The 144,179-nt window shown below is 44.1% G+C and overlaps 7 protein-coding genes and 1 pseudogene across 13 annotated transcripts; 4 read left to right on the forward strand and 4 right to left on the reverse strand.

The window, feature by feature from the left end:
• Positions 1 to 2,290: 2,290 nt before the first annotated feature.
• LOC127306379 (aspartyl protease family protein At5g10770-like) lies at positions 2,291 to 33,094 on the reverse strand (annotated as a pseudogene).
• Positions 33,095 to 42,300: 9,206 nt separating this feature from the next.
• On the forward strand, positions 42,301 to 42,837 carry LOC139832597 (uncharacterized). Its single transcript, XM_071822389.1, has one exon. The coding sequence runs from the start codon at positions 42,301 to 42,303 to the stop codon at positions 42,835 to 42,837; it is 537 nt and encodes a 178-aa protein (XP_071678490.1).
• Positions 42,838 to 48,559: 5,722 nt separating this feature from the next.
• On the reverse strand, positions 48,560 to 49,784 carry LOC139832129 (uncharacterized). The gene is made up of 4 exons (XM_071821640.1): positions 49,593 to 49,784; positions 49,320 to 49,493; positions 49,107 to 49,217; positions 48,560 to 48,989 (listed from the first exon to the last, which is right to left on the reverse strand). Exons 1-4 carry the CDS (start codon positions 49,775 to 49,777, stop codon positions 48,665 to 48,667), a joined length of 795 nt encoding a protein of 264 aa, XP_071677741.1. The 5' UTR covers positions 49,778 to 49,784; the 3' UTR covers positions 48,560 to 48,664.
• Positions 49,785 to 62,059: 12,275 nt separating this feature from the next.
• Positions 62,060 to 68,193, forward strand: LOC127306378 (uncharacterized). Of its 7 annotated transcripts, none has more exons than XM_051336999.2 (8): positions 62,062 to 62,245; positions 62,325 to 62,638; positions 62,791 to 62,851; positions 62,935 to 63,018; positions 63,264 to 63,331; positions 66,195 to 67,207; positions 67,309 to 67,438; positions 67,631 to 68,193. In XM_051336999.2, exons 1-6 carry the CDS (start codon positions 62,213 to 62,215, stop codon positions 66,202 to 66,204), a joined length of 570 nt encoding a protein of 189 aa, XP_051192959.1. In that variant the 5' UTR covers positions 62,062 to 62,212; the 3' UTR covers positions 66,205 to 67,207; positions 67,309 to 67,438; positions 67,631 to 68,193. The 7 variants fall into 7 exon arrangements, 6 of the variants coding, with proteins under 6 accessions (XP_051192959.1, XP_051192960.1, XP_051192961.1 ...); XM_051337000.2 differs by having other exon boundaries at positions 67,640 to 68,193; XM_051337001.2 differs by having other exon boundaries at positions 67,655 to 68,193.
• A 6,859-nt stretch (positions 68,194 to 75,052) lies between these two features.
• Positions 75,053 to 77,167, reverse strand: LOC127306377 (aspartyl protease family protein At5g10770). Its single transcript, XM_051336996.2, has 2 exons — positions 76,896 to 77,167; positions 75,053 to 76,768 (listed from the first exon to the last, which is right to left on the reverse strand). The coding sequence occupies exons 1-2, from the start codon at positions 77,038 to 77,040 to the stop codon at positions 75,549 to 75,551; spliced, it is 1,365 nt and encodes a 454-aa protein (XP_051192956.1). The 5' UTR covers positions 77,041 to 77,167; the 3' UTR covers positions 75,053 to 75,548.
• Positions 77,168 to 89,842: 12,675 nt separating this feature from the next.
• Positions 89,843 to 95,496, reverse strand: LOC127306376 (chloride channel protein CLC-f). Its single transcript, XM_051336994.2, has 9 exons — positions 94,739 to 95,496; positions 93,619 to 94,021; positions 93,055 to 93,249; positions 92,210 to 92,664; positions 92,031 to 92,135; positions 91,650 to 91,883; positions 91,287 to 91,502; positions 90,564 to 90,787; positions 89,843 to 90,417 (listed from the first exon to the last, which is right to left on the reverse strand). Exons 1-9 carry the CDS (start codon positions 95,171 to 95,173, stop codon positions 90,336 to 90,338), a joined length of 2,349 nt encoding a protein of 782 aa, XP_051192954.1. The 5' UTR covers positions 95,174 to 95,496; the 3' UTR covers positions 89,843 to 90,335.
• A 1,017-nt stretch (positions 95,497 to 96,513) lies between these two features.
• On the forward strand, positions 96,514 to 100,348 carry LOC139832598 (uncharacterized). Its single transcript, XM_071822390.1, has 4 exons — positions 96,514 to 97,530; positions 98,086 to 98,113; positions 100,068 to 100,210; positions 100,316 to 100,348. The coding sequence occupies exons 1-4, from the start codon at positions 96,514 to 96,516 to the stop codon at positions 100,346 to 100,348; spliced, it is 1,221 nt and encodes a 406-aa protein (XP_071678491.1).
• Positions 100,349 to 113,208: 12,860 nt separating this feature from the next.
• Positions 113,209 to 115,006, forward strand: LOC127309375 (uncharacterized). The gene is made up of 8 exons (XM_051340248.2): positions 113,209 to 113,311; positions 113,387 to 113,452; positions 113,544 to 113,598; positions 113,682 to 113,726; positions 113,932 to 113,976; positions 114,178 to 114,252; positions 114,337 to 114,393; positions 114,577 to 115,006. The coding sequence occupies exons 1-8, from the start codon at positions 113,265 to 113,267 to the stop codon at positions 114,580 to 114,582; spliced, it is 396 nt and encodes a 131-aa protein (XP_051196208.2). The 5' UTR covers positions 113,209 to 113,264; the 3' UTR covers positions 114,583 to 115,006.
• Positions 115,007 to 144,179: the final 29,173 nt, after the last annotated feature.

Consider the following 144,179-nt stretch of genomic DNA (forward strand, 5'->3'; position numbering starts at 1 on the left):
CAGCAGATCACACAAGACTTTTTCAGGATCTACACAATATCAAGCAATATGGTGTAGGGATTCAATAGTTTTGCTAGAGCAAACAACTAAGAACTAGGGTTTATCTTAAACGTGGTCCAAAGCAGCTAGGGGGGCGTCCTGGGCACTTATATAGGCGTCCGGGACGAGTTCTGGTCGAAAAGATACAAAAATAACTGACCCAGAATAGATCTGGTCGAGACAGACTCGGACAAATCCGGTCTGGAATCCGGTTAACCGGGCCAGGGACCGGGTCGGCCGGTCTTGGGTCTGGTCAACCGGGCGGCAACCGGATTGGCCGGTCTGGGGTCCGGTCAACCGGGCGGCAACCGGATAGTTGCGAGGTTTTCCGGTTTTCATCCGGTACGATAAATCTCGTCCGGTTGGCGCTCGGTCGACCGAGTCAGTGACCGGGTTGGTCGGTCTGGCGGCCGGTCGGACCGGGTGCTGGACCGGCCTGGACGTCTTCTTCTCCTCTCGCGCATGCCTCCCGCTTCTCCCTCGCGCGTCCATGAGATATCTTCATGTCCAGCTCCATGTCCAGCTTCACGTCCATCTTGACGTCCGTCTTCATGTCCAGCTGCTCCTCTCCTCCTCGTGCGATGCTCGTCTCCTCTTGATACCTGATGATACATAAGTAATAGGACTTAGGCAGTATAAAGTTCTCATCAATCAAAGTACCGTTTAGAAACAAGTTCACCTGTTGTTTAAGTAGCTTCGCACGAGCCCTTGTAATTGGTCCAATCCGAACTTCATTGGACATGAGCTCCACAGCAGGTTCATCTTCATTTATCAATGACGGAGTTAGTGGTGTAGTAGGGATGTCCTCATCAGCCTCCGTCCCGCGTTGCCGCGGTGGTAGGTGGGAGAGGATGTGGGGGTACGGGTAAAGGACGTGGGTCATGGGTGGTTTTTATGTCACCTGCATGTGGCCAGGTATCTATACCCATTAATTTTCAACTTTACCTACAAAAATACCCTGCCATTATTTTGACCCCACTCTGACGTGGACCAATAAGATTTGGAGTTCCACCGGGAGCAGTTGTCTGTCGTGTCGCTGTAGTTTTCATAAAGAGATGTCCTTAGGGCATGAGCAATGGAGGCAGCTGTTCAACTAGGTTTGGATAAAACTTTTGACATATGCATGCCGTGTGATGGTCCCATTAATATATCTTTCTCTCAAAAGATGATTTAGTTTTCTCTTTCTCTCTCACATTTTCACTCAGTTTTCACTTTATGGCTGAAGAGGCTACCTCCTGATGAAGAGGTTACCTCCTCATCCGAACCTACTTTGGACCACCCGAACCTAACTAAAGTTGTGAGGCAGTATCTCTAGGGCAGTGCATTGGGCATGCCCTTAGTGTCGCTCTGTAGTGGTGTCTCCAGCCTCGAGCGAGTGCCAAAGATTCGCATGGCTCTGGCGGTGGCCATATTCGAAGGAAGGGGAGACGGGGATAGGCCGCGGGAGGACACTAGGGATGGGGCGGAGGTTTTGGGCAACAACCATTCCATTTTGACTAGTTATAGTGGGGAGTAACATACAGTAGTGTCATGTATATGACACTACTCTATGTTACTACCTTCATAATGCATACTAGTAACTTATATGTATTATCATGCATGAGTGTATTAATTAGCTTGTAAATTCATTCTAATCTTGAAAAGTGGTAACATAGCTAGTTTTTTTTCGAAATGGGGGAAATATCGCCCCAGCTTCTGCATTCAAAGGATGCACACGGCTTTTTTTATTAGATTATTCACGAAACCTTACAAGAAACAATACATCAATCTCGAAGCAACCTTACTATACCTACAGTGGGATGAAGAGGGTGACAATACACCAACTCACATCATCCAAAACTAAATACCTTCCCAAACCGCCCAATAGCAAGTGAGAAGCACATCCAGTCAAACAGACACCCAGCGTACGCCAACGCACACGCCACAGAAGTTGCTCCCGCCGTCTTCCTCGACTCCATCTTCAAGAGAGATCATCGCATTAACCTTGCAAGACCTGCCGTCGGTGCCACCATGACGTCAGACGGCTCCACCATCCTGCACCTATACATCATCCCGCATGTGTCGTTGATACCCTGCAGCACCATGCCACTGAGACTCAGCGCCAACAATGTGGTAGATGAACACCACTCCACCGAAAACCGCCAACACAAGAGGAGACCGAGTGAAACTTATTTGTTTTTATTATTAGATAAATAGATACCGATAGGTGTAGGTACATGATCTAAATTCCCTGTCAATACAGAAAGAACAATTTTGTATCCAAACAAACCCTTTCGTTTCCCTTGCCTTTGCGATCACAATTTTACAAACAAGTAGAGGACGCAGTTGGCAGCAACGATCAGCATGCGCCTGAACGGAAGCCGAAGATGCTCTGGCCGACGTCGTACAACACCTCAAACGCGCGTCCGCTGCTGCACGTTGCCGATGATGCTGATATCGCTCGTGGCAGCGAACGCGAGGCAGCCGTTTTGAATGATCCCGTCGAAACCGAGGTTGACAATGGCGCCGCCGTCGAACAAGTGCGACACCAGGTATGGTGATGTTGTTTTGCCCTGTGAAGTCGAAGCACGTGTCGAAGGGATCGACGGGCGGAGCCTGCGGGTATTGGGCCATGCCGTCCTTGAAAGCCGACGAGAGCGCCGAGTAAGTACGCCGTCGGTGGAAGCCGCGTGATGATCGTGCCCGAGTCCATGACCGACCCTGCGGCGAAGACAGAGGGCGATATGCCAAGCAGGTTGCCGCCGACTCTGATGTCCTGGAGAAGCAATGCGTAGAACGTCGGCACCTTTTCGCTTCTGAGCATCGGTGTCGTCACGAAGCCCGACGTGTCGCTGGGCGCGCCGAGCGTGAGGAAGCCGGAAGTGCTGGAGGTCTTGGGGAGGCAGTACGAGAAGGCATTGCCGTAGGTCGCCGCCGTCTGGGACACGAGCGATTGCACGTCGCCGCCGAGCCCCATGAGCCCGTCGGTATTTTGTTGGGATACTAGCCCTTCCTCGTCATGGCTGCAACCGAACTGGAAGTCGTTGACGGTTTCTGATGGGGTTAGTGCCAGCGTGTCGGAGCCGTAGGTGCCGGTGGTGGTCGAGCGATCGCCGTACCTGACGATGTACTGGCACTGTGAGCTCGAGCAGCCATTGCCTTTCCTGCGGAGCTGCGTGCAGGGTGCGGAGCTGCAGGAGAACGGGACGTAGGTGCTCGACTGGACTGGATCGAAGAGTGAGACTGCTGACGCGTGGCACGATGGCGCGGTGCACGGCTTGCACTGCACCCACGACACGTCGCTGCCGGTGTCGATCATCATGTTCTGGGTCACGGCCGGGGACCCGATGCCGCGGTGATCACGTACTGCATCGTGCCCAGGGAGGATCCCAGAATGGTTGGGACGGTTACCTCCGATTGCTTCAGCTCGTCAGTACCAGAGAATTTCCGTTGAACGTATTCAGCTCGAAATTGGTCACGCCGTAGCAGCTCCGCCATGGTTGGCTCGTTTGCGGATGGCGCCGGCGAGCACGGGCCGTACCGGTGGTTTAACGGCACCGTGGATCCAGTGGACGAAGATCGAGTTACTGCAAACGACAAAGATCGCAACTGGAATGAACAGCAATTGCATGTGGGATTACATGTACAGTATAACTTCACTATACACGTTCCTACCTTGTGGCTCTGCGCAGACAGCTTCAGCCTTATGTGAACCGATGGCAAGAACCTTAGAGATGCTATGTGCATCCCCTGCACCAAGAGAATGGTAGCCGCACAGCAGAAGCAGCAGCTTCTTAGCAGATGCATTATTGGCTGTTCGATCCTTGCTACCGTGGTTGTACCATATGCTGGGCGAGGAAGATGTGTCTAACTGCGAGGCGCTCTCCGGGCGACGCGACCAAGTCCTGCGCCGGCGCGGTAGGGTCCCGCGGCGGTGCGGAGGGGGCGAGGAAGGAGCGGAGGGACCGCTCTGCCCGCCGGCACGGGACTCGCCGGCGCCTCCGCGCGCAGCTCGTCGGGGGGTGTGCGGACGAGAACCCCTTCGCGGTCCTTTGCTCTGAGGCGTCGAGCTCGGAGGAGGGTTTGGATGAGGGCGCCCGCGACGTGCTCACGGCGGGGGCCGAGGCATGGTCGGACGGGCGGTCGGGCGGCGATCCGGAGTTGCCCGGGGGCGGTGGGCCGCCGCCTGCGCCGGTGCTCGCGCCTGGGATGGCGCCAGATCTGAACTCGCCGGAGGACTTCCCGCCCCTGCCAGTTCGGGAGAAGGGCGCGGCGACCACGTCGGGACGGCATGTGATTGCAGGCAGGGACGCCGAGGCTCTTGTTTCGTGTAGGATTGGGGAAATCTGCATCTCCTGGCGGCCGGAGCCAGGCGGGACGGCGGAGACGGCGCCGGCGGCGGCGGGGCAGATTCGGGGGCTAGGGTTTCCCCAGAGTCCCTCTGCAGGCTCGCTGCTGTTGGGCCGGGGCCCAGCTTCTCCTGGGCCTGGTGGGTCGGCCTCGAGGATCCAGCAAGGGGCGGGGGCAGCTTCTCAGCCCACCTTTTCTCCAGATGGCGCCGATGGGCGACACGTGGTCCAGGGGCAAAGTTGTGCGGTCTCGATTCAAGGGGGCCGTTCGGGAGTGGGCTCGGACAGTTTTGCCCCTAGCTCCCAAGTACTTAAGTGGCGCTGGCGCCCGGTCGGAACCCTAGATCGCTCATTAGGGTTTCCAGCCGCCACGCGTGATCTTCAGAAGAGAGGCCTCTCTGCTCCACTCCCTCATTTTCCCCCACCCTCGAGACCGCACGCGCGCCGCCGCCGCATGGATCGGGATCGCAGGGGGAAGCGGCGGTTCGACGAGCTCGGTGAAGGGGACGAAGGCTGGCGGCAGGAGCAAGATCTGCGGCAGAAGCTGAACAGGGAGCAGGAGGAGCAACGGAGGCAGCAGCGGGAGCGCGATAGAGAGTTCCAGAGGAGGGATGAGGATCCTCGCGCAAGGGAGTGGCGCGGCAGGGAACAGCGCCGCCCACAGGCTCCGTTTCAGCGAGGGCGCGATACGGGCCGGGGGGAGGAGCGGCCGGTGCGTGCGGCGCGCCACGGCTCCGCGACGAGGGCGTCCGAGTCTGGCAGCGGGGAGGCTAAACACATCACGTGTTACAACTGTGGGAAGCAAGGCCACGTCCAAGCAGAGTGCAAGGATGAGCCTTTTTGCGTCAAGTGCAACAAGTCCGGCCACCTCTCGGCGATGTGTGCCGCCATGAGCAGGGCAACAGAGCCGTTCTGGGCGGGCTTCGGGAGGTCTGGGCTGGGCTTCGTGTGTCTGGAGGTCCCAGAGGAGGAGCTGCTCCCCCCGGCCCCAAATGCGGTAAGGGTGTCGCTGAGCCAGGGAATCCTCTCGGCGGAACAGCTGGAAGATGAGCTGAAGGATCTGGTGGACGAGGAGTGGCGCTGGAATGTGCAGGAGCTGTGCAACGGGGAGTTTGCCACTTTCTTCCCCTCTAAGGAAAGTCTTCGCATGGCTATTCGTGGTGGAGGCCTCAATCTCCCGAACTGCAACATCCACGCGGATGTGCGGGCAGCGGATGGGGACCCTGCGGCGGCGGAGAGGCTTGAGGAAATCTGGGTGAAGCTGTTCGACGTTCCGCTTCCTTACAGGCAACCGGTGCGCTTGCTGCTGGCGGCAAGGGAGCTGGGACGCCCCATCGGTGTGGATGATCAGTCCCTGGAGCTCGCTGACGCTCCGGTTCGCCTGCTTGTGGGTTGTAGGAGCCCCGTTCAGCTCCCCTCCCATATCGTGATGTTTGTCAACTCACAAGGCTTCAAGGTTAGAGTTCAGGTGGAAGGGGCTGCTGGTGCGGGACCATCCGCCCCGCCGCCACCGCCAAATCCGACGCTCGATGACAAAGAGGAGGAGGGGGAAGAATCTGAGGGAGAAGGCTGGGATGGCAGGCGAGGCAAGCACATCAGAAAGGATAAAGAATCCTCGGCGCCGCGTCCAGGGACCAACGGGGCGCCCAAACACAAATCAGTTGCCGTGGGTCTAGCCGCGGATCCTCAAGGCAAGTCGGCCCCGACGATTCCTGCCTCGGCTCTCAGCCAATATGGGTCAAATCTGATGGGCAAAGGGGACATCTTCCCCATCCTAAAGAGCATGCTTACTCCGGGGGAGGGATCGGCTTCGTCGCAAGTGGTGGCAGAGGACACGGAGGGTGACCAGCCGCCCCTATCCCCTTCGTTGCTGACGGACTCTGCCACCCCAGATGGCCTCGTCACGCCGGACAGGGATGGCCGTACCGAAGGAAAAGTGTGGCACCTTTCTCAGGAGGAACGGGCGGAAGTGGGGCTGAGTCCCTCGTGGGATTCGGACCCGAACCTGATGCGGGAGAAGGAGCGGCGCAGCAAGAGTAACATGGACCGTCCATCTTTGGTCCGTGGTAAAGAAGGAAAGGAGGTGGCGATTCAACTTGTCTTCGAGGAAGGGGAGTAGCTGGGGAACGCGGAGGCGAAGGGGTCCAAACCCATGACCGGGGCTGTCATTGGCGAGCTGGCGGCGCAGGTGGCAAGGGCGCCACGCACCAAGTCCAAGTCCGGTGGCCCATCGCGGTTCAGCAGGAGGGGGGCGACCGCCTCGGCTGAGCCGGTGCTGCAGAGGGCGATTGCGCGTGCCCAGAAGAATGTCCCAGGTACCTCCCACTCCCCTAACCCCAAGTCTCTCTCTCGTTTTGCTGTCCTCCCAAACGTTTCCGATGAACATCTGTTGACAGTAGCCAAAGATAGCTGCATTGTTTTCCCGTCGGCCGCTGGCAACCCGGCCCCTCTGCTATCTATCATCAGAGCTAAGGAGCTCGCTCAAGCGGAGCTTGCGTTAGCCCGGGACAGGCTAGCTGCGGAGCAAGCTGCGGCGCGTGAGGCGGAAGGAAAGGAGGATACCCAAGAGCTTGCGGAGGCTGATGTCTACGCCCCCCTCCTTTTCCTGTAGACAGCGTTGGGCCTCCAAGAGCAGAGGTTTGTAGAACAGGAGCAAGTTTTCCCTTAAGTGGATCACCCAAGGTTTATCGATCTCAGGGAGGAAGAGGTCAAAGATATCCCTCTCATGCAACCCTGCAACCACAAAGCAAGAAGTCTCTTGTGTCCCCAACACACCTAATAGGTGCACTAGTTCGGTGAAGAGATAGTGAAATACAGGTGGTATAAATAAGTAGTAGCAACGGCACCAGAAAAGTGCTTTGCCTAGGACAGTAAACAAGCAGTAGTAACGCAGCAGTAGTAACGCAGTGAAACAGTAAACAAGCAGCGATAGCAGTATTTAGGAACAAGGCCTAGGGATCATACTTTCACTAGTGGACACTCTCAACATTGATCACATAACAGAATAGATAAATGCATACTCTACACTCTTGTTGGATGATGAACACCATTGCGTAGGATTACACGAACCCTCAATGCCGGAGTTAACAAGCTCCACAATTCAATGTTCATATTTAAATAACCTTAGAGTGCATGAAAGATCAACACGACTAAACCAAGTACTAACATAGCATGCACACTGTCACCTTCACACTATGTAGGAGGAATAGATCACATCAATATCATCATAGCAATAGTTAACTTCATAATCTACAAGAGATCATAATCATAGCATACGCCAAGTACTAACACGGATGCACACACTGTCACCATTACACCGTGCAGGAGGAATAAAACTACTTTAATAACATCACTAGAGTAGCACATAGATGAATAGTGATACAAAACTCATATGAATCTCAATCATGTAAAGCAGCTCATGAGATTATTGTATTGAGGTACATGGGAGAGAGATGAACCACATAGCTACAGCGGAGCCCTCAGCCTCGGGGGTGGATTACTCCCTCCTCATCATGGAGGCAGCGATGGCGGTGAAGATGGCGGTGAAGACGGCGGTGGAGATGGCTCCGGGGGCAATTCCCCGTCCGGCAGGGTGCCGGAACAGAGAGTTATGTCCCCCGAATTGGAGTTTCGCGACGGTGGCGGCGCCCCTGGAGTCTTTCTGGAGTTTCGTCAATTGGTACTGCGTTTTTAGGTCGAAAGGGGTTTTATAGGCGAAGAGGCGGCGCAGGAGGGCTGACAGGGTGGCCACACTATAAGGGGGCGCGGGCCCCCCCTTGGCCGCGCCGGCCTATGGTTTGGTGGGCCTGTGCCCCCTCTCTGGCGGTTCTCGGGTGTTCTGGATGCTTCCGGGCAAAATAGGAACCTGGGCGTTGATTTCGTCCGATTCCGAGAATATTTCTTTACTAGGATTTCTGAAACCAAAAACAGCAGAAAACAGCAACTGACCCTTCGGCATCTTGTCAATATGTTAGTTCCGGAAAACGCATAAATATGACATAAAGTGTGCATAAAACATGTAGATATCATCAATAATGTGGCATGGAACATAAGAAATTATCGATACGTCAGAGACGTATCAGCATCCCCAAGCTTAGTTCCTGCTCGTCCCGAGCAGGTAAATGATAAACAAAGATAATTTCTGGAGTGACATGCCATCATAACCTTGATCATACTATTTGTAAAGCATATGTAGTGAATGCAGCGATCAAAACAATGTATATGACATGAGTAAACAAGTGAATCATATAGCAAAGACTTTTCATGAATAGTACTTCAAGACAAGCATCAATAAGTCTTGCATAAGAGTTAACTCATAAAGCAATAAATCAAAGTAAAGGTATTGAAGCAACACAAAGGAAGATTAAGTTTCAGCGGTTGCTTTCAACTTATAACATGTATATCTCATGGATATTGTCAACATAGAGTAATATAATAAGTGCAATATGCAAATATGTAGGAATCAATGCAAAGTTCACACAAGTGTTTGCTTCTTGAGATGGAGAGAAATAGGTGAACTGACTCAACAATAAAAGTAAAAGAATGGTCCTTCAAAGAGGAAAGCATCGATTGCTATATTTGTGCTAGAGCTTTGGTTTTGAAAACATGAAACAATTTTGTCAACGGTAGTAATAAAGCATATGTATCATGTAAATTATATCTTACAAGTTGCAAGCCTCATGCATAGTATACTAGTAGTGCCCGCACCTTGTCCTAATTAGCTTGGATTAACACGGATTATCATTGCATAACATATGTTTCAACCAAGTGTCACAAAGGGGTACCTCTATGCCGCCTGTACAAGGGTCTAAGGAGAAAGTTCGCATTGGATTTCTCGCTTTTGATCATTCTTCAACTTAGACACCCATACCGGGACAACATAGACAACAGATAATGGACTCCTCTTTTAATGCTTAAGCATTCAACAGTTAATATTCTCATAAGAGATTGAGGTTTTATGTCCAAACTGAAACTTCCACCATGATTCATGGCTTTAGTTAGCGGCCCAATGTTCTTCTCTAACAGTATGCATACTCAAACCATTTGATTGTGAAAACCGCCCTTACTTCAGACAAGACGGACATGCATAGCAACTCACATGATATTCAACAAAGAGTTGATGGCGTCCCCAGGAGCATGGTTATCGCACAACAAGCAACTTAATAAGAGATAAAGTGCATAAGTACATATTCAATACCACAATAGTTTTTAAGGCTATTTTGTCCCATGAGCTATATATTGCAAAGGCGAATGATGGAAATTTAAAGGTAGCACTCAAGCAATTTACTTTGGAATGGCGGAGAAATACCATGTAGTAGGTAGGTATGGTGGACACAAATGGCATAGTGGTTGGCTCAAGGATTTTGGATGCATGAGAAGTATTCCCTCTCGATACAAGGTTTAGGCTAGCAAGGTTATTTGAAACAAACACAAGGATGAACCGGTGCAGCAAAACTCACATAAAAGACATATTGTAAACATTATAAGACTCTACACCGTCTTCCTTGTTGTTCAAACTCAATACTAGAAATTATCTAGACCTTAGAGAGACCAAATATGCAAACCAAATTTTAGCATGCTCTATGTATTTCTTCATTAATGGGTGCAAAGTATATGATGCAAGAGCTTAAACATGAGCACAACAATTGCCAAGTATCACATTATCCAAGACATTTTAGCAATTACTACATGTATCATTTTCCAATTCCAACCATATAACAATTTAACGAAGAAGAAACTTCGCCATGAATACTATGAGTAAAGCCTAAGGACATACTTGTCCATATGCAACAGCGGAGCGTGTCTCTCTCCCACACAAAGAATGCTAGGATCCATTTTATTCAAACAAAACAAAAACAAAAACAAACCGACGCTCCAAGCAAAGTACATAAGATGTGATGGAATAAAAATATAGTTTCAGGGGAGGAACCTGATAATGTTGTCGATGAAGAAAGGGATGCCTTGGGCATCCCCAAGCTTAGACGCTTGAGTCTTCTTAATATATGCAGGGGTGAACCACCGGGGCATCCCCAAGCTTAGAGCTTTCACTCTTCTTGATCATAGTATATCATCCTCCTCTCTTGACCCTTGAAAACTTCCTCCACACCAAACTCGAAACAAACTCATTAGAGGATTAGTGCATAATCAAAAACTCACATGTTCAGAGGTGACACAATCATTCTTAACACTTCTGGACATTGCTCAAAGCTACTGGAAGTCAATGGAACAAAGAAATCCATCCCACATAGCAAAAGAAACAATGCGAAATAAAAGGCAGAATCTGTCAAAACAGAATAGTCCGTAAAGACGAATTTTATTGAGGCACCAGACTTGCTCAAATGAAAATGCTCAAATTGAATGAAAGTTGCGTACATATCTGAGGATCACTCACGTAAATTGGCATAATTTTCTGAGTTACCTACAGAGAATTTTGCCCAGATTCGTGACAGCAAAGAAATCTGTTTCTGTGCAGTAATCCAAATCTAGTATGAACCTTACTATCAACGACTTTACTTGGCACAACAATGCACAAAACTAAGATAAGGAGAGGTTGCTACAGTAGTAAACAACTTCCAAGACTCAAAATAAAAACAAAGTGCTGTAGCAAAATAACACATGGGTTATCTCCCAAGAAGTTCTTTCTTTATAGCCATTAAGATGGGCTCAGCAGTTTTAATGATGCACTCGCAAGAAATAGTATTTGAAGCAAAAGAGAGCATCAAGAGGCAAATTCAAAACACATTTAAGTCTAACATGCTTCCTATGCATAGGAATCTTGTAAATAAACAAGTTCATGAAGAGCAAAGTAACAAGCATAGGAAGATAAAACAAGTGTAGCTTCAAAAATTTCAGCACATAGAGAGGTGTTTTAGTAACATGAAAATTTCTACAACCATATTTTCCTCTCTCATAATAACTTTCAGTAGCATCATGAGCAAACTCAACAATATAACTATCACATAAAGCATTCTTATCATGAGTCTCATGCATAAAATTATTACTCTCCACATAAGCATAATCAATTTTATTAGTTGTTATGGGAGCAAATTCAACAAAGTAGCTATCATTATTATTCTCATCATCAAATATAGGAGGCATATTGTAATCATAATCAAATTTATCCTCCATAGCAGGTGGTACCATAAGACTGCTATCATTATAATCATCATAAATAGGAGGCAAAGTATCATCAAAGTAAATTTTCTCCTCAATGCTTGGGGGACTAAAAAGATCATGCTCATCAAAACCAGCTTCCCCAAGCTTAGAATTTTCCATAGCATTAGCAACAATAGTGTTCAAAGCATTCATATTAATAACATTCCCATTAGCATGCATATAAAGTTCCATCAGTTTTTTAATTCTCTCTTCAAACACATCATGTCCTAATTCAAGATAAAGTTCATAAAGATCTCTCATATTTTTGTTGTTTTCCATTATGCCTAACTAGTGTAAAAAAGAAACAAAAAGTTGCAATTGCAGGATCTAAAGGAAATAGCTTTGAGCACAAACACAATGGCGCCAGAAAAGTACTGTTACCTGGAACCGGAGTATGAGTGCCTTTTACCTTTCCTCCCCGGCAACGGCGCCAGAAAATAGCTTGATATCTACGCCCCCCTCCTTTTCCTGTAGACAGCGTTGGGCCTCCAAGAGCAGAGGTTTGTAGAACAGCAGCAAGTTTTCCCTTAAGTGGATCACCCAAGGTTTATCGATCTCAGGGAGGAAGAGGTCAAAGATATCCCTCTCATGCAACCCTGCAACCACAAAGCAAGAAGTCTCTTGTGTCCCCAACACACCTAATAGGTGCACTAGTTCGGCGAAGAGATAGTGAAATACAGGTGGTATAAATAAGTAGTAGCAACGGCACCAGAAAAGTGCTTTGCCCAGGACGGTAAACAAGCAGTAGTAACGCAGTGAAACAGTAAACAAGCAGCGATAGCAGTATTTAGGAACAAGGCCTAGGGATCATACTTTCACTAGTGGACACTCTTAACATTGATCACATAACAGAATAGATAAATGCATACTCTACACTCTTGTTGGATGATGAACACCATTGCGTAGGATTACACGAACCCTCAATGCCGGAGTTAACAAGCTCCACAATTCAATGTTCATATTTAAATAACCTTAGAGTGCATGAAAGATCAACACGACTAAACCAAGTACTAACATAGCATGCACACTGTCACCTTCACACTATGTAGGAGGAATAGATCACATCAATACCATCATAGCAATAGTTAACTTCATAATCTACAAGAGATCATAATCATAGCATACGCCAAGTACTAACACGGATGCACACACTGTCACCATTACACCGTGCAGGAGGAATAAAACTACTTTAATAACATCACTAGAGTAGCACATAGATGAATAGTGATACAAAACTCATATGAATTTCAATCATGTAAAGCAGCTCATGAGATTATTGTATTGAGGTACATGGGAGAGAGATGAACCACATAGCTACAGCGGAGCCCTCAGCCTCGGGGGTGGATTACTCCCTCCTCATCATGGAGGCAGCGATGGCGGTGAAGATGGCGGTGAAGACGGCGGTGGAGATGGCTCCGGGGGCAATTCCCCGTCCGGTAGGGTGCCGGAACGGAGAGTTCTGTCCCCCGAATTGGAGTTTCGCGACGGTGGCGGCGCCCCTGGAGTCTTTCTGGAGTTTCGTCAATTGGTACTGCGTTTTTAGGTCGAAAGGGGTTTTATAGGCGAAGAGGCGGCGCAGGAGGGCTGACAGGGTGGCCACACTATAAGGGGGCGCGGGCCCCCCCTTGGCCGCGCCGGCCTATGGTTTGGTGGGCCTGTGCCCCCTCTCTGGCGGTTCTCGGGTGTTCTGGATGCTTCCGGGCAAAATAGGAACCTGGGCGTTGATTTCGTCCGATTCCGAGAATATTTCTTTACTAGGATTTCTGAAACCAAAAACAGCAGAAAACAGCAACTGGCCCTTCGGAATCTTGTCAATATGTTAGTTCCGGAAAACGCATAAATATGACATAAAGTGTGCATAAAACATGTAGATATCATCAATAATGTGGCATGGAACATAAGAAATTATCGATACGTCGGAGACGTATCAGAGGCAACAGGGGTTGCCTCCCAAGAGTCCACGTTACCATCTGAGAGCTCTGGGGGAAGGAAGAAGAAGGAGGTACTCGCAGTGAGAAAGAAGAGGGTATACAAGAAGACCGCAGCGATCGGAACGAGAGTCTTTACCCGCCAAGCACGGGGTCGCAAGAATGGTGCCCAATGAGAGCCCTCTTCTGGAACATTAGGGGTTTTGGGCGTAGGGGGCGCCGAACCCTTCTAAAAGATTACCTCCGGATACACAAGATTGACGTGGTCTGCCTACAAGAAACTATCAAGCAGGACTTCACGGACCAGGAACTGAGAAGCTTGGAGGTGGGGGATAAGTTCTTCTGGTGTTGGTTGCCGGCGAACGGGCACTCAGGTGGGATGCTGCTGGGGCTCAGGGACAGCATCTTTGATGTGGGGAGAATCTCCCTTGGCCAGTTCTTCATCAGCGCGTCTATCATGTGCAGAGCTGATAATTTTAAGTTTGAGATTGTTGGGGTTTACGGGCCAGCTGATCATACACATTCGCAAGAGTTCTTACAGGAAATCTCCGCCAGGGTGGCGGTCTCGGAGCTCCCAATCCTCATGGGTGGGGATTTTAACTTGCTGCGGGACGCAGCAGACAAAAACAACGACAGAGTTAATTGGGCAAGAATGGATGCCTTCAACGACAACATCGCCAACTGGGGTCTGCGGGAGATCCCTCGTACTGGGGCTCGGTACACTTGGACTAACAAACGTCTTAATCCGGTCAGGTGTGTGTTGGACAGGGTGTTCATCGCACCCGAACTTGACACGCACTTCCCGCTGTGCTCCCTGGTGGCCGAAACCAGTCTGGGCTCTGATCATACCCCGCTGATCTTGGATACGGGCCAAGACATACAATGCTTTAGCAATAGATTTTTCTTTGAATCTGGATGGATGGAGTTACCAAACTTTTCGGATATGTTTGCGGCTATCTGGGGAGAGCTAGCTGCCATGGCTCGAGGAAGGGATGTCCTTGACTAGTGGAGCTTCATGAGTGGAGGCGTGAGGAGAAAGCTCAAGGGCTGGAATGCAAATCGGAAGGTAGAGGCAAACGCGGCCAAATTGGCGCTCTTGCAGCAGATCAAAGGCCTTGACGAGAAAGCAGATTCAGTGGGGCTGGATGGTGAGGAATGGGCATTCCGTTATCACCTCGAAGAACAAATCCTCGCCATTTTTAGAGACGAAGAAGAATACTGGAGACAAAGGGGGAGAATCAGGTGGATGCTGCAGGGAGATGCCAACACGGCGTACTTCCATGCGGTTGCCAACGGCAGGCGCCGGAAGTGCTGTATTCTGAGATTGCTCACGGACAACGGCCCGATTACTGATAAAAGGCAAATTCAGGAACATGTTTACGACTTCTATCGCCGTCTCTTGGGATCAAACGACACAAGGGTGTGTTCTTTGGATCCAGGGGCTTGGGGGGAGGAAGCCAGAGTATCCCTGGAGGAGAATGAAGATATCTTGCGTACTCTCTCCCAAGAGGAACTGGACAAGCTTGTGATGGAGATGAAATCTGACACGGTGTTGACACCAATTTTGTCTCGATTATATATAGACATAATTAAATAAAAAAAGAGTTTCCTTACAAATAAAATAAAACATATTTGTCTTTTGGACATTGCGTCAACTACGATGGTCTAATATTGACTAAAATAAGCAAAGTCGCGGTGACAATAAATAGTCGACTGCGAGATCAAAATTATATTTGCATCACCGCGGCAACCCTATGAAATACGAGCACATCATATTAAATATATCATAGAAAGATTTCACCAAAGAGAAATTCACAACATGTGTAGAGGTTGAGCTATGCTAGCAACGTGAATTAACACTTTACAATCTAGCTAGTTTACATGCTACTGCGCCACAACCAAACCAACTACGTGCAACTCTGGGTTGCATGGATTTTGCGGCACCGTACCTTAATTAACATATAATAATACCCAGCCCATGTCCACAAGCAAGACAATGCGTTGAGCTTATCCGGCTAACTAGCTGGGTTATTAAATTACCAAAGCCCACTAGAGAATACATAGCAAAAGGCTGACTGTACAAAGATCTACTCGGCCACGATACCCGCTCGGCCAAGTTTCCTGGACCTGCACGATCGAGAGAACGTGGGCACGTTCCCACGATTTTCTTACGGCGTCACTCAGCCAATCGTCTATATAAAGACCACCCCAGTCCATCGCTGAGGCTAATCACCATTCGCGAATCATCCGTCAAGAATCACCAAATCAGTCCATCGCTGCTACCCAAAAAATTACTCGCCCACGCTCGCGCCGCTGCTAGGCTATACTCGCACATACTCGCTGCCGGCCGCTCGTTGTACGTATTGCCGGCCGATCGTCGCTGACGCTGCTGAAGGAACACGCCGGCGCTCCAACATCTCCACGCAAAGGTAATTAAAAAGAAGGTTCATACTCTCCTCTGCTCCCATGGTGCTCCCATGGTGATTGTTGCTCCATACAACACATATATTTTCTAGGTTCAAATCCCTACACAATCCAAAGTTCATATCTTGTTTGGTCTCATGATGATCTTTGATCTCATGTGATACACTTCAAGAATAGAACCAAAGTTCATATCTTGTTTGGTCTCATGATGATCTTTGATCTCATGTGATACACTTCAAGAATAGAACCAAGTTCATATCTTGTTTGGTCTCATGATAATCTTTGGTCTCATGTGATACAATTCAAGAATAGAACTAAAATAGATATTGATTGGATTGCACATATTGCTCTAACTTGCCCAAATTAATATATCCCTTGTTTTAGTCTCATGGTGAAATCCCATGAAGATACAAATCGGGATAATCAACCAAATCCTACTTTGGTCTCATAGTGGCCATTGGTCCTATGAGGATACAAATTAGGTGCACATGATAAAATTATGTTTGATGGCAGTTCCGATCCCATGATGATACCTATTGTGCTGTAAAGATCCTAGATTATTCTCCATATAAGATGATAGTCTAGTCATAAATATATATATGAGTTGTTGCTTTTTGATGCTGACCCATCGGCATATATTAACTAAAAATAAATTATGTATTCCCTCATATGGATGTAAGTATGAATTCCGATAAATTGTTTGATGGGTAAATTCACTCATATTGGTTTTGCACTAGATACGGAGTAGTGTATGTGAAATGTTCTGTATTCCATTCCACATTAGGAGTTACAAAGAAAACTAGTACACCATGTTGTTAGTACTAGAACTAAATATAATGATCAAAGTGCTCGTACATGATATTTACTCCATGCATAGTTTAGTCCCATATAGCTAAACTGAACCAAGAAATTGCCATAGGTTTTATCATGCTCCATCAAATATAAAATCGATATATACTTCGAGTTTGGTTACACTACGTGCATACGTGCTATGCTATGTTGGTGATAATACAAATGAGAAGAAATCACAAAGCTCCACTTGGTTATGCTACACGTGGGCGTATTGTCACACGGCGCTAGTAATAATACAAGTGAAGTGAAACTTAATGAAATATGTTCATATAGAAACACTAGTCTCGCATACAAAACTAGTGCATTAACATAGGTGTTGAAACCATATTGCACCACCAAGTTGCATGCATATTCAATGGAAAGTCCGCATACTCACAAATCAACATATACTCTTACTTGGTCACACTACATGCTATGCTATGCTAGTGATGATACAACTAAGAAGAAATAACCATACTTCTCTCGGTTATGCTACACGTGGGCATATTGCTACACGGCGCTAGTTATAACACAAGTGAAGCCAAAGTTAATCAAATTCTCATGTGGCATACCGATCCAAGAAACATAGGGTAAAGTCATGCCTAGCCAAATCAACTTGCATTTTATACTATCCATCATGCTAGTAATATAGATGAAGTTGAGTAGAAACCAAGTTGGCCGTGCACTGAAAATATAGCATGAGCCGAATGTCGTCAAATAGTGGTTTGGTGGAAATATTAAACTACTATTATCAAAGATTAGTACAATTAAATATGTACGCCAAAGTCTAGCTAGACGAGTCTCCAAAATAGACAGATCTAGTCTCCGATGCGATATAAAATAAGTTTCCCATATGAGCTTCCATGCTCTAAAATTCAAATATAAAAGCCGGCATCTGTATGCTAATATAAATGCTTCCGAACATGAATTAGCACCGCATCGCAGTATCTACTTGTCGTATGCACCAGTTGGTTTAAATATTAAACTACTAAATACTAAATCACGGTACAGTTAAAAACGTACGAGAAAGTATAGCTAGCTGAGTCTCTGGAATAGATGAATCTAGTATCTTCATATGAGCTGTCATGCTCTAAAAAGGAGTCAGGTCTAAAAATCCTTACACTTCTGTTGCTATAGCATCTCTGGAAATGTATTAGCAGCCCCATGATAATATCCTCTTGCACATACCTCAACGTGTATGCAAGATAAAAATTAAACGAAGATAGATGCAGGTTAGTCCAAGATATAATCGGTTAGCTTGCATTCCTCAAATACTCTCATGTTGAAAGGAAATGAGAAATTAAATTATGTATATCCCTGTAGCGATGATTCAGTGCTACACCCATCAGTACTAACCAGTACTACACCCTTCGTACTAGAAAAAGAATATGCGGATTTAAATATAGAATAGCTGCTGATGCATGCATGTAGAAAAGCATTGTGCATGACCCTGGGCCAAAATCGCATGCACCATTCTGATGCTCTTATTAGTTGGCTAATGAAACAACCTCATGGACAATTAAAAGTTTACTTCATGATCTAAGCCAACTGAATATAGTACCGACTGAATATAGTATATATCTGATGCATGCGCTTTACTTGTACTTCCCAAACTAGTACAAGTGCCAAATATTGTGCTTGTACCTCTTATACTAGTGCAAGTGAAAAATGAGACTTATACACTAAATATAAATGATGCCAAAAACATGATAACTTAAAGAAGATGAAGTGCTCCACGAGCAGACGACGACGACGGCGGCAGCGGAAGCGAGGAGGACTTTAGTTACTACAATTTGTAGTACCCATATGTTGTAGTGTCATGTAATAGCTATTGTTGGAATACTTAATCAAGGGTTTTCTCTCCGGAGATGTAATTAACAGTTCTTTTATGTAAATGTGAAAGTTCTGGAAATAAAGTACCTGCAATGTTTGATATCTTTTATTTATCTTATGCACTGCGCATCTAAAATTACTATCTGTCTCTATGACGTGGACGCGTACATTAGCTATTTTTGTCGCCGCCATTTTCCCGTCATCAGATTCTGGCACGCCCGGTGGGACATATTTCTCCCCTCATCTTTGAAATTCCAACATATCATACAACATATGTACTCATAATACATCTTCAAAATATATCATATTTGAGAGGACTATTATATGGGTCCTCCATTTTTCAAGACATGGAGGGACAAGAGCAACAAGTTCTGACTATCTGCTATGGATCTATTTAGTTTGATGTGCCAATTTGTCCTCTTCGTGACTTACTAAGCCAAAGTCTGCTTAGGAGGCCATCAACGACTAAACAGGGCTAAGAAAAATCTCCATATTATAGAGTGGTTTACTCGTGTTCTTCCAAAGTAATCCAGGAGAACAATGCGAGCTGCAGCAAGAACTTTAAGAGCTGTTTCAAATGATCAGCTTGTGAGTGTACATAAGGCTGCTTAAGCCGATTTGGTTCCCCCGGCTTTGCAAAGGCATCATGTGTCAAGCCTACTAACCAGCAGGCTACATTGAGGTTCCATAGCACGTCATTCGAAGAGTGGCTGGTTCTTGCAAAAGAGAGCAGCCCCACTAAAGATCGCTTCGTCGATGCACTATGTTTTAGCTCTGTTTACTCAAACAAGACACGAACCAGTTTCTTTGTCTACTACATCGACCAAGGTCACGGTACCGCTCACTCCTTCCAAAATGAAGGTGGGCGCATCGTCGAGCAATGTTTCTCATGAAGCATATGGAACAGGCTCATACAAGCCTGTGCCAAACACGCAGGGGCACTTCAAAAGGCTTCTGTAGTGGACAAAGCAAAGGTTGTGATAGTGAAGGAAAATAAACCTCCTTGACCACTTGGTCAACTTCCGGTTGACGCTCTCGAGTTCATCCTCACGTACACTAAGCCGAACACCAAATGTTCGCTCATGTGGCACGGCGTGTACCCCACTCCGAAAGATATTGTGACATGTCATGTGGATCCAACCGCCACAATTTCAGATCCTTTGTGATCGCTGGCGACAATGCCATGTCCATCATTTGAAGCTTCCTTTGACCCGGCTCATCACCACCACCAGCGACAGAGGGCTTATTAAGCGTGGATCAACCTTCCGAATGCAGCTGACTCCGACTTAGCAAGAAGTCAGAAAAACAAGTTGCATATTCAATATAAAAAAGAGATGGGAATGCCAACCCAACAGTTCGTGGAAGGCGTCACACTGATTTTCATACATACCACAAAGTATATGTCAAACACTGAAATATATGTTGTCAGGCCAGTCCATGTCAGCAGATGAAAATGACCGGAGTATGAAGGAAGAACCCAAGATAAGAGAGTATGTCATTTAGGCTGGTTGTGCAAATGCAAGGCGTGCAACCCTTGAAAGAAACAAGATGGAAGTATGGGCTGATTCTTGATATAGCAGGATACAAGGAGAGAATGATTCATCAGCAAGTCAAGTTAATGGAGTGCACGGGAGCAAGAAATCTGAACATGCACCAAAGGGGGAAGAAAACCCACAACGCTCACTCTTTCGCCACCACACAAGAGAGTTTCAAAAAAACTCTTTTGAAATATTTAATTCACTGTCGATGGTGTCATAGAGGCAGCGGACAACAATAGTAAACCATCATCAACATCACCAAAGCAAATCGCGAAATATCAACTATCGCCGTGTTATAGTCGACGAACTTATGTTTCCACTACTCCAAGAATATGGAAAATGACCTCTTGGATTGTCATCTCAATATCAGCAAGGGTGGCTTAACGATCCGGACAACGTTAGAGACCCTTCAAAGGTTGTTGCCTTGATTAGGTTCACTTGGAAAAAAAATTCTAAACCACTCCAAGGATCATGCCGTGGTTCTTAACAATGAGTATACTAGATATATCGACATACAGAAAATAGCAGAAAAATCTTATTATGGTAGTTAAAAGAAATAAATGTATTTTTCTATCTCCACTAGGCCATCACCATGAGATGGAAGTGGACTAGCTTGCATCTGAAAAAATATGTTGATTTTTTCGATGATATTGTCCTCAACTCAAAGCATGATCGAGATCAAGAAAATTAGCTTATTGTGGTATCTAAGTGCCACATGCAAAATGAGTTTAAAAAATTGATCCCAATAAAATGTGCATTTTGGGTTTCTTGTGACAACAAAAGAATTTAGTGTCATAATCACAAGACATGGCATCCATATGGATAAAAAAAAGTAGCGGCAATTGCTAAAGTGGTGACATGTGAAACTTTGAATATAAAAAGAGGTTCCAATGTCACTTGGCACATATGAAAAGGTTCATTAAAAAATCTAAGATATGTAACTTTCTCATATCTTATAAAAAGGCACCTTGAATTGATGAAATTAGTCCAATGTCACATGACTATAAACTGCTGACATCATGCATCCTATATTTTGTATGAAATAAATACTTCAAGGTTGGGCGAGTATAAACCTTCAACCACATCCTGTAAAGAAAAATCTATGAAATGAAATAACTCCAATGTCTTAGGAGTGATGACATCATGCATACTATATTGTGTGAAATAAACACTCCAACGTTGAGCGAGTATAAAACTTCAACCACCTCATGTAAAAAATCTACCAATCAGAATTACTCCAAATCCTTATGAGTATAAACTATGCCAAATTAAAAAATACTCCAAAACCTTATAAGTATAAACTATGCCAAATTTAAAAAAATACTCCAAATTCTTATGAGTATAAACTATGCCAAATAAAAAAAAATACTCCAAAACCTTATGAGTATAAACTATGCCAAATTTATAAAAAATACTCCAAAACCTTATGAGTATAAACTATGCCAAATTTATAAAAAATACTCCAAAACCTTATGAGTATAAACTATGCCAAATTTATAAAAAATACTCCAAATCCTTATGAGTATAAACTATGCCAAATTAAAAAAATACTCCAAAACCTTATGAGTATAAACTATGCCAAATTTTAAAGAAAAATACTCCAAATCCTTATGAGTATAAACTATGCCAAATTAAAAAAAATACTCCAAAACCTTATGAGTATAAACTATGCCAAATTTATAAAAAATAGTCCAAATCCTTATGAGTATAAACTATGCCAAATTAAAAAATACTCCAAAACCTTATGAGTATAAACTATGCCAAATTTTAAAGAAAAATACTCCAAATCCTTATGAGTATAAACTATGCCAAATTAAAAAAAAAAATACTCCAAAACCTTATGAGTATAAACTATGCCAAATTTTAAAGAAAAATACTCCAAATTCTTATGAGTATAAACTATGCCAAATTAAAAAATACTCCAAATCCTTATGAGTATAAACTATCCCAAATTAAAAAATACTCCAAAATCTTATGAGTATAAACTATGACAAATTTTTAAAAATACTCCAAATTCTTATGAGTATAAACTATGCCAAATTAAAAAATACTCCAAATCCTTATAAGTATAAACTGTGCCGTATTAAACAAACTCCAAATCCTTATGAGTATAAACTATGCCATATTACAAAATACTGCAAAATCTTATGAGTATAAACTGTGTGATACTAAAAAAAATACTCCAACATCGTATGATTATAAACTGTGATGATATTAAAATTACTCCAACATCTCATGAGTATAAACTGTGATGATATTAAAAGTACTCCAACAACTTATGAGTATAAACTGTGGTGTAATTAAAAACACTCCAAGATCTCATGAGTATAAACTGCGATGATATTAAAAGTACTCTAAAATCATACGAGCATAAAGTGTGATGAGAATAAAAATTACACCAAAATCTTACGAGTATAAGATGATATCAAATACTCTAACATCTCATGAGTATAAACTGTGATGATATTAAAAGTACTCCAAAATCTTATGAGTATAAACTGTGTGATACTAAAAAAAAATACTCCAACATCGTATGAGTATAAACTGTGATGATATTAAAATTACTACAACATCTCATGATTATAAACTGTGATTATATTAAAAGTACTCCAACAACTTATATAAACTATGATCATATTAAAACAATAAACCTTACAAGTATAAAATGTGGTGATATGAAGTACTCCAACCCTTATGAGTATAAACTGTGATGATATTAAAGATTACCCCAACATCTTAGGAGTATAAACTGTGATGATATTAAAAAATAGTTCAAATCTTATGAGTATATATTGATATGATATGAAATTACTCCAAAATATTATCAGTATAAATTGTGATGATATGAAAATTACTCAACAATCCTATGAGTATAAATTGTGATCATATTTAAATAACTACAAAATCTTATAGGTATAAACTGTGAGATGATAGTACTCGAGTCACAAAAATCACTCCTAGCATTCACGAGTCTAAACTGATTGCAAAATCCAAAAATTAAAGAAAAAGAAAATTTACTCTTAGCATTCACGAGTTTAAACTGATTGCAAAATCAAAAAAAAAAAGGAAAATTCACTCCTAGCATTCACGAGTTTAAACTGATTGCAAAATCCAAAACAAAAATTATAAAGAAAAATTTACTCCTAGTATTCACGAGTCTAAACTGATTGCAAAATCCAAAAAAAAAATATAAGTCAAAATCACTCCTAGCATTCACGAGTCTAAACTGATGGCAAAATCCAAAAAATATAAAGAAAATTTACTCCACGCCATCACGAGTATAAACTGGGCAAATATAAAGAAAACTACTCCACGCCATCACGAGTATAAACTGGGGCAAATATAAAGAAAACTACTCCACGCCATCACGAGTATAAACTGGGGCAAATATAAAGAAATCTACTCCAGGCCATCACGAGTATAAACTGGGGCAAATATAAAGAAATTTACTCCACTCCATTAGGAATATAAACTGAGGCAAATATAAAGAAAATTTACTCCACGCTATCACAAGTATAAACTGGGGCAGATATAAAGAAAATTTACTCCTAGCATTCACGAGTCTAAAATGTGACAAAAAAAACTACAAAAGGTTGCGAGTCTTGGCCTTGCGCAAATAAAAAATAGATTCCAAAATTAATAAGACACGCACAAATAAATTTGCCTTGGTAAGCATGAAACAGGGCGTACTGAAAATACCCACGAGGCTAAAGATCATGTTCAATTGGGACCAAATGGCTCATATTAGCCTCATCAAAGATAGAGAATGGATTAATGGCTCGCCATAAAAAAAATACAGTGCATGATAGAGCTGGCCAAACTATAGACGCACAAATAAATAGTCTCGCACGCAAATATCAGTGACCTTACAAAAGCAATGGGTAAAAATCAGCAACTATTCACCCAATCAATATTTTAAATCGTTCTTGTTGGATGTGCTATTAGGCCCTTCGGTGGCTCGTGATAACACAAGGTATATCCAGGCCATAATGGTGTCGTGTGCTACAACCAAAATGGATGTTGGTGCATGCTAAAACTCTTGAGGCGTACAAGAAGCCAAAGTGAAACATGGAGATGACATATCGAGAATCTTCCACCTTGCTGGAAAAGTATCCTACGACCACAAAATCCGCAGGTCTATCAAAAGTAAATAAAAGGAAATTTCCTAAGATAATATTTCCGAGAGATCATTAAGTTCATCCGCAGAGTCACACATGGAACTTGGCTCAAATTCAGAAAAAATAGCGTGCTTCCAATATGTTGGGGCATTTTAACCTTGCCATATCATAATATGCATGGTTAATTAGAGCATGTATCACGTGAACAGGAAAATTTGTTTGCCCTTCATACGTTCTATGGAGCTTTAGACAAGCCCATGTAAATTATCTTCATATACTTGAGGCGAACTCAAGCTTATGTAGCCTCAAAGTGTTTTTTCTAAACATTCATAGTTATTCGAGACAAGCCTAGGAGAAGATATATGTCCTTGATGTTGAAAACATATATAACAATACCTTCATATACATCTCTTCCCATAGAAGGAAACGTGGTGGATTTCTTTAGCTCACTATCTTATCTATCTGATGGAAATATTAGGAGTGAATAAAATTAACTACACTCAAACATCAAAGAAAGATTATCAAGATCATACTCAGGTCGATAAAAGTCCTAGGCGTAGTTGATTTAACTGCACCTCGAGCTACAGAAAATGCGGAAGAAATTGCAAGCCTTCAAAACCATTTGGCGAACAACATACACGCACACAGAAAAAAGAATGAAGAAGTCGCTTCTAAATAATTAAAGTTTATATATAAAGGTATTTAGGATCAATATATGTAAATATAGCATGACATTATGCCAAGGTACAAAATTCTACCTTACCCACCAAATGTTGCATTAACCGTTGTGTAACTACTACCAACAAACCCGATTCAAAAGATTCACTGGTCTGGATCTCGTCATGATCATATACCCAAATTTATCGCAACATGTTAACATACTGCCCACAAATGGAACTTTACTGTTGTCCCAGCTGGTAAAAATTTATCAGGTTTGGAAATAACTTTGATATAGAAAATCCCCACCATTCTCGATCAAGATCTGGAAAGAAATGCAAGAGAGGTGCCTCTTCCGAGCAGTTCTAAATCACCAAGAAGATTATAGGCATCACTAAGGCACACTAAAAAAAGGTTGTGGGAATTATTACAAGGTGGAGTAATATAAGCCATGCTTGCCCACGTCATTTGAATCAATCGAAGCTATCCGGATCGGAAGAAACATATTTCTCCACACGCGGCTACACAACCATTTTTTGTTGATGTGCCCATGTCTACAGCCTAAAATTATTCAAAATGAAAAGGCGCAATACCGACATAAGTACAAAATTCTAGTTTCATGAAAGGAATCCAAAGCTACATGAGTATATACCGATAGCTCAATGTGGACATATCATATAAGTTCAAATTGCTCCAACGCTATAAGAGCCTAAACTATAAGCGTCATATGAAACTGGCTCCAATACTATATGATCCAAAACTATTAGCGTAAAAGAAATCAAATATGCTCCAGTGCTATACGAGCCTAAACTGTTAGCGTCATATGCAAAGTCAAATTGCTCCAATGCTATAGGAGCCTAAACCATAAGCATCATATAAATTCAAATTGCTCCAATGCTATACGAGCCTAAACTATAAGTGTCATATAAATTCAAAATGCTCCAACGCTATATGAGCCTAAACTACAAGCGTCTTATGAAAATTAAATTGCTCCAATGCTATACGAGCCTAAACTATAAGCATCATATAAGTTCAAATTTCTCCAACGCTATATGAGCCTAAACCATAAGCGTCTTATGAAAATTAAATTGCTCCAATGCTATAAGAGCCTAAACTATAAGCGTTATATAAAAATTTAAAATTCTCCGATGCTATATGAGCCTAAACTATAAGCGTAATATTAAAATTTAAATTGCTCCAATGCTACGAGCCTAAACTACAAGCGTTATATAAATCTAAAAATAAATAAATAAACTAAATTTGCACCAAGGCTATAATGAACTAAACTATAAGCCTCATACAAAAATTAGGACAAAATCTAAAAAAAGCTCCAATGTTTCACGAACAAAAATGGTGATCCAAATTACCTCACTGATGAGAGATCAAAACTGCAAAAAAAAAGAAGCCTTTGTTTCCCCTTTCAAAACAAAGAGGGAAAAATATTTCACTCTGACATTCCATATTGATCCCTAGTACGACAATAAAGTCTCTGTCCAGCGATCTGCATGTCATTATATTGACATTTACTCCATAAGAAACCTTCCTTTAGGGACCGTGACCTCAACTTGTCTTCTTACAAAGAAAGAAGCAAATAAACGAATGGTTCCGTATAATTATGTGAGCACCACTCAAACATTAACCACAATAAGATTTCACTTAAAAGCAAAATAATCACCAAAGGCATCACAAACCAAGACTTGGAAGACTTCACAAAATTCTCAAACTCTTACCAATCAGAAGTCTCAAATAGAATTTCAAATCAATGAGTCAATCAAAGGAAGCCCGGCAAATCTCTGGTGCTTATACAAACATCCTAGGTGCATACAAACCTAAAGAGTTGCATAAAAAAATATAAATCGTGCACACATATTTTCGAGTTCCGGATCCGAAGCATAATAATATTCGCATCCAGACCTCGAGGGGCATCTGTTGACACCAATTTTGTCTCGATTATATATAGACATAATTAAATAAAAAAAGAGTTTCCTTACAAATAAAATAAAACATATTTGTCTTTTGGACATTGCGTCAACTACGATGGTCTAATATTGACTAAAATAAGCAAAGTCGCGGTGACAATAAATAGTCGACTGCGAGATCAAAATTATATTTGCATCACCGCGGCAACCCTATGAAATACGAGCACATCATATTAAATATATCATAGAAAGATTTCACCAAAGAGAAATTCACAACATGTGTAGAGGTTGAGCTATGCTAGCAACGTGAATTAACACTTTACAATCTAGCTAGTTTACATGCTACTGCGCCACAACCAAACCAACTACGTGCAACTCTGGGTTGCATGGATTTTGCGGCACCGTACCTTAATTAACATATAATAATACCCAGCCCATGTCCACAAGCAAGACAATGCGTTGAGCTTATCGGGCTAACTAGCTGGGTTATTAAATTACCAAAGCCCACTAGAGAATACATAGCAAAAGGCTGACTGTACAAAGATCTACTCGGCCACGATACCCGCTCGGCCAAGTTTCCTGGACCTGCACGATCGAGAGAACGTGGGCACGTTCCCACGATTTTCTTACGGCGTCACTCAGCCAATCGTCTATATAAAGACCACCCCAGTCCATCGCTGAGGCTAATCACCATTCGCGAATCATCCGTCAAGAATCACCAAATCAGTCCATCGCTGCTACCCAAAAAATTACTCGCCCACGCTCGCGCCGCTGCTAGGCTATACTCGCACATACTCGCTGCCGGCCGCTCGTTGTACGTATTGCCGGCCGATCGTCGCTGACGCTGCTGAAGGAACACGCCGGCGCTCCAACATCTCCACGCAAAGGTAATTAAAAAGAAGGTTCATACTCTCCTCTGCTCCCATGGTGCTCCCATGGTGATTGTTGCTCCATACAACACATATATTTTCTAGGTTCAAATCCCTACACAATCCAAAGTTCATATCTTGTTTGGTCTCATGATGATCTTTGATCTCATGTGATACACTTCAAGAATAGAACCAAAGTTCATATCTTATTTGGTCTCATGATGATCTTTGATCTCATGTGATACACTTCAAGAATAGAACCAAGTTCATATCTTGTTTGGTCTCATGATAATCTTTGGTCTCATGTGATACAATTCAAGAATAGAACTAAAATAGATATTGATTGGATTGCACATATTGCTCTAACTTGCCCAAATTAATATATCCCTTGTTTTGGTCTCATGGTGAAATCCCATGAAGATACAAATCGGGATAATCAACCAAATCCTACTTTGGTCTCATAGTGGCCATTGGTCCTATGAGGATACAAATTAGGTGCACATGATAAAATTATGTTTGATGGCAGTTCCGATCCCATGATGATACCTATTGTGCTGTAAAGATCCTAGATTATTCTCCATATAAGATGATAGTCTAGTCATAAATATATATATGAGTTGTTGCTTTTTGATGCTGACCCATCGGCATATATTAACTAAAAATAAATTATGTATTCCCTCATATGGATGTAAGTATGAATTCCGATAAATTGTTTGATGGGTAAATTCACTCATATTGGTTTTGCACTAGATACGGAGTAGTGTATGTGAAATGTTCTGTATTCCATTCCACATTAGGAGTTACAAAGAAAACTAGTACACCATGTTGTTAGTACTAGAACTAAATATAATGATCAAAGTGCTCGTACATGATATTTACTCCATGCATAGTTTAGTCCCATATAGCTAAACTGAACCAAGAAATTGCCATAGGTTTTATCATGCTCCATCAAATATAAAATCGATATATACTTCGAGTTTGGTTACACTACGTGCATACGTGCTATGCTATGTTGGTGATAATACAAATGAGAAGAAATCACAAAGCTCCACTTGGTTATGCTACACGTGGGCGTATTGTCACACGGCCCTAGTAATAATACAAGTGAAGTGAAACTTAATGAAATATGTTCATATAGAAACACTAGTCTCGCATACAAAACTAGTGCATTAACATAGGTGTTGAAACCATATTGCACCACCAAGTTGCATGCATATTCAATGGAAAGTCCGCATACTCACAAATCAACATATACTCTTACTTGGTCACACTACATGCTATGCTATGCTAGTGATGATACAACTAAGAAGAAATAACCATACTTCTCTCGGTTATGCTACACGTGGGCATATTGCTACACGGCGCTAGTTATAACACAAGTGAAGCCAAAGTTAATCAAATTCTCATGTGGCATACCGATCCAAGAAACATAGGGTAAAGTCATGCCTAGCCAAATCAACTTGCATTTTATACTATCCATCATGCTAGTAATATAGATGAAGTTGAGTAGAAACCAAGTTGGCCGTGCACTGAAAATATAGCATGAGCCGAATGTCGTCAAATAGTGGTTTGGTGGAAATATTAAACTACTATTATCAAAGATTAGTACAATTAAATATGTACGCCAAAGTCTAGCTAGACGAGTCTCCAAAATAGACAGATCTAGTCTCCGATGCGATATAAAATAAGTTTCCCATATGAGCTTCCATGCTCTAAAATTCAAATATAAAAGCCGGCATCTGTATGCTAATATAAATGCTTCCGAACATGAATTAGCACCGCATCGCAGTATCTACTTGTCGTATGCACCAGTTGGTTTAAATATTAAACTACTAAATACTAAATCACGGTACAGTTAAAAACGTACGAGAAAGTATAGCTAGCTGAGTCTCTGGAATAGATGAATCTAGTATCTTCATATGAGCTGTCATGCTCTAAAAAGGAGTCAGGTCTAAAAATCCTTACACTTCTGTTGCTATAGCATCTCTGGAAATGTATTAGCAGCCCCATGATAATATCCTCTTGCACATACCTCAACGTGTATGCAAGATAAAAATTAAACGAAGATAGATGCAGGTTAGTCCAAGATATAATCGGTTAGCTTGCATTCCTCAAATACTCTCATGTTGAAAGGAAATGAGAAATTAAATTATGTATATCCCTGTAGCGATGATTCAGTGCTACACCCATCAGTACTAACCAGTACTACACCCTTCGTACTAGAAAAAGAATATGCGGATTTAAATATAGAATAGCTGCTGATGCATGCATGTAGAAAAGCATTGTGCATGACCCTGGGCCAAAATCGCATGCACCATTCTGATGCTCTTATTAGTTGGCTAATGAAACAACCTCATGGACAATTAAAAGTTTACTTCATGATCTAAGCCAACTGAATATAGTACCGACTGAATATAGTATATATCTGATGCATGCGCTTTACTTGTACTTCCCAAACTAGTACAAGTGCCAAATATTGTGCTTGTACCTCTTATACTAGTGCAAGTGAAAAATGAGACTTATACACTAAATATAAATGATGCCAAAAACATGATAACTTAAAGAAGATGAAGTGCTCCACGAGCAGCATTATCGACGACGGCGGCAGCGGAAGCGAGGAGGACTTTAGTTACTACAATTTGTAGTACCCATATGTTGTAGTGTCATGTAATAGCTATTGTTGGAATACTTAATCAAGGGTTTTCTCTCCGGAGATGTAATTAACAGTTCTTTTATGTAAATGTGAAAGTTCTGGAAATAAAGTACCTGCAATGTTTGATATCTTTTATTTATCTTATGCACTGCGCATCTAAAATTACTATCTGTCTCTATGACGTGGACGCGTACATTAGCTATTTTTGTCGCCGCCATTTTCCCGTCATCACACGGCCCCCGGACCAGATGGCCTTCCGGTCCAATTCTTCAAGAAATTCTGGCCTCTGCTCAGGATGGGAGTCCTGCACATCGTCAACGACTTTTTGTTGGGAAGAATCGATATTTCCAGACTCAATTTTGGGATCCTGTCCCTGATTCCTAAGGTCCAGGGAGCGGACCACATTTCCCAGTTTCGGCCTATCGCGCTTATCAACGTGATTTTCAAAATGGTCTCAAAGGCGGTGGCTACCAAACTGGACCCGATTGCTAACAGGGTGATTAGTCCTAACCAAACTGCATTCATCAAGGGGAGGTTTATCCTGGATGGGATCCTGGCCCTGCATGAGGTAGTCCATGAGGTTAAAGCCAAAAGGGAGGCTTGCATCCTCCTTAAGCTGGACTTTGAAAAAGCGTACGACAGGGTCAATTGGGATTTCCTCAAGGAGGTGCTCAGATGCAAAGGCTTTGACTCTGGGGCTGTTAATCGTATCATGCAGCTGGTCTCTGGGGGACAGACAGCAATTTCTATCAATGGGGAGGTGGGCCCGTTCTTCAGAAATAAAAGGGGAGTCCGGCAAGGGGACCCGCTCTCCCCCCTTCTCTTCAATTTCATGGCAGAAGCCCTCTCTGTTATTCTCACTAGCGCCAACACTGCTGGACATGTTGCTGGGGTTGTCCCACACCTGATTCCTGGGGGAATCACGCACCTCCAGTATGCCGACGATACTATTATCATGATCCAGGATGATGAGCAACAGCTTGCAAACCTTAAGTTCATTTTGATGTGTTTTGAGGACATGTCGGGCCTAAAAATTAACTACCATAAATCTGAGGTGATTGTGATGGGGAGATCACAGGCAAGGCAACAGAGGGTGGCGGATCAGCTGAACTGCAAACTAGGGGAGTTTCCGTTCATCTACTTAGGGCTACCAATCTCGGACAGAGCGCTGACCATGGAACAATGGTTGTTCCTAGTCAGGAAGCTGGCTGCCAAAGTGGAACCTTGGTGGGGCAAATTCATGTCGTCGGGAGGACGGCTGATTCTGTCCAACGCCTGCCATCCAATCTGCCTACATTTGCGATGGGTCTGTTCCTGCTTCAAGATGGCATTCACGCCAAATTTGACTCCCACAGAGCAAGATTCTACTGGGAAGGGGTGGGCCCTAAGAGGAAATTCCATCTGGTCAATTGGCCTGCAGTTTGCAGACCTAAGGACTGTGGGGGTTTGGGGATTGTCAACTCAAGGCTCATGAATGTGGCGCTTTTGTTGAAATGGGTATGGAAGTTGTATCAAGACGGCAACCAGCTATGGAGACAGCTGATCAATGCCAAGTACACCAACGCTGATGACATTTTCACGGCATCCGGGCAACGGGGCTCTCAGTTTTGGCGCAGTATTCATAAGATTAAGCATCTGTTCAAATTAGGGGCTAAGCATTCCATAAGAGACGGTCGCCGCACTAAGTTCTGGATGGATCGATGGGTGGCGGAGGCACCTCTAAAAGATAGGTTTCCAGGTCTGTTCAACGTTGCTTGCTCGCAGATGGATTCCGTGGCACAGGTTTGTGGTTCCAATGAGCCGATTAGTTTTCGTAGACAGCTTGACCAGGAGCTGGTTAGAGACCATGCAGAGTTGCAGTCCTTGATCGACTCTACCGTGCTGGTCGAAGGCCCGGACAGGGTGTCTTGGCGCCTCGAGAGTGACGGGATTTTCTCCGTCAAATCCATGTATGCGCGTCTGTCGCAAGGGGCGACTGTCGCACACTTCAAGGATGTGTGGGCGGCAAAAGTTCCGCTTAAAATCCGCATCTTTGCATGGCAGCTAGTCCTCGATCGTCTCCCCTCTAGTGCTAACATCTTGTCGAGGCACGGACCAGGCAACGGCAACTGCTCTCTTTGTGGGGAAAGGGAGACGGCGGATCATATCTTCTTCACTTGTCCTTTGGCCGTGTTCGCCTGGAGCGTCCTTAGACAAATTCTTCAGTGCAGTTGGTGCCCTGCCTCCTTCCCGCAATTCTTCGCGATTATTGCCAATTTCACGGGTCGGGCTCGTAGAACGATTTGGTGCCTCTTTCTGGCACAATCCTGGGCGCTTTGGCTTATCAGAAATAAGATGACCATTGAGTCTAAGTTAATTAGGCACCCTGCTGACATAATCTTTAAAACCTTGTTTTGTTTGCAGCAGTGGCTCCTTCTGGCGAAACCTCTGGATCGTCCCTGGCTTAGATGGCTGATCTCAGAACTCAAACGGATGCATGCTGTTCACCTTCCGGAAGACACCTGAAGCTACACCTTTCTTCTTCATCCCAGGGAGCGGATGTAGACTTAGCTGTGTTCTCTGGTTCTCGGTCTGTTAGGGGAGGCCGACCCCAAGTTTCTCGTTTATTCGTACTGTCCTGGCTAAGCTGTACGCCGCAGCATGTAATGAATCGTTGTGAACCTGCGGGCTTTATTAATTTAAAGTCGGGCACCTAGTGCCTTATATCTAAAAATCCTTGCTACCGTCTCTCTCAGAGGCCATGTTGGAGCGATCGGTCCAGCTGGGTAATTTGCAGCTCTCAACTGAAACCCCAACTTTTATAGAGGAGTGCAGGAACGCAACCACGCAACTTGGAAGTCATTTTCTTTTTTCTTTTCCTAACGTGCCTCGTAGACTTCCAAGTCTTCCAAGTCTTTGAACGCGCCTCGAGACTTCCAAGTCTTTCGACGGGCCTCATAGACTCCCAAGTCTTACATGAGGAGTACTGCGTACCGGGTACGATCTCCATTACAAAGCTTAAGACTTATATTATTTTTAAAATATCAAACTATGTCAAGTTTACCTAACTTTTACCAAAATATGTTAACATGCTAAATACAAAATTAATATCATTAGATAGATAATGAGAATGTTTAATGAGATTGTTTTCATATGATCCCTACAGAATATCATACTTATTGATAGAATTTTCTTAAAGAAAATATCAAACTTCACTTGCCTTTCTTTTTAAAAATATAATAAGCCTTAAGTTTTCAAGCGGTGGTAGTACACTACAGGAATGACGCGATACGCCGATGGCCAAAAGTCGGAGCCGTCGGCGTATGGCCCGGCCAGGCCAGCCTGCCAAAAAGACCTTCGATGTAGCGTTGCTGTCGGCGTAGCGAGGTCTACGCCGAGGGCCGCCCTTGGCATACCTTTGGCCCTAGGTGTAGACAGGGCTACGCCGACGGCCACTATCGGCGTACGCCATCCTTCAAATTTGTCTAATTTTGTAAAAAACATACCTGATTCATATGATGTCAGAAAAATGCCTATAAGGTATCGAAATATTCAGAAAAACATCCTCTATCCGTTTATATAAAAATTATGCATATTTCAATCATGTACAGTACCATGTTAAGATAGTAACAATTAAAACACTTTCTTATATGTCCTCGGGTTCCCGTTTTGACCAGATGGCAATTTAAACGAAGTCAGAAAATCCCACGGATCCGCATGGCGTCATTTTATGTGTCATATTAACCACTCCAAAAGTAGGAATTTGGATACGGCTATTATTTTTGGAAAACCCATCACGAACAGGACTATCAAGTCCGGAGTTATTTGGCTTTTAGGGGAAATAAGTAGGAAATGGCCCGTGACACCGCATAGTTTGTCGAAACAATGTCATATTTAGCATGTGTGGGCCCTGGGATGGGAAGCAAGGCTCCCGGCGCGGATTTCCAGTTCGACCCACGGGCGATGGTTTTTTCATTTTCGGGGTGCCAAAACGGTTTTTTTGTGAAGCAGCTGCATGGGGCGTTTTATAGTATTGCGCGAGACCTTCGTATAGTGGTAGGAGACCGCCTCCGCACCACCTATCACATGTCATATGTGTGTGCTATATATCTAGGAATCCATGTGGCTTACTGCGGTGTCACGCCGAATCCGCGGGAAACTTTACGGATTTGAACTAGGGGTACACTTTCCGTCCCTCAATAAATTCTTGGAAAAATATTTTTAGGTCTATGACATATCACTTTATGTGCTAAATTTTTCCGTTTAGTGCGATGGTGAACGGGTGCACCAGCGCGCCCGGTACGGCCATACCACATCTCCCGGGGACCTCGTTTTGATCACATGACAAATTAAACGAATTCAGAAAATCCCGCGGTTTCGCATGGCATCATTTTATGTGTGCTAGTAACCACTCCAAAAGTCGGAATTGGGATATATCAATTATTTTGGAAACCTTTCACAAATAAGGCTATCACGCCCGGAGTTCTATGGCTAGCTTTTAGGGGAAACGAGTAGGAAACGACCCGTTACACCGCATAGTTTGTCGGAACGAGGCCATATTTGGCATGTGAGTTGTCCCTGGGATAGGAAGCAAGGCCCCGTGAGCGGATTTCCAATCCGACCCACGGGCGATGGTTTTTTCATTTTCGGGGTGCCAAAACGTTTTTTTTTTGTGTGAAGCAGCTACATGGAGCGCATTTTAGTATTGCGCGAGACCTTTGGCGTAGTGGTAAGACACCGCCTTCGCACCACATATCACATGCCATATATGTGCACTAGCTATCAGGTAATACATGCGGCTTCCTGCGATGTCCCGCCGAATCTACTGGAAAGTGTCTAGATTTGAACTAGGGGTACACTTTCCGTTGCTCAATAAATTTCGGGAAATATTTTTTAAGTATATAACACATCACTTTATCTGCTATTTTTTGTTCGTTTAGCGTGTTGGCGAACGGTGCACCTGCACGCCTGGTACGGCCATTCCGCATCTCCAGGGGGGCGTTTTCGCTAGATGGCATACTGGACGTCATATTTGGATTCCTCTAATTTTTAGGTTCAAAATATGATACGGATGTTATATTTATATTCCTCTCATTTTTCTAATCGATTTAGACATATTATTTATGAAATTTCGATTTTCCGATTTAAAGATATTAATTATTCCATATTAAATGGAAAAAGACCAAAAAATAAAATCATTTTATTGTTATTTGAATTTAATATTATTATTACTTATATATTCACTGTTGTTTACTTAAGAATTGTTTGGAATTCAAAAATAAAGAGATGTGATATCATGGTACAAGGGTTAATAGCACTACTAGGAATAACATTACCACCGGCACACAGATTTAGGCTATCCCCGGCGCTTTTGTACTCGCCGGTGGTAAGTGGCTACCCCCGGCGTTTTTGTACTCTCCAGCGTTAAGATGATAATACCCCCGACGCTTTTCCGGGTTTGCTCTACTCGCCGGCGGTATCAATTTCTGGAAATAAAAAAAGCAGGCCTAGCAGCGCATCTGCAGCGCCAGGCTGTGTACAAATTACAAAAAAAGTCTAGAAGTAAACATAATACAAACATGAGCTACAAATTTATATCAAGGACCCTGAAAAGAAAAGCAAAAGCGATCAAGCCCACCGCCGCTGCACGCCACCATCCCGCTCGACGACGACGACTGCCATCTCCTGGGCGAGTCGTCCATGCGGAGCACGGAGGCCCCAACCTCGATGTCGTCAATGTGGCGCAAGCGCGGCGTCCTGGTGAGCCCCCGGGGCTGGTGGTGGTCATGGCCTCCGCCGAGGTCGGCAGCATCGCGGCGGGGGATGGGGAAGGAGGAGGAGGGCAGGATCTGGGCGCCCATGGCGATGGGCCCGGGCTTGCGCGGCGGCGGCTGGAGGAGGTCGTGGTGGTGGTGCTGCGGGAAGGGGAAGACGAGGGTGAAGCGCATGGCTGGGGCTAGTGGGGGCATCTCTCTGTGGAGCTTCATGCGGACCTTGATGAGGTCGAGCGGGTGCGTGGAGCAGCCGGCGACGATGGAGGCGGCACCGCCCTCGACGAAGCCCTTCAACCCCATGTCCAGCGCTGGGGAGGTGACCGCGGACGGGAGACAACGAGACAGGCAGGCGGGTGGGCGGCTTGTGCTGGGCTGGGGCGAGTAGTCCATGCGGAGGATGGGGAAGGAGGAGGAGGGCACGGCGGTGGGCTCGGCGCCCGGGGGATGCGGGAGGTGGATGCGGAGGAGGAGTGGTGGTGGTTGGCATCGGGAAAGGGGGGAGGGGATGAGACAGAGGAGTGGTGGTGGTGGTGCGTTTTACCGAAAAAGTAGTGCAGTGTGGGCCTACCCCCGGCATCTTCGGTTCGTGTTCCCCGGCGGTAGAGCCTGCTACCCTCGACGTTTTTGGGCCCAAATTGCCGGCGGTAAAGCCAGGGCCAATTGGGACCCCGCAGTCCATTATATCGCCGGCACCTTCGTGCCGAACCCGCCGGTGGTAATGGACGTACCCCCGGCGTCATCCTTTCAATCTCGCCGGCGGTAGGGTTAGGTCCCCCTGGAAGGCCTTACCGCCGGCATCTTCAAATCGTAATTGCCGGCGGTAAGGAGTGCGGCTATAAGCCTTTTCCTAGTAGTGTAGGGTTGATATGCTATTATTATCAGTAAGGTGTCAATTCTTTAATGGAAGCTCATCCGAATGAAATCATGAAGTTAAGTGTGCTGAGACTGGAGTAGTGAGAGGATGGGTGATCGACTAGAAGTTTAACTATGATTGCAATTTGACCTAAGATTAAGTGTACTTAGAGTTAAAAAAAGTTTCTTGGGTTAAAGATAAACAAGTAAAAAAAGAATAGAAATGGTGTAAAAAATTTAAAATTTGAAAAAACTTAGAACTCTATGCCGAGGATTTTTCCGTCGGCATAGCGAAAAAACGATTTTTTTGATTTTTTTAAAAACATTTGGCTACGCCGACGGCAATAATGGCTCCACCGAGGCTGACTTTGCTCGAGGAGCTATGCCGAGGGCTGCCCTCGGCATACCCTACACCGACGGCCAAAACCGGCTATGCCGAGGGTTACCGGCCGTCGGCATATCAGCCCATTCCTGTAGTGGTATTGCTTAGTGTTCGCCTAATTTTTCAATGTTTATATGTGTATTGATAGGGGTTGACACGACATTTTCATATTCAGTGGCACCATCTGCTGAATTGACTGAATTAACAGCTCGCCACCTAGACCAAGTACTCATGCCAATTTTCTTTCAGTGGTTAGTGTGTAGTTATCACCTTCATTGTCAAGATATTTATCCCTGTCTTGCTATACATATGTGCTCTCTAAGTTGTTGACTGCTCTAGAATTTTTAGGATTCTTCTACTCCTTCCGATTCATATTAATTGATTTAGTTTTGTCTAGAAATAGATATATCCATATCTAGACTTTGTCCAGATATAGATGTATCTAGTCAACAAACGTGTCTAGATACATCCGTATCTAGATAAAGTTGTGTCAACTAATATAAACCGGAGGGAGTAGTAGAATTTCTGCTATTTTGACCGTTTCTGTGGGCATTTCTGTGGGCAAATACAACGCCGCATTATAAATGTACTTAAGTGCATGCCTAAATTTATCAGAAGTATCTAATGCCATGACAAGAGGGTAATGTGAAAGCATTTCATATACAATTTCCCAACTAGGATATCTAAAACATTTTCGTCCACCCCTCATGAAAAAGACAAATTTCTGCTAAGTCAGTAGAAAGTCGGTCAGATTTGAACTGCATGTACATGATCTAATGCTCATGAATTTTTGGAAAAATCATTTTTTGATTCACAATATGCTATTTCATCAGAAATTCACTTCAAGTTTAGCGAGACTCGTCCCCGAGCTAGGAATCTTCAATCCCGTCATTTTGACCGTAGTTTGAAACAGGCATAAGAAATTCAAAAATGGTCAAAACAACGAAAAATCCTCGCGTGGTGTCATATTATGTGACATAGTTTCAAGAAAAAAATATAAAACTTGTAATATTGTAAATATCTCAAAAAACCATCTCAGAAATAAGCTATCATGTTCGATGTTTCATGGCTTTCAGGCCGAATGACTAATATTATGGCTAGATTCGTGGTATAGTTTATGATAATGTGTCCATATTATCCACACATGTGCATCTTGGGATGGCGAACAATTTTGCAGGAGGAATATTTCCTTTTCCTCGCACCAAAAAACTATTTCCATTTTCCGAGTCCCAAAAATGGGATGTTTTGTGAAGCAACCACCAAATAAAAGTTTCACAATGGTACCAACCCATTTTTAAAAATTACTAGACCACCTTACATGCACAATTTCCCAACTGGGGTATCGTAAACATTTTCATCCACCCGTCGTGAAAAAGACAAATTCCTGCCAAATTGGTAGGAAGTCGGTCAGATTTGAACTACACGTGTATGATCTAATGCTCATGATTTTTTGGAAAATTCATTTTTGGGTTCAAAATATGATATAGATATCATATTTGGATTCCTCTCATTTTTCTGATTGATTTTAGACATATTATTTTGTTAAATTCCGATTTACATATTTAAAGCTATTAATTATTCCATATTAAATAGAAAAGGAAAAAAATAAAATCATTTTATTATCATTTGAATTCAAGATTAATATTACTTATTCATTTTACATAAGTAATTGTTTGGAATTCAAAAAAGTAAAGAGGTGCAACATCAAGGAATAGAGGTTAATACGATTGATATGGTAGTATTATTAACGAAGTGTCATTTCTTTCATAGAAGCTTGTCCGGAAGGAATAGATAAGTTAAGTGTGCTAGGGCTGAAGCAGTATGAGGATGGGTAACTGACCGAGAAGTTTAACCATGAGTGCAATATTACCTAATATTAAGTGTAGTTAGAGTTAAAATGGTCCGTGTGAGAGATTTTTTTAAAAAATCGAGTCAGAATTGCCAAGCGGTAAATAGGTCTATGCTGACGACTAGGTGTTGACGACAATTCTAGCTGTGCCGACGACATGACAGCCATTGGCACCTTGACTGGTTCCGTAGTGAATGACAAAATGCAACCTAAATCATGCATGTGGGGAATGCATGCTTCTATGTGTATGCCAGGTTCAAAACTTGAACACACAAAAGAATGTAACTTATCGAAAAATGAACGAGTGACTGGGAAATGGTACAAGGACCCGGGTTCTCACCCCACAAGTTTAACTTGCTCTTTTTCTTGTCTAGGCCATATACAATCCTATATTATAAAATAAAAATTGCACGAGTAAGTCAACGCAATATGTATGTGCATGATTTATTTGGAATTTTTCTGATTCTTACAAATACGATTTTTGGAAGGTTGAAAATCTTACAAACCTGATGTGTTTAATATTACTCGTTTTTTTCTAAAAAAGGTGCCTCCCTACACAACGAAATGATAAAATGGACCGGCGAATGGAAGTGTCCAAACTACCCTAGGGCAAGCTGGTTAGGTGTTACATGTCACATAGCCATCCTTCCTCCGGTATAGATTTGCAAATTCCACTTGCCCAGGAGAATTTTTACCCATTACATAATAAACTTCACACGAGTGTAGAAATAACCAGTGTAAGGGTACATTGCCCCTATGTGTGGTTTTGGTAATTAATGACAACCCCTATGGACTAATGTTTTCATTGAGTTTATACGAAGGAATATTCCATAGGTACTACTTGTATTCCATGTGTTGGATTCAAGTATGGATGCCATGAAGATAAAGATACACCTTGTGTATTGGCATCAAGATCATCGATCAAGATAGTATGATAGAGCATGAGAAGATATAAGGTTCACCAATACAAAGAGTGAAGAATAGATTCAAGTTTGGTCAACACATGAAGCATGAAGAATGTGCCACGTGAAGTCACGTGGTATGCCCATGAGAGGATGACGGTAAGTGGTGATCGTCATCAAGGTTGAGTTGGGCAAGTTCAAGTTGAGCATCTCGAGAGGATCATATGCTTGAAGCTTGTCGTCTATTTGATGATAATGGACATGTGAAGATGTACATCAATGGAGCTTTCCCATCATGGTGTATGGGGGAGCATTTGTGAGTCTTCACGAAATAACGATGATCAAGTGTGGCATTCCGGCTTGAGTGGAGCTTGAAGAGTTATCATCAAGATCAAGCGGGATGCGCAAGGCAAATGTATGACCTTGCTAGGTTTTCCTTTTACCGGTCTCAAGGTGGTTGATGGGAGACCGGATTATAGGATAAATAGCCGCACTATCAAGAGGGGCTTTCGGTTGGGTAACTTGATCACATCGTCTTAGGGAGCTCAATCCTTTGCATACTTTGCATATCCCTATTGCTTCTTGGTGTTTCTCTGTGAGAGGTTCTTGAGCTTGTTGCTAGTTTTATAACAAGCCCAAGTTCATCGAAAACGGAATCTGCATGCATCTTCTATTGCGTTTTCGAGTTTGGACGTCTTCACCGTTTCTTGACGGTGGGAGACTCCCTCTCTAAAATCATCTAAAAGCTGTTTTCCCCCTGGCCGGTCTGTGGTCCGGTTGGACCGGCTGGCCCGGTTTCTCGCCCTGCATGACCGGCCGTCCCACCGGATGTCCCGGTTCAAACCGGCCCCTGGATCGGTGCCAACCGGGCACTATCCAGTAAGTCTTCCAGCTTCGCCCGGTGCTGGCCTAGCCCGTGGTCCTGTTTGGACCGGCTTGTCCGGTCTGTGGCCCGGTCTGACCGGGTCCTGAATCGTACGGCCCGGTCCTAGGCCCGGTTGACCGGCTTCCTCGACCATTGACTCAGCCCAACTTTTCCCCAACGGTTATATTGCTCTTGGGCTATAAATAGCCCTTCTTCCACCTTGGGCCAAAGAAGTTCTTCCACTCTCTCTCCTCCATTGTTGACTTTGAAGAACTTGCCCTCTCTCTTGATTGCCCCCATGATTCTTGCTCATTCTTGAGGTATCTAAGAGAGGAGATCTAGATCTGCAATCCCCACCAATCCATCTCTCCTCTAAGTGAGGGGAACCCTTTGGATCTACATCTTGGAGTCTTTTGTTGATTTCCTCTTTGTTGTTCCTCTCTAATCTCATCCTAGCATTTGTTGTTCCTCTTTTGCCGACGACGTCATCCTGTTCTGCCACCCGCTTCGGGAGGTGATCGAGGCCGTCAAGGCCATACTCGAGCTCTTTGGCCGCGCGTCGGGGCTGCACGTCAATTACGGCAAGAGCACGGCCACCCTCATACGCTGTGCCCCGGAGGAGGCGGCGCCGGCCATCGCCCTGCTGGACTGCCCTGTCGCCGAGCTGCCCATTTCCTACCTAGGCATTCCGCTCACCATCGCAAACCCACGAGTGGACAACTGCAACCGATGGTGGACAAGGTGGCAAGCAGGTTACCCACCTAGAAGGCCGGCCTCATGGGCAAGGCTGGCCGCCTCGCCTTGGTGAAATCCGTCCTGGGTGCGATCCCTATCCACCAACTGCTTGTCCTGGCTCCCTCCAAGAAGATCTTCAAGCTCATCGTCAAGATTGAGCGAGGCTTCCTCTGGTCGGGACGCGCGGCTGCCAATGGCGGGCACTGCCATGTCAATTGGCAGCGCGTCGCCCGTCCCATCGCCTACGGTGGCCTGGGGGTCCATGACCTGGAGAGAACCAGCCCGTCCCTGCGCTTACGCTGGCTATGGCTGAGCAGAACGGACGACCGGCGTGCCTGGCATGGCTTGGAGCTCCAATTCTTCGACCAAGAACAGGCCCTGTTCTTCGCTTCCACGACTATGATCCTCAGCAATGGACGTGAAGCCAAGTTTTGGGACGACCGATGGATTGAGGGCCGCTCGGTGCGTGAGATAGCGCCATCGTTGTTCAAGTGCATACCAAAAAGACGCCGCAAATCCCGCACCGTCGCCGATGGGCTGCAAGGAAACGCCTGGGCTACAGACATACACGGGAACCTGGGCATCCAAGGGCACGATGCTCAGTGGTGAGCCGGACCGGCTCAACTGGAAGTGGACTGCCTCGGGAGTATATTCTGCCAAATCCGCCTACATGGCCACTTTCCACGGGTCCACGGCGTGCCCTGCGGCCAAATTCATCTGGCGCACCTGGGTGCCCCAGAAGGTCAAATTCTTCCTCTGGCTGGCCCTCCAAGATCGCTGCTGGACCGCGGAAAGGCTTGCATGGAGAGGGTTGCAGCACCATCCCAGATGCCTTCTCTGCGATCAGCTGCCTGAGACCATGCATCATCTGCTCCTGGAGTGCCCGTTTGCCAAGCTAGTTTGGCATGAGGTGCTCTCCTGGCTTAGGATGCCATGCACTATCCCTGGCGCCGAGGACGCTTCGCTCAGTGACTGGATGGCAAAGGTCAAGCCTACACTCCCAAAGCCGCTTCGGAAAGGGTCCGCATCAGCCTCCTTGCTCATACCATGGATGCTCTGGAAACACAGAAACGACTGCGTGTTTGACAGGGCCCAGCCATCGACGCAAGCGCTGCTCGCCAACATCAAGGAAGAAGCTCGTCTCTGGGCAAGGGCAGGAGCTCTAGGACTGAGGGCCGTCCTTCCAACCAGTTGGGATGTGCACTAGGCAAACCATCCCCCACCCTGTATCACCGTCTCCTAGGAGACTTGTAATTACAACTCTTTCTTTTCAATGAAATGAAGCGCAAAGGTCCTTTGCGTTTTCTCGAAAAAAAATTGTTGCTTTGGTGGGATTTGAGTGTGAAGGACTCGAACACCTCTAGTGTTCTTGCTTTGCATCATTGCATAGCGTTGAGCTCTCCACCACGATTAGTTCGAGTGAGAGACCGTGAGCTTGTTACTCTTGGAGGGAGACCTCTAGTTGGCTTGGCGGTAGGTGCTCCGGTGATCTCTTCAAGGAAGATTGTGAAGAGGCCCGGGATTCTTCTTCGTGGAGCTTGTGAAGTGGTTGTGGAGCTTGCCATCTGCGGAGCGGAGGAAAAGCTAACCATAAGGAAAAGCTCATTATCTTTCGTGGGTGTGGCTCGGAGAATAGGGTGAGCCTTCATGGCGTTGGGGAATCCTTCGTGGGACCTCCACTCCTCCAAACGTGACGTACCTTCTTGCAAAGGAAAGGAACACGGGAATACATCCTTGTCTCCGCGTGCCTCGGTTATTTATATACCCGAGCTCTCTTTCCTTGTTGATAGCCATCGTGCTTGAAGTACATATATCTTGCTATCACTTGTGCTACATATATCTTGTGCCTATGTTGCTTAGCTCTAGTTGTTATTGTTACACTTAGTTGAGCTTAGCATATTTAGGGTTTGTGCTTGTAATCTAAACGTTAGTTTAATTCCGCATTCTTACAAGACAAATTCGTAAGAGTTTTTAATTGTCTATTCACCCCCCCCCCCCCCCCCCCCTCTAGGCGACATCTCGATCTTTTAACCAACATGCAATAACTTTCTAGTTTATTCAAGTCATTTCAGCACTCCAAAGATATCTTCAGGAAATATGTATGAGATAACTTGGAGATTTTAAGGATAAGGGGTGTATCTCAGTAAATTGACATATTCAAACATTATATTATTCTTATTTTTATTTATGAGTATACTCTCAATGTTCTCATAAAGATTTTTAATGAGCTAATATTAATATAAAATTGGGATAATTGGTTTCACCGATCTAGTTCTTGTCATCTTCAACTAGCCATCTGCTGATGACATCGCCGATGACCACTTCAACTTGCCATGCGCTAATGACCTCGCCGACGATCCGCCTACTGTCTTTCGTGCCGGGATTCGGCTAGCCATCCTTCATGCAGGATTTGGTTATTCGCAAAAAAAAATGCAGGATTTGGTTGACCGTCTTTCGTGAAGGGGTTCGACCCACCATGTTTGTTTATGAGGATCTGAAAGAAAGACAAGCGTCGTTCAAATCAGGATTCCATTTAAATCAGAAAGCGAAAACAAAATGAAACCAGATGGATAAGGAGCATGTACCTTAGCAGTGGAGGATTCTCGAGCAGCTTGACCAAATCTAACATCATGACCGCCTGAGGACCACGTGGGCATATATGTACTACTTGTAGGAGAGGATTGTCACAAGTAGGGTTTTTTTTTTTTTTTTGAGGCCAGATATCTGATTATATTAAGTAAGGAAACAAGACAATACAAGAACCAACCAGACACTGGGACAGCTGTCCCCAAATTACAAAAAGAACCCTGAAAGAAACTAAAAAGCAATCAAGCCCTCGGGCTCCTCTGAGACGATGAAGATCGGCCACCGCCATCTTCGATAGCTCCACCTCGCCGGACGGAGAGACGAAACCACCACAGGCCGCAGCTAGGTCGCCGGATCGAACCTTTAGAGGACCACGCCTCGTAGAAGTCGCCGCAGCAGCCACCCGTCGCGGACGCCGGGATCTGAAGGAGGCTGAAAGCACGTCGGCGGGGGACACGCCCCGGTTCACTCCGGCGGTCAGGACAGAGAAGCTGGCCAGAGCCAACACCCCGACCTGCATCTGCACACACAGCAACTTGGGGACGAACTGCAGAACAACCGGACTCCTGTACAAGCACCAGAAAAGCCCGTCGGCAAGCTCCAGGCCCACACCGGCGCACCCCCAGCACCTCCGCCGTCGAGCCAGGAGGAGCTCAACGACGACGAAGAAGAGGGCGGGGGACAAAAGCTCCAACCGACGGCCGCCGCCTTCGCACCAGCGACCACACCAGGAGCACCACCCGCCACCGGCTCGCCGGAACTGATCAGAAGACCAATCACGGCGTGGGGAGAACCGGGGCGGACTTATTCGCGCCACCGCTGCCGCCATCACCCACCATAGCAGCAGTAGAACGCACCAAACTATCCTACTATGCACACGCCGGCGGCACAGCGCCGCGGTCTCCCCACCCTCCCGCCGCCGAAGCAGCCGGAGAGGGGAGAGACCAGCGGTCTGGCCGGCGACGGAGCGAGGAACCACCAACTGCCTCCCTTTTCGCCTCACAGAACTGTAGCGGAGAGGATAAGGGAGAGACTGTCACAAGTAGGGTTGAAAGTGAATAAACGAGTGTCTGAGTTCCAAGGTTTGGAGGGAAAAGAGGAGTGCGGCGGCGCGGTTATCGGGACTAGAATATAGTTAGGGGAGTGGGGATAGGGCTAGTGACAAAGTCATGCTCTATGGGCCTCCAATGCTCCAACAAAGCTTAATAATTCGGTAAAAATTGAACACACGTCATTGTACAAGCTTAATTATTCGCTACAAATTAAACACACAACTACCTCCCCGCGACCACGAGCATGCCCAGGTTCCTCACGCTCGGTGCGCCCAACAACACGTCGATGTTCGTGATGACGCCGATGCTGAGGAGCAAGATAGCGCCAACGTTCTACCATTTTCTCCTCCAGGAAATCCACGTGGAAGGGAGCTCGCTGATCTCTGGTGGATGTGAAAACAACCATCTTTATCCATGTTTAAATCATATATTAATGCAACCAATTGATGAAATATCTCTATAGCCTTGTTACTAATGACAAATTGTTGCAAAGATGCACAAATCCTCATTTTAAGTGGTGCCATACAAGAAATCACATTTTATGGCGAAATATAGAGCAAAAAAGGGAAGAAACAAGAGTTGCTAATATTCACAAGTCAACTAGGGTCGAAGAGATCCATCTCGAAGCGTTAACGAGCACTGATACGGGAGGGGCTCGTCCGTACCGTGCACCCATACCACCTGGCACCGCCTTCGCTTGGTCAAACGGAGCAACTTTTGTGAAGATGCCTATATATTTTGACACTCCGGCCGCCACACAGAGAGCCGTGATTCTCAGATTGCGTAAGAAACACACCCCGAGTAAGATCCACCACTTCACCGCCACCATAGTTCATCATCTCCATCTCATCACATAGGAATAACCATAGCTTGTAATTGGGATATCCTCGCAATTGGCGCCCTTGTAAGAATATTTGGTATTGATCTAAGTAATTTAACAATATTTTCTATCATTGATCTTATTATTATGATTGAGTAATCCTCATGGGCTACAAGTTGAGGATTATCCTCACAGCAATTATGTGCATCTTATTATATAGGAATATTGTGTGGTGATTTTATAGGAGATTTATATTTTATCATTGTCTCTTGCCTCAATTCAAGGACTTGTCAGGTACCCAAGTCTCGGAGGTTTGATCAAGGTTTGAGGTGATATGTGTGGTAAACGACATCTACGCATGAAACCCAATGACAACAAGGGGAGTACAATATTCATTTAGTGATCCACTTGAAAAAAAACAACAACATCATTTATATTAATGCTTTGGTCTGTATTTACTTAACAATCGTTCATGGTCCGATTCTTCGTGGTATGACGGTTGAACTAAGAGTATATGCTATGTATGTGGCTCATGTGAGTTGTAGTATTTAAGGATGTGCTGCCCACAAATCCTATCTATGTTACATCATTTACACATGAATGTGCTTAACTTTATATTTATCCCATATGTATGCATAAATGCACCTAAAACTTCAACCCTGGCCTATCTGCATCCATCGACACAACCCAAGATGCAAAATAGACTTGAAAGGTCTCGTAAATGTAAGGTAAAAAAACTAGCAAGTCTTGTAGACACTCCTCAAACAACGGCAAGTGCTTCCTAAGGTTCGATAAATCGAGGTCTTCTAGGGAAATCTATTATTCTACATCCGTAAATCCGGATCAAAGGTATCAAAATTTTTTCTAGCGTCATTGATGGGAAGCAATTCGCTATCCTCATGAGGTTATTGGAGACCTTGTTAGTTAGATTTTTTTAGTTTATTTATTGATATTAATTTACTTTTTGTTATATATTGAAAACCAAAAAATAATTACTTTTTTTATTATTTACCTTATTCCAAAACTCCATAAAAAATTGGCACTATGGCATAAAAGAAGCTTGGGGAATATGCTAAGACTAATGATGATTTTATGCGTGCACCTATCATTCAGCCAGCTATCGCAACGAAGACCTATAAAATTAAGCCTAATTTTTAAAGCTTGGTTCAATAGAACCAATTTAGAGGCTCAACTGCTGAGGAGGTTTGCATGTAAGTATATTTACTGAAATATGTGATCTGATGCGCATAAAAGATGTTGACCCCAATATGGTCAAGCTGCGTTTATTTCCTTTCTCACTTAAAGGAAAGGCAAAATATTGGCTTCTAGCCTTTGGCTAAGAGCACTGTTATTTCATGGGAGGAATGCACTAATATTCTTATGACTTAAGTTTTTCCCTACAACTCAGACTATGCAACTTCAATCTAACATTACAGGCTTTATGCAGGACAATCGCGAGCCACTAGCGTTTGCCTGGTGGAGGTTGAAGGAATCCATAATGAGCTGTCCCAGCCATGTGATGGAAGAATGATTACTTGTTCATCTATTTTATAATGGTCTTAATCGTAGTCTAATTACATGCTTGATACTACAGCTGGAGGCACATTCATGGGCTAGCCGGAAGATGTGGACAAACAATTTCTTGGTGATATGCGCAGCAACAACCATGCCTAATGTCATGTAGTAAGATCCTACTCATAAAAGGTGAACTCAATTATCGAGAAGAAGAATGAAAAGCTTACTGCAAAGGTAGATCAGCTATTAAACATCATGAAGGATAAGGAAGATACCCAAGTAAACGCCATCAACCAATACTAGTGTTGAAGAAGTAGATTTACCAAAGTTCAGGACCGAAATAGCATTGAAGCTTCATATTATTAAAAATGAAAAATTGATGATAGATTACCATTATAATTCATCAAGCTTGCCTGTAGCAGCTACACTCCGTTTCTGAATCTTTCTTGCTTGGAGTCTGCTTGCTCATTTTTAATTTGCTTGATTATGCATGACATCTTGTTTGCTTGCCTAGTGTTCCATGGAAGTCTGATTGACAAGTACAGTGTCCTGACGCAGTGAAGTGTTCCACTGGTGGAAAAAGGGGCTTTGGTCGCGGTTCGCAACTGCCATTAGTCGCGGTTGCGCAACCGCGACCAAAGTAGCGCGACTAAAGGCCCCCCCCCCTTTAGTCGCGGTTCCTTACGAACCGCGACTAAAGGCCCGTCCACGTGGGCCGCAGGCGAGCGCCAGGGCGGAGGACCTTTAGTCGCGGTTCTTCTGGCCAACCGCGACTAAAGGCCTCCGCAGGGTTTAGGGTTTAGCCCCCCTCCCCCTAAATCTGGTTTCTTTTTAATTTGTATTGTTTTATTTCTTTTGGGTTTTAATTTTGAAGGAGTTTCACATATTCCACGGTACTACATACATGCATATGAATGTACAATTTCAAACAAATTTGAAATTAGAACCAAAAAGAATTCAAGAGGAATATACAATATATATTCAATATCGGATGACCATATACAATATATATTCAATATCGGATGACCATATACAATTTTGAACAAGTTTCCATCCATAATTTAGTGCATATAAAGTTCTACGTCATCGTAATGGTGTTCTCCTCTAGGATCGATGACTTCCCTCGCCAACCATCCAGCTAGTTCCTCTTGAAGTGGTCGGAAGCGAGCTTCTGGACTAAGCGTCTTCCGGAGGTTATTCCTCAGGATGTTGTTCTCACACTTCTGGTCCCGCTCATTGCAGTATCTCCGGATCCTCTCACAAACATAGTATCCACATAGATTGGTCCCCGGTGGCTGAATATCCCCAGTCGTCCGCACTGCCATTTTAAAATGTAGCTCTTTTTTGAATTCACCGACCTTGGTATCTACGAACCGTCTCCAAACCCTACGAGGCAAAGAAAATTAAATGAACAAGAGAGTTATTAATTAGTTACTAGATATTAGGAAATGAGGAACGAAATAGGCCGATCGATATAGAGCGCAAATGAATGAAAATAATTACTTTTGCATCATTTTTCTCATGTCGGCCCAAAGCGCCGGATCCATATTCAGAGAGTCGTGGACGAGAACTGAGGAGGTCTGAACTTGAATTACCATAAGAATCCAGTGGAACCTGCGGACACGATACATGCACAGTCATGCATAACTCATCGATTAGCCACATACCATGCATGGAGTAAACAAAAGAGAATGTGCTCAAGACAGAAACACTCACCCAAAATGGTAAGGAAATAGAATATCACTTTTGAGTGTCTGTTTTCTAATAAACCGCCACAGGTCATCCTCCACGTCGGCGGGGTGGTGTTCTAACACATATGAATTAACGATTTGTGGGTCAATGAACCCAACATCATGGATGTTCCTTATTCGCATTTCCCGCTTCTTCATTCTGCATAATAGCGTACACAACAAGATAGTTAGGACAATATATATATATATATAGTGCAGGCAATGAACGAGATGGGGTAGAAATTAATAAATCACTTACAGAACGTAGCAACTGATGATAGATTTGTCGAGGTCGCGCAGATTGAACAGCTGGAACAATTCACTCAGATGAATTTGTACATAGTAATGTTTGAAGTGATGCTCATATCTAACTTCCGCATAGATATAGTCTTTGGCGTTTTTATGTTTTATGTAACCCTTGTACCAATTTAGCAGACCTTTCATTTGTCGAGGTAGATCCTCTTCCTGCGCAGGCTCGACGAGAGGGCAATTCTTCACATATGTAAATACTACGTCCTTCATTGGCGCCTCATCAAGGCCTAACAGTGCACGAAGAGTGATACCTAAGTCGGCCGCTTGTTCTCTGGCACTCGTTACAGTCAATCCATGTGCTTCCGCGGCTGCTATGATATCGGGGGCATCCGGACCGGCGGCTTGCACTATGAGCGGGGCGATCGATTGTTTACTTTGTTCCCCGAGCTGGGCAACTTCTTTCCCCCTTTCTAATTTTGTCTCGCCCTCCTCCAAGGCTTTCTTCTCCGCCAACTCTTGGTTCCTCTTGAACGCGAGTGCTTGCCTACGAAGTTCACGTAAATAGTCGTCAGGCAGATTCTTCGCGGCTTGGGACGGTGTGTTCAAAAATGACTTAGCCCACTGCTTTTGCTTGTCAGAAAATACTGGCTTGGGCTCGCCCTCTCTTTTCTTCTTGCACTCCTCCTTCCATTTCTCATGCTGAGCAGCCACGGCCGCTGCATTTTCCTCGACACTAAGTTCCCAAGGCCTCGGGATGAGAGGCTTCAGTGATGGCTCTGGTATCTTTGTGGTGCTCGGTACATAAGGGTCCGGGTTAATAACCCAGGACTGCTTCTGCTTCTTCGCCGGAGGTGGATTGGGGGGCGGTGTCTGATCACCCGCCGGACGAGGACTGGGGGGCGGCGTCTGCTTACCCGCCGGAGGTGAATTGGGGGGCGGCGTCGGCTAACGTGAAGGAGGTGTAGGTGAAGCACCACCACCACCACCGCCACCGCCACCGTCACCGCCACCGCCACCGCCACCGCCACCACCACCACCGTAGGGGGGTGGACTTGTTGGCGCCTCGCCTGGAAACTTGATAAATTTCTTCTGCCATAGAATGAGCGGCGCTTGACATCTCCAAGTCTTTTCACCCCTTCAGGTGTAGCAATGTCAATGTCCAGGTCCTCAAACCCTTGGACTATCTCCTCCACCGTGACACGAGCATAGCCATCTTGAATGGGGTTGTTGTGGTGGAGTGCTCCAGGTGGTAAAGCACTGCCGATGGCTACCTTCATGGACATGTTCCCGATAGGATAATACAGATGACATGCTTTCATCTCCTTTATATCGTCCACGGGGTAGCGAGGAGGCTCCGGTGCAGTAATTTCGACCACCAGAGGCTCCGGTGCAGTAATTTCGATCGTCGGTGCACCAGCCGGTGAGGCCTCCGTGGAAGCCACGCTGCTTCTTCTCCGCTGCTGGCTTCCAAGATCCATTGGATGATCTTCATGCTGCGCCCGAGCTGCATCTCTTTCGGCGACTAGTACACTCACGGTTTTCTTCATCACATCCATTTCCGTTACCAACTTCGCCACAACATCTGCATCCCGATCCATCTTTCTCTTACGGCTTCTGTAACCGTACGGGTCATCGTTCTGGGGGAACCCTACTTTCCACGGAATGGGCCCCATGCCTCGTACACGTCCTCCGTGTTCAGGATTCCCGAGGGCTTTTGTCAGGGCGTCGTTCTCTCTGTTGAACTTGATCCTCCCCTCTTGAGCATCCCTCATTGCCTCAATAAGCTTTTGGGTGGGTGTAATTATTTTGCCCTGATAAACACACTCCCCTGTCTCCGGGTTCAGCGATCCCCCATGCCCGTACCACCAGCTTTTGGCCCTTGGGTCCCATCCCTCCGTACCTGGACGGATTCCTCGCGCCCTCAGCTCGTTCTCCATCTTCTCCCACTTAGGCTGCCAAAAGCGATACCCTCCTGGCCCCATAATATGATTGTACTCCTTCTTGGCCGCATTCTCCTTATTTTTTTCGATATTTCAAGGAACTGCTCCGATTTCTTTTGCTTCACAAATTCTGGCCAATCATGTTGCAGTTTCTCATATTGTCCTGTGAAATCCGGAGTCTTGCCCTGCTTGACAAAGTCATGGGCTAGATTTTGCTTGTATTTCCGGAATGCGTTGGCCATCTTAGAAAGAGCGAACTGTTTGACTAGCTTGCACCTCTCCTTGTTTTCCTGAATCTTGTTACCCGCCTCATCGTATCTGCGGTATTCCGGAGGTAGAACAAAATGTTTCATAAGCTTCTTGAAGCAATCTTTTTTTGTTCTCTTATCGACAAAAGTGAAACCAAGACGTGCCTTCTTTGGCTCATTCCACTCCTGGACGGTGATCGAGACGTTGTCTCTAACAACGGCTCCGCATTGGCTGACAAACTTGGTGGCGTTCTTGCTGGGCTCCAGCGGCCTGCCGGTTTCTTCATCGACAACCTCGATGGTGCATGTTTCATTTGGTTTCATCGTCTTGGTTGCGCCACGCTTTGACGACGTACTCGATTTTTTCGACGATCCGGCCGAGGGCTAAAATAAGAAAGAGAGTCGCGCGCGTTAGTACACACACATTTATTCAAATCAGTTAGTTTGTATCACCAGACGCTCAATATGTATATATATATATACCTCGGCGCCGGAGGTGGTTGCTACTTCCAATTGAAGATCGTCGTTTATCGACGTTTCTTCGGCATCATCTTGCTGACGGCGCCCTTCATCTTCACCCTCAAGGTTCAGATAAGAAGAGATATCATCTTCTTCTTCTCCGGTCGGCACATATAGAATATCGCCTTTTATGATGCCGAACATATGGTCTTCAGCGTCCGGATCATAGTTGTCCAGAATCGGGTCAGCTCTATCGTCCGCCATATGTCAGTCCTGAAAACATGTAGTCAAAACAAATTAATTGTGTATATGCCAGCATTATCATATCTCTTCTACATATAAAGAGAGAGGACGACGAGGGAGGCGAGAGGGGGGACGCAGTGATCGCGTGACCGAGAGAACGGTGGTGGTGGCGAAAGGGGGGACGCAGTGACCGCGTGACCGAGAGACCGGTGGCGGTGACGAAAGGGGGACGCAGTGACCGCGTGACCGAGAGACCGGTGTGGCGGTGACCGAGAGGGCGGTGGCGGTGCCGAGGACACATAACCCTCGCCGCCCCCTCTCGATCCCAAATAAAATTTTGTTAAGTTAAAATTTTACTTAACAAAATTTAGACTTAATGATCAAAATTTTACTTAACAAAATTTAGACTTAGTGATCAAAATTTTAACTTAAGAAAAATTTTACTTAACAAAATTTAGACTTAATGATCAAAATTTTAACTTAACAACCGAGAGACCGGTGGCGGTGGCGAAAGGGGGACGCAGTGACCGCGTGACCGAGAGACCGGTGTGGCGGTGACCGAGAGGGCGGTGGCGGTGCCGAGGACACATCACCCTCGCCGCCCCCTCTCGATCCCAAATAAAATTTTGTTAAGTTAAAATTTTGATCATTAAGTCTAAATTTTGTTAAGTAAAATTTTTCTTAAGTTAAAATTTTGATCATTAAGTCTAAATTTTGTTAAGTTAAAATTTTGATCATTAAGTCTAAATTTTGTTAAGTCAAATTTTTCTTAAGTTAAAATTTTGATCATTAAGTCTAAATTTTGTTAAGTTAAAATTTTGATCATTAAGTCTAAATTTTGTTAAGTAAAATTTTTCTTAAGTTAAAATTTTGATCATTAAGTCTAAATTTTGTTAAGTAAAATTTTAGTTACATTAAGTCTAAATTTTGTTAAGTAAAATTTTAGTTACATTAAGTCTAAATTTTAGTAAAATTTTAGTTACATTATACTATTACATGTGTAAATTTTTGTTAAATTTTGTTACATATTACATATTTGTTAAATTTTGTTAAGTCAAAATTTTGTTAGTATACAAATTTTTAGTTAAGTTAAAAAAACAAAAAAAAAGAGAGAGGCAGGGGCGCCGGCCGTGTAGGCGCTCCCCGCGCCCTCTCTCTCTCTCTCCCGGCCGGGCGCAGCGCGCGGTATAGGTGGGCGGCGGCGGCGGGCAAGCGGCCGGCGGCTGCGAAGTAGGGGCGGCGCGCGGTGGCGCCGGCCAACGCGCCTCTCGATCCAGCTGGGAACGGCGGCGAGCGGCGAGCGCGCGCGCGGCGCGGTTGTTCGACGGGGACGGCGAGACGTGCGGCGGCGCGAAGACCGGGCGGCGCGCGTTCGCGGCGGCTCGGGCGCGGCGACAGCGGCGTGACGAGCGACGGCGACGACGGCGTGACAGGCGACGGCGACGGCGGGCAGGGCTTCGCTGCAGCGTCGAGTTCGTCGTTCGCGCGCGGAGAAGAAGATGAACTGGCCATTCGCCGCCGCGCGCGTATTTATAGTAACCCCCCCTTTAGTCGCGGTTGGGAGGCGACCCGCGACTAAAGGGTATTTTCGCCGGGTTTTCGTTTCCCGCGGAAAAATACCCTTTAGTCGCGGTTGGCGAGGCCAACCGCGACTAAAGGTATTTTTTCAAATTACTTTTCTTTTTCAAATTACTTTTCTTTTTCGAATTACTTTTCTTTTTCAAATTACAAATAATATATCAAAAAGTAAAGAAAAATAAAACTAATTCATTTCAAAATCTGAAAAATACATATAATATATCAATAAATTCAGAAAAATAAAACTAATTCAATTCAAAATCTTAAAAATACAAATATTATATCAAAAAATTCAGAAAATTAAAACTAATTCATTTCTAAATGTTAAAAATACAAATAATGTATGAAAAAATTCAGGAAAATAAAACTAATTCATTTCAATATGTTAAAAATACAAATAATATATCAAAAAATTAAGAAAAATAAAACTAATTCAATTCAAAATGTTTAAAATACATATAATATATCAAAAAATTCATAAAAATAAAACTAATTCAATTCAAAATCTTAAAAATACAAATAATATATCAAAAAATTCAGAAAAATAAAACTAATTCAATTCAAAATTTTAAAAATACAAATTATCAAAAATTCATAAAAATTAAACTAATTCAATTCAAAAGTTCGTTGGCCCCCTCTTCCCTCCTCGTCTTCCCGCCATTTCTTCCCTGTCTTCCCGCCTCTTTCTTCCCGCCAATTGTTTCCCGCCAATTTCTTCCGGCCTCTTTCTTCCCGCCAATTTTTTCCCGCCAATTTCTTCCCGCCACTTTCTCCCCGCCTCTTTCTTCCCGCCTCCTGTCTTCCCGCTCCCATTTTTCCCGCCATTTGTCACTACATATAGGTAGCCCGGCTTGGCCAGCATTATCACATCTCTACAATCTCTCATCACTCTCTCATGGCTTCCACCGCACCCACTCTAACCTACCAGCAGGTGGAGGAGCTTTGCGCCTCGAACTACCCTTGCCCTCTGGGCTACCGCGTCCCTGTACCGGAGCCTAAGCGCCGGCGGCGTGCCGGTCCCTCCCGTCCCTCGGGAGTGCGGCGCGCCGGCGGCCATCACGAACCACTACTACCTCGACCTCACGCCGGAGCAGCGGATGAATCCCCGCGGCATCCCGATAACCAAGATACTTGGGACGCCTTCTTCATCAATCGGCGTGAGAGGGCGCTCGCCGAGTATGAGGAGGACGGTCCGCCTCCGGAAACTTCCACGAGGCCGGCCGTCGGCTATGGTGGTACGGCCGGACTCTGCAGAGCGTCATGGACTACATCACGGCCGGCGATATCCCCGCTGCGCTACCCTCGATTCGAGCCACGAGCGCCGCCCGACGACAAGCGACGACAAGAATGACGACGACGCCGGCAACTTAGAAGGCGACGACTACCAGTACAACGGCGGCGGCTATGAAGACTACGAGTATGCATATTATACGCCTAGGCAGGAGTATGACTAAATCACTCCAAATTTCATGTATGCAGGAGTATGACTTAGTCACTCCAAATTTCCTATATGCAGGAGTATGACTTAGTCACTCCAAATTTCATGTATGCAGGAGTATGACTTAGTCACTCCAAATTTCCTATATGCAGGAGTATGACTTAGTCACTCCAAATTTCATGTATGCAGGAGTATGACTTAGTCACTCCAAATTTCATGTATCATCAGTGCTATCTCGAGTCAATTGAATCATTCGAAAATGGACACCAAACACATCACGGGTAATATAATTCACATGATTCATTCAACAAAGTTTGGTACAATAAATTATTACACATCATTTCTTCCCTTGTGTCCATGCTTGCTTACGATTGTGCCGTATCCATGGAGCATCCTCATCATTTAACTTAATGCTTGGGTCGGTGTTCACTTTGAAGGGCGGAATTTCAGCAAACATATTATAATCTTCCGACATGTCTGTCTTGTCCTCCACTCCCACGATGTTTCTTTTCCCTGAAAGAACAATGTGGCGCTTTGAATCATCGCATGATGTACTGATCGTTTTCTTATCTTTCCGTTTCCTCGGTTTGCTACTCATGTCCTTCACATAGAAAACCTGAGCGACATCTTTTCGCTAGGACGAATGGTTCGTCAAGGTAACCAAGATTGTTGAAATCCACCATTGTCATTCCGTATTGCTGGTCCACCTTTACCCCACCTCCTGTTAGCTTGAACCATTTGCACGGAACAAAGGGACCCTAAAGGAGGGTCCATAGTCAAGTTCCCATATCTCCTCTATGTAACCATAATATGTGACCTTTTGCCCATTCTCGGTTGCTGCATCAAAGCGGACACCACTGTTTTGGTTGGTGCTCTTTTTATCTTGGTCGATCGTGTAAAATGTATTACAATTTATCTCGTACCCTTGGAAAGTCGTTATAGTCGAAGATGGTGTCTTGGCCAACATTTACAGCTGATCTACAACCTTATTGTCACTCATTAAATGTTTTCTCAACCAACCGCCGAAAGTCTCCATGTGGGCCTTCCTAATCCAGGATTCGGGCTTCCCGGGGTTGTCCGAGCGTAAAATATTCTTGTGTTTCTCAAAGTACGGAGCCACCAAGCTGGAATTGGTCGGAGCGTGTGGTGTGCTTCGATCGAGAGAATGGCCGTCCATACATATCATTGATTTCCTTCCGATCGTGCCTTTTCCACTTAGTCTCCCTCGTGCCGCGATTGAGGAAGACCAATCGGCTTAAGTTCATGAACAAAGTCATTACAAAACTCAATTACCTCCTCATTTCCATAGCCCTTTGCGATGCTTCCTTCTGGCCTAGCACGGTTACGAACATATTTCTTTATTACTCCCATGAACCTCTCGAAGGGGAACATATTGTGTAGAAATACAGACCGAGAATGGAAATCTCATCGACTAGGTGAACCAGGAGGTGCGTCATAATATTGAAGAAGGATGGCGGGAACACCAACTCGAAACCGACAAGACATTGGATCACATCGTTACGTAACCGTGGTAGAACTTCTGGATTGATTACCTTCGAGAGATTGCATTGAGGAATGCACATAGCTTCACAATGGCTACTCGAACATTTTCGGCGAGGAGCCCCTCAAAGCAATCGGAAGCAATTGCGTCATAATCACGTGGCGGTCGTGAGACTTCGGGTTTTGGAACTTTTTCTCCGCCATGTTTATTATTCCCTTTATATTGGACGAGAATCCTGACGGGACCTTCATACCGCTCGGGCATTCAAAAAAGATGACCTTCTCTTCTTTGGTCGAGCGTAGCTGGCACGACCTTGAAACCGTTCCGGATGCCGGTCATCGGGGTCTTTCAAACTTTGCTGGTCCTGCCGTGCTTCCTTTGTATCATTTGACTTCCCATACACGCCCAAGAAGCTTAGGATGTTCACGCAAATATTCTTCGTAACGTGCATCACGTCGATTGCGGAGCGGACTTCTAGGACTTTCCAATATTCTAGCTCCCGAATATAGATTTCTTCTTCCACATGGCTACGTGCCCGTCGGCTCCTTCGGAGCGATTGTCCGCGAGGACCCTTTCCAAAGATGATTTTCAAATCCTTGACCATATCAAATACCTCGGCACCGGTGTGTTCCGCAGGTTTCGGCCGTGATCTGCCTTGCCGTTGTAATGCTTGCCTTTCTTTCTTCTTTGGATGACCTTTCGGAAGAAATCAACGATGCCCAAGGTACACGTTCTTCTTACAATTTGGCAAATGTACACTTTCGAGTCTCATGTAAGCGGTGCGTGCATGCATTGTATCCCTTATTTGACAGTCCCGAAAGGTTACTAAGAGCAGGCCAATCGTTGATGGTTACGAAAAGCAACGCTCGTAGGTCAAATTCCTCTTCTTTGTGCTCATCCCACACACGGACACCAGGTCTGCCCCACAATGTAAAAGTTCATCAACTAATGGCCTTAGGTACACATCGATGTCGTTGCCGGGTTGCTTCGGACCTTGGATGAGCACGGCATCATAATGAACTTCCGCTTCATGCACAACCAAGGAGGAAGGTTGTAGATGCATAGAGTCACGGGCCGGTACTATGGTGGAGCTCTGCTCGCCAAAAGGATTCATGCCATCCGTACTTAGACCAAATCTTATGTTCCTTGCGTCAGCTGCAAAATCTTTGAACTCTCTGTCGATCTTTCTCCATTGCGTTCCATCTGCGGGTGTCTCAACTCCCCGTCCGACTTACGGTCCTCTTTGTGCCATCGCAACAACTTGGCATGCTCTTTGTTCCTGAGCAGACGTTTCAACGGTGGTATTATAGGAGCATACCACATCACCTTGGCGGGAACCCTCTTCCTGGGTTTACGGCCCTCAACATCGTCACCGGGGTCATCGCCTACGATCTTATAACGCAATGCGGTGCATACCGGGCATTCATTCAAATTCTCGTATTCACCGCGGTAGAGGATGCGATCGTTGATGCATGCATGTATCTTCAGTAACCTCTAAACCTAGAGGGCAGACAACCTTCTTTGCTTCGTACGTGCTTTGGCGGGCAACTCGTTATTCTTTGGAAACATATTCTTCAACATTTTCAGCAAGTTTTCAAATGCCGAGTCAGCTACACCTGCTGTGCCTTCCATCTCGGCAAATCCGAGTGTGCAGCCCAGCTTTTTCGGACCATCATCGCATCCGGGGTACAGCGCCTTCTGTGATCCTCTAACATGCGATCCAAATTCTCCCTCTCTTTTTCGGTTTCGCGAGCGTCTCCGTGCATCGGCAATGGTCCGACCAAGATCATCAACGGGATCATCACGTGCCTCTTCTTCACCTTCCCCTTCACCTTCAGCATCCTCCATGAAAGTATCACCGAAATGAGCAAGATAGCTTTCATCGATGAAATCATCCCCTTCTTCATCTTCTTCCATTATAACCCCTCTTTCTCCATGCTTGGTCCAACAATTATAGCTTGGCATGAAACCGTGCGAAGCAGGTGCATGTGAACATCTGTTGAGGAAGAGTAACCCTTACGATTCTTACGGTTAACACATGGACAGATAACAAAACCCCCTGCTTGTTCGCATTAGCCACTACGAGGAAATCTTTCAAACCCGCACCGAACTCGCCGGAGAGTCGGTTACCGTACATCCATTGTCGATTCATCTGCATTATTATAATATAAAATATATAATTAACCATCATGCATTTGTTAAACTAACTAGCTACAAACAATATAAATTAAACAATGAACTACACACACATGCATATTTTATCAACGACACATCAAAGGTTCAAGTTGCTAACCGCGATCGAGGAGGAAAAAATAAATGAGAAAGCTCAAGTGTGGCTCCAACACTTCATATCATGTTTGTTTCATGCTCTTGGGGCATTTCATCAAACACCTTATGTGCATAAGAGGAACCAAAAGCAAACCTAACACCCACTTGTGAAGTTTGTGAAGAGAATGGCTCCAAATGGCTAAGTGTTGGCTGCTGGATGGGTATATATAGGGGAGGGGCTTTAGTCCCGGTTGGCCTGGCCAACCGCGACTAAAGGCCTTCGGGCACCTTTAGTCGCGGTTGGCACAGCCAACCGCGACTCAGCCCCCACGTGCACCGGCTGGCCACCGAGCGCCACAGGCCCGAGCCTTTGGTCGCGGTTCGCCTCCCGAACCGCGACTAAAGGTCCCATTAGTCGCGGTTCCTACAGCTTCGCGACTTATGGGGCTCACCCGAAGCCTGTTTTTCTACCAGTGTTCGCATCGGACATTCATTATTCGTTGGTGTTCTTAGGTCATGCACTGTTCGCTGATCAGTTAAGCGAGGGCCTGGAAGCGGTCGGCGAAGTCCTGCACCGTGGTGGTGAAGGCCAAACGCCCGAGTTCCGCCAAGCGGCTGCCGCGGATCGGGGGGGCCCGAAGCGGAGAAGGCAGAGCTCGCGGAAACGGTCCCATGGGGGCATGCCACCTTCGTACTGCTCGAGGGAGTAGTACCACGTCTGGGCGGCGGCGCCGCGGAGGTGGTACGAGGCGAGCCAAGTCCGGTCCGAAGCGAGAGTGCGCTGCCCTCGGAAGAACTGCTCGCATTGGTTGAACCAGTTGAGGGGGTCCTCGACGCCGTCATACGTGGCAAAATTCAGCTTGGCGTAGCGTGGGGGAGCGAGGCCGGCGGCGCCCTGGACGGGGTACTCCGTGCGACCAGCGGAGGGCTCCGCAAAGCGCGAGTACGTCGGCTCCGGGAAGGACGTTCTCGGAGGGTCCCCGGCAGCCGTGTAGACAGGAGGAGGCGCCGGTGCGGCCGAGTAGACGGGGGGGCTCCGTCGCGGTTACCCACGCCGGTAGCCGGGAGGGCGACGGCGGAAACGCCACCCGCTGGATGGGGACGCCCTGGGGCCGGGAGGCGGGGCCGGCGCTGGGACTCGACTGCCACGACGCCCATGGCGGCGGGCGGCGAGGCCGAGCGGCACGAGCACGCCCTGGCGGGCGGAACCGCCGGCGCGGCGGGTAGGCGGTGAGGGGCAGTGAGGGGCGGCGAGGATGGCGAGGTCATCCCTGCGTGCCGATCAGAAGTACGGGGCCGATGCCCTGTACTGCGCGGTGGCGAGGTCGCGGATGGCCGTCGAGAGCTCCTGCCGCAAGAGGAGGAGCGGCGTCGGCGGCCTCCGCCATGGGCGCCGCGGCTCCGTGGAGGCGGTGGCGAACGCGGCGGCAAGTTCGCGGCGGCGGTGGAGGCCGGCGGCGTCTCGGAGGTGGCGGCGATGGTGGCGGCGGGTTGGCCCGAAGACATGATCGTAACCGAGGAAGCTGATACCAAATTGGTAGAACCAGCGTATCTACCAGGTCTAGGGCGGAGGTTGTAGGGGAAGGAAGGGGCGGTGTGCGTGCGGAGGCGGGGGCGCCGGCGGCAGGGCGCCGTCGCGCGGCTTGGGGAGAGGCGGCGGCGCAAGGCTGAGGCGGCGGCTAGGGTTTGGGACTCCGACTCCTGGAGGAGTCGGCAACAAAATATGTTTATTGCTTAATTGTTCTTGTCGATTACAACTCGTATATATAAGAGAAATCTGCTAAACCCTAATCTGCTAATTGGGCTAAGGCCCTTACTAGGCCTGGCCTGCCTGGCCGTTGGACCCCCTCCGGTGGTAGACCAGCCCGGTCATAATAGGCTCAATTAATCATTTAATCATCTATAGTTTTACCTAGAAACTGCACTAAACAACTGCCCCTGCTTCCCATGCTTCCTTTCAGTAAAGTTTCCGAAACATCTTAACTAACCTCACTGTAGTTTGTTCTCCTGTACTTCTGTTAAATACTAAATCCAGTAATCACGTTTTTGCACATTCAATTAAATAATCAGATGAGGGATAGAATACCATGGGGATCGGCCTAGTCCATTATGTTTTGCAAGATTTGTATCGTCAAAATTTGGTGCCGTAGATTGTGTGCATCCACTACCATCACGTAGGAACATGGAAGATTGAACTTAAAGTTTACACCAAAAGCCCTAACCAAAACCAATCCGGATTAAAAGATTGCTCAGAGCCCGTTACTGTTTTCTGTCGGTAGGAAGGCTTTGATGCTCATCTATGCTGTTTTCGTTATTTTGGGTTACTGTTCATCTATGCTGTTTAATGACTGTTTTTGTAGGGAGCAAAGAGATAGGTCGTGGAAGAAGACGAAGGCTGAGGTCAAGCAGATATATCTTGTTTGCAGTCTTACCTAAAAAACTTGTTTCATGGCTGATACTCAAGACAACACCATCAAACTATGTTAGTAGTTCAGTCATTTAGTCTGTGATTTCAGTCGATACTATGATTTGTAATACTTTGATGACACTTGCTCGGTTCCTTGTGAACCTGCTTTGATTTCAATCCATGTTGACATCGCAACTACCAGGCTAAACAGTTACACAGAGCACATGAGAGTAGCATAGCTAGCTAGACTCGGCCATTCATACCGTGTGCCGTGTCATATATACCACGCGAGCGCTGCGCATTGAGAATAAGCAAGTGCGTGACCGCTTGCCCTATCTGGGAGCGCTCCACGATAGACTCGCGTGCGTGGGTTGGGCGTTGGGCGATAGACACCTCGCGTGAACGGGTCCCACTCCCGCGTAGATCAGACAATCCCAAGTTCAGTAGAACCCTAGCCGCCACACTCGGCACTCCCATAGTCGCGACCCCCTCCCGCTCCACCCCCTTCCCGCCTTCTCCTCTCTGCCGCCACCTCCCTCGCACAGATGGCCGGCGTGCTGACGCACCGTGGAGAGCCAGTGATCTCCCTCGCATCTCTTCGTCTCCATTCTTTTCTTCCTCTCCCTTTTCCCTCTGAATAATCCACTTCTTTTGTAGGAGCAGATTTGGGGCTCCATGGGCATGGAGCAGCACCGTCGGTGGATTCGTTACTCGGTGCCGTCGGCCACCCCGCTCTCCCGTTCGTCTCGCTGCCGCCACTCCTCCGACCCTCGCCAACAGTCTGGCTCCTCTCTTTTTCACTGGGAGCAACGAGCGCATCCCTGCGACGGACGAGTGACACAGCCCTACAACTGCTCCTTCATCCCCACCAGCCAGGTCACCACGCTGGTAGTGGTACCTCCGCCCCCACCTGTGCAAGCCGCCTCGTCGGCACGTCCGTCCTCACTCCTCACCGATCAACGCGACATTAGGTGCCCCTGGTCTCCCATTTCCTCTCCCCCTCCCCCCTCCTCACATTCTTATACCCCCTTCCCAATTCATGTGTGATGTATTTTGTTCTTAATTTTGGTTAATTCATTACATAGTTCATTGTTGTTTCCCGTGTGATTGGTATGCTAGCTAGGGATTGTTCTGGGAGCATCAATCAGTCTGGATGGAGAACTCTCTCATCAAACATTGGCAAGGTTATTTTCTCATGGAATTGAACAATAAAAGCCTATATGGTTCTTTGATCTGAATAATTTGGAGGCCAATGATTCTTTTTCAGGACAAAATAGGTGGACACATTCATTGGGAGGCTTTTAGATATTCACTCAAAGATGATGTGCCTTTACAATTGCCTTACACCAAGGTATTTGTTTTCAGCTTAACCTGTAAACTTTTTTTTTTTTTTTTGCTTTCAAGGGTCATTCAAATTCTTCTTTATACAAGGATAGGGTTTATTCATATGACCAGCTTTTGCGATGATCTTTTGGATAATCTAACCATGAACTTAACTCTGTCAAGAAGAGCATTACGAGCCTTGTGAATTACTCAAATTATGTTTTGTCTTGTTTCTGTGTGGATTCATTTGTATGTTTATGTTTATGTGCTCAGAACCAAATGAACTGCTCATCTAGCAGTTGGAGCAAACCTACAAAGCTAGAGCACGAGAAAATGATGAGGTGCATAACCTTTTCTATTTCTATAGCATTTTCTTATCTACTGCAGATTCTATAATGTATAATCTTAGATTCTTAGGTATACCTTTCAGCTGTAACATCCCTGTTTACCAGCTGGGTAAAGCTCTACTTCCTCTGTCCCAAAATATAAGATGTTTTAATTGGCTAAAATAGCCTACCAAAATATCTTATATAGTGGAACTGAGATAGTAGAATATATATTTTTGTGTAATACATGCTTTTGCTGCCGAATTTTCGCCAATAGCACATCACAGGTATTCGCAATGAGACACACAATTATACTTGGTGCTGTTATTCATACATTTGTTGCCCTTCTGCAACCATCATTGAGAAGGCTTGGCTGATGTGAAATTAGAAATGCATTTTTGGTTTCCTCTTATCCATCCCCATATATATTGCTGTTGAGATCCTTCCAAATTGGTGTTTGACTAGACAAACAGGAGGTCAAGTTTGTTATAGCTGGGACTTTGAATAAGGAATAAGAAACATATTTTATGGCTAATAAGGCCTTTACCTGAATCTTCCATATTTTTGTTTATTTAATTTATTGGTCGAGCATCAGACCTTCAATATGGTAGTTTTCTCTATTTTCAGCAGGATTGACATTTGATTTGGTGTAACAAAAATACAAGTTCAGATTTGATCTGGCATGCACCACCATCATTAGTATCTTATCAATTGCTGCAATTTAATTAGTCAATAGAATACCTGATGCTCTCGTACATTCCAATCCAATCTTTTTGCTTCACACACAAAAACCGGTCTATGAACCTAGCATAGAGGAACTATGCTCTTGAAATGATGAGTATTATAATAATCATTTGAGCGCATTTTCTAATTCAGGAATATTCATTATCAACTTGATATGGTTATAAGCCCTATGTCCTTCGTTTATGAACGTATCAGTACCACTACCTCGTAGAGGAAAATGGGCACAAGTAAAACGTTCTCCTTTGTAGTTAGGACTGGTTCTGTGCCCCCAACATTGGACTGTGTAGTATATGTTATATGTTACCGACTAAATGGGAAATTTGTATGCACTTGCGGGCACAGTGAGTTGGAGATTTGCAGGATAGCTCAACCGGAAGGCTACATTTTATCTGCTTGCATATTCTCGTAGGTGTACAAGTTTCCAGTCTGCTTATCTATTCCTCGTCTAAGATGGCACCCAGTTCTAGAGACCATAAGAGATTTTTTTTTCTGAAGTATGATACTGTTAGAGTACGTCATGGGCCTGGGCCCGTTAGTCTTATGGTTTGCTTAGGGGTCAAGTAAGTCTTGCTTGAGAGTCAAGTAAACCTCTCTATATATGGAGAGGAGATGTATCAATCTAATCAAGCAAGAATTAAGAAGGAAATCCCTTCTCCCTTGCCACAAGTGTTATGTGGCTGCTAGGGTTTGGGAGGGAGAGAGAGATGCGAGGGCGCGAGAGGGCCGGCCGGGGCCTTGCCCACGGCCGGTGGCAAGAGAGAAGGGATTTCCTTCTTAATTCTTGCTTGATTAGATTGATACATCTCCTCTCCATATATAGAGAGGTTTACTTGACTCTCAAGCAAGACTTACTTGACCCCTAAGCAAACCATAAGACTAACGGGCCCAGGCCCATGACGTACTCTTAACAGATACCACATTACTTTGCATGTTAACAAGATGTCATTGGCCAGTCAGGCTTCTACCATTCTACCTTCGTGTTTTTTAAAATTCAGAAACAATAATGTATTTGTAACAAAATGAACACCTATGTAGGTTTACAAAAAATAATCTCCCTGTGTATTTTATTTCATGTCAATGTCCTGGGATTCATTCAGAATCTACCCAAGAAGCTATTCTGTGGATTTTGATTCTGATTCATATGTATACTTCCATGATGATTTGGTCAAATCCACCTTCCCGGAATAGTCTTGGAATGAGTTGTTCTAACAAGTGCTTTTGTTTTGCTTAAGTGCTTATTTGCTGCCCTAAGAACTTCTTAACTTTTGGCACGTGCTAAATGAATGGAACTACTTTGTTCCAGTGCTAGATTAGCTTACCTTCTATCAGCTCCCATCCAAAGGACAAAGATAGATGACATTCCTGATTTACTTACTGTAGTTTTCATTACTATATCAGAAGCTTAATAATTATCTTGTCTTATGCAAAATACAGTGCAACTGTTCAGAATTTGTAAGTTTATAGATAATGTTTGGTAGCGTGATTTAATATGGTACCCAGTTCTAGAGACCATAAGAGAATTTTTTTCTCTGAAGTATGATACCACATTGCTTTGCATGTTTACAAGATGTCATTGTCCAGTCAGGCTTCTACCATTTTACCTTCACGTTTAAAAAAATTCAGAAACATAATGTATTTGTAACAAAAATGAACACCCATGTAGGATTACAAAAATAATCTCTCCGTGTATTTTATTTCATGTCAATGTCCTGGGATTCATTCAGAATCTACCCAAGAAGCTATTCTGTGGATTTTGATTCTGATTCATATGTATACGATGATTTGGTCAAATCCACCTTCCCGAGATAGTCTTGGAATGAGTTTTTCTAACAAGTTCTTTTGTTTTGCTTAAGCGCTTATTGGCTGCCCTAAGAACTTCTTAACTTTTGGCACGTGCTAAATGAATGGAAACTACTTTGTTCCAGTGCTAGATTAGCTTACCTTCTGTCAGCTCCCACCCAAAGGACAAAGATAGATGACATTCCTGATTTACTTGCTGTAGTTTTCATTACTATATCAGAAGCTTAATAATTATCTCGTCTTATGCAAAATACAGTGCAACTGTTCAGAACTTTTAAGTTTATAGATGATGTTTGGTAGCGTGATTTTCTTACAATTTCCCCTCTTTATGCAGGCAATACTAAGTATTAGAAGGTTGTCCATTAAGAATATGAGTCTGCAATGCAGGAACTGAGCGCCATAGTTCCTGTTTGGGAGAAATAAACTTTCATAAAAACAGCTATAAGCTATATGAACTTTGTAATTACTTTTTCTGGGAGGATTTTCTCATTAAATTATATACCTGTGATAAACTACTGACAACTACTTCCCCTGTCTTGGTAGTTCCATGTTTCTATGACTTTGTACTTTTCTGTTATTTTTTCTGCTAACTGCATTTTCTTTTGTTCGTTTGTTATAAACTTGATAATCGACATTGCATCCTTTCCATCTAATGCAGGTCTATCGTAGTGCTTTATTTGTCTCATGTCTATTTCCTAACACTGTTTTCTTTTTCTGTTGTTACCTAATGATAGCTAGAATTTGATGCGGCTGCAATATGGGTATTTTTTTCGAAATTGGTTTTTCTTTATTGAATTGCTTTGTGAACTTGGGTTTCGAACTTCGCAAAAAAAATTCTTTTAATATTTGTTTGTACTCAGTTTTTGGCACATTTGTGTTCTCTAGATGGTATCATTTCGAGCTATTAATCATTGAAGAATAATTACGAAAAATAACTTTGCCATATTAAATGATGCAGCGACCTTTGTCATACCTTAAAGTGGGATATTTGACTGCTTCTCCAGCAAACAATGCCTTTGCAGGTTTATCCTTGTTGCACTGGGCACTTATTCCTGATGATAGTCGCCTGCAGTTTGGATGAATGTGGAAATGCTTTCCTGAGAGTTCACTCTCTGCTCTCAATCTTTATTTCTTTTGTATTATTTTGTTTTGCCTGTGTAGACCACCAGGTCACTTGTGTACTAATTAGTTTAGATGTAATCTGGCACTCAGCCATTATATGCTTATTGACATGCGCCTACTGCGCCTTTTGCCAAATTATATGTTCCCAGAATTCCATTGAAAAGCCAGGAGATTGGGGCCTGCCTCCCTACAATAATTGTTGTATATCTAAAAAATTGTTCTCGTGTAAGTTGCTTAACACCTGATCTGATGATTATATTGAAGGAGCATAGCATCAACAATTAGGTGTCGTGATTGGCTTGCACCTGACTCAGCAACTACTGTAGGTTGTTGAAAAGGACAAGGATGGCCAACTTGCATAGAAACTGAAGAATAAATTGAACATTTCTGTTGAAGGAAACAACAAGGAATCTATCTAACTTGCTGAGGTTGAGGCGTATAGACTTTCTAATGCAGGTGAGCATCCATGCCAATCTTTTCACCAGTCTCTGAAATACTTTTTTTTTTTGAGTTGCTTACGGTTTTGAGTATCTTTTCTTAGAAAGCATTGTCTTCTTCTGAACGTGTTTTGTAATTTGTACTATTACTCCAATTCACTATGGAGCTGTTTTACTTTTTTGTCTTTCTTATGTCGATTAATCTTGGGAGACTCTGAAGAAGCCGTGGTGGCAGAGCTGCAGGGGGGATGGGGGAGGTGGTTCCGGTGGTGGATGAAGCTTTGGTGGGCTGATCAATATGCTCGCGGAGTGTCTGTACATGAATATGGACGTATAGTTGCCCCTAAATCATAGTGGAGTACATGCAAATAATATGTGACATGTGTATTGATCACAAAGCAATTCAATTAAAAAAGAACCAATTTCGGAAAATACCCATATTGCAATATGGGTATTTTTTTTCTGAAATTGGTTGTTTCTTTATTGAATTGGCTGCAATATGGGTATTTTTTCCGAAATAGATGGTATCGTGATCCAGTCTTTTTATTTTGTAAAAAGAACTCATATTTGATTTGATATGCAGTCTGCGTGTGTGCAGTAGCTGAAAGGGATTTTTTTGTGTGTGTGGACTGAAACGGTAGCATTATGCTGATTGAAGAGATACAGAGATTGGAAGTGAATGATTGCTTTCCATTGATGTGGACTGCGGGTATTTATATTACCTCAACAGTCGGGAGTACATGTCGGTTACAATAATTGTGTCTCTTTGGAAAGGACACAACTGTTCGCTTTACACAGCGATTGGACAAAACTCTAATATGCTAACTGCTATAGGGAATATTCTAAGGAATCTGCTAACTGCTTGATTAGCCTAAATCTAAAGCTAATTTATTCCTAACACTCCCCCTTGGACAACGCTGTCTTCAAAATCCATAGCGTCTTGAATGCGAACGTCCTGATAGTCCTTAATCTTGTAAGAACTTGATTTTCTTCAATCCAAGTATGTCCTCCAAAAATCCTGTGGAAAAATAAAAGGAGAATATAGGAATCCGATATACCGTTGGTATAATAATTGTATCATTAAAACCTATATGAGAAATCCGTTGGAGAACTCATAAGGAAAAATACAATATATTGTTATCGGATCATAAATACTAAGTTCAGTCCTGGGAAATTTCTCCCCCTGAACTTTGCAAATTTATAAATCGTCTCATACCAATACCATAAATGCATTTTTGAAATGCAGCTGCTGGTAAAGACTTAGTGAACAAATCTGCAAGATTGTCACATGATTTTGTTTGCAAAATATCAACTTCTCCATTTTTCTGTAATTCATGAGGAAAGAACAGCTTTGGAGCAATATGTTTTGTGATATTACTTTTAATATATCCCATATGCATTTGAGCAACACATGCAGCATTATCTTCATATATAATAGTTGGTGATTCTAATGAACCTATGCCGCATGAGGTCTGGATATGGTTAATCACTCTGCGAAGCCATACACACTCACGTGAAGCTTCATATAATGCAATTATTTCAGAGTGGTTAGTGGAAGTTGCTACTAGAGTCTGTTTAGTTGACTTCCATGAGATAGCAGTTCCACCGAATAAAAATACAAATCCAGTTTGTGATCTAGCATTATGGGGATCAGAAAGATAGCCGGCATCAGTATAGCCAGTCAAAGTCATATCTTGATTCTTCTTATAGAATAAACCAAGATCTTTGGTACCTTGTAAATACCTGAAGATATTCTTCACTCCAGCCCAATGGCGTTTTGTTGGAGCTGCACTATGTCTTGCCAGTAAATTTACTGCGAAGGCAATATCTGGCCTAGTACAATTAGCAAGGTACATTAGTGCTCCTATCGCACTAAGGTATGGAAACTCAGGTCCCAATACATTTTCGTTATCATCCCTAGGTCTAAAAGGATCCTTTTCCATATCAAGGGATCTAACGACCATGGGTGTTTTGGATGGATATGATTTATCCATATTAAATTTTTCCAAAACTTTCTGAATATATGCGGGCTGATAAACGAGTATTCCCGAGGGAAGATGCTCAAGTTGTAAACCTAAGCAGAATTTGGTTTTTCCCAAATCCTTCATCTCAAACTCCGTCATTAAATGATTGCGTGCTACAGATATATCTGTCGCGTTACCAATGATGTTGAGGTCATCAACATAAACTGAGATGATACAAAATCCTTTTGAGGATTTCTTTATGAAAATGCATGGGCAATCGTCATTATTTGAGTATCCTTTCTGAAGAAGGAACTCACTAAGCCGGTTATACCATATTTTACCCGACTGCTTTAAGCCATAGAGTGACTTTTGTAATTTTACACAATACATGTTGCGATTTATATTTGGATTAGGGATTTTAAGTCCATCAGGGACTTTCATATAAATATCCGCATCGAGTGACCCATATAGATATGCGGTCACTACATCCATTAACTGCATTGATAAATTCATTTGTACTGCCAATGATATTAAGTATCGAAACGTAATTCCACTCATTACAGGAGAATATGTATCGTCGTAGTCGATACCGGGTCTCTGCGTAAACCCTTGTGCTACTAGTCTCGCTTTATATCTCACCACCTCATTATTTTCGTTCCTTTTTCGAACGAAAACCCATTTAGCTCCCACAGGGAAGACTTTTTGAGGAGTAGGTATTACTTTAGAGAATACCTCTCTTTTATTAAGCGGCGCGATTCTGCCTCAATTGCCTCCTTCCATTTAGGCCAATCCGAGCGCTTCAGGCACTCTTTCATAGATTTTGGCTCTGGATCCAGTTGAAGGGTTTTAGCAATTTTAGAGGAGAAATATGTGTCGACAAGTGTAGTCTTTCTATTGTATGATTCTCCCGAATCGATATAGTTTATGGAAATTTCATTGATTTCTTCAGGCACCGTGTGATTTCCCATAACAACGGTGTCTGGTTGTTTCGATGTCCCAGCAATAGAATTTGTGTGCACATTTATGCTAGGTTCTTGATGTTGAACATCATCTTGGTGTCTATCAACTTCAGGTTGATTTGCATTTACCGTCATAGATTTCCTTTGTTTCCGCGGTGGCTTTTGAGAAGCCTTTTCCCTTGAGACCAGATTTCTCCCCCTTTTATTTGTAATTGGGAGTTGAGTAGTTTTATTTGGTACCTCTACTCGTTACGGTGCATTGACTGCAGGGATATATGATTTAGTGACACCTTTGTGATCAGTAAATGCGTCTGGCAAGTTATTTGCAAAGTGTTGCAAATCTATTATTCTCTGAACTTCAGATTCAGATTCTTTAGTACGTGGATCTAAGGATTGGATGCCTGTTACATTCCAATCTATTTCCTGGCATTCTTTGTGGTTTGTTTCTCCCCCTAATGCCGGGAAATGATCCTCATCAAAAATTGAATCAGCGTACCGGGCTGTAAACAGGTCCCCTGTTAGGGGTTCTAAATATTTTATAATTGACGGAGATTTATATCCCACATAGATTCCAATTTTTCTATGGGGGCCCATGGAGGTACGCTGCGGTGGTGATATCGGTACGTATACAGCGCAACCGAATTTTCGCAGGTGGGAAATACTTGGCTGATTGCCTCGTACTATTTGAAATGGGGAAGTTTCATGATATGCAGTTGGTCTGATTTGCATCAGATCTGCGGCGTGTAAAACCGCATGTCCCCAACAAGAGGTTGGTAAATTGCAATTCTGCAATAATGGTCTAGCAATTAATTTTACTCTTTTGATTAAAGATTCAGCCAATCCATTTTGAGTATGAACATAAGGTACAGAATGTTCTAGATGAATGCCTAATGCCATACAATAATCATTGAATGCGCGTGAACTGAATTCAGCCGCATTATCCATTCTTATTGTTTTAATCCTGTGTTCAGGATGATTTGCTCTTAATTTGATTATTTGAGATATTAATTTGGCAAAGGCATGGTTACGTGTTGATAATAAACACACATGTGACCATCTAGTAGATGCATCAATGAGCACCATAAAATACCTAAATGGTCCAGATAAAGGTTGTATTGGACCACATATATCTCCTTGAATTCTTTCAAGAAAATTAAGTGACTCATTTTTAAGTTTGAGGTAGGATGGCCTAATAATTAATTTCCCGGTAGCACATGCGGTGCATACAAAATCTGATGACTTGGGAAATCTTTTAATTGGTAAATTATGACCAATAGAATTGCTTATAATTTTTCTCATCATACCTATTCCAGGATGACCAAGGCGATCATGCCAAGTCTTGAATTTATCAAGATTTTGAAAAATTATTTTGTACGCAACAAAAGGTACGGGTTTGATGTATGTAAAGTATAATCCGGATGAAAATGAAGGGAATTTTTCAAGAGTTTGTTCCTCATATCCGTCGCTTTTTGTTAAAAGCAAATATTCTTTCTTATCCATCTTAACAGTTTTAAGATGGAAATCATTTGATCGGATATCTTTGAAACTTATAAGGGTACGCGTTGATTCAGGATACAAGAGTGCATTCTGAATTACAATAGTAGTACCCATAGGGAGTGTGAATGTGGCTCTTCCTGAACCAATTATTGCTTTGTTACTCCCGGTTATAGTCATAACATCTTCCTTTCTCTTTGTAAGAGTTTGGAAGTATTTTGTTTCCCTTAAAATTGTGTTAGTAGTAGCACTATCCACTAAACATAATTCTTCTTCCATCGGATTTTTCCCGTAAATTTCTAAAAATAGAAAGAGAATATTTTAGAATAAATTTATTTTATTCATATATTCATCAAATTACATACATAGTATTTATATTACATATTCGAAATATAAATACACTACAATATTATGTCTGATTCACATAATACAATACATGCAGTCTCAAATATTTTATTCTACTTATTGTTACACAATATATAACACATCGTAGTATTTGAGTAGCTAAGTGACATCAATTGTTTAGGAGATCAATTGAGGTCTCCAAAAACATCTTGGGTGTAGTCCACAAGCATGTCTTCATCAAGGATGATGTTGTCCTTTGGCTTGAATTCTTCAATAGCACTTTGAGAAGGACTAGCTTGAGGGTTATCTTCAATGGCATTGAAGTGAGCTTCAGCCTTATTTCCATGAACTTGCTTCCCTTTTCCTCCATACTTCATGTATAGATCCACTAGGTGCTTGGGAATACGACATTTGGTTGTACGGTGATTCGCACATCCACACCTTTGACAAACTTGAGAGTTGTCATTTTGATCATTTTTCTTGAAATGACCTTTCCCCTTAAATTGACCATTGGTCTTTTGACCATTGTTTTTCCACTTTCCCTTGAATTTTCGGAAGTTCCTCTTACGGTTTCCGAATTTATTAGTAAAATGAGCATTAGCATGTGCTTCAGGGATCGGCATGGCACCCGTTGGGCGAGCATTGTGATTTTTCATGAGAAGTTCATCATGCTTCTCGGCCTGAAGTAATGTGTATATAAGCTCAGAATACTTCGTGTATTTGTGTTGACGATATTGCTGTTGCAATATCCTCATCGAGGGATGGAAAGTGCATAAGGTCTTCTCTATTAAATCTTCATCTGAAACTTGCTTATTACAAAATCTCAGTTTGGAGTTAACTTTATGCATGGCAGAATTATATGCCGCAACGGACTTAAAGTCCTGGAACCTTATGAGAGACCATTCTCTCTCGGCTTCCGGCAACATAACCGCTCTTTGTTGGTCATATCTCTCCTTGAGGGAGTTCCATAAAGCTAGTGGATCCTCCTCCATCAAATATTCATTTTTTTAATCGGGATGGAGGTGGTGCCTTATGAAATGTAATGCCGCATACTTTGCCACTTGGGGTATTTCTGGAGCATTTTCGGGGGGTGTAATAATCACGGGACCAAGGCCACGACCATTTAAATTTATTTTCATATCCATGGCCCATGATAGATAATTACTTCCATCAAGTTGTAGTTCTTGGAATTCTTTTTTACTGATGTCACCCATTTTTCCTGCATGTATGATCATGCATTTAATTAATTTTACTTGATAGTAAAATTTATTTTGGTAAGCAACAAATTTGTTCTAGAGGAACAATTTGAACGCGGATGAATTTAGAGCGCGGGATAAAATTGTTGTGCCAAATAACATGTTATAATATGCTAGAGGCAAATATATTAATAACATGGCACATTACATACTTGTGACTTCTAGTAAACATAAAATATTGTCTAGATGTATTTACACACAGTATAGTGCTAATCTGAATAAAAACAATTCATATGCTACTTGTTGGATCTACAAGTCAGCTAGAAACATTAGTGCGGACATGTGAATCAATTAAATACTATAAGCCCGTGAGGCCTTTTCAGTACACGACGGGCCTTGTCGGCACTTGACTGGACCAGCAGTCAAAAGCATCGAGAGGATGAGAGAATCCTATCTTCCTCCTCCCGTTCCCCACGATGTCTCTGCCTAGCTAGCACCGCGCCAGCGCCCGTGGCCAGCGATTTAGCGGCGGCCTGGTTCCTCCATGGAGGAGGATGGGAAGTGAGGGGCGGCCTCGTTGAGGCGGAGCTCCGCGACGCCGTTGGTGAGGCCGAGGGCCTCTGGGGACCAAGTCCCTCTGCGGATGCCGGCAGGGCGAGCCGCCATGGCTGAAGCGAGGCGGCGGACAAGCACGCGCGCCTCAGGTGAGGGCGTCGGGAGGGTGAGTGAGGGCGCCGCGTCCTCGTTCTCCTCCTCCTTCTCCTCCGGCACGGGGAGGTTGAGGTCGGGGACGACCGAGCGTGCTGCCGCGGGAGCGGCGTCTTCGATCTTCTCCTGGTTGCGCACCATGGCCGATGAGGAAGAGAACTCCGGCATGGGGGCGTAGCCCGGCGGGGCGAAGTGCGCCGGGTCCTCGTCGGAGGGCGTCGGAGACGGGAGACAGGGGCCGTACCCATGGCGCAGATAGTACTGCAGCGGAGGGGTTGCCTCGTCGCTGAAGTTGCGCTCGGACTCGTCCACGAGCCACCCCGCGCTAGGTCCGCCCAGCAGCCACTCCATGGGAGGGACGGTGAAGGCGGGCGGAGGAGGCAGCAGGTCGTTGACGTCCGCCGAGATGTTGGAGGCAGAAGCCTCGTCTTCGCGCTCCGGCGCAGCAGCGACCGACGCAGCGACAAACGGCGAAATAGTAACGGCTTCGGGTATGGCGGCGACTTCTGTCGCACCGGCAACTGCTTCGTGCACGGCCTCCGGCATGGTGGCGGCGGCCTCGCGCTGCACCCAGCGATGACCATGGTGGTGGCCATGGTTGTGGCGGCGGCGGAGGCCGGCACCTGGACCGTAGCGACGGCGGCGGCGACGGGCAACAAGAGGTGCCCTGCGGTGGCGGAGGCCACCATTGCGGTTCAGGCGACGTTGGTGGCGGCGCCCGAAGTTCCGGCCAAAGTTCCGACGACTAGCAGCGGCGGCCGGTCCAAAACTCTGGCGGTGAGCGGCAGCCAGACCAAAGTTCCTTCCAGTAACCCGTGGGCGGCGATGCTCCCTGGCTACAAAACGAGCGAAGGCAAAAGCCAAAAGCGGCAGGGAAGCCATCTTTTTTCTCACCTTTTCTCTATTCTCTCCGTGACCTACTCGCTTTGGCAGAGCAAAGTGCTGATGACGTGAAGAGATACAGAGATTGGAAGTGAATGATTGCTTTCCATTGATGTGGACTGCGGGTATTTATATTACCTCAACAGTCGGGAGTACATGTCGGTTACAATAATTGTGTCTCTTTGGAAAGGACACAACTGTTCGCTTTACACAGCGATTGGACAAAACTCTAATATGCTAACTGCTATAGGGAATATTCTAAGGAATCTGCTAACTGCTTGATTAGCCTAAATCTAAAGCTAATTTATTCCTAACACTGATGATTATTGTTGTGAATATTAAATACTCGGTAACCGTTTTGATGTATGGTAAAATAGAAGTGTGGTGATCTTCAGATACTCTTTCATGCTTCCCTGCCGATGTGATTCATCGGGCACATGCTACTATCCTTGTATAATTGTACAGCTAACTTGAGAGTAAACAATGACCAAATGACCAATCTATAAAATCATGATGTTGAGATTGGTTTGCAACTGACCGGCTAGGAGGCGCCCCATGGGGCGCCCCAACCACTAGTCTGATCAGCACGCGTTGGCACGGAAGCCCAAGACGCTCTTTCCAACGTCGTACAGCACCTCCAGCGTCCTCTGCTGCACGTTGCCGATGATGCCGGTGGTGCCGTCGTCGTCCGTGGCCGTGAACGCGAGGCAGCTGCCATATATGATCCCGTTTGCGTCGAGGTCCACGACCGCGCCGCCGTCGAACACCAGCGACACCGACGGTATCGTGACGTTGTCCTGGCCACTGAAGTCGAAGCACGTGTCCAGGATGCTCCTGGCCGGCACCGTCTGGTACTGCTTCATGCCTTCCTTGAACGCCGTCGAGAACGCCTTGTACGCCGTCGGCGGCAGCCGCGTGATTATGGTGCCGGAGTCCATCACCGACCCGGCGGAGAACACCGAGGGCGCCACGCCGACCATCTTCCCGCCCACGCTGATGCCCTGGAGGAGCGCGCCGTAGAAGGTCCGGGCCTGCGGGCTCCTCAGCATCCCCGTAGTCGCGAACCCCGACGTGCCGCCGCTGGGCGCGCCGAGCGTGAGGAAACCCGACGAGCTCGTGGTCGGAGGGAGGCAGTAGGAGAACGCCTTGCCGTAGGTCGCCGCGGTCTGCGACACCAGCGACTGCGTGTCACCGCCCAGCCCCATCAGCCCGTCGGTCTTGTCCCTGAACCCCTCCTCCACCTGGCTGCTCCCGAACTGGAAACTGTCCACGGTTTCGGAGGCCGTGAGCGCCAGCTTGTCGGAGCCGTACCCTCCCGTGGTGTTGGACCCGTCGCCGTACATGACCATGTACTGGCACTGCCCGTTTTTGGAGCACCCGTTGCCTTCCCCGCCCAGCTGCGTGCACGCCGGGGCGCCGCAAGAGAGGGGCACGTACGTGCTCGACTTGGCTGGATCGAAGGGCGACCCGGACGAGGAGTGCACCCACGACACGTCGCTGCCGCTGTCGATGATCATCGTCTGCTTCACTGCCGGCGAGCCCAGCTCGACGGTGATGACATACTCCAGCGTGTCCAGGGAAGACCCCAATGTTGTCGGCACGGTAACCTCCGATGATTGGAGCCCACTGTTGGCGCGGTGGTTGTTGTTGGAGAACTTCCGTTGGACATAGCCGGCTCGGAGCTGGTCACGGCGGAGCAGCTCCTCCAAGGTAGGCTTCTTCTTGGACGACACCACCGGTGAGCATGGGCCTTGCCGGTGGTTCAGTGGCACCGTCGCTCCGCTCGACAAAGGTAGGCCCACTGCAGAATTGACGCGAGCGAGATGACGATTAAAACACCGCATTTGTGCAACTGCCTACGACTAGTTTACTGCAGCGAATAACAGAGTCGAATTGCAGATATGTAGTACTATGTAATAACTACATACATGTACGTGTGGGCTCCGAGCAGACGGCTTGAGGCTTCTGGGAGCTGGTTGCGAGAATCTTGTAGCTCTGCACGTCCACTGCACTAGCAATCAGAGCATGGTAGCTACACAGGAGGAAGAGCAACAGCTGTGAGACGGACGCCATGGCTGTTCCTTGCTTCTCAGGTAATCTTGTGGTTGGCTATCATCATCTAAGGGTATCTTCATTTATAGATAAGAATCTAGGAGAGCAACCACAGAAACTTGGAATTAATTGGACTCGTAGTTGACTCAGTATATGCCAACTTAACGTAGGATGGCCAAATGGAAGGCCTGCAGTCTTCTCCAAAAGAAATACTCCCGCCTTGATCACGACGGGAAGTCTCTTCCAAAAGGAAAATGGAAAACACGGCACAAACAGCCAGTTCAGAATTGGAAAATGATTGGATTCCCCCGGGGGCTCACGCGCTTGCAACCTCCTGGTGTGTGACCGTGCGATCTGCTCCATCGTGCGGACGCGCGTATCCCTAGCGCCAGCACGTTTTCTCTAGACCCCTTCACCTTTTCTTTTTTGCGAGTTAGTCCTCCCACCAGACCTTCTCTCTCCCTTCGTTCTTTTCCCCAATCAGAGCCCGCGCGAGGCGCTCATCTCCTTCCTCGATGCGCTCGATCTCCTCTCCGACCGCGTCGCCATCGCCCCGCACGTCCTCGCAGCTCCCTCGAGCCCCGCCTCCTTCAGACCGCCGCTATGGACGGTGTTGTTTCCCCGCCGCACGTCGCCCTGCATCTCCATTCGGCGCCGCCCCGATTCCGCTCCGGCCGCGTGCTCCTTCCTCTAGTCCCCGCGCTTCCGAGCCGCGCCGCCGCTGCGTCCCGAGCGCCACCGGCCTCGCCCGTCAGCGTCGCGCGCAAGGCTAACTCCGGCACGTGGGGCCCGCCTTCGCCCATCCCCGTACTTCTCTGTCTCGCGTGCACGGGCCCTGCGTCGCCCTGCCCCTGCGCCTCCTTTTCCTTGCAGCCAGCTCGCCGCCGATGCTACCAGCGCCGCCTCCATCTCGCGCTCCTCTGCTTCGTTAGGAGTTTTGCTGCCTTAGGCATGCGGTGTTGCTACCTGCGGAGGTCGGTTTTGCTATTTAAGGTGTACGGTATTGCTACCGGTGCAGGGTGAATTTTTGCTACCATAGGCATAGGGCGTTGCTACTAGCAGCTTGTGGCGTTGCTGTCCTGGACGGACGGATTTGCTGCAAACTCGGACGGCGTTGCTGCCGGCTGCAGGCGATGTCTCCATTGATGTCTTTGAGGATTTACAGCATATGAATAAAAAAAATTGCTACAATTTATTTGCGGTTTTGCTACATCTGCGTAATATGTTTGCTACGTTGTCTCCGGCGAGGTCTCCGGCGAGCCCAACCTTTTTTATTTTCTTTTCTGAACGAACAGTTTTTTGCTTCAGTCATTTGCTGCCGGGGGCGATTTTTTGCTACCGGGAGATGTTTTTTTGCTACATGCAAATCTAACCGTCAAAATGGTTGATCCGACGGCTAGGGACCCGGGGGCTGGGGAATCAGATCCCCCGGGGGACGCCCAGCAGTTTCAGAATTCGGCCGTCCATGTGGACAGAGGCATGATTGAATGTTGTTTGTCTTTTTATAAGAGTTGTCCTTTCAAACAATGAATTTTCATTGAAAAAACGATATGATTTCGCAAACATTTTTTCTGGCAGCCTCGCAGGAGAGATGAGTAGGAATCTCATACCATATTTAGAATCAAGGAAAAACACACAAAAAATATGGCAGATTGAATCAACAGTTTCTTGCAAAAAAAATCTAGAAACACTTATCATAACGTTTATTTTGAAATGGGGGGAGCTCATGGCCTCTGCATCATAATGCAGACGGACTCGTCTATTATAAAGCTTAAAGTATCAAGTTATTACAACTCAAAGGTCAAAGTCAATACAAAAAAAACCATCTGAAAAAAATAGCAACCAGACATGTCTCAATCTAGTAATAAGGCCACCAACGAGCCCAATTGTATACTACCTCCATTCCAAAGCTTAAGGGTTATATTTTTTGAAAAGTCAAACCAAGTAAAGTTTGACCAAACTTTTAAAAGAATCTATCAGCAAATATAATATTTTATATATACTAAGCAGAAAATATATTTCATCATCTATTTGATGATATTGATTTTGTATTTTGCATGTAAATAATTTTTGATAAAACTTAGTCAAACTTAACATAGTTTGACTTTCTAAAAATAATATAAACGTAAATCTTTGGGATGGATGTAGTATATCCTATGTGACCATCAGCACATAGTTGCAACTAGCAACCATAAGTTCCCACTAGTCCTCAGATGCCCTACAGATAACATGCACAACAAACTGAAAGTCAAAGCTTGTAAAAAATGATACTACTTCTACAGTTTCATATCGGCCAACATAAAGCAAAAAAAACTATAATGTATATTCTAGCATTAGTTTTCTTATCATTTTTCATTCAACCAATTCGATCCCAAACATATTTTTAATAATGGTAGGTGGCGGTACATTATATGTAAAAACAATAATGCGCGAAACAATTCTGGCAAATGGGTATGAGAGAAGCAAATGCTCAATTGTCTCCAGGGAGTCACGGATACCTTTCTATGTTCTCTTTACTAGACTATATGTCATGAGTATTAAGGAACCACATTAAAAAAAATCTTTTATGGGATCATTAGGTTCCATAAATGTATTGTAGGAAAGACGAGTATTCTCATTTAGTAAGTCTTCATACATTGATTTGACTGAAACAAAACTAATGTAGTTAGCCTTCCAAACAAAATTACCATGCTCATTAGATAAGTTTACCAACACCAGTCATTGGCATAAATGAAGCCAAGCACCACAATTTGCTTGCATTAGTTTCATACTAAAACCTATGTTTAGAGGTTAGTATGGTACGGACATAAACATTTTTTATTGTACAATATATTGTATAAAGAAAGAAATTGATTAGAAAGAGACGTCTTTCCTAACCAAACGTCTTTCCAAAATATAGTATTCTTGCAACAGTTTTGAAAATCCTCTGCAAAAGAATTTTCCTTAACTCTCATAAAGCTTTTACAAAATAGGTGAAAGGATAGATATGGTAATCTAGAAGGAGGGTGGATAGGTTCTGCAAATTTTGTTGAAAAACTCTTGAAATTTTAGGATAATCTAGTTGAATATCCCTTGGATTCTACTTCAAACTAATTATAATCATAACAAGTCGTTCAAAAGTTAGAGATACGAAACTATGATCTAAATTCCATGGCGTGATCTTAATTCTCACTCTGAATTATTATGCCTTATATTCAGTTCAATTTATATTTCATGTAATCCATGCCACTAATTACGTTAGTTTTTTCTAGACAAAAATATGTGCCTAACAAAAAATTTAAAGTAATAACCACTTGTTTAGTGGGCAACACAAAAATAGAACAACTTTTCTCACTTATTTATACAAAAATTATTGTATTGTTTAATTATTTGTTCTAAGACATAAATGTTTATTTCACATACAATTCATTTGTTAACAACATATTATGCCACTAAATACTTGGATGTAAAGGTCCATGTTGCAAAAATTATACGCCAAATAATATAAATACATTAGTGATTATTTAAAATTGTACAATATAACAATTGTGATTCAGTATTTTATTTAGTTTGAAAAATTCATGAGAAACCCTATAATTTTATTGAATATTCAATAGATTTATGTAAATATATAAAGATAAAAGGATATTATCTTGTATATTGTTTGCGGGTCATTAGTGCATTTGCCCCATATTAGTATTTTCCTTAAAATAGATTGGTAGAATACTCTAAAGCCATACATGCGTATAAATACCTTAATAAGTGTTTCTAGAGTTTGTTTTGTCTAAAAAGTGCATTTGCCCCATATTAGTATTTTCCTTAAAATAGATTGGTAGAATACTCTAAAGCCATACATGCGTATAAATACCTTAATAAGTGTTTCTAGAGTTTGTTTTGTCTAAAAATTAAAACCTTTTGGAAGACACACTGATATCTTTACTGTTAAAAGAGAGTTGGTACGTCCGAATTTTTTTTGACACCAAACATCACAAGCATCTGAACGGCCTGATTTGACCTCAACATCCCCCGCACCATGTGATTGCTTTTTTTTTGTTTGCACCTAAGCAAACAATTAAGATTGGGGCAGAAGAAAATATGAGAATGGGACAACATAACGTGCACATACACTATTGGTGTACTGTGAATTTGCTCATTTGTCGCATCGGTCTGCAAAGAATTATTGTTTAGAGCAAATATTGTACTTATATCACTTAGTTTATAGCCAGAATCACCTTTAAATGATACCAAAAGGTGAAGAAATGGTGCCACAAATGATGCAAATATGATGCCTATCAATCATCTCATCCTGGTTCTTAATAAGTAGCTTAACACGCTTAATAGGAGCTGGAACAGTATTTGAAACTGGAGCTGACACTCCTCCCATGAGAAAATCAATCGCGAAGTTCTTGGCGCCTTTCTTCTCAGCTGGTGCATTGATTAAAAAATTAGAAGACGCCATGTACCCACCATTGAAAGACATTGCTAGATCATGAAGGGTATGGACATATCTAGAGAAGGGTTCTTTTTTGAATAGCTGAAGGATCCCGAAGGACCCCGACACCACAATATATTACTATTACAACCGATCCGATTACTTCCAGGGAGCAAAGAGTAACAAAAGTTACAGGCTTGGATATTGCAGAGGACCCTAACAGAAAATTTGAAACGTGATCAAGTCCTTCATATAGTCACAGCTCGAAGCTAGCAACCTCACCGCCGGGGACACAATCACTTGGGGCAACGCCACTGCCGCACCTCCTCCTCCAGCACCACGTTGATGAAGACGACACGGATATTGAACCAGAACTGCTATGCCTCTCCCTCCCTTCTTGCCAGCAAAGGGTTGGGAGGAAATCTTATATTGGCCGCCCTTCGGTTCGAAAATACGACAACATGCAGACCGCCGCCGTGGGTGCTTTCACCATTCAGCCATGCCATGGTGGAGCTTTGGATCTGTCGGAAGGATGAAGCTCTCCATCAATCCCTTCTTCTTCTCCCATCTCACCAAGAAGGCAGCAAGAAAGACAGGGAAAGCAGAGGCCATTTCCCTCTGTGATACTGACATTTAAGAATTAGGCCGTCCTAGGCATGATAGTATGTTGTTTGTTTTTCTAAAGAGTTGTCCTTTCAAACAATGAATTTCCATGGAAAAAAAACGATGTGATTTTGCAATGGCCCGATGATGTACTAAGATATTTTGAAGGTATATCTAGTTCTATTGTTAATAAGGTTCAAGGGATCAATAGTCTTACAAAAATCTATTTGTTGTGGCCTTCTGGCTGAATATATTCTTCACCACAAGATTTTGTAGACCAATCCTCTACTTTTCTTGATCATCATATTTTCTTTAATTTGATAACTAATGGTATATTATGAACACGTAGGAGGATGCATTCAAATGGAGAAAATGGAAAATACAAAAATAAATATCATGTGATAGTTTATCGTGTGCTTGTATTACCATTAAAACATTTGGATAACTTTGTAATGGACTAACAAGAATATTTTGCTAGCAAAATAAAATAAATTCTATGGAGAAGAAGGTAAATTACATAATAAAAATTATCATTTTACCTTGTCATAATATATTTATTTTTTGGTTTACCTCTTTATGTCTACGCACGCTTCTATTATTGTAGATAGTGTTGGGCCTCTAAGTGCAGAGGTTTGTATAACATTAGCAAGTTTCTCTTAAGTGAATCACCCAAAGTTTATCGAACTCAGGGAGGTAGAGGTCAAAGATATCCCTCTCAAGCAACCATGCAATTATGATACAAGAAGTCTATTGTGTCCCCAACACACCCAATACACTTGTCAGGTGTATAGGTGCACTAGTTCGGCGAAGAGATAGTGAAATACAAGTAATATGGATGATTATGATGGTAATTGCAATCTGAAATAAAAATGGCAGCAACCAAACATGTAGCAGAACTGGTTGTAAACGGTATTTCAATGTTTGGAAACAAGGCCTAGGGATCATACTTTCACTAGTTGACACTCTCAATAATGTATCATAATTGAATACATAAATATTATCTCTTCACACACGCTACTCTACTCTGAACCACTCTCTAGTTGGATAACAAAAACAAATTCACTGCGTAGGGCTGCATAAGCACTCCTTAAAATTCGTGTTCCCAATCTATGGACGCACCACGCTATCACTTTGAGCATACAAATATGCTACTAACAAGACACCACAATTCATAAGTATTAAGACACACACGGTATACACACCGTCACCTTCACACCGTGGGACAAGGTGTCCCCGGAGATCACATAATAAAACCACTTGAGTAGCATAATAGTTGAAGAATAACATCTACTTATTAAACTAGATTACAAAGCTCATGATCACATAAAGATCATACCATGGGAGAGAGAGATAGACCACATAGCTACCGGTAAAGCCCTCGGCCTCGAGGGAGAACTACTCCCTCCTCATCATAGGAGGCAGCAACAACGATGAAGATGGTGGTGGAGTCGATGAAGATGGTTTCGGGGGCAATTCCCCGTCCCGGCAGGGTGCCGGAACAGAGACTTATGTGCCCCGAAACTTGTTTTCGCTGGCGGCGGAGCTACAGAACTTTTCATGGATGAAGGCTAACTGATTTAGGGTTTTCGCGTCGGGAGGCATCTTATAGGCAGAAGGGTGAGGTCGGTGGGCGCCAGGGGGCCTCACACCACCCTGGCGCGGCCAAGGGTTGGGCCGCACCAAGGGCAGGTGTGGCCGCCTCTTGGCCCTCCTTCGTCTACCCTCTGGACTCAGTATTCGTTACGGTAAAATAGGAACTTCAACTTTTGTTTCATCCAATTCCGAGAATATTTCCTGTACAACTTTTCTGAAATATATAACAGCAGAAAACAGGGAACTGACACTGTGGCATCTTGTCAATAGGTTAGTTCTGAAAAATGCATAAAAGTGCCACGAAGTGTAAACAAAATATATAGAAATTGGGGTAAAACAAGCATGAAGCATCAAAAATTATAGATACATTTGCAACGTATCACCTGTCGATTATGAAATACTTGGTGTTTTAAAAACTATTACGGTTTTATCTTGTAAGAATGCGGAATAAAACTAACGTTTATTTTACAAGCACAAAACATAAGTATGCTAGGCTCAACTAAGTGCAACAACAAAAACTCAAGCTAAGCAAGATATGCACAAGATATATGTAACACAAGTGATAGCAAGATATTTGTACGAAAACTGCAAACGTAAGCCGAGCTACATGTAGCCTTTTCTTTAAAAATATTGGAAATCATAATTTTAAGATTCAAATAAATCTGAAAACATTCCTAGATGTAGATAATGATGAAATCTACAAATGTGTAAAATCTTAATGTGAAATTCTTTGTCTTGTAGACTACACAAAAATAAAAATAAAATCTGGCAGGTTTTATAGTTTTGGTAATTATGACAATCCCTATGGACTAATGTTTGCATTGAGTTATATTTGTAGGAGTTGTCCATAGGCAATGCTTGAACCATATGTTAGCTTAAAAGTTGCAATAAGAATAAATTAATGAAGAATACCAAGTGTTAAGTATGTTTTGAAGATGAAGATGAAGTGAGCCCTCAAGTTTAACTCAAGACATCAACATGATGAAGAATGAAGAAATGAAGTGCAAGTTCAAGATGAGTCATCTCGAAGCGATCATTTGCTTCAATCTTGTCATCCATATGGTGATCATGGATATGTGAAGATGCGCTGAAGAAGAAGCTCTACCATGGTGAATTATGGGGGGAGGGGCAATCCACAATACTTCGTCAAGCAATCATAATCAAGAAAGGTGTTCCATCTTGTTGCGATCAAGATCGTCATCATCAAGGTCAAGAGGAACACGCAAGGTTAAGGTTTTCTCTTCATAGGGTTTCTTTCTTAGTGGTCACATGGTGTAGTTGGAGACAGGTTTATAGTTTGGTTGTCGTACTATCAAGAGGGCTCTCAGGTGAGCTCAAACATTTGCATCATTGCATCATCTTTCTTAATTTTTATTTGGATCTTATCCATGTGATTTTTTGAAGCCAGCGCCTATTCTCATAACAAGCTCTAGTTCTTTGAAAACAGTTTTTGCATGGGAAACTTGTTGTGTTTTCAAGGTTGGAGGTTTTACCAGTTTGTCTTTTATAGATAGGTCAAAACTTTTATCATTTGTTTCTATCCTCCCTTTTTTTACTATGATAGTTCCCTTCATGATCTTGTAGAGCTTCTTACTAGCTTCAAAACTAGCCCAAGATCATCAAAGTCGGAGTCCGAATGCTCAAGTTATGGTCATTCTCGTTTTCATGTTTTTGCAGTTCTCCGATGGGGGGGGGGGGGGGGGCGGAAATTCCTGACCGGATACAAAATTTCCGGCCCCCTTCTTGTGAGTAGTTCCCTTAAGTCCTTAGCCGTTTTTCGAAGCCAGGGTCGGAAATTCTGGCTCGGGAGGTCCCAAATGGTCATATTCCATTGGGAGGGTATATAAGACCCCCTTCTTCCTCCTTGGGCTGGTTGCTTCTTCTACTCTCTATCTCTACTCCATTATTGACCTTCAGAAGCTTCCTCTCCCTCTAATCCCTCCATAATTCTTGCACCTATTTGAGGGAAAAGAGTGAGGAGATCTAGATCTACATCTTGACCAATCACATCCCTCTCTTTGTTAGGGGAATCTACTAGATCTAGATCTTGGAGAATTTGGTGTTCCTCCTCTTATTTATTATTTCTCTCTTATTCCCCAATAGCTTTCATAGATTTGTTGGAATTTGAGAGAGAAGGACTTGAGCATCTTAGTGGTGTTATTGCCATTGCATTTGGTGCATTGGTTTGTGCTTTCCACGATGATCCGTGTAAGTGAAAGCGAGAAAGTTTTTACTCTTGGGTTCTTGGAACCCAAGATGGATTTGAGCCGTTTGTGGCGATTTATTGGGAGCTTCCAATTAATTTGTAGATGCGTGCCCCAAGCTTTGTGTAAGGCCCGGTTCCCGCCTCAAAGGAAATCCCTTAGTGGAACCGTGACCTAGGCCTTTGTGGCAAGGGTCACCGGAGAACAAGGTGAGGCCTTCGTGGCGCTCGGTGTGTGGTGTGACTACCGCATCTTTGGGTGAGGCCTTTGTGGTGTTGGTGTGCATCGAGCAACCACACCTCAAGGTGAGGCCTCTTGTGGCGTTCAGGAGCACTAAGCCACCCACCTCTCCAACGAAGATTAGCACTCGCAAGAGTGTGAACTTCGGGATAAATCATCGTCTCCCGCGTGCCTCGGTTATCTCTATACCCGAGCTCTTAACTTATGCACTTTACTTTGTGATAACCATCGTGCTTAAAGTCATATATCTTGCTATCACATAGTTTCTTGTATTTCTTAACATAAGTTGTTGGTGCACATAGGTGAACCATAGTATATAATGTTTGGGCTTGACAAAGTAAACGCTAGTTTTATTCCGCATTTATTAAGCCCATCTCGTAAAAGTTTTAAACCTCCTATTCACCCCCTCTAGGCGACATCCATGACCTTTCAACCCCTCCAAGAGTAACAAAGCTCACGGTCTCTCATTCGAACAAATCTTAATGGAGAGCTCAACACTTATGCAAAGATGCAAAAGAAAAAACACTAAATGTGCTCAAATCCCTCACACTCAAATCCCACCAAAGCTACAAGTGCTAGGGTGGAATTAGAGAGGAAGAACAATGGAGAAAATCAATAAATGACTCCAAGATCTAGATCCCAAAACTTCCTCTCACTTCGAGAAGAAATTGATTGGTGCAAATTGTAGATCTAGATCTCCTCTTTCAAATCCCTCAAGAATATGCAAGAATCATGGGAGGAAAGGAAGAGGAATCCAGCTCAGGAGGTCCAAGAATGGTGGTAAAAACCGTGATCAAGAACTCCAAGGAACAATGGGGAAGAAGGCCCCTTTTATACCCATTCAAGAAAAATGACTGTTTGAGCTAAAATCTAGCCACCAGGCGTTGAGCTCGCCAGGACCGGCCAGGGTGCTGACCTACCCGGCATAGTAACTCGGCAGCAGCACACGGCATGCTAGCCCAGGCGCCAGCGGCCTGGCAGCAGAACCCGGCATGCCGACCCAAACGCCAAAATATTGAGACTCCTCACATAATGTTTTATATAATTTTAGAGAGGGAGCCTCTCAAACGTCAAGAAACGGTAAAGACATCCAAACTCAAAAAAGCAATAGAAGATGCATACGGATTCCGTTTCGGATGAACTTAGGATTGTTGAAAAGCTAGCAACAAGCTCAAGAACCTCACATAGAGAAACACCAAGAAGCAACAAGAATATAGGGATGAAAAGTGTGCAAAGAATTGAGCTCCCAAAGATGATGCGATCAAGTTACCCAACCAAAAGCCCCTCTTGATAGTGCAGCTATGTATTCTATAACCTGGTCTCCGAACAACCACCTTGAGACCAGTAAAAGGAAAACCTAGCAAGACCATACCTTTGCCTTGCGCATCCCGCTTGATCTTGACGACAACGTTTCAAGCTCCACTCAAGAGGAAATGCATCACTTGATTGTTGCTGCTTTATAAAGACTCACAATTGCTTCCCCATACATCATTATGGGATAGCTCCATTGGGGCACATCTTCACATTTCCATTATCACCAAATGGACGACAAGTTTCAAGCATGATGTCTTCGATATGCTCATCTTGAACTTGCCCTTTTCAACCTTGATAACATCCAATCTTGATGCACATGGCAAGATACCTAACCCACATACACAACACAAATGCACATATATAGTGGGTTAGCTCATGAACCATAATACACAAGGCTTACTGCCCACAAGATCACATGATCCAAAGTGGTACAATCTTTATGCTTCGTGTGTTGACCAACTTAAATTCAATCTTCGCACTTTGTCTTGGTCAACCTTGTATATCTCTTCATGCTCTATTAAAATATCTTGATCATTCATTGCTTAACACATAAGCTAGTGCATGGCTAACTTGAGTTCCACACAAGAAGTTCATCTTCATTTCTTCTTCTTCATAATATTATATTTTTCTCTTCAAATCGATGATCTTGATGTCAAAACCAAAGGTATAACATTATGTTCATGGCATCCACACTTGAATCCAACATATGGACTTCACGTAATACATATATAATATTCCTTCATATAAATAAAATGAAAACATTAGTTCATAGAGAATTATCATTAATTACTAAAAACACACTTAGGGGCAATGTACCCTTACACCGTTACGTGTTGATTCTAGATATGTCGTAGTTTAGAACTGACACCAATGATAGTTCCGTAATTTTCTATCTTTTAGGATTTCATCTGCAAAATTACCAGGACAACTGAGTTATTCTAGTTTGTTAGTTTTCACGTTTGTTTGTTTGTTTGTTTGTCTAACTTGATTTTCAATTAATGAAATATGCTCAAAAGAAAAAAAAAAATCGAGATTACAATCAGTACATGAAGAAACAACGACAAGGCATTCCAACTGAACCAGTTAACACTGGAGCCTACTCATGTTGGAGAAAGACCTACGCATACAAGTCGTCGGTTTCTTGACCACTATTTTCTTCCCTTGCTTGTACCTAGTTGGACCAATGCACACTAGCGACGCGCACAGTTGCCTTCGCCTATGGTCGGCAATTTCCGCCACTAGTCCTTCTGCCAGTGTTGCGCGCTTGACGACGCGTCCCCAGCGCGCGTTACCCGCCAACGGAGTCGGCCGAACTCGTCCCGGGTACGTACAAGCCCGACATAACGACCTGATGTTCTCCTGCCTTTGGCTTCTTGCTGCGGCAGTGAACGCACCGAGCTTTCGCCTGAGCTGCCTCTTTTGTCTTGGCCGAGCTTTCCCACCAAGGGCTTGGCCGCTAGCTTGGCCGTGCTGTTGGGCGCCGCGGCGGCTTTGTCTCGCCCCACGCTGTACATACCAGCAAAAGCGACGTCGCGTGTCTCGCGGGGAAGAAGACGCTTCCACGCTGCTTCCTGCCTCGTCGTTTCCAGTTGTGATTTGTGTGGCAATGCAATTGACTTGGATAATCAGAATTGCGAGTCGCGCTTGCTGCCACAGGTGGAATGGAGCTGTACCGCACTCCGACACCCGGTATCACCAAGAATTCCACGGCCAATGCGTTGGGGTAGTGGCGTCCGGCCGAACCAATCGAGCTTGCCGGGACACTGCGCCGGCGCAAACCGCGGACCTGCGAGATTGACACGGCGAGGTGACCGGGGTTTAAACACTCCACCCTACTCCCTCCGTCCCGGTTTACAGGGCATACGCGTATCCCAAGATCGTCAATTTGATCAATATATTATAAAATTTACAATATAAAAATTATACCACTAAAAAGTACAACATTTAACTTTATAATATATGTATTTTGTAGTATATATATCTTGTGTTAAATTGGTTAAACTGGTGACCTAGGGATACGCGTAGGACCTGTAAACCGGGATGGAGGTTAGTACCTCTGTATAGTTAAGAATCGCATGACTACACAAGTCCAAGCAAATAAAGAGGTAAATTAAAAAAAGGCATGATACAAGTAATCATCAGAAACTGGAAACACGGCATGGTGATGAATGGGTCAATCTAAACATCACGTTATCATCCATATTGGATAGGCGACTAGGATGGAACGAAGGTGACGTCACGTCAGGACCTCTTCTTTCCCGTGCCCGGTTACAGAGGCCGCCGATGACCCGATGTGTGTCGACTTCAGCCCCGCGTGAGGCAGCAGAGTGCTGCCAATCTGCCATCCTGATCATTCCTAGCACACATATCTTTGGGCAAATGAGATAATTATATGTACAGCTTAAATTTTGACAGCTTTCAGTTCCAGACATGCTCCAGCTCCATAAAGAGGAGAGAATGAAGGCGCCAATACATTTCTTTTCTTTTAAAAAAGGAGGCTGAAACCCAGGCCTCACCCAACCTCTTTTATTATGTTATTCAACAAAGCCTTACAAATACATCAATCAACCGGAAACCACCTTTGTAGAGACAAAAGTGTCACTACACGTAATGTTACAAACCATGTGATGCTACAAAACCGCCTTCCCAAAATTTCTACACTACACATTTTGCGCAAGTTCTCCGTGTGACCACCCCACCCAGTGCAACGGTGCACTGTAGTATCGCCTTCCTACTCTACATGCATACTACACCCCTTTTTCTGTGACGTAACAGGTTTCCCCGCAACAACAAGAAATGACTAGTTCGAAGAACACAGCCAGCGAATGCAAGATTGGTGATAAACCACCAATTGCAAGATTTGCCAGGCTTCGCCTGCATGGATGTCCTCAGATGACACTTTGGGCTCAAATAATGGAGGATAGCCTCCAAGCTGTACAGGTTCACTTAGGTCACTGTAATGTGTGCCCATTCGCTAAAACATGAAAATCTTCTTTCCTTTGGTATATCGTTTTCCAGTTCTCAATCTCCTCCCTAGACAAGCAAATGAACCAGCATATTAGCATGCATTAAAACCGATTCAAGTACCTTGGATAAAACAAATAACCAAGAAAAATATAACTGGTGAGAGAAGACATGTAAGATTTGGCTAGAAGAGCATATTGTATGAGTTTACTAACCGTAAGCAGTGACCAATTGAGTCATAATAGAGAAGGGCAACAAGCTTGCGCTTTCCTTCAGTTCTATGCCCAGCGCCACGCTTAACAACAGGCAGCTGCTTTATTCCTCTGGCCTCCATAAGGTTTTTTGCAGTGGTCAAATCAGTATCAGGAAAGCATGTAAGCAATCCACGCTCACTCCCTTGGTACTCGAATCCTCGAGTGAGACACGACGAACAGGCTTCCTGCAAAACTCCTTTTGATTAGCATATGTTTCATAGCAGATGAAAATTCGTTCTCTATCTTGAGCTTTTATAAATCAAGTGCATGCACAATAAAATTGTACTCCCTCCATCCCAAAATATAAGGCCACCACGCATTTTGAGGTAGAACTTTGACTAAAAATTTGAACAACAAAATAAGAGCTATATGTCACCAAAAGTATATCATTGCATTCATATTTGAAAGATTTTTTCAACAATATATTTTTGGTGTCATATAACTTAGATTTTATTGGTTAAATTATTGATCAAAGTTTTGGCTTGAAAAACGAAGTTGTCTTACATATATAAACAGAGGGAGTAAGTAGATTTAAAATTTTGAGTTTCTTTTAAGCTAGCGCCCAAAACTGGAATTGTTTGGGTATGAGTATCCAACCTAAATCATGTAAAAATTGCGTATTAACTACTTGTTACATGTATGCAATGTTATTGAAAAGATAGGTTCTTCAACATGTAGACGTACATCAGACATGAGCTGGTCCCCACTTATGCAACTTTCCCCGGACAATTCAAGACCCATACGTCGAATATCCCCTAATGTAATAAGGCCCTCAAGAAAATCTTCATGGTCCACAACAAGGGCACACATTTGCTGCTTATCATTCAACAGGTTGAGAGCTTCCATCACTGTGGCAGAAGGTGGAACTTTAACGTATTTCTTTGACATGGCCTGGGAGACCTAGTAAAAAAGTGGCAAACAAAGATAAATAACAAGGCAATTACAATTAAAATGTGGTCCTGTTGAATTAAGAGCTACATATGCTAAGTAGAATCAAAGAGCCCTCGAGAAAAAAAAAATAACTAGAATAAAAATAGGCTACCGAACCTTCAAATCATCTAGAAGCATTTCGTCTTTGTAGGTACCACAGTTACGAAGATCACTTTGTGAGACAGTGAGCTCAAGTTCATCCACACCATCACTTCGCGTCAAGGTACTACTTCTTTTATCTTGTGCTGAAACTAAAGAATAACCATGCATGGGTGTTCTAAACCCAGAAAATTCACCGTCATTTGGCTGGTTCACCACAGATGGAACCCATATTGCCAGTCCAACTGCTCCCTGTTAGAGAGAACAAAAGAATGTGCATTAGGTTAGAAAATACAATATAGCAAGAGAGAAAACAAAACATGAACCCTGCGTAAAATGGAGAAAGAAGACTAGATCCAAACAAATAGTAGGGAGGACAGCACTAACAATCATACTTACCATGAGAGGTAGCAAAATCCTGTAATCCTTTGTCAGTTCAAAGAGAAGCAACACTGAAGTCAACGGGACTGAACAGACTGAAGCCAATGTAGCAGCCATCCCAACCTACAGTCCAGACAGTTAGTTCCAGGTGACACTATTGCTTCAAGCTAATGAGCATAGATTCCAGAGTAACTTACTAGAGCATAAGCTTGTGGCTGCGCAACAGCAGCACTACCAGGTATAGCTGCATTTATTAAGTATGCAGCTGACCCTCCAAAAACAGCTCCAACAGCAGCACCGATCATCAGGCTTGGAGCATATAGCCCACCCACAAGACCAGACCCCTTGCAAAGGGCAGTAGCCACTACCTTGGCAGCTGCAAGTTGAGTTAACAACCAGATACCAGGAGCAGAAGCACTTTTCCCAGTATGCAAGATTTCTTCAACATTCGTGAAACCCCAGTATAAAATCCCTGGATATTTCAGAGCTATGAGGCCAGCTCCAAGCCCACCCAAAGCAGGGTACACTACAATAGGAAAATCAAACCTTTCTTTCATGTATGCAAAAAATCTTGAAAACCATACTACCAACCGTCCAAATACCACACTGACTGCTCCACAAAGCATCCCTAAGATGAGATACAGAGGTAGCTCTGCAAAACAAAAATGGGAGACAATGATAACCGTCAGAACCACTTGTGTTCAGAGATGGCAATGCAAAAGAAGGGAAAAGAACTCATGCAACATATTAAATAAATGAGACTTCTGTGAGGAACACGAAGTCCATATAGAATAGGCCAAGCAATAGGCCAAGCTAAAGTTTTTTTCTTAAAGTTGGATCTCAACTTTGTAACCAAAATCTCGACATAAGGGCAAAATTCTGCATTTGGGTTTAACGGATTGCAATATATGGCAGACTCAATTATGTGAGATGTGTCCCACAACATGATAAAAAAGATGGTTATTGTAAATATATCGATACAGTAATCAATAGATGAATCTCTACTCTTACAGTTAAATATAAAAAGAATCAAGGCATGTACCAGCAGCAGATTTTAGCTCATATGCTGGCACTATAAAAGCCGGTCTTTCTCCCAGCAAAACATGTGATACAGTAGATGATATAACTGATGCCAATATTATCATAGCAGTCGTGAAAGGAGGTGCATTTTCTGCTTTCAGGGGCCTCAATACAGTTTCAATGGCAAAGAAACACCCAGCAACTGCTGCATTAAATCCTGAAAATCAACACATACAGAGCGCTTTATTAGCAAAAGCAGCATCAAAAGGGTAACAACATAACTTAGATATTATAACTAGGGCCACAGAGGCAGCATCGAGATAGTCATTAATTAGGACATTTCAGGTTATTCTAGAAAGATATGGAGATTAATTCTTCAGATACTAAACAGTATACCCTGTTATAGAAAGTAGTGATGTAGACATGTCAACAGAATCTGACTTAATCCCATATTGAACTAACATGGTGTTGTCATTTTGCGAATTCATACGAAATAAATATGATCAGTGCTTTTTTTCGAATAAATGAGCTCATTGCCTGAACATCATTTGACAAACAGAAGGATATATAATGATCAATGTAAAACCTGAAGCAATTCCAGCAGCAGCCCCAGCAGCTACAAGAGCGATCCGCCTTTCTCGGTTATTCTCCATCATTTCTGAGCACCCAAGTGCACATGATTTACCAATATCCACACTAGGACCTTCAGGCCCCAATGAACAACCAGTCCCCAGAGTTACGGCAGCTTGGACAGCCTTTACGGTTGGGAAGATGGCTGCAAGTAAACTGATTCCTTCGCTCTGTGGTGGCTTTGCAAGTTTTAGCTGCTCAACTATCTCGAGCAATCCATGCATCATTCCTACGATTACACCCCCTGTGACAGGGATCAGCAGTATCCTGTGCCAAGTATCAGATAGCCTCTGCAGGCGGAGCCAAGCTGCGCCTTCGTTGGGGGTACCTGACCATGCCCAATCATGGATGACATGAACCTAGCAAATCAATAACAGGAATATTATATAGGATCAATCATGCAGGATGTAAGCACATAATTTGGGCTTTTTTTTTCAAATCCTAGTGTTAGAGCTACCGGTAACAAAGCAACCAATAAAAACTCTACAGTATGTCCATTCAAAAACTGCATTGGTAATAATGTGGCACGTTTTAGTGAAATTTATTGAGATTTGGCACCATCATTTCATCCCATATGATACGCCCATTTAAATTTGGAGCTACCTATGATTTTCATAAATAGTCAACCTGAATTGCACAGTACTAAGCCTAAAATTGCAGTCAAAGAAGCGCCCAAGAGCAGTTTGTTAAGTCTTTACCACAATTGTTAGTATAGACTGTATACATATGGAGTGGACTGTGGATGGTCGTATGATCATCCAAAGGCTTAGAAAGGTGACTGAGATTTAAGAGAACCTCGGGCAATTTAGGAATAGACCATTAACCCAATGTAGTGAGATGTCTGCAAGGTAATGCTGTCATGCAGAAAATGGACCCAAAAATTTGCAGCATAGCATGAGATTCACCCACCGAGTTCTGTTCTTTCCGTAGCATTAGTGCAGGCTTTTGAATTTACGTTTCCCATAACGGGGTTACATGTTCCAATATATGCTTGCATCCAATATACGGATTGCACCTTAACAACATCAATGCCAGTCAGCTTAGGTAGAACACAATGCAGGAGCAAGCACACTCACCCCGCGGTTGAATGCCGCGACGCAGATGCCGGTGGCGAGCCCGAGGAGGCAGCCGATGAGCAGGAGCGCCCACTCGGGGGGCGCCCCGTCCGCGAGCTCCTCCCCCGCCCTCTCCCTCTGCTGCTGCTGCTGCGACGACGCCACGGACGACTGCTCCGGAGCGCGATCAAGCTGCTGCGGCTGGTGGTGGAGGCGGCGCGCAGATCCGCGGGAGGAGATGCGGCGGTCGAGGTGGCGAAGGAAGCCGCGCACGCCCCCGGCGCGCCGCGGGGAGGCGGCGAAGGCGGCCTCGTCCGGCGCCTCGACGTCGGCGTGGCGGTGGCTGGCGGACGCGCGCGGCGAGGGGCAGGATAAAGAAGGCGAGGCGCCCGCGACGGCGACGACCGCGGGGTGGGATCTGATGAGCGAGGCGCGGTCTTCGTCGGAGGAGGACATGGCGGCGGGCGTCAGGAGGGCGGTCGCATCGAGATCTGCAGGCGGAATGCGAGCGGGGGCGGCGGCAGAGCGGCGAGGTTGACGAGCGGGGGCGGCAGGAGGTGACGCGGGAAGCAGAAAGGAAGACCGGGAGCACGACGACACGCGAGACAGGACACGACAGTGGGAGGAGCGAGTCGGGGACCGGATCTCCTGAGGTTCCGGACGAGCTGTACACTGTACAGGTGCGAGTGCGACGACCGACGGAACGAGGGGGTTTTGCAGGTGGGACGACCGATGAAATCCTCGGACCAGGACCAAGAGTAGGAGGAAGCGGGGGAACCATAGCAAGAGGAGGAAGGCCAACAGATCTCATGGAGACAGCCATTGGAGCCAGAGTTGCTAGTCCAGAGGGCCGAGCTCGCCGTCGGCCTAGTGGATGGGATGTGGAGGATTCCCCCCAAACTGGTGCTCACGTCACATCTTCTGTGGGGATTACTCACTATCAGTATGGCTCTGCCACTTGGAAGCGTCTCAGAGTCCCTAATGAGCCGGGGCAAGGCGGGCCTCATCGCCGAGACAGGGGTGTATATTTGGGATCGGGGGTGCATCCCTATTCTCCATCGCCTCGCAGATCGCCTTCAAGGATCGGTATGGGCAGTTCAGCCGAATATACTCCATGGCCGCTTGATCCTGTATCACCATCTCCATCCTCTGGCACTCAGGACTCGCGCATTGGAGCTTTCTCGCCTCCTCAGGTGGCTCGCGATTACTATGTGGCTCCGGATGTTGCTAATGTCGCTGCTGGTCCAGGAGGTCAGGAAGAAGTTGGAAGTCAAATTCAACATGGAAACGATTATGGGGACATGCAAGCTGATGGTCTACAAAGTGGTACAATTGGGACCATGGAATCTACTGATGAGGCTATGGCGCCAGCCTTTAAGGCGCCACGGGCATCATGAAGGCCTTAGGATGGAACTGCCAAGGCATGGGCAAGAGCCTCGGCAGTCCTAAAATGTGCCATCTTGCCAACATGATCCACGCAACAAAAGCTCAGGTAATATTCATCTCTGAAATCAAATCTTCAAAAGTTAATTCTTGTGATCTTAATGCTAGGTTTAACATGTCCGATAGTCTTGTAGTGCCTTCTCGAAGACGCTCGGGGGGGCTTTGGCTGATGTGGACAGATCATCTTCAAGTTAATGTTCATAGCTTTAGCTGCCATGTTATCCTAGCTACTGTTCTAAGTAGAAGTAGTAACTTAAGTTTGGCTTGGTGTGTTTATATATGGCGACCCCTATCACCGTAACACTAGTATGATATGGGATCAAGTAGCCTCTTTTGTCTATGACAATGCTAGCATGCCTGTGATGTGTATGGGGGATATGAATGAGCTTTTGTATGACATGGATAAGAACTCTATAAATATTAACCGTTCACGTATGAATGCCTTCCGCTTGATGATTAAGAATTGTGGTCTTTTTGATCTTGGTTTTAGTGGTCCCGCTTACACTTGGACGAACAAACGATTTACCACCAAACCTGTCTTTGAAAGACTTGATCGTTGTCTTGTCAATGCAGAGTGGTGTGATATTTACCCTGTTTCAAATGTTTATAACATGCCTTTGATTCACTCTCTTAGTGACCATGCTCCTATTTTACTCTCTACTGATGGTCCAGTTCGCAAAACTAAACGTTCCTTCAAATTTGAGAATTGGTGGTTAAAAGAAGAGGACTTCAATACTACTGCTAAAACAGCTTGGGCTAAAACTACTAACCATGCTTTCTCGGTTAGAACTAAACGTCTTGCAGGAGATTTGAGGATTTGGAGAAGAAAGAAGAAACCGCTGCAACAAGAGCTAAATGAGTTTGAAGGGCAAATCAAGCAAATTCAAATGCAGCCTTTGAAGCAACAAAATCAACAACTTGAAGCCAATCTGGTCACAAGGTATGAACAAAATCTCACAAAACTCACAGATTACTATGCTCAGAGAGCCAAGAAGAACTGGCTGAAAGATGGTGACAAAAATACGGCTTTCTTTCATAAAGCGATCACCAAAAGGAAGAGAAGAAACACCATCGTCTCCATCAGGGATGAGAATGACATAACTCAATTCATGCCTGATAAGATTGGAAAAACTTTTGTTAATTATTTCAGACACATCTTTGCTTCTCAGTATACTAACCATGACAGGCCATACTTACAAACCCAGCTCCCGCAAGCCTCCCAAGACTACACATACTCAATACCGGACAAGACAGAGTTATGGGAGATACTGAAAGATATGAAAAGGAATGCATCTCCAGGTCCAGATGGCTTCAACGTTGAGTTCTACTTAGCGACATGGGAGTGGATTGGAGATGATGTCCACATGCTGGTAAGATCTTTCTTCGAAACAGGTATTCTCCCTAACCACATTAATGAAACTCACATTGCTCTCATCCCTAAGAAGCTTGTTCCCCTTGTCCCGGCAGACTATAGACCCATTAGTCTATGCAATGTAGTCTATAAGCTAATTGCTAAATCCCTTGCTAATAGACTCAAACCTCACTTGCCTGACTATATTCATCCTGCTCAACAAGCTTTTATTGAAGGTCGTCGTATAAGCAACAACATTATTATAGCCCAAGAAATTACTCACTCTTTCAGTCTCTCTTCTTGGAAAGAAAAAGCTTTCATGCTAAAAATTGATCTTGCTAAAGCTTTTGATCGCATTGAATGGAATTTCATTGTCCAAGCTCTCGCACGTAAAGGTTTGCATTGTCATTTCATTAATTTAATCCACGCATGTATTTCCTCCCCTACCTTCTCAGTGGTTATTAATGGTCAACCCTTTGCAAAATTCAAAAGCAATAGAGGCATTCGACAAGATTGTCCCCTCTCACCCTATCTTTTTGTCCTTGCAATCAATGAACTATCTATAACTATGCAGGAAGCCATGTCCAATGCAGCTCTTACAGGTATTATTCTTGGATCAAATTGCCCCCCTATCCACTCTCTTCTCTTTGCAGATGATCTTCTTATTTGTGGAAAGGCGGATGTTCAGGAGGCGAATACCATGAAGCAAATTTTACATGATTTCTGTGCTATATCAGGCCAAACACCTAGCTGGACCAAATCCGGAATAATCTTCAGCAAGCATGTGGACCAAGGTACAATTGCATACATTAAACAAATTTTCCCTGTTGCTTTTATAGATCCATCTTTCATTCATCTTGGGCACCCCTTAATTCTGCCTAGCAAAGACAGAGCCTCTGCTTATAGTTTTGTTATTGATAAATTCAAAACCAAGCTTACTACTTATAAGGCTGGTCAGCTTTCTCATGCCGCGAGACTAGCACTTATTCAATCTGTTTTTGCCTCTATCCCTATCTATTATATGTCAAACATCCTTTTCCCCAAAAAATTCATTGCTAAGCTAACTGCAATCATTAGAGTTTTTTGGTGGACTGGGATAAGAGAGGACAAGACTAGCAGAGCCCTTTGTCTCAGAGCTTGGAAAGACATCTGCTCGCCAAAAAAAGAAGGAGGTCTAGGTATAAAAAATCTCCAAGCTGTCAATCAAGGTCTCATTTTAATGGCTGCTTGGCGCATAGCTCAAGATCCAGATGACTTCCTTCACAGAGTGCTCAAAGCCAAATACTTCTATGACTCATCTATTTGGCGCCCAAATTCAAATGTCCCAAAGTCGGCCTTCTGGGCATCCATTCTAAAAATCCTTCCTATCCTTAAGGCCCACTCCTTCTACCAAATTACTCAAGGCAATATTTCCCTCTGGAGTTCCCCCTGGTGCCAAGATTGGACCAAAATCTATGACAATCTTATAATCCAGCACCCCTCCTACACTTATCCAGCTAAGGTTAGAGATCTTTGGCTTCACAACCAAAAATCTTGGAATGAACAGCTCATTGATACTCTCTTCCATCAACAGATGGCTCAGTGCATGAAGCAAACACCCATAATTTGCTCAGAGGACCAAGACATTCTCTGCTGGAAACTAACGTCTAACGGAAAATGTAATTCGAAGAGTGCATATTATGCTTGCCTCCAAAACTTGCAGGAACTTGGAGAACCGCAACCAAGGCAAATTTCGACAGATACTACTAATCTCTTGAGGGAGGTATGGAAATCGAAGGACATTCTGCCGAGAGTGCAAACCTTTGCTTGGCGATTTCTGCGCAAAGCCATCCCAACAGGAGCGAGACTAGGTAAATATTCCAAACACATTAGTAGGTACTGCTGCAGGTGCGGTTTGGAAGAAGATGATAACCATCTCTTTTTCACCTGTGGTTTTGTCAAAGCTGCTTGGTTTAGCTACCCTTGGTTCATCAGAACGGAGATGGTGATTCAGAATTCCTCGTCCTTAGCTCAAACTCTTTTGAACATTCTCAACTTGCCTCACCCTCATGCCACCTTACAAAATGTGCTAACCTTTATGTGGTGCATTTGGAAATCCAGGAATGACTATTTGTTTGACAGGAAAAAAGGGGAACCATATCAAATAAACATCAATGCGCAAGCCTTACGGAACAACCTGGAACTTGCTTCAATACAGGATACATCAACAACAATTGCGACAAAGAGGACTCAAATAAACCAACATAGTGAGCAACCACCACAGGGGCATACAATTGCAACGGACTTCTACATCACAGGGCCAAAAATATTTTCAGACGCATCAACAAAGGGGAAAGGTTCTGTGCTTGCAGGTAACACAGGAATTGGAATATTCATCCAATTTGAACAAGAAGGCATCGAATATACCATCCAAATACAAGCTACAACAGGAAGCGCCAACTCTGTCATCGAAGCTGAAGCCAAGGCAATGTTGCTCGCTTCATACGTCGCAGAAGTGCTCAAGATCAATACTCCAACTATGATGACAGACAATGCTCTACACGAAAGTCATTGCAGGTGGAAACGTAAAATCAGATTGCATCCACTGGAGTAGCAGGGAAACTCTAGCTAAAATCCTCACCTCCACTGCTAAAATACAGGCCAAGGTGTACCATGTTAAGAGAGATATCAATGGTGTAGCCCATAACTGTGCTCATCAGGTGCTTAGAAATACTCTAAGATCACCTATCTTAAGTTGTGCTTCTTCAGCTCATGCAACTCCTCTATGTCCTGTTATCTCAGTTCTTAGAAACTCTGAATGGCAGGATTTTGTACTCCATGATGTATACTGCTGTTGAGCTGAGGAATGAAAGTTTTGGCGCCTCCGGCGCCTCACCGTGTTCAAAAAAAAAAAAAAAAACATAACTAGTAACATCACACATCTCAAGACATTTTGATGACATGGCATGCTAATAAATGAAGAAAGAGAGTGAGGTGGTAACTAGCTATGTTACCATAACATCACACATCTCAAGGCAAGATGAGTCTACAACATAATAAATGATACAATACATGACACCACATATAGTTACTACCCACTATGAAGGTAGTAACCTAGACTAGTAACATGACATATGTTACTAGTCTAAGTTACTCCCCACTATGACCAGCCTTAGGGCATCTCCACCCGGGCCACCCAAAGCGTGCCCGCGCGTCCGAATGGATCCAACCGGGCGAAAACGCGGCCCAATGCGGGGACGTATCCCTAAAACGGATGGCCGCGGCGTCCGGGACGACCCAAACCCGGCCCAAATCTGGGGCGAGTTTGCGTGGCCGCGGACGCCGAATGGTGGTCGCTCGCGTCCGTCCCTTGTCCGCCCATGGCCCGCGTGTCATAGAAATAGAAACTTTTTTTCATTCAAAGGAACCATTACATTTTTTTTAGCCTACTACTTCTATCCTAATAAGTACGGGGCCGGCGGCCTCGCCGGCGACTCCTCGCCGACTCGTCGTCGGGGTCGTGGATTTCACTCGACGCGGGCGGCCTGTACGCGTGAGGATTCCGCTCCAGCTTACGAGCTGGGTGGCGCGGCGGAGGCCTTCATCCTCCTCCTTTCCGCCCGCGCGCCTCGGGCGCGCTCGCGCTCCGCCTCCTGCGGTGGCACCATCCGCTTTCTGCATAGCTCCAGCTCCTGCAGGGCGGCGCGTTCCACAGCGGTGCGCGCCTCCAGGCGGACGACGCGGCCGGCGGCCTGGGCCTCGTGGTTCTCGTTCCGCCGGCGCATGCGTTCTTGTCGGCCGCGCTCCGCCGACGCAGCAGCCTCCCGGGCGCGCCGCTCGGGCGAGGGCATCTGGATGAGGTGGCGGGCTGCTCGCATAGCGAGCAGCTCGGTCTTCTGGTCGAGGAGGTCGCCTTATCGGCGGCGGCCGGCCCGGCAGGTGGTCTCGTGCTCCTTCGTCACGCGCGTGAGGTCGGCGAGACGCTCCTCGATGGCGGCGTTGATGTTCGCCAGCGCGAGGTCCTCCTCGTCGACGGGCTCCTCGTCCGCGGCGGCCGCCCCCTCCTCCGCGGCCTCGTACCAGCCGTCCGCGGTCTCGTGCCAGCCGTCCGCGGCCGCCTCCACCATCTCCGCGTCCCCTCCCCTCTTCGCCGCCGCCTCGGCAGCGACGCGGAGCGCCTCGTCGTCGGCGACCCACCGCGAGTCCGCGCGCTCCTCCTCCTCCGTCCGCGGGAACCTAGCCCGGGCGGCGAGGGAGAGCTTGGCCCACGTGGCCTGCAGGGTGCGCGGCATGGCGATAGAGAGGGCGCCAGAGAAGGTGGAGGGGGAGAGGACGGCGGAGCGGGTGTGATGCGGTCTGTGAGACCGCCGCCGTCTTTTATAGCCGGCGGCCTGGCAGGAAACTTGGGCGTGAGCGCACGCCAATGGCATTTTCGCGCGCGCGGGAACCTTGGCGCGCGCGGGAACTTTCCCGCGCGTTCCACCGTCCACCATTGCTGTCCCGTCGAGGCCTTCCATGGCGCAGCACCGCGCAAGGAAGACGAACCACGTGGCATCTTTTTGGGTCGCCGCGTTGGGCGCAGCGTGCGACCCAAACGGACACGCGGGCCGCTGTCCGGGTGTCCGCTCGGCCACCCAAACGGCCCAAAACGGACGGCCCAGCGCGTCCGTTTGAGTCACCCGGTTGCCCTTACTTACTCGTTTTTGACTCGTGGACACGTTCGATTTTAAGGGTCGAATTTCCTCATGATTCATGCTCATGGAGGTGAAGATGAGAGAAACTAAAAAGGGGACCCGCCCGCCATCACACGTCGAGGTGGCAGGCATTGTCACGCCTCCCCATCCACAAGCCGGAGCCACGAATGCCACCGTGGGGCGGTGGCTTTGCCTTCTGGACCCCCAAAGCAGGATCACGCACCGTCGTGCGGGCATCTCTCCTGACGGTGCCCCAGGGAGGCGAAGGCACCGATGCCGCCACCGAAGAAGGACAAGGAGCAGGTGCGGTCGTGCCTAGTGAACTACCGTATGTCGTCGGCTCTACGCGACTCCAGTTACGCAGAGAACGAGCCGGGCCTCAACGTTGTCGGCATGGCAGGCTAGCCGCTGGGGCACAATCACTATTGATGATGATGAGTCCAGCAGCAGTCTCTTTGCCTTCGACTACGACGATGATTTAGGCACGGATGGCGTTGAGATCGACTCGAGCGCCTTCGGTCGGTGCTACATCTAGGGTTTAGGTGTAATTTTATTCATATTCCTTTCAAATTCATAGAACATACCCTAAAATTTGGATGAAATTTCCTTGTTTCGATTAAATTCATGCTTCTTTGGATGGAGACAAAACAATGAAGGCATTATTGTGGCTATTGGGAGCGCCGCTCGAGACGCTCCGACGACTCATTGGTGTTTGTCTTCTCCGATGGCAACATGTTGGTGCTAGGGATATTTTTTAGAAAGAGGCAGATACAAACACACACGCATCCACACATATGAAAGCACGCAAACCTTACTCATATAAGCACCACCTTACTCATTGAGCACCTCTAATATATTAAGCCACAAATCTTGACATTGATGAAATTATCAGAGAGGCCTGGCTGTTGATTGGCACGTCACGTGCCACCGAAAAGTATCATCAATTAAATCCTAAAATAAGTCAAGGTAAATATGATGAACAATGCCAAATCTGGTTCTAATAATAAATGAAGTAGGGTTATTTGATTCACATAGTTCTAGAAACACATGATGAAATTAAGCCACAAATCTTGACATTGATGAAATTATCAGAGGCCTCGCTATTTGCAGTAAGTAAATATAACATGATGATTTTATCAGTGTAAAAGAAAGGAACGAGGTCCACAGTTCACTAGAGGTGTCTCTCCATAAAGATAAATAGCATGCTGGGTGAATAAATTACAGCTAGGCAATTGACATAATAAAGACCATACATGACAAGATGATTACTATGAGATTCGTTTGGGCATTACAACATAATACATAGACTATAATCCAACTGCGTCTATGACTAATAATCCACCTTCAGGTTATCGTTTGAACCCCTTCCAGTATTAAGTTGCAAGCAACAGATTATCGCATTAAGCAATGTGTATAAAGTAAACAATAGAATTATCCTTATACAAAACATTAGTATTTTCTCCCTAGTAGCAACAACACATCTACAATCTTGAAAGTTATTGTCACTTTTCCAGAAAACTAGAGGCATGATCCCAGTATCGAGTATAAATACTTTCTCTTGGAGTCACAAGCATTTACAGTATCTACTAGCAACAGAGAGCATGCAAGATCACACATAACATATGACAGGTATATAATCGATCTCAACATAGTATTCAATATTCATCGGATCCCAGCAAACACAACATGTAGCATTACATAAATATGATCTTGATTATGATAGGCAGCTCACAAGATCTAAACATGAGGCACAAATTGAACAAGACAGCCATCTAGCTACTGCTATGGACCCGTAGTCCAGGAATGAACTACTCACACATCACTTCGGAAGCGGGCATGACGATGTAGAGGCCTCCAGTGATGATCTCCCTCTCCGGCAGGGTGCCGGGAAGAGGTTCAGAACACTCCCGAGTTAGGGTCGGCGATGGCGGCCGCGATGGAACTTTTCGTGGATGGAAGCTCGGGTGTTTAGGTTTTTCCCGAGATCGTGAATAAATAGGCGGAAGGTCGAGCTCGGTGGATGCCTGGGGGGCCCACACCGCCCCATGGCGCGGCCAAGGGTGGGCCCGCTCCATGGCATGGTGTGACAGCCCCGTGGCGCCTCTCCGTGTCTCCTCTGGACTCTATCTTCGTTACGGTAAAGTATGAACTACGGCTTTTATTTCGTCCAATTCCGAGAATATTTCATGTACAACTTTTCTGAAATACAAAACAATAGAAAACAGGGAACTAGCACTATGGCATCTTGTCAATAGGTTAGTTCTGAAAAATATATAAAAGTGCAACGAAGTGTAAGCAAAACATATATAAACTGGTGTATAACAAGCATGAAGTATCAAAAATTATAGATACGTTTGCAACGTATCAACATCCCAAGCTTAATTCCTGCTCGTCCTCGAGTAGGTAAGTGGTAATAAAATAATTTTTGAGGTGACATGAAGCCAACACAATCTTGGTCAAGTTATTGTAAAAGCATTGTGAGCTGGTATCAAAATACTCTAAACATAGACATGATATATATAATTCTAGCAATAGAACTTAGCAACTATGTTACAACATGAAAAGTAACTCAAACAAAGGATCATGAATAATTGTGGACTAAAAACAACTGTTTGTTTCTGAGCATAGAGAAAACATGGCAAAGTGGTACTCAGCTTGTCCTTTATGAAGTAGCAAAACATAAATGCTAGGACACCTTTAAAGTTCAAAGGGTGACTAGATACAAGTAATTTGAGAATAAGCAATATCATAATCATGAATCAATCAATAATAAATTTTGGGACTATGCACATTATACTCAGAATGACAACTATGCTCTCTTAATTGGTGCATAAAGCAAGAGATGAAGACTCAATCATAAAAGTAAGAGAAAAGTCCTTCACGGAAGGAAGCAAGATTAACAAGTTTTATAAACCTCCAAAAAGTATGGTACTCATTAGTTTTGACCTCTCATTGCCCTTATCATAAGCATCTTGAATGGTTAAAGTTAATGTGAGGGCAAATATGAGTTATATGCTTGACAAATCACAAGTTGAAAATATCGTGCCCCTTGAATACGAGTACCTAAACCTCATGCTACTCAACTTAGGTCTTAAATAAGTTCTTGTCATTGTAAGCATACATGTATCATTGAGAACGCGAACGGGGTACCTCCCGCCCCATGATATAGGAGCATTCTCATACCAAAATGACAAGACAAACAGACAATGAGCATCTCAGCAATCCTTTTATTTACTATGAGCATAGCTTTTTATTGAAGATGCTTCATAGAATGCTCACTATGGTTCGCTGTAAATTTCCACCATGAATGATGCATGGCTTAAGTTGATCACCCATGTGTTTCTCTAACACATATACAAACTCCATGAACTTACAAGTTTCCATTTTTCACACCGCTAGGCATCCATAAACAAAAGATCATGATATCAAATAAATAGGAATATGTGCAATGTTGAAAGAGTGCCCCATGAAAGCATGGTTATGCTAACTCCCAACTCGTAATTTGCAAGCATATAATCTTCATAAGATAGTTACAATGGTTCAGGTTTATTAAGTACTAGAAATTAATGTGCCATCAAGTTTGTGAGAGCTTCACTAACTATTTTTCTCATGCTAAGATTTAATTTGGAAGATAGATAAAAACATGATGAATATACTTGGAATAGCAATGATGCTACTAGGTAGAGATGGTGGACACAACTGGCAACTTTGGATTTTGGTATTGGATGCACGATTGAAGCTCATACTCAGTACATGCGAAGGTTAGCAAAAGACTGGGAGCGACCAACTAAGAGAGCAATAATGGCTATAATCGTGCATAGCACCAAAATATTATTAATCAAAGCATAAAGTGATATTATAAGTCAAAAACTAAATGATCATAGAGGCTTTAGTTGACTGGTTTGTAGTCATAACATGATGTAAACATGTGCCAAGTCAACCCAATAAAACATCAAAGGAGAATACCACAATATTATGCTTTGTATGATGGAAACAAAATATGATTCTTTCAATGAAACATTATGCACTCTTAGCTATTTGAGACAAGTCATGCTACAACAATAACTACTAAGCATAAAAGAAGAATAACATCCAACATAACATGCCAAAGTTCATGGCACAGTCTAGACAAGCTTCCTTTTGCATCACTATAAGCATGAAACATTTTACTCGTCTCCAACACCAATCAACTTATTTGAAACAATTCTCATAGATAATAACCAATAAAGACCAGAGAGCTAATATACCTTAATAAAGAAAATTAACAAGCTCTTGACAAAATAAGAATGGAAAACCAAGAGCTAATTAAACACAGTACTAGCAAACTAGAACACTCGCAAAACAATAAGAGCGAAAACTAGAGTGTTCTATGAAATTAAAAATATAGTGTCTAGAAAGATGACCTGATGCTTTGTTGATGAATAGGGGATGCCCAAGCTTTGACGCTTGTACCTCTTGGATATTTCTTGCGGTGACATGGGCATCCCCAAGTTTGAGCTTTTGTCAATTCTTCATCTCATTACATCATTCATCTCTCCCTACACTTGAAAATTTCCTTCATATAAAACTTCGCAATTCTTATTAGCAGCATTAGTGCAATCAAAATAAAAAATCCACTTGGGTTCAGTTCTAACATATATCAAACATCTAATAAAGAATTAGCTAGTGTAGCAACTTCTTAAAAAAGATCTTTCCCCCAAAAGAACTCAAAAAGAAAGTGATTAAGAGGCAAATGCAAATAGTGGCAGAAATCTATCAAAACAGAACAACAGGTAAAGATCGATTTTTTTTGAAAATCTTATGTTGCTCAGATCGAAAAGTGTTCAACTAATGAAAGTTAGATAACAACCTGGGGCATATGCTCAAAAAATTGCAGCTCAAAATTACGTTCTGGATGGGCATACGAATTTAATTGTGACAACACAGAATCTGTTTCACAACAACAACTTCCCCAAATCTTACTTTCTTCCTATTAAAGGCTATTCTTGGCACAAAATGAAATAAAAAAGACAAGGAGAGGTTACTACAGATGTAATAACTTCCAAGACTCAACAAAAGAAAATTACGGAAATAAAACATGGGTTATCTCCCAAGAGTGCTTTTCTTTAACGCCTTTCAGCTAGGCGCAGTAAAAGAGATAGCATCAAGTATTATCATGTGAAGAAGAATCAACATCAATGCTAGAAGTCTTTTCAACAAGAATTTATATTTTATCAATATAAGTTTTAGAAGACCCTCTCTCAACATTTTTGGGTTCACTACTTTCATCAAATGGGTTTTCAGGAACAATCCAATCAAAATTCTTTTTCAAAGCTTCATGCATTCCTACAAGTTTGAAAGGTATTGGTATTTTGATTTCCTCCCTATTGTCAGGTCTGGATTTGTCTAACTTTTCAAGTGTACGAATAACATCTACACATGATCCTAGCATCTTAAACCGATCAAAGAATTTCCTATCTTCTATAAAAACATCTCTAAATTCTTTAAGCAAAGTTTCTAGGATAAAATATCTGTTTTCATCATCTTACACTTCATAAAGTTTAAGAAACATTTGCTGCATTATGGGGTTAAGGCTAACAAATCTAGCCTCTAACATTTAAACTAAATAAGCTGCAACAGTTTCATAATTAGGAGCAAGTTCTACCAGAAATTTATCCTTAATATCTTTATGCTTACTAACATGATTAAAGAATTCTTCAATGTTATCTCTCCCAACTATAGAACCATTACCTATTCATAGGTCCTTCAGATCGTACTTAGGGATCAATATCATGAGCTAAAAATAAAACAACAAAATAACAACTACTCCCTCCTTCCCAAAATGTAAGACGTCTAAGAACTGGTCAAAAGTCAAACTTTACTAACTTTGACCAAATATTTAGAAAAATATATTTACATCTACAATATCGAATGGACATATTAAGAAAACATATTTTATTGTGAATCTATTCATGTTGATTCAGTACTCTAAATGTTTATATTTTTGTGTATAAATTTGGTCAAACTTAAAGAAATTTTAGTGTGTGTTTTTGATATAATGAAGCAAACAAGACAAAGTAAAATAAACTAACCAAAACAATAACAAAGTAAAGAGATTGGAGATGAGAGACTCCCCTTTCAGAAATCCTCTTTCTCCCCGGCAATGGCGCTAGAAAAAGAGCTTGATGAGCGCAGATTGCACACCGTTGGGGAACCCCGAGAGGAAGGTATGATGAGCACAGTAGCAAGTTTTCCCTGAGTAAGAAACCAATGTTTAAACGATCAGTAGGAGAAATGCGTGACTTATGAAGGTGTTGCTAGCTGACTTGTGGCAGGACGCACTACCGACGTTAGCAACAACGTGGAACCTGCACACAACACAACCAAAATACTTTGCCCCAACTTACAATGAGGTTGTCAATCTCACTGATTTTGCTGAAAATAAAGGATTAAATGTATAGTGTGGAAAGATATATTTGTTTGCAGTGAAATAAAAGAGAACAGTTTTTGCAGTAAGTAAACAAAACAAGATGATTTTATCAGTGTAAAAGAAAGGACCAGGGTCCAGAGTTCACTAGAGGTGTATCTCCATAAAGATAAATAGCATGTTGGGTGAACAAATTACAGCTGGGCAATTGACAGAATAAAGACCATACATGACAAGATGATTACTATGAGATTCGTTTGGGCATTACAACATAATACATAGTCCGTAATCCAACTCTATGATTAATAATCCACCTTCAGGTTATCGTCCGAACCCCTTCCAGTATTAAGTTGCAAGCAACAGATTATCGTATTAAGCAATGTGTGTAAAGTAAACAATAAAATTATCCTTAGAAAAAACATTGGTGTTTTCTCCCTAGTAGCAACATCACATCTACAATCTTAGAACTTATTGTCACTCTTCCAGAAAACTAGAGGCATGAACCCACTATCGAGCATAAATACTCCCTCTTGGAGTCACAAGCATTTACTTGGCCAGAGTATCTACTAGCAACGGAGAGCATGCAAGATCACACATAACATATGACAGGTATATAATCGATCTCAACATAGTAATCAATATTCATCGGATCCCAGCAAACACAATATGTAGTATTAGATAAATATGATCTTGATCATGATAGGCAGCTCACAAGATCTAAACATGAGGCACAAATTGAAGAAGACAACCATCTAGCTACTGCTATGGACCCGTAGTCCAGGGATGAACTACTCACGCATCACTTCGGAGGCGGGCATGGCGATGTAGAGGCCTCAAGTGATGATCTCCCTCTCCGGCAGGGTGCCGGGAAGAGCTTCAGAACCCTCCCGAGTTAGGGTCGGCGATGGCGGCCGCGATAGAACTTTTCGTGGATGGAGCCTCGGGTGTTTATGTTTTTCCCGAGATCGTGAATAAATAGGCGGAAGGTCGAGCTCGGTGGATGCCTGGGGGGCCCATACCGCCCCATGGCGTGGCCAAGGGTGGGCCCGCTCTATGGCATGGTGTGGCCGCCCTGTGGCGCCTCCCCGTCTCTCCTCTGGACTCCGTCTTCGTTACGGTAAAATATGAACTTCGGCTTTTGTTTCGTCCAATTTCGAGAATATTTCCTGTACAACTTTTCTAAAATACAAAACAGAAGAAAACAGGGAACTGACACAGTGGCACCTTATCAATAGGTTAGTGCCGAAAAATGTATAAAGGTGCAACGAAGTGTAAGCAAAACATATATATATTGGTGTAAAACAAGCATGGAGTATAAAAAAGTATAGATACGTTTGCAACGTATCAGTCGACCATAAAAAATATCGATTTTTCACGAAACTCGATGGACACATATATATTATGGAGATTTACATGTAGAATTTTTTATCAAAATTTTTTGACACTTCGAAATATGTTTTATGGTAAAGGGAGCATATGCACCCAGGAGCTTAATTGAATTTCCGCTGCATATATGCGTATTTTGACAAAACTTAGTCATTAGTTTCAGAAAAGGAGAATATAAATCAAAGCTATTTTTAAAAATAATACTCCTTTTTATTATTTCAAAAATAATACACGATTTAGAACATTTCAAAAATAATATGATCTCGGCATGGTCCACATTGATAGGTAGCTATCGGCTTTGCCGATGCTGATAAGTACTTATTGGCCTAATAGGTTTCGAGAATGGGTGAGTAGCTGGCATGCTACCACCCATAAGTACTTATCAGGGTGGGCAAGTCAAGGCCGTATTATTTTGTAATTTTTTTAAAAGTGTATTATTTCTGAAATCTAATAAAAATATATTATTTAAAAAATAGCGAAATCAAACAACCACCTTAGATAAAATTCCTAGGGATTTGAATCCTCTAAATTATTGTAAAAATTGAGTAAAAAGGACCATACGAGTTCCTGCCATGAGATAATACTTTGCCCATCAGCAATTCATGCGCTTCCAACAGCTCATGAAAACACGGGTCAGGACCACAGAAAGGAGGCGATTGTTGAGGCACATCTAAAACCCATCTAGGGTTTTGTCCCTCTCGTCGGCGACACTGCCAGTCTGCTCCGTCTCTGTTGGCCTTGTGGCCTTGGAGGCGTGGCGGACTACGGCCTCTCGTCGGCGGGAAGGTTTCAGTTCTTCGTTTAGTTGTTTTCAATGTCTTCTTTAGGATGGTGAGGCGGTGGCTACATCCTAAAGTTAGAATAAGGTCCTCCCCGTCCTATCCTCTCTCCGGTGGTGCGTCTAGCTTCGGCGGAGGGCGCGTGCAGTCGTGTGTCCCGCGGATCTCCTGGGATCCGGTCGGTTTTCGCGCGTGTTCGTTGGTGTGGTTTCAGGCAAGCCTCTTTCGATCTACGGTTCTCATCATTGGTGACCGTTGTTGCTCTGGTGTGCTGGTCCTTCGGGAGCCTTAGCACGACGATTTTTCGTCTATCTACTACAACAAGCTCTACTACGACAAGCTTTACCTGGCTCCGGTAATGGAGGGGTGAGGATGGCGACGCACCTTCAGCTCGCGCTAGTGTTTGTAGTCGTCGCTAGGTGATCCAGTGACATACTTGTATTTTTTATTACTTTTCAGTCTCTTTGTACTACTGTTAATGATTATTAATAGATTGGTGGAATTTTCGCAAAAAAACAGCTGATGAAATGTTTGCATTCTATACAGGAATTACTAGCAATGCTCCCGGAATCCTAAGCACTTCGTATGAAAATTCATGTCAACAAAATTGGGCCTAACCCATGGACACCCAGCCCATATATATGTCAGTTACGTGGGTTTAATGAATCCCGTCCCCACCCGGCAAATCCTATACACCGACTAGGTCGGTCCCTACCGCGCGCCGCACACCCCCCGCGCGTGGTATGGGCCGGCTTGGTCGGCCCAGTTCGCCTCTTTTTTTCTGTTTTCTCTTTCTCTTTCTTTCTTTTCTTTTCCTTTTTCTTTTCTTTTCCTTTTCTTTTTTATTTTCTGTTCCTTTTTGTTTTTTTTTTGTTTTGTTTCTTTTTTGTTTATATTTATTTTTGGTCAAATTTGAAAATACTTCAAATTCAGAAAAAATTCAAAATTGAAAACTGTTCAAAATTTAAAAAATGTTCAAATTTTAAAAACGTTCAAATTTTAAATCCGTTTAAATATAAAAAATGTTCAAATCTAAAATCCGTTCAAATTTGAAAATTGTTCAAATACAAAAAATTGTTCAAATTTGAAATCCGTTCAAATTTAAAAAATGTTCAAATACAAAAATATTCAAATTATAAAAGCGTTCAAATTTGAAATCCGTTCAAATATATAAAGCGTTCAAATTTGGAAAAATGTTCAAATTCGAAAAAATATTCAAATTTCGAAAAAAATTAAATCAAAATCTGAACATTTTTAAAATTTCCAAAATTTTGAATCTGAACAGATTTTGAAAAAAAATTCTCCGAAATATATTTTTTAAAAGTTAGATATTAAAAAAGAAAAATATTAACAAAAAAGAAACAGCAAAAAAAAACGTACCTACTACTAATGGGCCATGCCCAACCAACCGACGCGCATTGGGGTGTGCTGGCGTACACGCTCGACCAAGGTCGGTGTACAGCAGCCCCCCACCACATCCCCACCCCCACCCCCACCGAGAGCCCCTAGCGGTGGCCAGGCCACCCGGCACCCCCAACGAAATGCAGCAGGGGCTCGTATACCAGTACCGGTCCTAATACTCCGGCCATTAGCACAACTGCACAAGGCCATTAAGCGAACAGACCATGTTATCTGATGGGCCAAACCCAAAGCAATTAGGAAATGCCCGAAGGCCACAACTCCACGTACGTGCTAGGATAGCTGCCTACGAAACCCATCTACTCGATCTGTCGATCGTATTCTCCTCCTTACTCGATGCCCAGCCGCACAGGCTTTCTAGGTTGAGCATCGCAGTCGCCATGACACACTTGGCCGGCCGTACAGAACTCGAGGGTCGCCGCATCAGTTATTAGCGAAATTGTTGCGTACATTTCTCTGTCAAATTGTCGACGACAACTAAGACCTAGCGCACATCACGCCGCCACGCCCTTTTCCTAGCCTGATCACTGCAAGGTATTGTTGTATATATAAGTATTGCAAATACTTTCTATGTCCTAGTTTATTTTGCTAGTTATAGTAGTTTACTCATTATTTTGTCCCAGTAGAGCTGCTTGTCATGAAGAAGAATACACTGCCAATTAGTAATTTTTTCAAGCTAGTTGGTTTGAGCTCCAACTGTACTGCTGAAAATGCTAGTCTACAATGAATTAACATTACAAAGTAGATGCTTTTTATGTGGCCATTGACCAACTGCAACCATAGATCAAGCTTTTTCAGAAATGAAGTTTATCAAGACAGTTCCGAAATAAAATGGGTGGCGACTTTCTTCGACATTACATGGTTGTATACATTGGAAAAAAAATAGCTGCAAACATCAACATTGATGAGATTATTGACTTGTTTGATAGGCCCCGTCGTAGTTCTAAATTCAAAGTAGTAGACATAAGAATTGATATTTTTCGTGTTCTACCTATTTTATGGTCATTGTCTTCTTCGCCCCCCCCCCCCCATGCTCAAATCCTGGATCCGCCCCTGCCTAGATCGCTCGCGCCGGCTCCGGGTATCCACCATGAAGGTCGAGGGCAAGGTCGGGATCTCCAATAAGGATGAGAGCAGGTAAGATCTACTCGCCTCTAGTCAGCGAGCAGGAATCTCAGCGACTGTCTACGTACCGGTTCACTTTTGTCACAGGCTCAAGGTCGTCGTTGGCGGCGGCAAGCACAAGAAGAACGCGCGGGACGCCTGGAACGCCTTCATGTGAGCCCTCACTCTCTTCTCAGTCAATTTTGTGCCTTTTTTTTGGCTGGAACGCTAGGGTTTAATAGTTGTATTTCATTTCATTTTGAAGGTTTGAGTTCAGAACGGTGTACCGAACGCAGCACCCTAATGCGAGCTCAGCCGATGTGAGCCATCTCACGGCTTAGTTTTTTTTTTTTGGCTCATGTGTGTATATCTTATTTTCCTTCCTTCATTGTTCCTTGTTCAGGTGATGAGCGCTGGAAGGGAGGAGTGGAGAAATATGGCTGAAGATGTGAGTACTTATTTGCAGTGCACTGTGATTTTTTCTACTGTATTAAATTTGCTTCGAGATTATAAAAAAAACATCTGAATATGTAGATGGAATATGCGTAAACATCGATTATTGCCTCCAAGGAACAGCACGTACACATACTTGCCATTGGTAATTGTTGATGTGCATTCTATCATGTATTGAAGCAAATCTGTTCCTTCTTTAGGTGATGAGGGATACACAAGAGGAGTGGAGAAATGTAACTGAAGAAGTGAGTACTTAATTGCAGTGCATGAACTATATTTTTCCTCGACGTGCTAAATTTGCTAGAAGATTATAGATTACACATGAATATCGAGATTAAATCTTTGTAAACATCCATTGTGTATCCTAGGAACCCCACAAGGTACACATGCTTGCCTTGGGTAATTATTGATGTGTATTCTATTGTTTGTTCAATTAAATCTGTTAGAAGGCACCGTATCATGGGGGAAAGGCTGTGAAGAAGAATCCCGATCATGATGGGTCCAAAGCCACAACTGACAAGGTAATAGCGGCATCATGGTAGGTACATGTTCAGTTATAGTCTTTCAATGTTCTAAGCATTTGTTTGAATCTCTGGTTCCTTCAGGGTTCAAAGAAGGCTGTCAATAAGGGGCCTGAGAAGACAAGAGCTACATTTAGAGAGGTAATAGCGGCATCATGTTGCATTCTAAGTTATAGCGTTTTCATAGTTCTAGGTATTAATTTGATTATCTGGGGCTGAGATCACCAAAAACTAGGTCTGATGAGATAATATTTGCGGGTGCATGCTCAGTTATATTAGTGGTCTAGAAGTTCAAGGTATTGATTAAACTCTCTGGTTGAGCAGGGTTAATTATATTAATAGGATTGGCCTCCGTAGATTTCTTTTATCAAGGAGGTCCGTACCTGAGGTCCACAGGAGGGGTCAACCCATGAAGTACTATTTACCCAGCATGCATACTACGGGCATGAGGTGATCTGGTGTAGAATCAAGCATATTTTGTTTATGGTTTCTATTTGAAGGCTTGTTAGATTTTCCTAGGAATTGTTATTTATAAGTTCGCGATTGCAATTCCTGGAACCGAATAACTGAGTAATGATGTATCCAACCATCAGATGATGTCCATGCCTGTATTATTATCTTTGTATCTTTCATGTCAGGAAGTTTGATGTCTTCGATCTCCTCGTAATGTGGTAGGATACAAAAATATGAATGGTGCTGCTCTTTTGTAGCTTGGATTTATTTAAGTTGTTATATAAGGTATATATTTTCTGCATCTGAGTTTGAGTTTGATAAGTCTAGATAGAGGTCCATTGGCATTTCAGCTTTTGTTCTCCTTTCAGTACCTCTTGGTTCAGAATAGTACGAATGAACCAGACCCAGCGGATATCTTTGCTTGCTTTTGTTGCAGATCATTTATAAGATCAATTCGGACTGGGTCTTGGTCGTTTACAACATGCAGTTCAAAAAAACTATCAGTAGAGTATTCATATGTCAATAGAAACTGACTCCTCAGACTTTGGTAACTCCAACTTCAACCTATTTCTTTCATCAGTACAAATTGCGACCCGGATCTCTTGAATATATCGATTCCAGCCAACAATGACACTATGACTTCAATTCGATTGGTTAGGTATCAAGACATTCCCCACATGATTATTAGGCTAGAGCCTTTGTTCTTGCTTGCAAGATCCATAAAAGGTCTATAGATTTTCTATTTCTAGTTTGGTATTAGAATGCATAGAGAACAAAAACATAGAGGACATGCACCCTCCTTGTTCGTTCCTTTACTTGGGAATAAGTGTGTGAATGGCAATTTACTTTCCTACTTTTTACTTGAGGCAGTTTGGGAATTATAGGAAGGCCAATGCTCTCCCAATAATTCAGGTCAAATGAGACAGTTGGGCGTAAGGATCACATTGAAGGGGTGTTTGTTTGGGGTTTTTTTTTTCCAGCTTTCCAGAAGCAAAAGCCAGCAAATTCAAATAAACGGGTGGCCTTGAGAGATAGCTTTGGACGGATTTAGGTTAGGTGGCGGATCACGAGATCCCTCTACCCCGGTGATGGAGATCTAGTCGACGACGAGTTAGCGGCGAAGGGGTCACCGGTGAACACCGAGCCTTGACTTCGTTCTTGGTGGATGATGACAGCGTCTATTGGCGTCGTTCCCTTGCGAAGGCATCATCTTTGCTGGCCTCTCCATTCGCTCTCGCCGAGTAGGGGACTTGCGGCTGTCGGTGAAAACCGTGCCATGATTGGCGGGCGATGGCGGCGTTAAGCGTCGCTTCCTTCTTGAAGGCATCGTCGTCGCAGTCCGCGGGTACTCACTCGTGCTGCTCCGGGGGAAACCCTAGATCCAGCCAGGATCGGACGATGAAGGCGCACTCTGCGTCGTGTTACCTCCTGAGGTATCGTTTTTGGAGTAGTGGCTAGATGGGGGTGGTTTTTGGTGGAGTGGTGTTCTTCTACCATGTTGTCGTCGATGTTTCTCGGCGGCGTGGAGCTGCGGGGTATTGAAGACGGGCGAGGTTTGTTGGACGCGTGCAGGATGGTGGAGCTGTTTGGTGCTATGGTGACATCTACGGCGGGCCTGGCATGGTCAATGCGTTGATCTCGCTTGGAGATGGGTTCGAGATAGATGGCGGTGGCGAACTCTGTGTAGTGGGCAATGGCGCACCCACAGGATTTTGCTTCTTGGATGATGTGTGTTGGTGTACCGTCAGGGAGTATGGCCTTGTTCATGGTCTCCCCTTCATCATAGGTATAGCGAGTTGTCGCTAAGAAGGTGGCTTCGAGTTGATCTTTGTATTCCCCTTGTAAGGCATTGCGAATAATTTAATAAAGAAGAAAGCTGTGTGCATCCTTTGGATGCAGAGGCTGGGGCTATGCTCCTTGATCGAAAAAAAATTGAGAAATAGCTTTGCCAAAACCAAAGCACCTAATAGGCAAAGAGTCTGGCGTCGTGTTTGATGTTTGTCTTTGTGCTAGCTAACTAGCGCAGATGATTTGATGGATATACACACAAGGAACGGTGTAAATCTGGTATTAGACTATCCTAACCAAATATGATTTTCCATAAACTGATTCGTGGTCGAAAATTAAGTAAAACTTGTATATGTTTCATATAGTAACCAAAAATAGTAACGTTTTCAGAGTTGTGGGTATTCCAGACAATTCATCTGTCATAGTAAAACTGCCTGCCAAACTGCCAAACACTGAAATTCAAAACAACAGCTTTTCTGCGCAGCAGCTTTTCCTGCACTGCAGCTTTCCTAGCTAACCAGCCACAACCCAAACAAACGGGCCCTGAGTAGGGTATGGGCAAGGTATACAAATAACATATCCATACCCGTATAATCACTGGATATAAACTTCCACCCATACACATGCCCACGGGTATAAAACTTTGCACATACCTATACCAGGCAGGTACCCATACCTATTGGGTACCCGACGGAAAGATCAAATAGTATACAAGCTATTTAGATTTTACACTTATCAATAGAAAAATTATTAAAAATATGAATTGTCTCAACTCAATAATAGATAGTTGAGTAAATAACAATTATCAAAATGTAGAAATTACATTCTCATATTCTAACTCATAAGTCAACAAAAGTAGACATGTCACATAAAAAATGATGGTAAACGGGTAGAATATGTTTATGCTCGCAGGTACAAGGCAATACCCGTGCCTTACCCTGACTTAGCGGATAGGGTACAGATACTATTCGTGAGTATGAAAGCGTGTCCATAGACTACCATGCTAGTGCGGTACCCGCAGGGTACTTCGCAAGTAAAATTGCCACGGTCCAAAATTAGAACGCACGCAGTGAAACTGGCACTGTGCATCACTTTTTCGCCCTTCCGACAGGGGACTTTCCTCATCAAAGGCTATGGTAGAAGTTGTGCGGATCGGAGGACTGATGGTGACACTCTCTGATCCACTACACGAGGTCAACGAGGAAATCACCCAGCATATGTGTATGTGAGCCGAGACGGCAGCGAATCAATGGTTATTTCTGATGGTGGAAACTTTGGACCATGCGAGTTTTGTGGATATGGCGGTGACACTTCGGGTCATTTGGCATGCGCGCCATCGGTTGCTTCATGATGGCGAGAAACAAATCCTCCCCTCTACTTTCAACTTCGCCAGGCGACTCCTCGACGAGTTATCTCAGACTCCTCCGCCAAATGTGCAGCAAAAGAAATCCGTGACTCTCATAGCCACCAACAGAATTTTGTATTTCCGTAAATCTTATAGCCGACAGAAAAAGATTCATCGATTAAAATGATTGGCTATTACTCCCTTCGTTTAGAAATGTAAGATGTTGAAGCATTTTGTTTGGTTCAACCACTTTAGTTTGTATCTAGTTTATTTTTATATGTAAATTCACACTAAAACATTTCACACTGATACATAAAGGAAGAGGGAGTGTAAAATCCTTACATGGTCCGTAGGTAATGATGACAAAAATGATTTGGTCATTTTAACATGTGAGTGCACGTGGTTTAAGACGATAGTTTGACCATTATTTTGATCAGTAGATTATGAAAATTATATATCACAAAAACTATATAATTAAAAATATTTTTTAAATATGAATCTAATGATATAGCTTTTGTAGACATATAATTCATACTTCGTTAATCAAACTAATGGTTAAAGTTTGTCTTCAACTGTATGTAGGCGTCTGTTAAACTTTACCGAAGAGAGTAGCTAACATAGGTCTGTTTCACCCAATCACATGAAAAAAAAATACCCCAAATTCATGCATGATTACAAAATCTTAAACTGTAAGCTTACTTAGATGCAACCATTAAGAGACAGTACATTGGTTAGACGTCTCTTAAAATACACTACTACTCCCTCTCTCACAGTTTATAAGGCACGCACGTACCCCTAGGTTGCAAATTTGATCAAGTTAGCATTAGTTATATGTTATAAAAATTATATGATTAGAAAGTTCAGATGTTCTATTTTCTAATGATATAATTTTTGTACTATATAATTTAAATTATATAGGTTAAATTGATGACCTAGGGGTATGCACGCGCCTAATAAACTGTGAAGGAGGGAGTACCTAGGAACACAGGTATTTTCCACCAGAAGGCTCTCACCCCTCCTAGGGGCGGGTCGGACGAAACCCAAGACGCCACCGCCCCCACCCCTTCTGACGTGGGCATTATCCTTCGGGTAACTGTTATTGCCCTATCCTGTACGACTCAACTTGAGGCCCATGAAGACACCCGATGGCAAGGTGTGCCACTACATCGGTGCCGAAGAAGATTCCTTGAAGAACAAGGCGAAGAGACGAAGAATACAAGAAAAGTTTAGAACTAGGGTCCTTTGTAACCTAGTCATACCGGACAGATCTCTCGAGACCTGGCTCCCTATATAAGGGCCAGGAGAGGGGCTGCCGAGGGACACAATCAATCTTAGCAATTTTAGCCACCATAAGTCCAGAGCTAGGTCCCCGTAGTACTTAGCCTCTCGACGAGATCACAGCCGAAACCTTCGGCACCCCATTGTAACCCGATATACTTATAATCAAGATCAGACAGGCAGGACGTAAGGGTTTTACCTCATTAGGGCCCCGAACCTGGGTAAATCGCTTTCCCCGCTTGTTTGATAACCGATGTCTCGTGTCAGCCTACAGGATTCCATCTACCCTAAGCCCCAAACGGAGGGCATTGCCGAAGAGTACCCTCGACAATTGGCGCCGTCTGTGGGAACCTTGTTGGCACAAGATCCGTCGTCGGAAGATCCAGCCATGTCGTCGGCAGCCTCGTCGACGCCGTCATCATCATCAAGCTTGGGGAGCCCGATCCGATTCGGCTACTATGAGTTCACCCCGCACATCGACTCTTCTCGCTCGACTTTCTCGGGTCTACAAGGAAACATGGATATGACGTTCGGGAGCGTCCACTGCAACGTCAACGCGGAAGGAGTTCTTCGCTTGCTGGAACCGTTCGCCTCCAGATCAGCAAGGAAATCGCCCCCACCGGCCGCAGGATCGATCATGTCATCATCAATCGATCTTTCGGCTGGCCTGACAGACTCGATGAATTCATCTTCGCCATCAACTCCTCGCTCGACGTCTTCGATGTCGGTTGGATCCGATAACCCCGTACTATTAGAGATGACCTCGTACTACTGCCTGAACTGCGACACCAGGCACGGGTTGGGATCGAGTGACACGCCGTTCATCTGAAGTGCCCGATATTCGTCGGGAGAGGAAAACTTCGACAGCGTTATCAAGGAGTTTACCTGGAAAGCGGCGCGTCACCAAGTCTATGCCGCCAATAACGCAGGAAACGCAACAAACGGAGGAGGTGGAGATCACACCCCTCGCTCCAGCAGACGACACAACTTTGAAAACAGTGCCAGTAACAACAACAACGATTACCCCATCGCGGAGGAAGAATGGGCAGCAGCACGGGCAACCGTACTTAATAACACACCGCTTCCCGCCGGAACTTCGGTTGGAACCCTCAATGCTTATCGCTCCATCCTGGAGAAAAATCGGGAGCAACTATCGAATGAGCAGGCCACCCTCGAGAGACGTCTGTTCGCGGCAGATCAATCTAGTGAACGACGAAGGGGCTCGCGAGGAAGCGCATCCCGAAGCAGCCAAGGTGCAGGAAAGCACCGATCAAGGCTATCCAGACTTTCGGAAGACGATGCTAGAGAAATAACGTCAAACCTATCCAAGTCCTTCATGACTACGGACACTGCGGGTATGTTAAGGCCAAAAACCATTGAGGGAGCAACTGCCAACCTCGCGGCGTACCTCATCAACCAGCGACCCGAAGGTTCTATGGCTCAAGCTCATCGGGGCGCCCTGGAAAGCCTCGCAATCTTGGGAGACAATCTGGTTCCACGAAAGGAAAAGACCACGCTCCAAGCCAGCGGCTCGAAGCACCATTCAAGAGACGCCCGAGACGAAATTACCGTAAGTACAATCAACAAAGCCAGGCGACGGCGAGCCGCAAGGGAGGAGTACGATAGCGACACCTCAGAAGAAAGCCAGGAGTACGACGGCGAGATGAGGGGAGCTGATTGCTTAAGCTACAAGATCCGTGAGACAGTGCCACCCAAGAGGTTCAAACCTACTCCTACTGATGCCGCTAAGTATGATGGACAGCAGGAGCCGAGGTCTTGGATAGATGATTACTTGCAGACTGTGATCCTGCACAAAGGAAATCAGATAGCAGCAATGCAGTGCTTGCAAATTTACCTGAAAGATTCGGCACGGGCCTGGTTGAGAGGCCTGCTGATACGTCCCAAACGTATCTATAATTTCTTATGTTCCATGCTACTTTTATGATGATACTCACATGTTTTATATACATTATATGTCATATTTATGCATTTTCCGGCACTAACCTATTGACGAGATGCCGAAGAGCCAGTTGTTGTTTTCTGCTGTTTTTGGTTTCAGAAATCCTAGTAAGGAAATATTCTCGGAATTGGACGAAATCAACGCCCAGGGCCTATTTTTCCACGAAGCTTCCAGAAGACCGGAGGGGAGACGAAGTGGGGCCACGGGGCGCCGCCACACTAGGGCGGCGCGGCCTAGAGGGGGCCCGCGCGGCCCTAGCGTGTGGGGCCCCCGTGACTCTCCCGACTCCGCCCTTCCGCCTACTTAAAGCCTCCGCCGCGAAACCCCCAGTACCGAGAGCCACGATACGGAAAACCTTCCAGAGACGCCGCCGCCGCCAATCCCATCTCGGGGGATTCAGGAGATCGCCTCCGGCACCCTGCCGGAGAGGGGAATCATCTCCCGGAGGTCTCTTCATCGCCATGATCGCCTCCGGATCGATGTGTGAGTAGTTCACCCCTGGACTATGGGTCCATAGCAGTAGCTAGATGGTCGTCTTCTCCTCGTTGTGCTATCATGTTAGATCTTGTGAGCTGCCTATCATGATCAAGATCATCTATTTGTAATCCTACATATTGTGTTTGTTGGGATCCGATGAATATTGAATACTATGTCAAGTTGATTATCAATCTATCATATATGTTATTTATGTTCTTGCATGCTCTCCGTTGCTAGTAGAGGCTCTGGCCAAGTTGATACTTGTGACTCCAAGAGAGAGTATTTATGCTCGATAGTGGGTTCATGCCTTCATTAAATCTGGGACAGTGACAGAAATTTCTAAGGTTGTGGATGTGCTGTTGCCACTAGGGATAAAACATCGATGCTTTGTCTAAGGATATTTGTGTTGATTACATTACGCACCATACTTAATGCAATTGTCTGTTGTTTACAACTTAATCGGAGGGGTTCGGATGATAACTTTGAAGGTGGACTTTTTAGGCATAGATGCATGCTGGATAGCGGTCTATGTACTTTGTCGTAATGCCCTGATTAAATCTCATAGTACTCATCATGATATATGTATGTGCATTGTTATGCCTTCTTTATTTGTCAATTGCCCAACTGTAATTTGTTCACCCAACATCTGCTATCTTATGGGAGAGACACCACTAGTGAACTGTGGACCCCGGTCCTATTCTTTACATCTGAAATACAATCTACTGCAATTGTTCTTTACTGTTCTTCGCAAACAAACAATCATCATCCACACTATACATCTAATCCTTTGTTTACAGCAAGCCGGTGAGATTGACAACCTCACTGTTACGTTGGGGCAAAGTTCTGTGATTGTGTTGTGCAGGTTCCACGTTGGCGCCGGAATCCCTGGTGTTGCGCCGCACTACACTCCTCCGCCATCAACCTTCAACGTGCTTCTTGACTCCTACTGGTTCGATTAAACCTTGGTTTCTTACTGAGGGAAACTTGCTACTGTGCGCATCACACCTTCCTCTTGGGGTTCCCAACGGACGTGTCAACTACACGCATCAAGCAAATTTCTGGCGCCGTTGCCGGGGACCTGAAGAAAAGTTACACCACAAAGATTTCTATCTCCCACGTCAACTGCACGCCAGCAGCTAAATTTCTGGCGCCGTTGCCGGGGAGATCAAGACACGCTGCAAGGGGAGTCTCCACTTCCAATCTCTTTACTTTGTTTTTGTCTTGCTTTGCTTTACTTTATTTACTACTTTGTTTGCTGCATTATATCAAAACACAAAAAAATTAGTTGCTAGCTTTACTTTATTTACTGTCTTGCTCTCTATATCAAAAACACACAAAAAATAGTTACTCGCATTTACTTTATTTAGTTTGCTTTATTTACTACTGTTAAAATGAATACTCCTGAAAACACTAATAATAATGATTTCCTATGCACACCTATTGCTCCACCTGCTACTACAGCAGAATTCTTTGAAATTAAACCTGCTTTACTGAATCTTGTCATGAGAGAGCAATTTTCTGGTGTTAGTTTTGATGATGCTGTTGCCCATCTTAATAATTTTGTTGAACTATGTGAATTGCAAAAGTATAAGGATGTAGATGGTGATATTATAAAATTAAAATTGTTTCCTTTCTCCTTAAGAGGAAGAGCTAAAGATTGGTTGCTATCTTTGCCTAAGAATAGTATTGATTCATGGACTAAATGTAAAGATGCTTTTATTGGTAGATATTATCCTCCCGCTAAAATTATATCTTTGAGAAGTAGCATAATGAATTTTAAGCAATTAGATAATGAACATGTTGCTCAAGCTTGGGAGAGAATGAAATCTTTGGTAAAGAATTGCCCAACCCATGGACTAACTACTTGGATGATCATCCAAACCTTCTATGCAGGATTGAATTTTTCTTCGCGGAACCTATTGGATTCAGCTGCTGGAGGTACCTTTATGTCCATCACTTTGGGGCGGCAACAAAGCTTCTTGATGATATGATGATAAATTACTCTGAATGGCTCACGGAAAGAGCTCCACAAGGTAAGAAGGTAAATTCTTTTGAAGAAACCTCTTCCTTGAGTGATAAGATTGATGTGATTATGTCTATGCTTGTGAATGGTAGATCTAATGTTGATCCAAATAATGTTCCTTTAGCTTCATTGGTTGCTCAAGAAGAAAATGTTGATGTGAACTTCATTAAAAATAATAATTTCAACAACAATGCTTATAGGAATAATTCTGGTAACAACTATAGGCCATATCCTTCTGCTAATGGTAATGGTTATGGTAATTCTTATGGGAATTATTACAACAATAATAGGAGTGTACCCCCTGGTCTTGAAGCCATGCTTAAAGAATTTATTAGTACACAAACTGCTTTTAACAAATCTGTTGAGGAAAAACTTGATAAAATTGATATTCTCGCTTCTAAGGTTGATAGACTTGCCTCTGATGTTGATCTTTTAAAATTGAAAGTTATGCCTAATAAGGATAATGAAAATAAGATTGTTACTACAGCAAATGCCATCCAAGTTAGAATTAATGAGAATATAAGATTGATGGCTGGATTGCATGCTAGGTGGGAAAGAGAAGAAAATGAAAAACTAGCTAAAGAGAATAATGTAGCTAAAGTTTGGACTATTACAACCACCAGTAATGATAATGATTCACATGTTGCTACACCTCCTACTATCAATGGTAAAATAATTGGTGTTGGCAATGTTTCTACTCCTAGTGCAAAGCGTGCAAAATTACCTGAAATTGCTAAAATTGCTGAAACTGCTTGTGATAAAACTGCTGAAATTTTTTCCAACATTGGGGACAATGATCCCATTGCTGTAGATCATAATGGTTTAGATTTTGATGATTGTCACATCTCTGAAGTTATAAAGTTCTTATAAAAACTTGCTAAAAGTCCCAATGCTAGTGCTATAAATTTGGCATTTACAAAACATATTACAAATGCTCTCATAAAAGCTAGAGAAGAGAAACTAAAACTTGAAACTTCTATTCCTAGGAAGTTAGAAGATGGTTGGGAGCCCATTATTAAGATGAGGGTCAATGATTTTGATTGTAATGCTTTATGTGATCTTGGTGCAAGTATTTCTGTTATGCCTAAGAAACTCTATGATATGCTTGACTTGCCACCATTGAAAAATTGTTATTTGGATGTTAATCTTGTTGATAATGCTATGAAGAAACCTTTGGGGAGGATTGATAATGTTCGTATTATGGTTAACAATAACCTTGTCCCCGTTGATTTTGTTGTCTTGGATATTGAATGCAATGCATCTTGTCCCATTATATTGGGAAGACCTTTTCTTCGAACTGTTGGTGCTATTATTGATATGAAGGAAGGTAATATTAAATATCAATTTCCTCTCAAGAAAGGTATGGAACACTTCCCTAGAAAGAGAATGAAGTTACCTTATGATTCTATAATTAGAACAAATTATGATGTCGATGCTTCATCTCTTGATAACACTTGATTCACACTTTCTGCGCCTAGCTGAAAGGCGTTAAAGAAAAGCGCTTATGGGAGACAACCCATGATTTTACTACAGTACTTTTGTTTTATATTTGAGTCTTGGAAGTTGTTACTACTGTATCAACCTCTCCTTATCTTTATTTTATTGCATTGTTGTGCCAAGTAAAGTCTTTGATAGTAAAGTCAATACTAGATTTGGATTACTGCGCAGAAACAGATTTCTTGCTGTCACGAATCTGGGCAGAATTCTCTGTAGGTAACTCAAAAAAATCTGCCAATTTACGTGTGTGATCCTCAGATATGTACGCAACTTTAATTAAATTTGGGCATTTTCATCTGAGCAAGTCTGGTGCCACTTTAAAATTCGTCTTTACGAACTGTTCTGTTTTGACAGATTCTGCCTTTTATTTCGCACTGCCTGTTTTGCTATGTTAGATGGATTTATTTGCTCCATTAACTTTCAGTAGCTTTGTGCAATGTCCAGAAGTGTTAAGAATAATTATGTCACCTCTGAATATATGAATTATGCACTGACCCTCTAATGAGTTTGTTTCGAGTTTGGTGTGGAGGAAGTTTTCAAGGGTCAATAGAGGAGGATGATACAATATGATCAAGAAGAGTGAAAAGTCAAAGCTTGGGGATGCCCCCGTGGTTCATCCCTGCATATTTTAAGAAGACTCAAGCGTCTAAGCTTGGGGATGCCCAAGGCATCCCTTCTTCATCGACAACTTATCAGGTTCCTCTAGTGAAACTATATTTTTATTCCGTCACATCTTATGTGCTTTACTTGGAGCGTCTGTTTGTTTTTGTTTTTATTTTCGTTTTTTTTGAATAAGATCGGATCCTAGCATTCTTTGTTTGGGAGAGAGACACGCTCCACTGTTTCGTATGAACACATATGTTCTTAGCTTTATCTTTAATGTTCATTGCGAAATTTGAACTATTTCATTCATTGTTATATGGTTGGAAACGGAAAATGCCGCATGTGGTAAATGGTATAATGTCTTGAATAATATGATACTTGGCAATTGTTGTGCTCATATAGATCATGTTTAAGCTCTTGCATCATGTACCTTGTACTCATTAATGAATAACTACATAGAGCTTGTTAAAATTTGGTTTGCATGATTGATCTCTAGAGTCTAGATATTTTCTGGTTGAGGTGTTTGAACAACAAGGAGACAATGTAAAGTCTTTTAATAGCTACAATATGTTCATATGTAAGCTTTGCTGCACCTTTTATACTTGAGTTTGCTTCAAACAACCTTGCTAGCCTAGTCTTGTATTGAGAGGGAATTCTTCTCATGCATCCAAATCCTTGAGCCAATAACCATGCCATTTGTGTCCACCATACCTACCTACTACATGGTATTTCTCCGCCATTCCAAAATACATTACTTGATTGCTACCTTTAAAATTTCTATTCTTTACCTTTACAATATATAGCTCATGGGACAAAATAGCTTAAAAACTATCGTGGTGAAGAATATGTACTTATGTGTCTTATTTCTTAGTAAGTTGCTTGTTGAGCGGTAACCATGTTTTCTGGGGACGCCATCAACTCTTTTACCTTTGTTGAATATCATGTGAGTTGCTATGCATGTTCGTCTTGTCTGAAGTAAGGGCGATTTTCATGATCAAATGGTTTGAGTATGCATATTGTTAGAGAAGAACTTTGGGCCGCTAACTAAAGCCATGATTCATGGTGGAAGTTTCAGTTTGGAAAATTAATCCTCAATCTCTTATGAGAATATTAACTGTTGTTGAATGCTTATGCATTAAAGAGGAGTCCATTATCTATTGTCTATGGTGTCCCGGTATGGATGTCTAAGTTGAGAATAATCAAAAGCGAGAAATCCAATGCGAGCTTTCTCCTTAGACCTTTGTACAGGCGGCATAGAGGTACCCCTTTGTGACACTTGGTTGAAACATATGCTATACAATGATAATCCGTGTTAACCCAAGCTAATTAGGACAAGGTGCGGGCACTATTAGTATACTATGCATGAGGCTTGCAACTTATAAGATATCTTATACATAACACATATGCTTTATTACTACCGTTGACAAAATTGTTTCTTGTTTTCAAAATGAAAAGCTCTAGCACAAATATAGTAATCAATGCTTCCCTCTGCGAAGGGCCTATCTTTTACTTTATTGTTGAGTCAGTTTGCCTATTCTTTCTATCCCAGAAGCAAACACTTGTATCAACTGTGTGCATTGATTCTTACATGTTTACTTATTGCACTTGTTATATTGCTTTATGTTGACAATTATCCATGAGATATATATGTTGAAGTTGAAAGCAACTGCTGAAACTTATATCTTCCTTTGTGTTGCTTCAACGCCTTTACTTTGAATTTATTGCTTTATGAGTAACTCTTATGCAAGTCTTATTGATGCTTGTCTTGAAAGTATTATTCATGAAAAGTCTTTGCTATATGATTCATATGTTTACTCATTATCTTCATCATTGCTTCGAATCGCTGCATTCATCTCATATGCTTTACAATAGTATGATCAAGATTATGATAGCATGTCACTTCAGAAATTATCTTTGTTATCGTTTACCTACTCGAGGGCGAGTAGGAACTAAGCTTGGGGATACTTGATACGTCCCAAACGTATCTATAATTTCTTATGTTCCATGCTACTTTTATGATGATACTCACATGTTTTATACACATTATATGTCATATTTATGCATTTTCCGGCACTAACCTATTGACGAGATGCCGAAGAGCCGATTCTTTGTTTTCTGCTGTTTTTGGTTTCAGAAATCCTAGTAAGGAAATATTCTCGGAATTGGACGAAATCAACGCCCAGGGGCCTATTTTTCCACGAAGCTTCCAGAAGACCGGAGGGGAGATGAAGTGGGGCCACGGGGCGCCGCCACACTAGGGCGGCGCGGCCTAGAGGGGGCCCGCGCGGCCCTAGCGTGTGGGGCCCCCGTGACTCTCCCGACTCCGCCGTTCCGCCTACTTAAAGCCTCCGTCGCGAAACCCCCAGTACTGAGAGCCACGATACGGAAAACCTTCCATAGACGCCGCCGCCGCCAATCCCATCTCGGGGGATTCAGGAGATCGCCTCCGGCACCCTGCCGGAGAGGGGAATCATCTCCCGGAGGTCTCTTCATCGCCATGATCGCCTCCGGATCGATGTGTGAGTAGTTCACCCCTGGACTATGGGTCCATAGCAGTAGCTAGATGATCGTCTTCTCCTCGTTGTGCTATCATGTTAGATCTTGTGAGCTGCCTATCATGATCAAGATCATCTATTTGTAATCCTACATGTTGTGTTTGTTGGGATCCGATGAATATTGAATACTATGTCAAGTTGATTATCAATCTATCATATATGTTATTTATGTTCTTGCATGCTCTCCGTTGCTAGTAGAGGCTCTGGCCAAGTTGATACTTGTGACTCCAAGAGGGAGTATTTATGCTCGATAGTGGGTTCATGCCTTCATTAAATGCAGGACGTTGACGAGAAAGTTCTAAGGTTGTGGATGTGCTGTTGCCACTAGGGATAAAACATCGATGCTTTGTCTAAGGATATTTGTGTTGATTACATTACGCACCATACTTAATGCAATTGTCTGTTGTTTACAACTTAATACTGGAGGGGGGTCGGATGATAACCTGAAGGTGGAATTTTTAGGCATAGATGCATGCTGGATAGCGGTCTATGTACTTTGTCGTAATGCCCTGATTAAATCTCATAGTACTCATCATGATATATGTATGTGCATTGTTATGCCTTCTTTATTTGTCAATTGCCCAACTGTAATTTGTTCACCCAACATCTGCTATCTTATGGGAGAGACACCACTAGTGAACTGTGGACCCCGGTCCTATTCTTTACATCTGAAATACAATCTACTGCAATTGTTCTTTACTGTTCTTCGCAAACAAACAATCATCATCCACACTATACATCTAATCCTTTGTTTACAGCAAGCCGGTGAGATTGACAACCTCACTGTTACGTTGGGGCAAAGTTCTGTGATTGTGTTGTGCAGGTTCCACGTTGGTGCCGGAATCCCTGGTGTTGTGCCGCACTACACTCCTCCGCCATCAACCTTCAACGTGCTTCTTGACTCCTACTGGTTCGATTAAACCTTGGTTTCTTAATGAGGGAAACTTGCTACTGTGCGCATCACACCTTCCTCTTGGGGTTCCCAACGGACGTGTCAACTACACGCATCACCTGCTGAAGGGTTCCATCAAATCGTGGGATGACCTGGTGGACGCTTTCGTCACAAACTTCCAAGAAACAGACAAGAGGCCAGTTGGGATCGATGAATTACGTCATTGCCAGCAGAAGCCGAAGGAGTCGATACGCGCGTACATTGGGAGGTTCACTAAACTCCTAAATGCCGCTGAATATGTTTCCGTCGACAGAGAAATCGATGCCTTTAGCGGTGGCATTCAACGTGAAACCTACATAGAGGAGCATGGGCGCAAGAAGCCGAAGACTATAACAAAGTTAATGGAAATCACCAACAGTTGGGCTGATGGCGAAGACAACGTGCGAAGACCTCGATAACATAGTGACGACGAAGACGACGATCAGCCGAGGCATGATTCGGGTGGTCGAAGGGATCGTCGTGAGAAAAGGAAAGACCGCAGTTACGATGATAGCAACTTGGTAGCCGTGGGATTTTCCGATCGACAAGATGATCGGTATGATGACAGGCGAGACGATCGACATGACGACAATCGGAGTAACTCTAGGAACCGTGGCAACTACAAACCACGACCTCAGAGGACTCCCGAGTTACCCTTCGCTGAGCAGATAAACGCTCCCTGCTACTTGCACGCGTACATCGATCCTAAAGATAAAAAGAAAAAGTCAAGCTACCTGCTCAGAGACTGTCGACAGTTCATCGAGATGCAGAAGCTCATCCAGCAGCAGCAACCAATCCCACCTCCACCTCCACCTCAGCACCAGGTCCAGCAAGTTCAGCCCCACAACTCTAACGAGTCCTTTCCGCCACCATGTGGACAAATGAGTATGATTCACAGAACCGGTGTTTCGAGAAGGGAGATGAAGAAGCTCACCCAAGAAATTAACCTGGCGGAAAGCATTATGGCTAATATTCCTGAATATATCGACTGGTCATCTCAGAGCATTATGTTCAGCAGAGCGGATCACCCGATGACAATTCCAAAGCCAGGACACGCCGCCTTAGTAGTTGAGGCGCAAATCGGTGGGTTTAAGATGAGCAAAGTTTTCATGGACGGTGGAAGCGGATAAAACCTGATATTCCTCGACACGATCAAAAGCATGGGAATTACGATGAGGATGCTAGAAGAAACAGATACATGTTTCCACGGAATCCTCCCCACCTTACCAGCGTACTCCCTTGGCAAAGTTTACCGGAACGTTGTCTTTGGAAAACCCGACAACTTCAGGAAGGAAAAGATCGAGTTCAAAGTAGTAAACTGGGAATTACAGTACCATGCTATACTCGGAAGATCAGCTTATGCCAAGTTCATGGCTGTGCCGCATTACGCATACCTCAAGCTGAAAATGCCTGGAAAAAATGGAACAAACATCACAGTCTATGGAAGTTTCTCACGCTTGGATAATTGTGATCGCAAGTTTCAGAGGATTGCCGCGAAGTTCGGGCTAAGACAGGAAACTGAAGACTTCCCTTCAAAATCGTCAGCACTCGATAATAAGGAAGATGAACGCGTCAGGAAAATGAAGAAGAATCCAACCGACCTTGCCTTGGAAGCTTCGAGAGTTAAAACCTCGGCAGCTGACGACAAGACCATTATAGAAGAAAACAAAACTCCAGCAATCGCCGCAAGAACTCCTGATGAAACCAGTGATGCGGACAAACTTGAAGATAAGAAGAACCCTCCTCTTGCTTAAAAGGATGGATAGCATTATATTTAGTTTTTTCTCTTTTCAGCAGGGCTCTTTTTAGCCCCCTAGTTTTTCGCTTACTTTATTAATGAAGACTCAAGTTTTGTTTCTTTGAAGAATTGCAGTAATTCGGGACATCCGAACTACATCGTCAGGAACTTTGTTCGTATATTACAACGAACATCGGTTCGATGGAAAATCTGCCCAGAGATTGCACTCTAAAAAAGCGTGTGAAATTACGAGTGCTATGATGCAAAATCGACGGGGACCTTGCTCTTTTCCTTTGCTATAGATGCCTCAAAGAGTGCCGCAGATAGCAAGGATCATGAAACACGTACGAAAATGACCCACGCTCGATACTTTAAACTACAGAAGTATCAAAGAGCGACGGAGTCATCGGCAGATATAGTGCCACCGATCTATTCGGGAGCTCTTGTCAAGTCACGCATCGGTTGAAAGCAAAGTTGCACATACAACGGGTTTAGCAAGACCCGCAACACGAGCTGATCACTCAAATAATTTGCTACCGACAAACATACGTATACATCATAATACAGATGTAAAAACGAGTAATGAAGATTTACTCCTTCAAAAATTTGCCAACGGCATTAACACGGAAGAGGTACATGTATATTCACCTGCCGATAAAATAGTTTAACCGTAATCATCCGAACATTCGGATGCAGCAAGTATCGAAGCCTTCTACTTACAATAGGGGCATATCTTTGAATTACTCCTGTGGAGCCTCTTTTTCTTCGGCTGCCATTGAGGTTCCTTCAAGCCTTTCAATAACGATGGCGGCGGGAAGGTCCTCCTTCGGGTAAAGCGGCCCTAATTCACCTACCGCATTGGCAATTGCCAGCAGGTCTGCTGAAGGATGACATACAAGGACAAGGGCGAGCGCAGCTTTAGCTCCTGCAAGAAGTTGTGCTCGAACCAAGCTTCGGATCTTCTTGGCGTTACTAAATTCTGACATTAAAGTCAGCAGTGTGGGAGGGACCGCGTTCAAAGGGAACATCATCTTCCTGATTACTCTCAGTCCTTTATAGCACTTGTCGAAGAAACGGTGGACCTGCTGGACCCGATCTTGGAACTTCGCGACAGTGGAAGCCTTCGAATGATCTTTCCAGAATACCTCATCTAAAGATGATAGTTGAGCCAATGCATTTACGTGCTCATGAATCCGCTTGTTCTCCTCAGCTGGGTTCAGAGCTATAACTAGAAAAAGAAACGAAGGAAGATAAGAAGATGTCTTTCATGGAAAACAAGGAGCAAGAGGACAAGGGCGCTTACAGTTCAAACTTTCTGTGGCTCTATGCAACTCAGCAAGAGCATAGTGTTCTGTGTCAACCGCAAGTTCGTTCTTCTTCCTGATAATAGCAGCCAAGGCGCAAGTACTGCGCATATCCTTTTCCATCTGAGTGATTCGATCCTTCATGCGCTGGAGTCGATCATTCTCAGAACAAGCACCCGAAGAATCATCCGTAAATGAAGGCACAGAAAAAACCTGCAAAAAATTGTTAAAAGGCATGATGGATTGTACGGATTCAACACTGGAATTTAATCCCATCGGGAGCGTGCGAATAAAAGTGTTATAGCCAACATTGCCAGCATGGAATTTGTTACAATCATAGAAGTCTTATGATAGGACATTGTTTCAACCGAGCAAGATTACAAGAATGAAATCAAGGGGCCTGGGTCTGGTTTGACAAGCTTGGTCCAATGGACGATTTCTTTGCCGAGACCAGCTCAAGGAGCTGGCGAGCACACTTAAGTGCCGAGGTCTTAAAAGCACCCAAGTCAACAAATCGCCCATCTTGCTCTTTCGGCAGCTCTTTGGACATCTCTTCAATATTGGCTTTGAATCCATGACCCATCATAAGCTAAAAGGCTAGGAGGGCACCATAGGTACGCGAAGTATGTTTGAATACCTCGATAACCTCCCTCGTGTTGATGGCAAAAGCGTCGATCAGCTACGCCAAGGTCTTGTTCTGATCAATCTTGGGGAAGATCATCGAATGCATCCTCGCCATGGCTCCCTTACCCTTCTGAAGGAGGTCCTGAACAAGCTGGTGAGACTCGAGGGTCATCGACAAAGCATTTGCCGGAGAATTGTTCGGGAGTTTGTCCAGAGCTTCAGCAGGGATGTCGGTAGCCTCTGCAAAGAACGAAATAGGAGGAGAGTTCATTAACTGGGAATTGAATTAATAAAGAAAAAATTAATAAGAGAGCGAAAAGGGAATTACTGAGCAAGGCCAAAGAAGACTGGCGAAGAAGATAATCCTTTTCGATCATCCGAGCTTCGGCAGCAAGCCTGGATGCTTCTTCATCCTTCAGCCCCTCGAGTTCATCCTTTAAGGAATCAACCTCCTCGCGAGTCTCGGCAGCTATTTTTATCGCACCCTCCAACTTCGAGGAAGAAGACTTGACCTCCTTTTGCATCCGGGCCTTGTCAACTTCCAGAGAAGTATATTGGGAGGTGAAGGCCTACAGAGAAGAGATAACAGCTCGCAAATCCTTAAGAGATAAGGAAAGATGATTATTAGTTGGAGAACTAATTGTCAACGAACTACTAATTTGATCAAGGTCCACTCGGTAGATGTAGAAAATAGATAAAACAGGAAAGGCTTACAAGTTTCCCTGGAGGAGAAGCTGTAACTGCGCCAATCAAAGGAATCTTCTTCCCTTTAGAAAGGGAAGAAGCTATCGATATCTGGGCCGTGGGGGCTGCAGCAGGGGTCGAAGCCTCGGGGGCTGCGGGATTCGGCAGGTTGGTACAACATTTAGCCTTCTTGGACGGAGGCTCGATGAAACCCTCGTCACTACAAGAGTGAGAAACTGGCAAAGTCAGAATCAGATACGAATGGCAAAGACAGAACCCAATCCTGGAAAAAGAAGCAAGGACTTATAGATCGTAAAGATCATCTTCGTCGGCAAAGCCGCCGGATGGTCTCTTTGAGGGCAACGCCTCAGCCTCCTCCACAGCTGCATCAACAAAGGTAGCACGATCAGCATCGTCATCATGCATTGACCCAGCTGTATCACTTATATCATCGGCAGAGGATTGAGGATTGATGAGGAAAGCTTCAGGATTCATTGGATCATCATGTTCGTCTTTCGGACTTGCATCTCCTTCAGTAAGGGATCCTACAGGGGCCGAGGAATCCCTTTTCTCGGAAGTATTGTTCAACAGGTCTTGCAAACATTCGGGAGCTATAGGGATCTGTCAAAGTAAACCAATGAGAATAATTGAAGTTATAATGATCAAGAGAAACAGGACAATAAGAGCACGGAGGGAAAAATTTACCTCGGTTGGTAGATGATCAGCATCGAATGGTGGTTGGGAAGATATCAGCGGGATTGAATCTTCCTGGCTAAAGAGAGTGAGGCGCCAGACTTCATCAAGCAATTCCTTTTCGGATAACTCAGCGATATTTACTCTAGTCTCGTCCTTGGGACCCGAATATAACCACATCGGATGGGCCCTAGACATGATCGGCTGAACTCGACATTGTAAGAACACAGCGGCTACCTCAGTACCTATCATGGTTTGACCATCGGATTCCTTGATCCAAAGGAATCTATCAAACAATTTATCGACTGTTGGTTTCTCATCGGGTGAAAGGATATTTTTCCAAGACTTCTTGGGCTTGGCTTCTAGAACATCGGAGAATTGGGGGAGCTGGGAGTCGGCTGCTGATGAGTCTCTGGTATAAAACCACTTCAGCCTCCATCCTTGCACAGACTCTTTCATTGGAAAGTTGAAGTAGTTAACTTCTTTGCGAACAACAAACCCAACTCCGCCAATGACGAAAGACCCACCGCTGCAGTTGTATCTTTTCACGAAGAAAATCTTCTTCCACAAACTAAAGTGGGGCTCAATGCCCAAAAATGCTTCACAAAGGGTGATAAAGATGGCAAGATGAAGGACTGAATTGGGAGTCAACTGCCATAATTGAATCTCATACACTCTAAGGAGGTGACGAAGAAATTTGTGAGCGGGGAGCGAAAGACCTCGATACAGGAAGGATAAGAACATCACAGTAAAACCGGCGGGGGGATTGGGCCGTGAAGTCGCACCTGGAAGAATAACGTTCCCCTCGTCAGAAGAAATTATTCCGAGGCTCCGGGCCTTGTTCTCGTCGCGTTTTGTAGTAGTGGAAACCGGCCAATCGCCGGGGTTGGGCCCGGCCATGGAGCTTCTAACGCGCTTCTCCTCGACGGGTTTGGAGGAGTCTTGGCGGCGGCGCCACTGCTCACAGCACTGGTGGCGAGAGTGGGGTTCTTCTTCTTCACCATTGTGAGATTTGAGGAAGATCTGGAAGCGACGGTGGCGGCGCAGTAGTTGTGAACGAAAAGGATGAATGAGGAGGAAAGGACGCGAGGATGAAGTGTGGAAAGGGGAGAGTTTACCCCGAGAGAATATAAAGTAAAAGGAAGCCTGAGGATTGAGCGGGCACGTGTCATTGTTTCCAATTTATTAAGGGGATTTCTTCTCATCAATCGCAGAAATCGAGGAGTCACCTTGGTAACTGCACGCAGGTGGTGGTCATTTCTTAAACAGAACCGCGCAGAAGTAGGATGGGCCCATCAGGTCACGTCCTGTCAGTCAGAACTACAACAGTAATTGCGTCATCAGTGACGTCGTGAAGTCCGCTTGAGGTATCCGAAGAAAAGTCAAAACTATCGGATGGCCAATTCGAGTCTACGCACGGATTGCAAGCATCCGTACCTAGACTCGGGGGGATACTCCCATCGGGAGCGCTGGACGCGCACCCGATAAATTCGGACTCGAAGACTTTCTTACAAAGAAGGGCGTGACAAGAATATCCGAAGAAAAGGTTGGAAAGTTCGGCTACTCCCATCGGGAGCGCCGATTGCGCACCCGACAAACTTTTTTGCACTCCAGGATCATGCCCGGGGACTTGATTCTGTGTAGAGTAGCGTTGTTTTGCCATCGGCAGTTAACCAGCAAAGCTGGGCATGTTACTCAATATCCTTTACGCATTAAACCTTACTTAAAAAATTGAAGCCCTGATGTAAATGTATCGGATGACCTATGAAGACCTGCAAAAGGCTTCGGCAGATTAAGACATTCGAGTGGCACAACTTGAGTCTACGCACGGATTGCAAGCATCCGTACCTAAACTCGGGGGCTACTTCCATCGGGAGCGCTGGACGCGCACCCGATAGCAGGAGATGATGCTGTTACAAGGAGGACAAGAATTATCAAGAGAGAAGAACATTCGGTGGAGGCATGCTTTAGTCTCTACCCGAAATATCTTCGGCTAGACACTCGGGGGCTACTGACGTGGGCATTACCCTTCGGGTAACTGTTATTGCCCTATCCTGTACGGCCCAACTGGAGGCCCATGAAGACACCCGATGGCAAGGTGGGCCACTACGTCGGTGCCGAAGAAGATTCCTTGAAGAACAAGGCGAAGAGACGAAGAATACAAGAAAAGTCTAGAACTAGGGTCCTTTGTAACCTAGTCGTACCCGAACAGATCTCTCGAGTCCTGGCTCCCTATATAAGAGCCAGGAGAGGGGCTGCCGAGGGACACAATCAATCTTAACAATTTTAGCCACCATAAGTCCAGAGCTAGGTCCCCGTAGTACTTAGCCTCTCGACGAGATCACAGCCGAAACCTTCGGCACCCCATTGTAACCCGGTATACTTATAATCAAGATCAGACAGGCAGGATGTAAGAGTTTTACCTCATCGAGGGCCCCGAACCTGGGTAAATCGCTTTCCCCGCTTGTTTGATAACCTATGTCTCGTGTTAGCCTACAAGATTCCATCTACCCTAAGCCCCAAACGGAGGGCATTACCGAGGAGTACCCTCGACACCTTCTCTCCCGCATTTCCCCGCCATCACTGGAGGGGTAGGCGGGCAAAGCCCCTCCCGGAAGATGACAGTGGCATGCTCTCATCTCCGAGCGGGATAGGCGGCGGGTGCCTTCTCCTCCTTGCGTGGTGGGATAACCGGCTGGAGCTTCGTGGCGACCCTGGACGGTGTGGCTCGTTAGGCAGAGATGGATGCCAGGGACCAAACTTCTTCGGCGACCTTGGTGATCGTTGTGGTCGCAAGGGAGGCATGGTGTCTAGTTCGGGGGACTCGGTATGGTTCAACCCCTCATCTCCACGTGGTGCGGGTGGTGGTGGCGGTGCGCGATGGAATCTCCAGACTGCTGCTTGGGATCCGGCGACAACAGTGTGGGAGCCTGCCGACCTCCTCGGTCCTTGGGTTCTTCTCGGCTTCTCGCGCTAAGACGGTGTTCTTCTTGATGCCGGCCTTGCAGCAGCGACACCAACATACGGCAACAAAAACACAAGAGGAGTACATAGTCTTATCTTACAGGATGAAATCCAAGGTCTACCCTCTTAATCGGTTATGCATGACAATGTCCTTGTTTAAGATATTATTTTAAGAGGCCAGACTAGCTCCAGGGTAAAAATACAAGGTCTCATTTTAATTGGTCGTCCTTGACAATAACCTTATTGAAATCATTTTTTTGAGCATGAACTTTAGATATTATCTTGGTAGTGTCTTGTGTTGCAGCTGTAAAATTTTGATCACTGTAACGGAATCTTATGTATATTTCCTCTGTCAAATATACTACCTAGTAACATCTACTAAGAGCCAATGCACTAAAAATCCCTAAGAAAACCCTCTGTGAATCCGCCACGTGGGAGGAATTACGGGCCTCTATATTTTGGGCTCCAAACGCATTTTCCATTATGGAATGCGCTACTGTACCAGATATATCACCAAATATATCGTTTGTTAGAGCATGTCTAGCCATGCCTTGAACCCGTATTTTTCCTTTGGGTCAAAACTGCGAGATAGCAGTGCACGTAAACGACCCGACCCGTATCGTAATTTTAGAGGGGGCTGCTAAAAGCTCACCCCAGCCAGTACATATATATACCGGCCGTGGGCGCGAGCGAGGGTCGCAATAATAATGTATATAGGAAATAACAAATATATTTTACAACGAAATAAATTAAATAAATACTAATATATTTAAATCAGATTATAGAATTTTATACATAAAAAATCAAAATATCCAGCACATCATTATGCGGTTTGATTTGCTCGGTACAATAGTATGATATTATCTTATTTCGATAATTATTTTAGTATAAAAGGCGATAGTTGCCCATGAATTATAAATGTATTCTTGTGAAAATTCCTGAAAAACACTAAAATCCATTATGCTAAAAGAGCACTAAATTGTTGGAAGACATGGAATTCATTGAAGAATATGTAGAATGGCACTAACCATTTTCCCCTCTCGTGGTATGACAAAGCTCATCATAATTGTGCAGACATATTCCTTTAGTTTTGGACTAGGTAATGCAATGCTACCAAGTTGATTATTTTGGTGAAAGTCCATTTCTACTTAGTTAACAAATATGCAGCACTTATCAAATGAGTCATCACCAGTATAACCATGACATATTTTACAAAATAATTTCTGTTAAAATTCTACTAAGCTAGTTCATTTTGAAATGAAAACCTATATTAGAATCGAACCTAAAATCATCATCACATAAGTAGTCACCCTCTTCACTAATGTGATCATCCTCCTCACTAATGTAGTCATCTTCCTCACTAATGTGATCATCTTCCTCAGTGTTGACAACATCATTCTTGTTCTTGTACATAATGCCCATGCTTTGAGAAAAAACTTAGTTAAGCTATATTGCATTTAATATTAACTTGGAAAAGTAACAACAAGTATGTTCCATCTAATAAAAATGAATATGAAAAATATAGATCTCCTATGTTACAGATACAAAAAGAGGTAGGTTCTACTTATCATTGCTGCATTTCTTAGTTGGGACATTACACAAACTTAGTTTTCAACAAGGGAAGAGCTAACGTCTACCTATTTATTTGCATAATGGCAAAAGTTCTCCAAATTAGAAAGCATCATTAGTTAAGTTACTTGCACAGTTTAAAATTCAGGTAAGTACATACTAATTTTCTGCCACCTTAAATTAATTGGGATTTCTATTTTCGTGCCCTTGGGTCCTTAGTTGTGCTCAGTTTTCCCCAGCTCGTTAGTTTTTCCTCAGTTTTTCCCTCCCTCTAGTTTGAAACCCCTTGCAGACGCTCGGACGGGAGGGTTGCCGTCAGGTCAGAGGCCTTACCGTTACCGTTAATCTGACGGGTGGGGCTGCACAGAGGGCAGTTCCTCTCTGACCCGTCTCGTGCTGACAAATGGGGCCGCTCTATAGGGCTGCCGCAACCAATGACCAGTGGGGTCATCTATTTTTCAGGAAAAGTCATATATTGCCGCTCTGAGGGGCTGCCGCAGCCAATGACCAGTGGGGTCGTCTATTTTTCAGGAAAAGACATATATTTGCCGCTCTGTTAGGCTGCCGCAGCCAATGACCAGTGGGGTCGTCTATTTATTTATAGAAAATCATATATTGCCGCTCTATGGGGTCTCCGCAGCCAATGACCGCTGGGGTTGTCTATTTATTTAGAGAATATAATATAGAGCCGCTCTATGGGGCCGCCTCAGCTCATGGCAGGTGACTATTTTCGTAGCTTAATCTAAAGTGACTCTTATGCTAAACATTGTGCATAATATATAAAAAATAGCTAGATCTCTAAATATATAGAAAATAGCTAGTAGATCTCTAAATCGATGCATATGAAGCTACATATATATTCTTGGTCATAATCCCCTTATCTAAAGGGGATGGATGCATGGCTTCACGTCGTCGTCACTTTCATCATCAGTATCTTCGTCGTCTGAGTAGTCGTACTTCCTGCACATTGTTCCGTCGAACACCTTCACTGTGAGCACATCATCGCCTTCATATTTGAAGTGTACGTAGCAGCCGAAATCCACACCGTGCGCGATGGCGAAATTCTCCCAGCCCTTGTCGAGATACATCCGGCCTTGTCCGTCAAATAGGACCTCCACGGTCCAGAGACGAGACCGCGATCAGCTGCTCGCAGATACACCTTAGCTGGCTCCTGGCCGTCAAGATAGTCCGCAAACTTTTTTGGGAGTGCCTGCAAAGAGATCGAGCGCCGATCGTTTGAAATTAAAGGTTTTTTAGAACATGCCCATAATTAATCACATGCATCATATATGTGGGAACGTGTACGTACCTTCTTGACCAAAGGGTCTTCGTAGATGACGATGAAGAACTCCTCTATGATCAATGGCAGTGTTGACGACGGTGGTGGTGGCAATGATGATGATCCACCACCCCGGCCGCCCCTTCCCCTTCCCCTTCCCCTTCCGGTCCGCGTCCGAGATGTGGAAGCCATGGCAATGGATGATCAAGTGTATGTGAACGAAGAAGAGAGAGGCAGAACCTTTTGACACAAGGGATGGCCGTTGTGGGTGTTTATAAGGGAGAGATGACCGTTGTAGGGGTTTACACAATAAATTAAGGAGGAGGTGACCGTTGTGCGGGTTTACACAATAATTTAAGGAGGAAATGACCGTTGTGGGGGTATATATCTCAACAAAAAAGTAATGCGGACTATTTTGACGGAAATGAAACTTCGTGATTTAGTTTATCATTTTACCATGAAAAGTAATGCCTAAAAGAAATGGTAATTCGTGATAGTTTATCATTTTACCGTAATGGCTACAAGAAATCGGTGATTGTTCATCATTTTTTGCGTGAAAAGTAATGGCTACAACAAATCGGTGATGGTTTATCATTTTTTGCGTGGAAAGTAATGGCTACAAGAAATGGGTGATGGTGTATCATTTTTTGCGTGAAAAATAATGGCTACAAGAAATGGGTGATGGTGTATCATTTTTTTGCGTGAAAAGTAATGGCTAAACAAATTGGTGATGGTGTATCATTTTTTGCGTGAAAAGTAATGACTACAACAAATTGGTGATGGTGTATCATTTTTTTGCGTGAAAAGTAATGGCTAAACAAATTGGTGATGGTGTATCATTTTTTTGCGTGAAAAGTAATGGCTACAACAAATTGGTGATGGTGTATCATTTTTTGCGTGAAAAGTAATGGCTACAACAAATTGGTGATGGTGTATCATTTTTTGCGTGAAAAATAATGCCTAAAAGAGTTTATAATTTAGCTCTTGAAAAATAATGCAGAAAACCAAACTTTAGCGTACTGGGTAACCGCCCTTAAGCATACATAGAGGGTGGAAGCTAACCGCCGACAGAGAGAGAGAGGGTGGTGGCCCCGACCAGAGAGAGAGATAGGGGTTATCCTGCCCGTTAAATCCTACGATCAACGGTCGGCGGGCACGATCCGCGTGACATCGGCTAGACCAATCATGGCAATGTTGGGCGTCTGTGAGAATTTGTGAAGGGAGAGGGCAAAATTGAGTAGTATCAAGAAACCAAGGGCAAGTGAGTAGTAAACAGACTAAGGGATTCAAATATGAGATTTAAAAAATGGAAAATGCGTGTTTGGTACAATGAAACCCATCTTGGCCTACCTCAAACTATTTGCAATACAAATATACATGAGTGTGAAAATTATGACCTTATTCAGACAAAGTATGTTTTGAGGAAAGCTGTTTTGGGTAGGGCTTATTGTGGAAAACCATGCACCTTCATAGCTACTAGGTGATTTGAGAAGTGGCAATTTGTGGTAAAAATTGATTTATCTATGATTTATCTATGATTTGAGAAGTGGAAATTTGTGCTAAAGACTCCATGAGTAAGTGCCACTCTTTTTCGGAATTTTTTGCACATTAAATAACTCATTTAACTAGTTAATCTCATTTGTTGACTCTCTGTTGACCAGCCACTTGAGGGTAAAACTGAGTATATTGCACTAGCCAGTATTAGCACTCAAGGCGAAATCTGAGCACACAAAAAATGCTAGTATATGACTCGAGGGTATACCTGAGTATATCTAAATTTCCAGGGTTAGACTCGAGGACGCGTGTTGCGGTGCAGAAGTGGAAGACGTGCCATTATTGACGCGTGTCGCGGTGCAGACGTGCAATAGTGGACGCGTAGGACGCGGGTCGCATTTAGGACGCGTAAGCCCCTCTCTCCCTCCCTCTGCACACAGTACGTCTCATTCTTGCTCACGCACGAAACCACCCCTCTCACGTCCCATCAACTTCTCCGAAAAACCCCAACCGCCGTACGAGCGCTCCCCTGCCGGCGATGGAGAAGAAGAATGCGCCGGTGGCCATCGCCCCCAAGCCCGTCGCCTCCGAGCCCGTCGCCTCCCAGCCCGTCGCCTCCCAGCCCGTCGCCTCCCAGCCCGTCGCCGCCGAGCCCGTCGCCGCCGAGCGCATCGCCTCCGAGGGCGGCGCATCCAAGCGCGGCGCCTCCGTGAACTGGGCCTCTCTCACGGCTGACGGACCACTTCACAAGATCGGCGAATGCTTATTGGCAAATGAGGAGTACGTGGACACCTACTCTGCTATGAGGCAAGTCTGTAGAAATTGGCGCTCAGGTTTACCTGATCCCGACGTGCACCTGCACGAATGGATCATGCTAGACCACGCCCTTCCACGCGCCGCTGAGTTCACCTTCCTCCATCTCAGCACATCCCGCTACGTCACCATAGATCTATCTGCAGTTCGTGCAAGGTTCAAATTCCTCCATATCTATAGGGTTAATCTATTCTTATTTTCAATCTTAGTGCTGAATGTTATCTTCATCAATATATTTTAGATACTACTTCGTCGGCTTTTGCCGTGGCATCATCATGCTTGCCCAGAAGAACCCGCCGCACAAGATACGGCTTCTGAACCCACTCACAAAGACATCAAACACTATGTTTGAGGCGCAGATGCCATCTATTTTTCTGGATTCAGTCGTTGTAATCAACTCCCCGACTATGGTCTTCGCTTGCGGACATTACCCGGAGGAACTTGGTTGGGTCGATGAGAGCACTCCAACTAAGGATATATCTGAAGATTGGGGAGAAGGAAGATTTTCGATCAAGAACCATAGTATGCGTTGCATTACCCCGTTCAATGGTGAACTGTATGCAATAGTTGTGGACAATTTTGAGTCTGGAAGAATAGTGTGCACCAATGTACACTTGCAGCAGTGCGCGAGCACTGTCAAGATGGAGACACTAATTTCATTTCCAGAACTTGGAAGTGACAAGTTCTACCTTGTGAAGTCGGATGGTGATCTGCTGCTTGTGTTGATGCACAACACGCCTGTGGTGTACCGTGTGGACACTCAGAGCCGCTCTCTCCATCCGGTCAGTAACATTGGCATTCATGCCTTCTTCGTGCATTATATCCGGTGTATCTCCGTCGACACCAGAGTGCACCCGACACTTCGACCTGACTGCATCTACTACGCGGATTTGGGTTATACCAGAGAGTACTTTCATGATACAAATTCCTGAGATGAGTGGCCACAATATGTGCATAGATTAGGAAGCTACGGTCTGAGAAATGAACACAGGCCATACCGTTTGGAGGATGTATTGGCCGTACACTGCAGACGGTGGGAGTTCAATGAATATTTCCTTGGGATAATGCACGAATGGAGCGACGCAGAAATATATGAGGAATGAATAACAAATTCATTCATCCCGGGGTATCCTAATCTTCTTGTTGGCCATACATTGCGTGCGTCTTGTATTTTTTTTCAGCTTAGTTTGTCGTGAACATTAACAATGTTATTGGCTGCTTTTGGCTGCTGTATGCAGTTTACCTATGTATTATACTTAGTTTTCTGATTATGCTGCTGTGAATTTATCATATAATAGCTTCTAGATTTGCTACTAGATTTGCTGCCATATTGGGCAAAAAACGAGGGCCAAAAGGCATAAATAATTGAAGAAAGACAGAAATAGAAGCTTCTCTAGATTTGATACTAATTTGGTGAAAAAGACAGAGAGACAAAGAGGGGAAAAGGTGCTGTTAAAAATGCCAATTTGGGCCGAGAGAGACAAAACCCAGCTCTCACGTACAACCAAACACGGTCTCGTGCTGTCTCACGCAGTCCCTTCCTACCAACCCCACACGACGCGGCCCCACAGACGATGCGGCCCCACACGTCAGCATGGAATGTTCAAATAAACGGATTCCTTCCGTCTGAGCTCTTTCTGCTGGTTTCAGACAAAGGCTTGGGGAAAACTGAGGAAAAACTAAGGGGCTGGGGAAAACTGAGCACAACTAAGGAACCGAGGGCACGGAAATAGAAATCCCAAATTAATTTTATACCACAAGGAATAAGTAGAAGGAAACCTTCATCTGATGGGATTCGTAGCATAGAAAACAAAAAATTTCCTACCGCAAGAACGAAAACACAAGCCAAGATCTC

The sequence above is a fragment of the Lolium perenne genome, chromosome 6, assembly GCF_019359855.2.
Source record: "Lolium perenne isolate Kyuss_39 chromosome 6, Kyuss_2.0, whole genome shotgun sequence".
Taxonomy (NCBI): Eukaryota; Viridiplantae; Streptophyta; class Magnoliopsida; order Poales; family Poaceae; genus Lolium; species Lolium perenne.

Excerpts from the sequence above, each read along its gene's own strand:
- LOC139832597 (XM_071822389.1), top strand. The coding sequence starts at position 42,301 with ATGGCCACTTTCCACGGGTCCACGGCGTGCCCTGCGGCCAAATTCATC.
- LOC139832129 (XM_071821640.1), bottom strand. The coding sequence starts at position 49,777 with ATGAAAGGTCTGCTAAATTGGTACAAGGGTTACATAAAACATAAAAAC. Across the intron at positions 49,218-49,319 it reads CTATTTCCTTACCATTTTGG|GTTCCACTGGATTCTTATGG; the intron begins GTGAGTGTTTCT and ends TCGTGTCCGCAG. Across the intron at positions 48,990-49,106 it reads ATGAGAAAAATGATGCAAAA|GGTTTGGAGACGGTTCGTAG; the intron begins GTAATTATTTTC and ends TTTGCCTCGTAG.
- LOC127306378 (XM_051336998.2), top strand. The coding sequence starts at position 62,213 with ATGGCCGGCGTGCTGACGCACCGTGGAGAGCCA. Across the intron at positions 62,639-62,790 it reads ACCGATCAACGCGACATTAG|GGATTGTTCTGGGAGCATCA; the intron begins GTGCCCCTGGTC and ends TATGCTAGCTAG. Across the intron at positions 62,852-62,934 it reads TCTCATCAAACATTGGCAAG|GACAAAATAGGTGGACACAT; the intron begins GTTATTTTCTCA and ends ATTCTTTTTCAG.
- LOC127306377 (XM_051336996.2), bottom strand. The coding sequence starts at position 77,040 with ATGGCGTCCGTCTCACAGCTGTTGCTCTTCCTCCTGTGTAGCTACCAT. Across the intron at positions 76,769-76,895 it reads CTCGGAGCCCACACGTACAT|TGGGCCTACCTTTGTCGAGC; the intron begins GTATGTAGTTAT and ends TCAATTCTGCAG.
- LOC127306376 (XM_051336994.2), bottom strand. The coding sequence starts at position 95,173 with ATGTCCTCCTCCGACGAAGACCGCGCCTCGCTCATCAGATCCCACCCC. Across the intron at positions 94,022-94,738 it reads TCGCGGCATTCAACCGCGGG|GTTCATGTCATCCATGATTG; the intron begins GTGAGTGTGCTT and ends TTGATTTGCTAG. Across the intron at positions 90,788-91,286 it reads GGGACCAGCTCATGTCTGAT|GAAGCCTGTTCGTCGTGTCT; the intron begins GTACGTCTACAT and ends GGAGTTTTGCAG.
- LOC139832598 (XM_071822390.1), top strand. The coding sequence starts at position 96,514 with ATGCCTGTGATGTGTATGGGGGATATGAATGAGCTTTTGTATGACATG. Across the intron at positions 97,531-98,085 it reads GAGATGATGTCCACATGCTG|GAAGCCATGTCCAATGCAGC; the intron begins GTAAGATCTTTC and ends ATAACTATGCAG. Across the intron at positions 100,211-100,315 it reads CCCATAACTGTGCTCATCAG|GATTTTGTACTCCATGATGT; the intron begins GTGCTTAGAAAT and ends TCTGAATGGCAG.
- LOC127309375 (XM_051340248.2), top strand. The coding sequence starts at position 113,265 with ATGAAGGTCGAGGGCAAGGTCGGGATCTCCAATAAGGATGAGAGCAG. Across the intron at positions 113,453-113,543 it reads GACGCCTGGAACGCCTTCAT|GTTTGAGTTCAGAACGGTGT; the intron begins GTGAGCCCTCAC and ends TTCATTTTGAAG. Across the intron at positions 113,599-113,681 it reads CTAATGCGAGCTCAGCCGAT|GTGATGAGCGCTGGAAGGGA; the intron begins GTGAGCCATCTC and ends TTCCTTGTTCAG.